This window comes from Aotus nancymaae, unplaced genomic scaffold (genome assembly GCF_030222135.1).
Source record: "Aotus nancymaae isolate 86718 unplaced genomic scaffold, 86718_ANA_hifiasm-v0.15.2.pri h1tg000072l, whole genome shotgun sequence".
In the NCBI taxonomy this organism is placed as follows: Eukaryota; Metazoa; Chordata; class Mammalia; order Primates; family Aotidae; genus Aotus; species Aotus nancymaae.
Genome location: NW_026988487.1, coordinates 8,685,570 through 8,829,748, shown reverse-complemented (window position 1 = coordinate 8,829,748; position 144,179 = coordinate 8,685,570). Strand labels below are relative to the sequence as shown.

The 144,179-nt window shown below is 38.8% G+C and overlaps 1 protein-coding gene across 2 annotated transcripts; it reads right to left on the bottom strand.

The window, feature by feature from the left end:
* Window positions 1-48,428: 48,428 nt before the first annotated feature.
* Window positions 48,429-126,562, bottom strand: PCTP (phosphatidylcholine transfer protein). Of its 2 annotated transcripts, none has more exons than XM_064367579.1 (6): window positions 126,422-126,562; window positions 111,284-111,401; window positions 107,865-107,944; window positions 105,152-105,323; window positions 104,199-104,266; window positions 48,429-49,081 (listed from the first exon to the last, which is right to left on the bottom strand). In XM_064367579.1, the coding sequence occupies exons 1-6, from the start codon at window positions 126,560-126,562 to the stop codon at window positions 49,001-49,003; spliced, it is 660 nt and encodes a 219-aa protein (XP_064223649.1). In that variant the 3' UTR covers window positions 48,429-49,000. The 2 variants fall into 2 exon arrangements, with proteins under 2 accessions (XP_064223649.1, XP_012315886.2); XM_012460463.2 differs by lacking the exon at window positions 48,429-49,081 and adding an exon at window positions 101,698-102,981.
* Between the last annotated feature and the right edge of the window lie 17,617 nt (window positions 126,563-144,179).

Below are 144,179 nucleotides of genomic sequence, written 5' to 3'. Positions count from 1 at the left end.
CAAAAATCATGCTGCACATTAGGTCTCAGAGCTTATTAATCTCATAACTGCAAGTTTGTAACTTTTATCCAACATGTCTCAACATGTCTCCATTTCCTAACTTTCTGATCCCTATTAACCACCCTTCTACTCTGTTTCTATGATTTCAACTATTTTATATTTCATAGAGGGATCTCCTGAAAATGTAAAATAGAACTATTGTTCCAAGGTACAGGATTGAACATGTACATTTACTCCTTGACCTTTGGAAGACCCCTTTGCAATGAAAAATTAGGTAAATATTCATTTTCGTCCATAAAAACAAAAAGAATCAGGGCAAAGTCATTAGGAATAGAGTGCTTCAACACCTGTCTGCAGACTTAAAGTCAATGGAAAAGTATTGACTGGTATAACAGATTAGAGGAGAAAGCTGAGCCCCAGAAGAACTCCAGACAGACTCTTGACTCAGAGATACCTGATGTAATGGGGGTAGGCGGCATGGTAAACATGGGTGGGAACATGTGTACACAGACACTAACTATCCTTTTCCCTTCTCTGATCCTATGTCTACCATGAAAAGAGGCTTTAATATGTTTTATGGAAAATACAGTTGTTTTTTACCTTTAAAAAATTGAATAAAATGTAAAACATTGCTTCCAGTGAGAGTGAGGCTCTTGTGTTCTGGCACATTATGTGTCCCTCCATGCACAGCAAGACCTGCTCCTGCTACACTTAAAATGAATCCTATCAGTGAACAAGCTTCACTCCCAAACCCTGTCTCAGCTTTTCTAGCACTTACTTCTTAAACATAAATGGAAAGTCCAGGATCTATTGACCCTTGAGGAAAACTTCCAACATGAAGGAAAATAGCAAGAAGGAAACCATTATCAAAGTTGATCCTGAAGGAAATACATAATTCAGAAAACTGAAAATAAAAAGCAAATTAAATCTAATTACAATTCTCAAGAAAAAAGAACGCAAAATTTCATCTATTAAATTAAGGAGAAAGGGGCAATCAAATAATGAATCTTTGAAAATTCAAAATAAGGTTAAAATGGAGAGAAAAAATGGAAGATTTTGAAAATTAAAGAAAGCTCACAGATTGTAAGAGCAAAAGGCAGTGATAAAAAGTTTCAGAGACTGGAGGTCTACCACTTGACTAATAAGATTTTGAGAGAGAAATCTGAAGGAAAAAAAGCTATCAAATAAATAATAGAGGTAAATGTTCAAAAGTTAAAGAACATGAATCTTCTCATTAAAAGGTCCCTCTGAGTACTTGGTGAATTTTTAAAAAGGAGATGCCTTGTTATCATTATAAACTATCAAAACAGTTAGGATTAAAAGATGGTTCTAAGTGTCCAGAGAAAGAAAAAGCAAAGGCAACAGTTGACCTATAAAGGAAGAAGAGCCATGCTGGTCTCAGGCTTCTCCTCTGCAACACTGCTGACCAGAAGAAGATGGATGCTGTCCAGTGGGCAGAGGGGACTCCAGGTTCAGCCAAACTACTAATTAAGTGTGAGGATAAAATAAAAGCAAGGTTAGGACATTACTGCCAGTACATTTTGTTCATAGGAAGTTACTGGAAAGTTTAAATGAAGAGAGAGGAAAAAGTGGGATACATAGAATTGTGATTCTTATCCAAGAGAGTAATGAATGAAATTCCCAGGTGACAGCTGGTCATCAAGCTTTGAGAATACTTCAGGATCAAGCAGGACTCCAGAAAAGATGGTACTCAAACAAAGGAGGACTTTTCGGATCTGAAATCCTTGAGATAGAGGTCAAAAGATCTTAGGGACATGATAAAGGTACAAAAGAGGGGAAAATTAGAAACAAGATGAAGGACAAGTGATTACGTAAGTAAATGTGTATGTAGCACATTATTTGGCACTGCAGTGAATAACATTTATATGATAACAACATGAAAACATTGATGACATTTAAATTTTAGAATCAATCTATAGACATGGCATGGAAAACTCATACTTACAGAGCAAAATGTAAATATAATCAGTCTGACATTTTAAATGTAAATTTAAAGAAGATAACACCAGAGGTGTGGAAGTAGGGTCTCAGAGGGTATAGAGAAGAGTGGAAGGAAAGGGATGTTAATATCCCAATCTTTTTTTTTTTAATGTTAAGTGATTTTATTTTATTCATTTATTTATTTTTATTATACTTTAAATTCTGGGGTACCTGTGCAGAATGTGCAGGTTTGTTACATAGGTATACAAGTGCCATGGTGGTTTTCTGTGCCCATTCTCCAGTCATCTACATTAGGTATTTCTCCTAATGTTATCCTTCCTCAATCCCCCAACCCCTGCAATCCCTCCCCTAGCCTTCCCACCCCTCAACAGGCCCCAGCATGTGATGTTTCCCTCCTTGTGTCCATGTGTTCTTACCGTTCAACATCCACTTATGAGTGAGAACATGAGGTGTTTGGTTTTCTGTTCTTGTGTCAGTTTGCTGAGAATGATGGTTTTCAGCTTCATCTGTGTCCCTGCAAAGAACATGAACTTATCTTTTTCTTAATATCCCAATCTTATAATGTGAGGGTCTAGAGAAAAAATCTATACTTGATAGAACAAAAACATGCTGACTTTAACAGCTCCCACAATATGGGTAAGGTTCTATTAGAGAGAAAAAAGAAAAAACGCCCTCAAAGGAGATCTCTGGTTCAATAAAGAATCTAGCGGGCATTAATCAGAGTCAACCATGGATGACTCTGAACTCCCAAAATGAAACTGCCTCTCTAGACACAAAATTGTTCTCCTTTGATGAGAGAAAAATAGCCACACAGATTTTCCACTAAAGGTGGAAGAGGCAGGAGGTGAATATTTTGACTGTTAAATTACTTTGTTTGGGGTAGCTTTAAATTTCTCCGTTAACAATTTTCTTTTCTTAGTTAACTGCGCTATTCTGGAAGGACATAGGTGAGGTCACAAGTTAAAAAAGATGGACAAGTCTTCTTTTCTTAGCGTCATCAGGCATCATGAAGGAGTCAATTCTGGTACTAAGTGAGTATCCTTTAGCTAAGTAGGCTTTGGTTCCTTTGTAATTAAGAAAGGGATATTATGCAGAGTTGATGATCTAGGAATGTGGCTGGAGCTAGAGTTCTATTTGTATGACTCAGTGTACCAAATACCTCTTAACTGGACACATCCAAAAGAAGAAAAAATATACATACACACACACTCCAAGCATATCCCTCTCAAGAGGCCACCCACAGGCAGTGACAAATTTCCAAGACCCAAACTAACTAACTGCCTTGGAATTCAATTAAAATGCTCTTTCTTGCTAAAAGCTTGGGGTATGTGAATTGGGCGTCACTCTGCTTCCCAGAGTTGAGGGAGGAGAATATTCTTGAGGGCCAAGGGTGCTCAGTCAAGTCTGAACAAGGTCCAAGCTGGACATTGAATTAAAAGCTGTGTTATTCAAAGTGGTTGCTTCTTAATCAGACAGTGTTTCCTGGAATGTTGAAAATATCCAAGGTCTTTTGAGATCCTAGAGAATTGATACTTATAAAGTACATAAAAGCAATACAAAAGAAATTACATAAAAACATGAAAGGTATTAAGATTATTTATTAAAAAATAGACAAAAATACTTAAAAGGCTTAATTTTAAACTTAAAATATTTAAAAGGGTCGTGAGAGTTGGATGCTGAGTTCTATGGCTGAGGTTCAGGTCATGTCAGAACATCCAAGGTCCTGGAAGGCTGAGATGAAAAGGTAACTTCAGCATTGAGCAGAGGCAAAGAGTCAAAACATAGGAGAGCATCCAGGTATCTGTTTCTTGTAGCTCACAGAAATGTGGAACCCAAAATGAAATTCCAATAATGAGGTTCATTCAAACTGCAAAAGATAATCACAAAGTGTATTTGTAGATTAGCTCAAAGTCCTAATTTACCAGTGACAATCCCTTTTTATACCTATTGTCCCATTCAGTTTAGCATTCGTTTTGGGGTTTCTACTTTTAACCAAATGTTATTATTAACATTTACATTAAAATAAGCTTAGATGGATTTGAAGAACTGCACATTATACTTCTAGTTTCTGTGAGGGGGGGTTCTCATTTATTAATGTATGAGATGTTGTGTCACCACTCATGGTTCTCAATTTAACCTATGATTATGTCTGAAAGACAATAATAACTCATTTCTCTTTTCTCAACTTTTTTTTTTTTTGGTCCTCCAAAAGAAGATCCTGAAAAAATGATTCTCATGGAAGTAATTTGTTTTGGAGATGAAGGAAAATGCAAGTTAAGGAGTAAGGATGTGAAACAAGGGAAGAAAAACAGCAAATAAAAGGTGTAGAGTCAAGCCAGCTACCCTGAAGGTAACTGAGGCATAATTGTCCTGGGAAAACTCTAGAAGCCAGTGTAAAATGCTTGCCTCCTGGTTATCCCACCCACAATGTGAGGAAGCTGAGATATTTACACCCTGACTTTGATCAGTCATTGGTTGAGGACTTCTTCCAAGGGGTATTAATTCCCTGGCACTCATGAGCTGCACTGCAGACAGCAAACAAAGGTTTTGCAATTAAAAAAAGCCTTCAAGAAAAGAAGTACAGGTACGTGCTACTACGGATAAAAGAAATGGGTTATGGACCAGGGCACCAACAGCATCTTATATAGCTTTCCTCTTGCACTCCTTACATCCAAGTGATATTCATTATCTTTATATTTTACCACCTGTTCTATATTCCCCTTACCCTCCTCCATAATTTTTGCTAGTTTCAGTTCTTTGTCTTCTAGAGTAGCCAGACCTTCATTTCTGAGATAACTGCATTCCTGGCTATCCCATTGCCTGGTCATTGTTGTTACAGTGTGCACATATGTTTTCCACTGTACATGGAAGTGCAAATGGATGTCCCAATGAATCCCTTGACTTACAGCTATTACCCACTTTAGTTCATTTATGTAACCACAACTCAATATCTTCATGATAATCAGGGTTAATTATCTCTGTCAGTAAAGTAACTCACTATTTGCTTGTTGTTGGTATACTGGCATGAGAAGCCTAAAATAATCAAGTAGGAGTTGTGCTTTTAGGATTGGTGAATCTCTCTACCCCTTTTAGAAGCATCCCTTCTCTGGAAACAAGAAGCTTTAGGCCAGTAAATTCTAAAATTGTGGGGACAGAGAGCACATATTATACAAGTGAGTGACTAGGAATGATGGTGAGAGGGGTCACTCCTACTTTTACCTTTTGGTTTCCAGACCCATACATCTATATATAGGTGCTCAGCACTGTAAAATAGTTATTAGTTCAACATATATAACATATAGACAACACCCAATCTGATGCCTTTGGGAGACAATTCCATTATTTTATCAGCCTACCAGTTTCTAAGCCATATTATTCATGGTAAGCTCAATGGACCTCATAATGTATAACCTTATTTTACCCTCTTCACTGTAATTTAGGTCTTTTGATCAAAGTTAAGGTCAGATTATGTGACAATAAACCAAACAATGAGCCCCTGGATAGTGAGTCTAGTCAAGAAACTGAGGACAGGGAAGTGAACCCAACCTGGGATGGTTGTCAATTCAATAGAGATAAATCACCACCAAAGGTATATCTTAGTCCATTTGGCCTGAAATAAAAGAAATGCCATAAACTGGGTAGTTTATAAACAACAAGCATTTATTTTCATAATTCTGGAGGTTGGGAAATCCAAGATCAAGGTGCCAGCAAGTTCAGGCTCCACCTCTAAATACTTTCATATCAGGGATTAGGTTGAAAATAATGAAAGCCATTTGGGCCCATTCCTCCTAAACGGCACCTTCATGCTATGTCTTCACATGGTGGATGGGGCTAGTTAGCTCTCCAGGATCTTTTTTATAAGGGCACTAATCCATTTCAATCTGATCACATCCCAAAGGCCTCACCTCTGAATACCATCACATCTATGAATTTCGTTAAACACAAATATTCAGATCATAGAAAGATAGATGTGATTCAATGTTTTTGATTTCCATTCACTAGTATCCTCCAGGATTGGTCCCACATATCTAGGGCTCAGCATGAATCTCTGCTGATAACAGGTTGAATGTTCATCAACATCAATAACTAAATCATCCTTAGTGAGAGACAGTTCATCCTTTTGTACCCATACATGGTCCTCATCCCTATCATCATGGCTACTCTGATTGCGGGCACATTATACAAGCCCTCGAGTGATCAAAAACAGAGGCTGGCTGACCCCTACTGCACAGCTCATCTATCCAACTCCTCGTTTGGTGCCTTCTATGTAATGGATACTAATAGGCATTAATGTGAAACATAAAGTTCTGCATGCTTTGTGCCCACTTTACAGGTTCATCTTCTTTTCTAGACCAGTGTCTCTGATATTGTGATATTTCATTTTTGTAGTAATCTGGCTGTCAAGTGACCAGTTCTATAATCCTATTCTGAGGATCTACTTCTTAGGATCATTTCTGGTACTCTCTGTCTTTTTTTAGGTTTCTCCATAATCAGATTCTGAGAAAAAAAAAAATGACATAAAAGCAATTTAAGAGATGAAGGAAAAACTAGGAGATGAGTAGAAAAGTATGATAAGCAAGGGAAAACATTTTCAAACTGTAAGAACTTAGAGCTTAATGCTGGTAGTGAAATTCTGGGGTGCCATTGTTAAACATGCCTTAGAATCATCTCAAGGGAAAAGAAGCTGGGGTATGTACGTATCAATCCCTGGCAATCATTGGTTGTGGGATGCTCCCAAGGCAGGAATGGGGTAAGTGTGGGGGGCTTTTGTGCCTTCTATGCAGGCTTCAGTGGAAAGAGATAGCCTTCAGGCAAAAAGATGCAGGAATTAGCAATTGGAAGCTGGGATGCTATGATGTGAAATGGTAAAGGTTATGATGATATGGACGGGAAAGTTGAGAGCATATGCTATGCTATCCTTTTCCAGCTGCAATGTAATTAGCATCTCCCTTTCATGGTCAGCATAATGGATGGTCACGGGTAAAATGCATTGTGTTCTGACTCAAAAGGCTAGAGATAACTAGCTTCCATTTTCCAGTGTCTGGGTCTGGTAGGTATTCAGGCCTGCTGCTCCTGCTGGCCACTTGATGGACTCATAAAGTCAGTTGTGCCATGGCCTGTGCTTATCCTGGGAGATGTAGGAAGCTGCCAGACCACACAAGATTGAGTTAGTAGAAAATGTAAAAAAATATAGTTTAAATGTACATCAAACATGTGAGGGCAGTAGAGGCATATAGACATTAATCTAAATATTTTTGGTAGAGTGGCTTGTCATTTTTTATATATTAATTTACAACTGTTTATTTTGGTTTTTATTTATTTGGATGCAAAGACTTTCCAAACAATGAGCTTAAAAAATAGAAATGCATATTTAATAAAATTTAAGTAATGAATTTCCATTCAGGAAAGTTCATGCTGAATATGTGACATACATAAAATATTTGTTGACATTTATGAATCGCCAATGGAGCTATAATGATGGTTATCACCACATGAAAACCAAAGACCCAGGTCTGCTGAAGAGGCACTGATATCTACCTCAAAAGTTAGTAGTTACTTTAAGTAGACAGTGTTGAATGAAAACAATCTGACACTGGATGCTACAAAAGGTGTGTCTATAACACACCGTAAAGCATGAATTTCAAGGCAAATAATTTAACTTTTAAATGCAGTTCAAATTTTCTTGTGCATGTAGGAAAGCTAATGTGATATCTATTAAAAATATTGACTCCATCAGCAGATGACCTTCATGAAAAGTTAAATGATGTCAGTTTTATATTGGAGTCATGATTCAATGAAACAAAGTCAGTTAACTCAATTCTAATAACAATACAACTTTTTTTAGTCCAAATAATGGATGCAATGTAAAACATTTGGAAGTTCATCCTATCAAAAATGAAATAGCTGACATTAGTCACTTGTATTAGTCTGTTCTCATGCTGCTATAAAGAACTACCCGAGACTGGGTAATTTATTAAGGAAAGAGTTTTAATTGACTCACAGTTCCACAGGGCTGAAGAAGCCTCAAGAAACTTACAATTATGGTGGAAGGGGAAACAAACACGTCCCTCTTCACATGGCGACGGGAAGGTGAAATGCCAAGCAAAGGAAGAAAAGCCCCTTATAAAACCATCAGATCTTGTGAGAACTCTCTCACTATCAAGAGAACAGCATGGGAGTAACCACCCTCATGATTCAATTACCTCCTACCAGTCCCACCCATGACATGTGGGGATTATGGGAATTACAATACAAAATGAAATTTGGGTGGGGACACAGCCAAACCATATCATCAATTAAAAGTCAGCACTGGGGATAAAATTTTCTGTTTTATGGTCATAATCGGAATACCAATTTTGGTGGAATATAGTATCATACTAAAGTTAAAAAACAGATTGAGCATGATGTACTTGGATCAGTTTGGTACATACATAATAATATTGTTGTATGCAAAAAAACCTGTGATTGCCTACCAATCAAATCAGAAGCTGCAGTTGTAAGAATTTACAAATAATTATATATATATGTAAACTAACTGAACTAAAAAAATTTTGTAATGGAAAGAATGTTGAATACAGGAAATGCATCAACATAGAAATACAGTTCCTTTCTTTGCTTTCCATCAGCAATCATGTCTTAGAAATATATGAGCCGTTGAAGAACTAATTTGTGCATCAACCTAAGTTTCTTTCAATAATGTTATACTTTTTTATATAAATGAGTCTTTTAAGTTTTGTTGCATTTTCTTCAAAATTAGCTGAAAACATTTAATCAAAGTATTCAATAAATAAAGAGCCATTTGCTGAATTTCAATTTCAGCAGTTGAAACCTTTGAGCATATGGCAATTATTGAAAACAAAATTTGCAAGCAGGAAGTTAGTGAAACTTATGCCTAAGAAAGCAAAGAAGGAATACAACAAATTAAATAAGTACTCAAATGGTATACAAGCGTTAATTTTTAATTTCAATGTGTTTTTATTCTGTTGACATTTGGGAGGAATTTTTTTATGGATTGAATGCATTTATATTCTATACTGAAATTAAATTAAATTGAGAAGTTTTATGATTTTACACTATCTAAATGTAGCCAAACATTCAAAAGGATATATATAAAGACAACTTATTTGATGAATTTTATCATGTAAAAATATTTGTCAAAGAAAGGTTACTCTAAATGAGGAGGAAAACACAGTACTGAGACAATATTTGAGTGAAATTGTTATATATTTCAGGATAAAGAAAATTAGAACTTCAAATATTTTCCATTTATCAGAACTTGCTTCAGGTTTGACACCTCAGCACCCATGAACAAATTTTTTTCAGCTTTGTTGAGGTATAATTCAGAAATTAAAATTTTATGTATCGAAGTTGTACAACATAATGTTTAGATATATACACACACATTGTGAAATGATTACCAAAGTCAAGCTAATTGCCATATCAGTCACCTCACCTGACATCATTAACTTTTTTGTGTGTTTGGTGAGAATATTTAAGATATACTCTCTTTAGTACATTTCAAATATACAACACATTATTATTAACTGTAGCCATCATGCTATGCATTAGGTCACCAGAACTTACTCATCTCATAACTGCAAGTTTGTACCCTTTGACCAACATCTCCCCATTTTTTCACCCTCTGACCCCTGTTAACCATCCTTCTCTGTTTCTATGAGTTCAACTGTTCTCGATTTCACATACAAGTTAAGAAATATTTTCTTAGTTTAAAAGACAATGGTTTATTTCCACAAGGATATCCAATTGATCTAAGCAACATTTACTGAAAAGCCCATTCTTTTCCCAACTGAACTACAATAACATCTTTATTGTAAATCAAGTGATTATGTATGTGTGAGTTTGTTTCTGGATGTTCAGTTCTGTTCCATCATTCAGTTCATCTGTTCTTGCACCAATATCACATGTCATAATTAACTGAAGATATATAGTAACTCTTTACTTATTTATTTATTTATTTATTTATTTATTTATTTATTTATTTTGAGTTGGAGTCCCACCTTGTCACCCAAGCTGGAGTATAGTGGGGCAATCTCGGCTCACTGCAACCTCCGCCTCCCAGGTTCAAGCGATTCTCTTGCCTCAGCCTCTCAAATAGCTGGGATTACAGGTATGTGCCACCATGCCCGCTAAGTTTTGTATTTTTAGTTGAGAGGGGTTTCACCATGTTGGCCAGGCTGGTCTTGAATGCCTGACCTCAGGTGTTCAGCTTCCCATGGTTCTGGGATCACAGGCTGAGCAACTGCACACAGCCAAAGATATATAGTAACTTTTGATATGTAAACATGTAAGTGCTCCAATTTTGTTCTTCTTCAAGGTTATTTGGCTTTTATTGGTTCTTTGCATTTCCATATGAATTTTAGAATTAGTTGTTCAAGGAGCCCACACCCCACAAAAACCCTTTAGGATTTTTATTGGGATTGCATTGACTCTATTGAATCTATGAATCAGTGTGAAAAACAAATCTTGGCATTATAAGGGTTTTTTTATATATAAGCATGGTACATCTCTACAATTACTTAAGTGTCTTTAATTTCTTTCAGCAATTTTGTAGTTATCAGTGTGGAGGTCTTGCACACCTTTTGTTAAGTATATTCCTTAGTATTCGATGATTGTGACGTTACATATGGTAACGTTTTAAATTTTTATTTTTTAATTGTTTGCTGCTAGTAGGTAGAAATGCAATTTATTTTTGTTTATTGAACTTGTATTCAGTGACCTTGCTAATTCACGCATTAATTTGAATATTTTGTTTGTAGATTCGTTTGGATTTTCTACATACACAAACATGTCATATGTGAATAAAATAGTTTTACTTCTCACTTTCTGATATTTATAAATTTTATTTATTCATTTATTTATTTATTTTGCTTTCTGTGCTGGCTAGGGCTTCCTGTAAACTTTAGACAGAAGTATTAACAGAAGACAGTTTGTCTGGGTCAATAGATATTTGTAAGGGAAAAAGTAAAACACTGTTTCCAAAAATTAATTTAAAGTAGCTAATAGACCTAAATTCGAAAAGTAAACCAGTTAAGCTTCTAAATAAAACATAAGAAAATATCTTCATTATCTTGGAGAAGGTAAACATTTCTTAAACCAAACATGGAATATTCAAGACATAAAAGAAAATATTGAAAAATTGAAATTCATTATAATTTAAAACTTTTGTTCATCAAAACACACCACTAACAGAGCAAATAGACAAGCCATAGATTGGGAGAAAATATTCACAAAATAAACCCAATAATACTATATTAAAGAGAGAGAGAAAGAAAGAAAAGAGAGAGAGAGACACACATTCTGATAATTTTTAAAAAATAGCAAAAGGTTTGAACAGGTACTTCTCAAAAGAAAAACTCCAAGTGGCCAAAAAGTAAATAGAAGGTACTCAATGCATTAGTCAGTGGGAAAGTACACATTAAACTACAATGAGACATGTTGCCATATACCTACAGAATGGCTAAATTTTAAAATACTAATAATATAAAATGTTGACAGACATGCAGGGTAACTAGAATTCTGTTCATTAAGTGAACAACTTTGAGAAACTTGTTGGCACTATCTCCTACAGTAAACAAATTCTGACCCTACCCAGAATTCCACATGCCACTTGTAGGCATGTGTATATATAACATATATATGAAATTACTTTCTGCGTCCACTAGGAATGGTACGGCACCTACTGGGTGCCAACACTTTGCAGAGCTGAAGTAATGCCCTCCAAGATATGTTATAGGCTGTAATTCATCTTTCAATATGTGGTATTGTTTACCCATAGTCAGAAGACAGATGTCTGGAAATCAAAAGATGGAAATGGGAGTAGCTTCTCTCACTATTACCCGTAAAAACTCAATAGCAAAATTTTACAACTTTTGAAACCATGCTCCAAAGAGTTAAAGAAACCAGTGACTCAAGATAAACTTAAGATAAATTCTTGAGTTTACAGGATGGCAGATAAGAAAAGAAACAACTTGCTGAAGCTCTGAAATTCCCTCAGTTTGCAAGATAACAAAACTGCCTGAACTCAGTTGGAACCAATATGCCAACTTGAGTGTGCCCAGAACAAGCTTACTGACATCACAGTCTGAACTTTCACCACATTTCATACTAATTTTCCCTGAATTTGCACATGTAATACTTGAGATATCATAAAGAAATAACTGCCTATGGCTGAGGACTTTCTAGACCTTCCCTTTTCTGTCACCAGTCATCTATTAATCCCAGAATCCATCACCTAAATCTTTCCTAATAATATTACTACCTAAAAGCCAGCACAGGGAGACAGATTTGAACTGGACTCCTGTCTCACTGGTCAACCTACAAGAAAAAGTTTTTTTTCTCAAAAAACTTGGTATCATAGTTTTGGCTTCTAACGCATTGTGTAGTGAGCCCTTTTGCTTGGTAACACTTTGACCTCTGCTGGTTCAAAGATCTTAGTGCCCAGGGTATGTATGTTTCCACCAGAAATATAAAAATGGTTTTAATAAACTAGAAGCTGAGACTGCTACCTGGCCACCTTGGGTTCCTCATGCCAGTAAATAGGGCAAACAGTAAAGTTAGTGACTGAGGTGATTGACCTCGACTATTAAGTAAAAATTGAGTTCCTACTCTGCAACGGAGCAAGGAGGAGTGTTGTATTTATTTTCTATGGTTGCATGACAAATTACCATAAATGTAGTGGCTAAAAACAGTACCCACTTTTATAGCTCGTAGTTCTGTAGGTCAGAAGTCTGGCACTTTGCGGTTGAGTTCTCTTCCCAGGATGTCACAATGCTCAGAGAAACATCCTATAAATTGGTTCCAGATTGAGAAGGTATGATGAGTAAAGTGATGCTGCCTTGGGAAAATATCCATATGTACATACATTTTCCTGGTTGGAAAAAAAATGCTTAATGTGCTGTGACTGTCAATTTTGTAGCAGAGAAATTGAAAAGGTTTTGTTGTTGTTGGAATAAACAATGGTTAGATCACAAAACAGGTTGAGTGTGGATGATGAAGCAGAGAGCCTTGTTAGGAAACACAGGAATACGTTTCTGCAGTGTTCCCTGTACACGGGTTCAAAGCCTGCCTCAGCTGTTTGCTTATTTTGTGATTAAAGAAGATACTGTCCCTCTCCAGACTCTAGTTTCATCACCTCAAATAATGGCATAATCAAACTAGTCATTCATCTGCCCTATTTGCATGTGGCCTGCAAGCTGAGAATGGTTTTTACTTCTTTTTAAATGACTTTAAAGAAAAAAGAATATGCGACAGGAATATGTGATCCTGAAGTCTAAAATATGTACTTTTTGGATCTTTACAAAGAATGTTTGCCAACATCTGAACTGGATCAGTAGTAGCCATCCTGGGCTTTTTTTAAGGCAGAAAAATACTAGTTTCTATTAAATGAAATCTCATATGGAACCCCAGCAAAACATCAAACAAATAGGTAGAATTGCTCTGGTTAAAGGGGTGAGAGGTTTTATGGGATGTGCTTCCTCAGCTTCCCCCTAGTTCTCCTCACACCTGAGTCTGTCTTCAGAACCTTTGGGCTCTATAGAATGTGGGTTGGAAACATTGATTCTAAAAGATCTCCAAGATCTTCCAGTGTTAACATTTTGATATTGTTTTTCATATTGGCCAATGTTGCCAAGGAACACTTTGGTCTCCCAAGAGCTGAAATTGGTTTAATAATATAGCCCAATAATTATTAATGTGGCACATGGGTGTGAACAACCACAGAGCTCCAACAAAATTACAGAACTGTGAACAAAGCAGTTAGATCTTTGCCCTCTTTACCCGAGAGTTTCTATTAGCTTCCTGAAAGTGTCCATTTTACACCTAAAATCAGTCTTGCTGAAGCTGAAACCACCCCCAGATATAGACCTGTCTGATAAAAGGGACCAATTTGGTCTGGTCTTTTCAGTTTGAAAAGCCTGCTTTTTTTGAATATAAGAAATAAGATTATGTTTAAGCTTAAGCTTTTCTGAAACTAAGTTTAATAGGCAATTCTTCCTGGGCTGTGTAACAATTCACTCCTTGCCAAACCAGAGACAAATACCAGTTCCTCACTTCACAGGGGCTTTCCTCTTTTGTCCTAAGGGGAGAAGTTTTTGAACCACTGAGAGTTGTACAAAGGTTTGATTCAACTGTCTTTCTGGCATGTTCTTTGTGGAATCTGCCTCCAAGGTGATGGCCTATATCTCAAAGCTATAATCTACCCACTAAGCCAAAGACTCTTCTGTGCTAAAACCTAGGAGGGAATGGGGTGAAGTTGATTCTTTTTCTACATCCCTATTTCATATCCTAGAGATTCTAATGCTCTCCCAAGATTTCCATAAACTCCCAGGGGACTAATATTTTTACAGTTACCTCTGGTTCTGATTTCCTGCCTCTACTCAACTCTACATAGGGTAGAAGGTTCTTATTTCCACCCTGGCATATCCTTAAACATAAAACTTAATTTCTAACAAAAGCCATTAAACATTTCACCAGGATGACAGTATGAGGAGTCTCTCTCCCCTTAACTCCCAATCAAAAATCTGCAAAACCACTCCTCAGGGAAATATGCATAATTTATTGATACATATTTGGAGAGACAGGGAGAAATATATAGTATATAGATGTATATTATCTATTTATCTACCTATCTATCACCAATCATTTAAAGTTTCTGGAAATTATTCTAAAGTTTTCTAGAAATAAGCATTTACACAAGAAAATGTACTAAAACTCAGTAAGACAAGTGAGGCATTGCAGTGGAGCCAATGTCCTCCCCAGAAGCTGAGCAGATGCCAGAGCCATGTCTCCTATGCAACCTGCAGAACCTTGAGCCAATCAAATCTGTTTTCTTTATATTATGTTAGTGCAAAAGTAATTGTGGTTTTTGGCATTACTTTTAATGAAAGATCATAAGAGAACATTAAAGTTTGGGAAATTTGCAACCTGGCCATGTGACAGAGAAAGAAAAAGTTTTTTTCTGGAGAATAATTCAGCCAGGCATGGTGGCTCATGCCTGTATCCCAGCATTTTGGGAGGCCGAGGCAGGCGGATCACCTGAGGTCAGCAGTTTGAGAGCAGCCTGGCCAACATGATCCAACCCCATCTCTACTAAAAATATAAGAGTCAGCCAGGTATGGTGATGGGTGCTGGTAATCCCAGCTACTCAGGAGGCTGAGGCAGGAAAAAATCTCTTAAACTCAAAAGGCAGAGGTTGCAATGAGCTGAGATCGTGCCATTGCACTCCAGTTGGGTGACAAGAACAAAACCCAGTCTCAAAAAAAAAAAAAAAAAAAAAATCAAGTGGGCCATATATCAACTACTTGCTAGAGACAGTTGCATAATCAAAAGAGAGCCGAGTGCTTAAAAGACCTTCATGGCAGCCCCTCACACCATGGGCTCTGATGCCTAGGAGGAAAGAATGGTTTTGTGGGCCAGGCCCAGGGCCCCACTGCCTTGCACAGCCTGAGGACACTGCTTCCCACATTCTGGCCTCTCCAACTCCAGCCAGGATTTAAAGGGGCCCTGTACAGTTCAAGCTGCCACTTTAAGAGAATGCAAACCATAAGTCTTGGCAGCTTCCATGTGATGTTAAGCCTGCTGCACAGAATGCAAAAATAAAGCCTTGGTGGCCTCCGCCTAGATTTTAGAGGAGGTATAACAAAGCCTAGGTGCCCAGGCAGAATCCTGCTGCAAGGGAGAAACCCCCACAGAGAACCTCTACTAGGGCAGTGTGAAGGGAAATGTGGGGTTGGATGTCCCACACAGAGTCTCCACTGGGGCACTGCCAGGCGAAGCTGTAGGAAGGGGGCCTTTGTCCTCCAGACCCCAGAATGAAAGATCCACTGTCATCTTGCACCCTGCATCTGGAAAGGCCATAAGCACTCAAAAACCCATGAGAGCAGCTGTGGGGGCTGAACCCTGCCAAGCCCCAGAGGCAGAATTTTCCAAGGCCTTTGGAGTACATCCCTCACAAAAGTGTGCCCTGGGTGTGGAACATGAAGTCAAAGGAGATTATTTTGAAGCTTTACAATTTAATAACTGCCCTGCTGGGTTTTGAACTTGCATGGGACATTTAGCCCCTTTGTTTTGGCTGATTTCTCCCCTTGAGAATGGAAATGTTTACCCAATTCCTATACTTCCATTGTATCTTGGAAGTAAATAATTTGTTTTTTGTTTTATAGGCTCATAAGTGGAAGGGACTTCCCTTGTCTCAAATGAGACTTTAGACTTTTGAGTTAAAGCTGGAATGAGTTAAGACTTGGGGGACTGTTGGGAAGGCATGATTGATTTTGCAATATGAGAAGGACATGAGATGGAGTCTTGCTCTGTAGCCCAGGCTGGAGTGCAGTGGTGCAATCTCAGCTCACTGCAACCTCTGCCTCCCGGGTCCAGGTTCAAGCAATTCTCCTACCTCAGCCTCCCAAGTAGCTGGGATTACAGGCAAGAGACACCATCCCCAGCTAATTTTTGTATTTTTTAGTAGAGACAGGGTTTCATCATGTTGGCCAGTCTGGTCTTGAACTCCTGACCTTGTGATCCGCCCGTCTAAGCCTCCCAAAGTGCTGGGATTACAGGCATGAGCCACCATGCCCGGCCCATTTCATATTATTAATAATATAGTTATTCCCACCTTTTCATTAATGTCTGCATGGTATATCATTTTTACCACTTTATTTTTAATCTGTTTATGTTTAAATTAAGTTTCTTGTAGACAATATAGGGTCTTTACTTTCTGAGATCTAGGGCATAATGTGTCTTTATACCCTAGAGCTCAGAGAGTTAAAAAAAAAAAAGAAAAAGAAAAAGACACCATTCCCTTCTATAACATTTCTTTAGCTTTTCTGATCTGGCTTAAAAACAAAATTATCACTTCATATAGTATCATGTTGGATAAAATTATTCTGAGTTACAAATATATGTCTTACAAGTGTTTTAATACCAAATATCATTGACTATCATAGCTGAAAGAATTTTTTAGATAATCTAGCTCAGAGATTCTCAAAGTATGGTCCCTAGACCAGCAGCATCATTAATATGTGGGAAGTGAATAGGAAGGTAGATTCTCAGGCCCAACCCTAGACCTACTGAGTCATAAATTCTGGAAGTCGAACCTATAGCTCTGTGTTTTCACAAGCCCTCCAGCTTACTCTGTTGTATAATAAAGTCTGAGAATCACTATTCTAGTTTAATACTAGAGATCCACTGTGCATCAAAATATGTGTCAAGAAATGAGCTAGAGAGGTTTTATAGGAATCAGATCAAATTAAATGATTCGAGTTTTAACCTGTATGTAATGAGGTTGGAGGGGCTTTAAGCAGGGAAGGCATATTTGGATTGGGACTTTATTACTTATTATACATATTCATCTATTCACTGACCCACCAAATATTTATTGAGTGCCTATAAGGTGTGAGGCTTTGAGCTAAGAAGCTGAGCTATTAATCTATCAGTAAATTTTGTTGAATTGATTAAGAATAAATGAATGGGAGGCCAATTACAGGTTTATTATAAAAGTTGACATGGAAGATAACAAAAGCTTAAACAACATGGTACTGGAGTAAACTGATTAGAAGACACTTGCTACATTACATGCACTTCTCTAAGGCTTTCATTTACACCCAATTTGGTATGTGTCCTAGTCCTTTCAGACTGCTGTAAAAAAAAATCCTAAACTAGGTAGCTTACAAACAACAGACCTCTTTTTCTAAAATTCTGAATTGTGGGAAGTTCAAGATCAAGGCACTGGCTGATTTGGTGTCTGTCTAAGGCCCACTTTCTGGTTCAAAGGGGAGTCTTCCTGCTGCTTTCTCACATGGTGGAAGGTGCTAGCTAGCCCTCTATAGTCTCTGTTTTAAGGACAGTAGTCCCATTTATGAGGGTTCCACCCTCATAACCTAATCACTTGCCAAAGGGATCACTTTCTAATACCATCACCTTGGGAGAGATTCCAACCTATGAATATTGGGGTGACACAAAGGTTTGAACCATAGCAGTATGAGGAGGTGGAATAAGGTTAAAATGACCTTGAGATTACCAGCTGAGGCAACTGGGTAGAATATGGTGATATCATTAACTAAATTGGAAATATGGAAAGAGAAGCACATGAGGGCGTGGGATGACCAGATACTATATAGTATGGGAGCTTCATCAACCCAATTGCAATGGCATGACCTCTGATGGGGCCCCATAGTGACTTGAGTCATTAGCACAGAAAGTAGTCCAAATCCATTGAAAATATTCTTAATGAACAGAAAAAAAAGTCTTTACATTGAACTGAAATACTGACTTCTTGTAGCTTAACTCATTAGTCTTGTTTGACTAGCAACCCAGAATAAATCTAATTTGGAGAGTCCCTAAAGCTGAATTCTCAAAGAAATGGCTGTAAACCAAATGTTTATATTCTAAGCCTGTTGACTTCTACTATCATTTGCCTTCATTTCTGAGGATCTGCAATTTGGCAATGATTTGTTCACACCCTAATTGTTTCTTTTTCTATTTAGTTCTTACTGACAGTTTTAATGATTAAAAAGTGGACATTTTTATGTATCAAGAAAGCTTTCTATTAACTCTAAAATTATCTCTTTTTGAAAAGTGAGTCACCATCCCCTTCTGCAGTCATCTTGTAAAATTCTCTTTTAATCAGGTGAAAATGAAAAAACATAAACAAAACCATTATGCTCACCTTTATTGAATTGTAGGCTATTTGCTCAACCTTTTGCCTCTATGCATAGATTTCTCTTAGGTGTCTTATTCACACCTAGAGGTCTGTGTCTTACTGACTCAAACAATATCATTATCACAAATTTTTCTTACAAAGTAAGACAGTGCAGACCTCAAGGCTCCAGTTATCCTTCTCTAACATTGTTTACTGCACTCATCTTCCCTGAGCTAGAATAAAATCAACAGTTAAAGGTCTGCCCTCAGATTCTCCCAGATCTATGGGTTGTTTTAGGTTTAAAGGTCAATTTTTACTGTCTTCTTGTTGAGAGGCTACTGATAATATTGAATAGAATGAACATCTAGAAAACATCCATCTCCCAGTGCTTTTTCTGCTTTTTAAAATAAATGTTATTGTCTGATATTAAAATCAACACATAAGAAAAAGAATTGCAAAATAAATAAAAGCATACAGAAAAATATCAAGATAAACTCACCACAAAGAGAAACACTTACATTTTATTGTATTTTCTTCCTCAATTTCTTCTATGCTTATGTTTTTACAGTTAAGACTAGATATCTTTTCTTCTGCTTTTTAACTTTATATAGCCTGTATCTTCTCATTCAAATTAATATTTTTAAACATTATTTTAAAATAACCACAAAATGATTCCTTATATGGAGATGTCAAATTCTAGCTTAACAATTCCTGAATTTCTGGTCATTTAGTTATTTTCCAATGTTTTGGCTATCACAAATAGTGCTACAGCAAAAATCTCGGTGAATGAAGCTCTGTCTACATTTTGGATGGAAAAATATAGATTATTTTCTGTCTAAAACAGAGGTATAGAATTTCTAATCTGAAGGAAGTAAAATTTTTTAAAAATAGAAAAATTTCTTTTCTTTTTTTCTAAACCTTTGTACTAAGTTAGGCTCATACTACACATATGCAGCTGTTTTTTTTTTTAATTTTATATTGTATCAATACATTTCTTAATACTTAAAATTCCCCAAATTTTGGACATTTCATTTTTGGTTACATTTTAGTAACAATTACTGTATATAGATTTGGTTATACCTTTATTATTTCCATGAGATAAACATAACAGGGGCAGAATATGTTAGCAAAAGAATTTGAACGTGTGATATATTGTGTTCTCATTATTTATTTTTAGCTTCCATGATCACTAAAAAAAACTGGACATTTTTAATGGGTTTTTGTTGTACCCTTTCCCTTTTTGATATTACTTTTACTTTAATTAAGACACAATTTCAGAACATATAGAACATTCGCATCCTTTTTAATAGCTATGTAGTTATCCCTTTGTATGGATATGCTATAATTGATTTAACCACGCTTCTATAGGTTGATGTATATTTCTAGTTTTTGATATTTCAAGCAATGTTGAAGGACTTTCTTTTCTGAGTAATGCTTAGTAAATATTTCCCCTTTCCAATATTATATAATTATTCTCCTATAGTTTCTTCCAGAATATAGATTTAACTGCATATTTATATATTTAGAACTTATGCTGTGCATGCTTAAAATAGAGATCTAACTTTATTTTACTCCACATAGCCAATTAGTCCTACATAATTTATTGAGTAATTCATCATTTCCTTACTGTTTATTATGTCTATATTTGCATATACACTGGATCTTTTAATAGTCTCTCTCTTCTTATTCACTAATCTGTCTATTCTTCACACCTCTTTAATCACAGAAGCTTTATAGTACATGTAAAATCTGATAGGAAAAGTCTTAATGCGTAAGTCTTCTGTTTCAAATACCTTCCTACAGCTATGTAAAATACTGGTTAAGGAAAACTCCTTTTACCACATGTCGTAAACTAAGTGGCTCTATAAAAATTTATCCAGTTAAACAAAAAAAAGTCTTCTGTTTCAAAATGTTTTGCCTAGATCCATTAATGAATGTCAAAATTAGCAGGCAAAAGTTTAAGCAAAAATAGAGTATTTGCATAGTCTCAAAGTATCTCCTTGACACCAACTATGTAGTAAGGGGAAATACTAAATTTATAGGGAAGAATCTTGACAGATAGCATTTAACCAAGTGATCAGGATTAACGTTACCAGTAATCCATGTCAACATCATGTCCATCTAATGCAATGCACTGAGAAGGGCAAGGTACCCTTCCCAGGAATGCCTAACCTGAATCTAATCATGAGAAAACAAAGTCGAGTAACATTCTAGAAAATAACTAACCAGGATCCTCCAAAAGTGTCAAGAGTGCAAAGGATAAGAAAAGATGGGGGAATTGTCACGTAATGGAGGAGACTAGGGGGATATGACAATTAAAAGCAGTGTGGGATCCTGAAACAGCAGGAGTTCATTAGTGGAAATGCTGGTGAAATCAGAGAATCTGCTCCTTACCTCTCTCCTAGTTTCTAGTGGTAACTGGCAATGCTTCTCATTCCTTGGCCTGCAGAGAGATCACTCCAATGTCTTTCTCCATCTTAACAAGGTACTCTTCTTCCTGAGTTTCTGTGTGTTCTTCTCTGTTTCTTATAGGCACTTTCATTGGATATAAGGCCCACCTTGATCTAGTGTAATGTCATCCATAATCTTGCTTTAACTGCATCTGCCAAGATCCTATTTCCAGATAGGGTCACATTCTGAGGTTCTTAGTGGACATGTTTTTTGGTTTATTTTTGTGTGGGGGATGGGGGTGAACACTAAAAAATCCTATATAATACAGGGGTTTCACTTTCTTAACCACAGCAGTCTCAATGCCAAGGAAACTGTCTGGCATTGGGTTAAGTGTTTACCGCATATTTACTAACTGTTGAACAAACTAAATTCCCTTTATTAAAAAATTAATTAGAGCTGAGTGGTGACTGCTCCCTTGACATGGCATTTGGTCTCTATCTCCTTATAAGACCTGCATTCATTCATATCATCTGCTGAGCCTTATAGGTGTGTAGATTTAGGACCCCTGTCCATCAGGCTTATAGTACTGCCTACTTTTTCTTCCACTGAAATGAGAAGAAAGGATGAGGGAAATTGGAGAGGAGAGAAATTCCCTGGAGGACTCATGAAGGGCAATGCAAACTATAGCCAGCCAGCCTGGATTGGGATTCTGGCTCTGTCACCAACTCATTGTGCATCCCAACTGACTCAGTTTCTTCATCTGTAAAATGGGAGTAATAATAGTGTCTGTCACTTTGTTGTGAGGACTAAAGAAACTGATTCTCATAGAGTGTGTAATCAAAAAGTACAGCGCAAACTGCTAGAAAAATGTTAGCTAGCATCCAAATGCCCTGGTGCCCAAAGTTAACGCAACCTCCAGGAATACAATAGGAATCAGAAAGAACAGAAAACCTAGAACCATGTCTTTTCAACCTTCCAATTAGAAGAGCCAAATTATTTCTTATTAGACTTTGAGACAATCTCATACACTTAAACCAACATTTAAATTTTTTTTTATTTTTTTTTATTTTGAGACAGAGTCTCACTCTGTCACCAGGCACCAGGCTGGAGTGCAGTGGCGCAACTTGGGCTCACTGCAACCTCCGCCTCCCGGGTTCAAGCAATTCTTCTGCCTCAGCCTCCCGAGTAGCTGGGACCACAGGCGCGCGCCACCATGCCCAGCTAATTTTTTTTGTATTTTTAGTAGAGACGGAGTTTCACCATGTTGGCCAGGATGGTCTCGATCTCTTGACCTCATGATCCACCTGCCTCAGCCTCTCAAAGTGCTGGGATTACAGGCATGAGCCACCATGTCTGGCCTACATTTTTAAATGAGAACCACACCAGCCTGCTTCCTTGTAATAACTTCCAGATGAGAAAGAGATTTTCTTTTTAAGCTAAACATTTAATCATATTACAATCATATTTTAATTACTCTAGGGAAAGGATAAAGAAACCAAAAAGTGAATCTCTTGGATAATGTATTTGCATCTCCAGTTTGAAATTTTTTCCTACTAGGTTTCCAGCATCTTATTTCCTTTTCCCTCTTGCTCCCACTTTGTCAATTATTAGCTTTAGAAGCAATTTGTTACAGGCTGAAAGGAAGAAGAAGACAATGATATTTGAATACCAGAACTTTCTCTTTAACAGTTTGCTAACATTTTTCATTTGATGCTATAAAATGTATATTGTTTCTCTTATTTTGCAAATTACTAAACTAAGACTTAAACTGAGAAGTAGCTTGCCTAATGTCATCCAATATTATGTGATGGAGCTATTTTATATAGTCAGTTTAACTTCGAAGTCTGCAATATTTGTTATACAATACAATATCCAGTAGTTAAAATATAGTGTTATAACTGCAATTACACAGAGGGACATGCATACACCAACCCCTCCTACACACACACCTCAGCATGCATATTTGCCCTAGTACTTTGGCCCATTTAAATAAAACTTCTATTAGTAAGATGACTTTAACAAATTGCCTTATATTTTAATAAAGATAAGAAATTAAGGGAAAGGTTAGGAGACTTGCTAGCTTCGGTAATACTCATTTCGCAAAGGCAAGGCTCATTTGGGATTAGCACTTTTTCTCAAGGCAAAACTGCTATGCTTCATGTTCCAAAAACCTTATCATATAAGCAGATTAATTTTAATAGGGTACATTGGCTTATATTGTTATTCTTATGCAAATATGTTTTGAATCACCACTTTAAAAGGAAACAATCTAATTTTCTTTTCCTTAAGTTTCTTTTTAATTTTCTCCATTCTGTAAACAAATGAGCTAATGTTGAATACTTGAAGGAATCAGAAAGAATAGGAAACCTAGAACCATGCCTTTTCAACCTTCCAATAAGAAAAACCAAATTACGTGACCAAACATTGGCAAAAAATATAGCCAAAGACTTACAACTGTTGGGATAACTGTCTGTAATGTATGCCTTGTGGAAAAGTTGCTTACATTCATTCTCTGAGGCCTGCCAAAGATAGCAAAACAGGGATCCTTAGAAAGTCTTACTGGGATTCAGAGTCCTTATTTATCTATATATTTGTAGGCGATGAAAGTACACATTTAATGAAAATTTCTCTATCCAGCAATAAAGTGGGTTGCCTTGGGAAGTTGCCAAGTCCTACCATTGAAAGTGACTGGACCATTTGGTTGAAAATGACCTAAAGGTGAAGCAACTACCCTATAAAAGTCATTCAAGGCCTCTCTGAGGTTTCTTCCAGCACTGAGGTTCTTTAATTCACACATCAATGGGCATGCAGTCATCTACGCCAGTTGGTGTTCTATCACTCCACTTTCAACATTAACCAGTCGACCCTAATGACTTGATCCTCTCCACTGTCAACTCTCTAAATCAGGGACCTATGGGCCATGGATCAAATCTAGACAGCCACATGTTTTAGTACTGCCTATCAGCTAAGAATGGTTTTTAACATTTTCAAATGGTCAGAAAAATTCAAAAGAGGAATAACATTTCAATACATGTAAAAATTATATAAAATTCAATATCCTGTATCCATAAAGTGTTATTGGAACACACTCACACTCATTTGTTCATGTATTGCCTTTGGCTACTTTTATGTTGCAGCCAAAGAGTTGAATAGTTGTGACAGGTACCATATATCTGCAAAGCTGGAAATATTTGTTATCTGGCTTTTTACAAAAATGTTTGCTGAACCCTGCTTTAAAATGTAGACCTGTAAAGACAGGCATTGTGGTCTTTGTTGTTATCTTTGAAGGTTTACTATTCAGCACATAGTGACTTCAATGTTATGGTTGTTGAATGAACAAGTGAATGAAAAATAATCATGTTCAAAATGTATAAAAAGTAGGTATCTGCCTATAAACAGGTTCGTTTTCTAGAGAGACCACCAAAAACTTCTACCCTTCTTTCCAAACAAGCAGAGGTACATTGCATGCAAAAAGGAGGTTCAACCAGAGCTAATATTGAGGTATCGTGTACCTGTACAGCATAATGCCTTGCTTCTATTCTGATCGTCCTGGGCTATACCTTAGTAGTCACTAGCAATTTTGGAAATCACCCTGGACACACTACAGGTTATTATCTTAAAAACTTATGATTTATTCAGGCCCTGCTGAATTCCCAAAATTCCTTGAGAAACGTTGCCTTTTCTTGCCTTGATCAGTTGGCAATTTTAATTCTCCCTGGAGGAATAATTGTAGGGAATTATTCTTTTCTTTCAACACAGAGAGAAAGCTAGCTCAGCAATCCAATGACACTTGCTGCAGGTTAGATGAATGTCAACACCTCCTCCTCCCTCCACACAAAAAGAACATTAATACATGAAGTCACATTTAACAAAAAATCCTGCAAACATTTCAGCAGCAACATTTTTGGAAACCCATTTTAGAATGTTAAAGTTCATTAGCGATGCTTACACTAATTCTCATCTCCCCTCCCAGCTTTTTAAAACAGTTAGCCACATAGTACTAATTATCCAGCTGGCATTTTTGCAACAGCGGTTTTCCAAGTTGCCTCCCCAATTTGAAGCTGTCAGGAGAAGTGCTGAACACTTGCATTTACTCCTCTGGCTTGGTGCTCTAATTAAAGCTATAAATACAGTTCCCTTCAAGGGAGAAGTAGGCAGGGAGGAAAGATCTCTTCCAATCCATTGGTCTCACAATGTAGTTTGTAGGATTTACATAAGACCATGAAAGAACCTTTACACAGAGACAGAAGAAGAAAGAGGCAGCTACTGGGTAGAGGAGAGAGGGAGGATAGCTCCAACCCAAGGCCAGAGTAGACAGGAGATGGGATGTCCTCTGAAGGACAAGGACAGATGTCTCACGAGTTTCCTTATTGCTCATTAGTTAGAACCAGCCTGATATGATTTACAATTACAGAAATCTCAATGATCATTTGAGTCACAATTATGATATGGAATGAAGCACACAATTTTATGTGTTTATTTGATATTTGCTTTATTTTGATTTGAAGAAGAAAAAATGGTGAGTTAAAGTTGGGAGGCTGAGGCGGGTGGATCATTAGGTCAGAAGTTCAAGACCAGCCTGGCCAAGATGGTGAAACCCCATCTCTACTAAAAATACAAAACTTAGCCGGGCACAGTGGCGGGCACCTGTAATCCCAGCTACTAGGGAGGCTGAGGCAGGAGAATTGCTTGAACTCAGGTGGCAGAGGTTGCAGTGAGCTGAGATTGCACCGCTGCACTCCAGCCTAGGTGATAGAGTGAGACTCCATCTCAAAAAAAAAAAGTTCTTGTAATGTTATTGCTTAATCCTTTTAAATAATTTTAGACATGGAGAACAGTTGAAAGAAGAGAACACCTTTGTCACCTTAAAGCTTCCACTAAGAAATATTGATTATTATTATAGACCTGTCATCTCAAATATCATTTTTATATGCATAGAATAGTAAATGGATTCGAAACTTATTTTAAGAAGATTATGCAGGTCAGGCGTGGTGGCTCACGCCTGTAATCTCAGCACTTTGGAGGCTAAGGCGGGCAGATCACCAGATCAGCTGACTATCCCTGCCAACAGGGTGAAACTCCGTCTTTACTAAAATACAAAAAATTAGCCGAGCGTCGTGGCACGTGCTTCTAGTCCCAGCCATTCCGGAGGCTGAGGCAGGGGAATCGCTTGAACCCAGGACGGGGAGGTTGCAGTGAGCCAAGTTTATGCCACTGCACTTCAGTCTGGTGACAGAATGAGACTCTGTCTCAATTTAAAAAAAAAACAAAATAGGATCATACAGTGATTTTGCATTCATTTTGACTTAATTGTCATAGAAGGGGAAAAAGTACAATGACCCTATGTCTTATTTTTCAAAAATATCCCTCTAAGACTGACGAAAGGCTATTTAGCAGTTGAAGTCATTATGTTTTTGATTTTTTTAGCAAATTTCAATTTTGACCCTAGCAAGTGACTCTATCAAAGAAAAATCTCATGCCTTCTCCTACCCCTTCTAACTACATTTTAACATTTTTGAAGTAATTTTATTACATTTATCATTATCGTTATTATGTTTTATCACATGAGTTATCTGTTCCGTAAATATTATTTGCATAATTGGATTATATTAGTTTTAGATTTAAAAAGATCCAGCACACACCACTAACAGTTTTTTTTTTTTTACCATGGCTCCTTCAGTTCTCATTTAAATTTTTTTGCTTTATGCTTTTTATTAGCAGAATTTGTCAACAAGTGCATGTGTGCATTTGGGATAAGAAGGGATGTTTGCTGCTGAAATGCTTCATGTCTGAAAATATCTAATTGTTGTCTTATACTTGAAATACATATTGGCTCTATCCATTATTTTTAGACACACTCCCAGAACTTTATAGAAAGCTTTTAAAATTGAATGCTTCCATGGGAAAGAGAAATGTCAATCTGATTTCCCTTTCCTGGCGCCTGTAGGCATTTGAGTTTGTGATACCTGACTCTAGTTTAGCTCCTTCATTAGACAAAAAAAAAAAAAACAAAAAAAAAGGCAAATAATTTTTAATACAGATTCTCACTAGAAGTATATAAAAAGACTTAATCTTTGCCATTCTGATAAATAAAGAAAATTATATGACACTAAGGCTTTAACATGCATATCTTTGATCTTTAGAATGGATTGAATATTTTTGACTAGGTTATTTGATAACTAGCTGTACTGGTTTTTATAAAACTTAGCAGAGGTCCAGCTGGTCATTCACACACAGATTATATATGTAAATTAACATAATAATAATGTAACTGGATCAGTTTAATGAATAAACTGTATGAAGATAAGCATACCATTTTAACCCGATTAGATTATTCTGAACCCAGCAGGGTAATATGATTTTTGCTAATAGCAAAATATATAAAATAATGAAATTTTGTAACTAGAAGAGACTATTGCAGGATATTGTAATAATTCAGTGGTTTATAAACACTTTCAACTGTAAAGTTGTTTTTTTTTCTTTCTTTCTTTTTGAGACGGAGTCTTGCTCTGTTACTAGGTTGGAGTTCAGTGGTGCCATCTTGGCTCACTGCAATCTCTTTCTCCTGGGTTCAAGTGATTCTCCTGCCTCAGCCTCCTGAATAGCTGAGACTACAGGGGCATGCTACCATGCCCAAATAATTTTTGTATTTTCAGTAGAGTCGGGGTGTGAAACTCTTTTTTTAAAAAGATCTTACACCAAGACCTAGTAAGTAAAACAGATGAAGTGGATGTGCTGTAAATAAAATGAAATAGGGCAGAGGGAGAAGAGAATTCAGCCTGATTTTTCTCCTTTTGACTCTTAAGTAACTCAGAGAGCCACAAAACCCTATAACTCACAATTTGAAGATGGCATGATAGTTTTATACTCTGAACCTGCTCTCTGCTTGGGACACAGAGCAAGAATAGATACATCATTCAGAGCATGTTTTCTGACCACAGGAGAATAAAACAACAAATTGAAAACAAATAGATCACCAGAAAATTTCTACTCTTTAAAAAACAGTCAATATACTTCTAAAAAATATCTAAAAATGTTGAATAAAAACTTATCCTAAGAAAGTTAGAAAAAAAAACCAGAAATCTCTTTTGTTGTTTTTTGAGATGGAGTTTTCCTCGTTGCCCGGGTTGGACTACAATGGCACAATCTCAAAATAGTTCTTAGAACAAAACAAGCTAATAAAGTTAATGGACTTAGCTAAAAAAGCTGATCAAAACGTGAAATTCCACATCAAAATGGAATTAACAAAAAAATTATAAAGCAATTTGAGCTGAATAATGATGAAAGTACTGCTATTAGATGACGTAAGGTTAAGCTAAAGCTGTGATTTAAATGAATATATTAGAAAATACGAAAGTTTTTTCTTAAAAATACCTTAAAAAGTTGAATAAAAACTTACGCCAAGAAAGTGAAAAAAAAAAAAATGAAATCTTTTTTTTTGAGACAGAGTTTTGCTCCTGTTGCTCAGGTTGGAGTGCAATGGCACAATCTCAAAATAGTTCTTAGAAGAAAACAAGCTAATAAAGTTAATGGACTTAGCTAAAAAAGCTGACCAAAAACAGAGAAGGGGGAAACCCCTTAATATCGGACATTAAAATGAGGCCATCAACACAGATAGATGTTGCAGATATTACTAGATAATAAAAGGATATTAACAACTTTATATAAGTAAATTTGAGAACTTCAGTCAAATTGGCACCTTTCTAGAAACCCCCAAAACTGAAATAAGAAGAAATAAGTACAAATAATTTCATATATATTAAATAAATTGATCTATAATTTAAATTCTTTCCACTAAATAATCTCAAGGACTGGAAGTCTTTCCCAGTGCTTTCTCCCTAATATTTAAGGACGAAACAACACCAATTTCTCACACACTCTTCCAGAGATAAGGGGAGGAAATGTAGAGCGTTGGGGAGGGGAATATTTTTATCTCAAATTATTAGGTCAGCATAACTTGATATTAAAATTTGACAAGGGCATTACAAAAAAAGGCAATTTAAAGGTCAACAAAGCTAATGAACATAGATAGATGCAAAAATTTTAAAAATTTAGTCTAAATATTAACAATTAGAATTCAGTGGTATACAAAAGCATAATATAACCAAATGAGAGTTTATTCCGAGAATGCAAGTCTATCAGATATATATATTGTAACAATATAATCACTGAGTGAGGGGAGATACTTTATATATGTGTATATATATATTATGTATATGTACTTACATATATGCATATATATTTCGGTGTGAATATACATATTCATACATATACATACAGGTATAACATACATATACATATCTATGTATGATATACACATACATACATATTGTCTCTATGTATATATATACACACACACATACATATAAAAATAAATATGTAAACAGTTAATTCACAGGTGGTAATTGAAGGAACCAAAAACATTAAAAGATATTACACCTCCCCAGTTATCAGGGAAATGTAAATTAATACCAAAATGGGATACCTTTTTACATTTATCACATTTGCATCAATCTGACAATGCCAGTAAATGCAGGATGAAGTCATGGATCAATGAGAAGTTTTGTAAATTGCTAGTGTCTTAGCCCAGGCTGCTATAACAAAATACCGTAGACTATGTGGCTTAAACCACAGACATTTATTTCTCATAATCTGGAGGCTGGGAAGCCCAAGATCAAGGTGCCAACAGATTCAGTTCCTGGCTTGCAGACAGCTGCCAACTCTGTGTGCTCAGATGACCTCTTCTTTGTGTGCATACTGACAGAGAGAGCTCTCGTTTCACTTCCTCTCCTTATAAGGACACTAATCCCAACATAAAGACTCCACCCTTGTAACGTAATCTAAACCTAATTACCTCCCAGTGGTCCCACCTCCAGATACTATCATACTGGGGGTTAAGACTTCAACATATGAACTTGAGGAGGGCACAGATATTCAGCCCATAATGGCTGGTTGGAGAATAAATTGGTACAAACACCTGGAGGAAAAGATCTGCAGAGTCATTTATTCAACAGTTTCACTCCTAGATGAATTCTCTAGAGAAATACTCAAACCTGGGTAGAAGAAAACATAAAATGATATTATACTCTAAGAATGAGTGACTAGAAATGATGAAAATGTTCATCAGTAGGAAAACATAAAAATTAATGATTATACAGTAAAATCCCCTCTAAAACATAATAAATGAAGTTCAAACATTCAGCCAGGTAAAATAAGCAGTTTAGTTATGAGATCTTGCAGCTACTGGTTTCCATTATCTATGGTTTGGCAGTACCTGGTGAAGTTGTATGACCTAGCTTAAATATCAATGGGAGTGATTCTTGGTCTTACATTTGAAATAAAATTCCAGGAGAGTGGTTATAGTATCAAGACTTTTCCAGTTCATTGTCATCCCCTTTTTTTGAGGCTTATATTTAATGAAATTATTCTGGAAGAATACTGGAGATAAGAAGACATACTCTTGTCTTATTCTTAAAAGATAAATTCCATTGCACCTGAATTTTACACTTATTCAGAGGTTTTAGTGTGTATTACTTCAACAGAATAGTACATAGCACTTAAAATGTATGAACTGGAGCTGCAAATGTCAAGATGGAAATATCTCAAAAATACAAAGTTGAGTGAAAAAATAAATTGCAAAACAATATATAGAGTTTGATAAAATTTGATTAAATTCAAATTCCAAAACTAGTAGAATTATACTGTATTATATTTTTTGATATATATGTAATATAAGTCAAAAACTATAATGTAATGACACACACCAGCTTCGGGATTGTAGCTACCTCTGGAAGGCAGGGAGATGAGATCAAGGTAGTACATACAGTGATTTTCAATTGCGGTTGTTCCATTTTACCTCTTTTGAAAAACTGGAAGCCAATATGGCAGAATGTTAAGGTTTTTTGGTTCAGATGGTGAATATACGTGGTTCATTATTTCATTTCATTTCATATGGTTAAAATATTTTGAAATTAAAAACATAGAAAATAAAATAAACCCATTGCTTTGACTCAATAAGTCCCCTTCATCTTTATGAAGAAAACTGAGACCCAAGGATGTATAGAGTTTTCCTACAGTCTGTATTTTATTTTCTGTCACTCTTTGAGAAGGGAGGTTTCCATTATTATTTGTGAGCCAAGTAACTAAAGTTTGGACATAATATGTTGGATTCACATCCTTTAAAAAGAAAAGCAGCTGAATGTAGTAGAATAAACTCTGCAGTATGGTTGACCTCCGGTATTACCCAGTATCATCCAGTTCAACGTGCTAGCTGAGAGCTTGAGTGGACCACCTTACAAACAACCTTCCTAGTCCATTTCAGCTCATCTGAAAGCTCTGTCTTAGAAATATTCTAAAAAATCCTTTAACTTTCTGAAAGTGTCTGTGAAATATTCTGAATTTCCTGAAGAAAGGGTTTATCCATAGCACTGATAAGATTCTCAAAGTCATTCATGGCTCAGTAATGACTAAGATGACTATGTCAAACTTTCATCACTCTACACATAATTAGACTTTTAATTTAAAAAAAATGGTATCCAAGAGCTTTTTTGGCATCAATGGTCAGAGCTCCTCCCCCTTGTCCTAGTCCATTTTCATAAAATAACAATGCTTTTTCACGTGAGTGATAGTTTGGATAGTTGAGAAGACACTGGTTTCCAAATCTAGTCAATCATTAGAATCACCTGAGAGCTTTTAAAATTTCTCTAAGAAACCTGAACCAGCAGAGTGAGATACAATGATTTGCATTAAAAAGCTACAAGCCTCTGCTTCTATAGCTGGGTTTTAGAATCACTAAATTAGAACATGATGCTAATCAGACCAGCTTGTGTTTGATCCAATAGGATCAACAAATTTCACAGAGAGAAAAATCTCTGACCAATAGGAACAAATTCTATCTTTAAAAGCTTTTCTACCATTAACTGCTTTTTATATGGAGGAGAAAAACAGAGGACTAAGTATAAAGTAAAAGTGAATTAATAAAAAAATAGAGGACTAAGTATAAAGTAAAAGTGAATGAACATGTCATTTTTCTCCTACTGAAAAGACAACTGAGACCTATGCCCCACAGAAAGTATAGGACAGAATCATGATCCCATAAAAAGCCCACAGGAGTTGGTTAGATCTTTGTAGATCTTTGCTTAAATGCTAAGATGGGAAGTATAACTGCACTTTTTAAACCTTATGCAAACTTTGTGAAACTGGAAAATAATCTCTAAAAATGTATAATGTCTTGAATACAAAGGTACTGATGCATTTAACTGATAAAATAAATACAGAATGTTTAAGCAAAGTACGTAGCATGTCATATATGTGCATTTTAAGAGCAGCTACCATTTATTGTTATTCCTTATGCAAAAAGCAGTTTAATAAGCTTTTAGGTGCTTGTTTAATCTTTTGAAAATCGACATGCCTATGAAATAAAAACCATTCATTATCCCCTATTGTATAGATGAGAAAACAAACTAATATATTACAGTGATATAACTTGATTAAGATTACCAACTAATTATTAATTATACAAATGCAGAGTAGGGTTGCTTTATGACTTTCATAGGCCCTAGGTACATTTGCTTTGGTGAGCTCCTTTCTCAATAAAAGATACCAAAGGTTACTTTTTTGACTAAATTGGTATAAAAATGAGTATAATTTAAGCCAGATTATATTCAATTTTGAATGGCTTTTCTGCATGGTTTGGCATGATCATGAAGTCTTTCTTATTTAAACTGTTTATGTATAAACCAATAAATATAAACTTTAGCTAATATAAACCAAAATTCACTGCAATATGTCAAATTATATTGATTTTTTTTGAATACAAAATCAGTCTGTATTCCTGGAATAAACTCTTCTTGGTTATAGTATATTTTTATATTGATGTATTTAATTTGCTAAAAATTTTTGAATTTTTGAATCTCTGATAATGAGAAATATTGATCTTTAGTTTTGTTTTTTGGTATTGATCCATGTCTATATTTGGTCTTAGTATTAGGGTAATGTTGGTCTTATAAAATGAATTGAATCTTTTCTCTTCTTTTATTATTTGGAAGATATTGTGTAGAATTAGTGGTATTTTTTATTTCTTTTTGTTTATTATTCAGTTAGTTAGTTATTTTCGAGATGGAGTTTTGCTCTTCTTGTTGCCCAGGCTGGAGTACAATGGCTCAATCTCAGCTTACTGCAACCTACACCTCCTGGATTCAAGCGATTCTCTTGCCTCAGCCTCCCAAGTAGCAGGGATTACAGGCGCCCGCTACCACCCCCAGATCATTTTTGTATTTTTAGTAGAGATGGCGTTTCACCATGTTGGCTAGGCTGGTCTTGAACTCCTGACCTCAGGTGATCTGCCTGCCTCAGCCTCCCAAAGTGCTGGGATTAAAGGTGTGAGCTACTGTGCCCTACCCTAGTGCTATTTTTTTTTTTAAATGTTTGGTAGAATTTATTAGTAAAACCACCTGGAGCTAGAGATTCCCTTTTCAGCCATCTAATATGTATTTGTTTTAGTTACAGTATTTTTAGCTGTAGAATTTCTATTTTGGCTCTTTTTTTATATATATACTCTCCAAACCTCTCTTGAGATCTTTGCCAATTCATTTACTTTTTCATCTTTTCCTATACATCTTAAAACATTATAATAATAATATGTAACTCCTTGTCTGCTTGTTGCAACATCTAGTTCATCTGTAAGTGTTTTTGTTTAATTGTTTTTTGATGATAGATATTATTTTCTAGCTTCTTCACATCTCGTGATATTTTATTGTATTAAATTATGCAGGAATTACAATGGAGACTGAGTTATACCACTATTTTGTTTGATTTATTCCAGTAAGTATGAACTCTTTTCTATGTGTGATAGCTAAATTGAGAGAATGAGCACTTACATTTTATTATGTGATAAATTAATTTGGGATTGGCCTCAAGCAATAGAAAGTCAAATACATTTCTGGTTAGCACAATTTCCAACTACCAGCTCTGATGCTATAAGCACTGATAATCCTAGGTTTGTGTCTCATTATCAATGTTCAATCCTAAAGCCAGTAAGAGTTTGGGCCACAGTATCACCTTTGGATTGAAAGCATTAAGGACAGTTTCCAAGCCCAGAAGAATGCTTGAGAGTTAGTAAGTTCTTTCTTGGTTTTTGTCCTGCCTTCACTGCCAGTTCGCAGTAAAATTGTGGAGGGGGTATTAGAAAGAATAATTGTTCAAGCAAATTATTCTTGCATGAGGAGTTGTTCTGAATTTAATCTGTCCCATCTGCTCTCATGATTGCCATTAGTTTCACAGGTTCCTCTATACCTAGTAAGGGTAAAATATTCTTCTCTCTCTGCCTGTACAGAAACCCAATTATTTACCTTCCTCCCAGAAGATGCCACTAGCTACTGCTTATCTATGGGGTACTCTATATATATATAAGTTAGTTCTTCAAAGCTTCATTACACACACTTTTCTTTGATAGTCTGATATGTAACATGATGGTTAATTTTATGTGTCACCTTGATTAGGCCACGGGTTGCCCAGATAGTTGATGAAACATTATTCTGGTCCTGGTGTGGTAGCTCACACCTGTAATCTCAACACTTTGGGAGGCTGAGGCAGGTGGATCAATTGATGTCAGGAGTTTGGGAGCAGCCTGGCCAACATGGTGAAAATCCTGCCTCTACTAAAAAAAAAATACAAAAAACAGCTGGGTGTGGTGGCATGTACCTGTAGTCCCAGCTACTCAGGAGGTTGAAGCATGAGACATGCTTGAACCTGGCAGGTGAAGTTTGCAGTGGACTGAAATCTCAACACTGTACTCAAGCCTAGGAGACAGAGTGAGGCTCTGTGTCAAAAAAAAACAAACCAAAATGCCATTATTCTGGATATGGCTATTTGGAGGTGAGATTAACATTTGAACTGGTAGACTGAATAGTAGATTGCCCTCTGTAATATGGATAGACCTCATCCAATCAGCTGAAGACTGAATAGAACAAAAATCCTGACCCTTCTTTGAACAAGAGGGAACCCTTCCTGCCTGACTGCTTTAGCTCAGATAGTCTTTGGACTCAAACTGAAACGTCACCTCTTCTTGAGTTTTTAGACTGCCAACTTTCAGACTGGAACTTACACTATCAGCTTTCCTGGTTCCCAGCCCTTCAGACTCTTACCAAAAGTACACATTGGCTCTACCAGGTTTCCAGCTTACTGAACACGGATCTTGGCACTTAGTCTTCATAACTGCATGAGCTAATTCCTTATTCTCTCTCTCTGTCATTCACTCTCTCCCCATCTCTCTCTTTTTCTTTTTCCATATACACTTTAATGGTTCTGTTTTTTCTAGAGAACCTTGACTGATACATATAAGTATATGTTATATGTCATATTTCTGGCATTTTGTTTTATTTTGTTTTGTTTACTGTGAGTGTGAGAGTCTTCTGCAATGTTCAATGTTCTCACTGGAAGCAGAACCTCCAAACTCACTTATTTTTGTGATTAGTCTTTATCACACAGGAAAATGTATGCAGAGGTTAAGGGTAAACGAAAGACAACTATGTAACAAAAACAGAGGAATGATAGATGATCATACAAGGAAGGAGATTCATATTTGTTGATGTTTTAGTTCGTTTTTGCACTGCTGTAAAGATACTACCTGAGGCTGGGTAATTTATAAAGAAAGGAGGTTTAATTGACTCACAGTTCCACATGGCTAGGAAGGCCTCAGGAAACTTACAATCATGGTGGAAGGCAACGGGGAAGCAAAGCATGTCTTACATGGCAGCAGGAGAGAGAGAGAGAAAGAGTGAGGAAATGCCACACTTAAACCATCACCTCTCCTGAGAACTCACTATCACGAGAACAACATGTGGGAAACTGCCCCCATGATCCAATCGCTTCTCATCAAGTCCCTCCCTCAACACCTGGGGATTATAAGCAAGATGAAATTTGGGTGGGGCCAGTTGACTTGTCATGTCACATTGAATCCCAATTAGTGATCAAAATATTGAGAGTTTCAAAATTGCATACTTGGAAATACTTAACAGAGAGAAGAAAATAACCAGAAAATGAGAGCTATTTTTAAATGACTGTAAGACTGTCCTTACATAAGATGTTAGGTTTGTTCTTTGTTGTTCTAGAGAGCAGAACTAAGGCCAAGGAACAAAAATTTAGGGAGGCCTATTTTAGTCTCAATGAATTCATTCAACAAACATGCTTTGAAAGGCTACTACATGGCAATCGCCATCTTGACACTTGAGATAATGCCATTGAACAAAGAAGACAATATTTCTGCCCTATGGAATTTACAGTCTAGCAAGGGAAACCTAAGTAAGGGGAATCTAAGAAATCAATGAAAGGAAAATGACTTGTCAAGAGTGGGAAAAGTGACTCTTGAGTGGCTGAGTCTCCTGGCAGAATCTTGATAATTGTATAGCATATTTTCAAGGAGATTCCTAAATAAGAACAGAGTTGAGTCAGGTAACCTCTGCAGTTTCTTCTCACTGTGAGATGCTCTGAATCTTTGACAATGTACACTACACACAAAAAATATGGACTTTGCTATAAGCATTCTCTGAGAATTAGAGTGACTTAATTTCTTCCTTGGATCCCAAAAGAAGGGGTTTATCACTCTCAACCAGCCATTCTATGGCAGTAATTTGGTTCCTACACATCATGTGCCACACAGGTACTCTGCATGGCCACCTCCCACGTGTCCCTTATATCTTAGCTAGAAAATCACTTCCGCTTTCCCTGACCCCAATGCTAAATTAGATCCTCTTTACACTCTTCCCCTTTACTTTTCCTGCACATCACTCACATCCATTTGTAATTGCACCCCGTCTGTGTGTGATTATTGAGGTAGCATCTATATCCCCACGAATCCTCACGCCCCAGGAGAGCAGGGACTGTACCCGTTTTCTTCACACTTTATGTACAGGAGCCACCTCTGTCCCTGACACAGGACAAAGTGCAATGAATCTATATTTGGTGGTAAATGACGGGTGAAATGAACAGGATATCTGGAGAACAGGAAATTTTCATCTTTAAGTTATCAAGAGCATTGGGTGATGGTTTAGTTGTGTAAAGCCACAGAGAAAGGAAGGAGTTCCCCAGGGTTGAGCTTTTTCACAGATTCCTCTCTATTCTTAAATATCTGGAGCCCTGGAATGTCAGAGCTGCGAGGAACGTTAGAATTTATTTAATGCCTCGTTTGACAGAAAGGAAAAACTTGAACCTACAGAGAGGAACAGGCTATGAATATGCATGAATCCATGGATACACAGGGCGCATTTCAAGAGCTACTTTCTCAGAAATATTTGGACACACACACACACACACACACACACACACACACACACACCCTCTCAAACCATACAACTTAAGTTTGAAATTCATCCTAAGCTGTTGATCCAAAAGTGGCTAAAGATGGGAGAACGGGAGGGAGGGGGTGTTGCTGGGTTGGTGCGGAGCCAGGGGCCTCACGGGGAGGGCCCGGCCCTCACACGTCACACGCCCGGGGTCCCGGGGGTCCCAGGTGCTGAAGGAGGCCGCAGGGCCCGCCGTGCGGAGCTGAAATGCTGACAGGCCTCTGACTGCGCTGGGCACCACAGTAACTTTCCGAAACCTCCCACGGCGGGGGTGGGGGAGGGGAAACCCAAAATCCCAAATATAATTTAATTTCCAGGGTAAACATTTTCCTGTGAAAATGGCCCAGGCGTTCCTCGAGGCGAGGCGGCCCTCTTCGGCAGGACCACACTGCCCCCTTGAGCATCCCGCGGAAACCCTCCGTAGAGACGCCCCTGCGGCCGCCGAGGCCCGGAGAAGCGGTCCCGGGATTCCGCGGGAACCCGGGTGGAGACACGCCAAGGCCGGCCCGCACCACAGAGACGCAAGAGGCTGAAGTGGCGTCTCTTCTCAAGTGGGCACATAACCAAAACATTAATTATCAGGGACGTTCCGTGTATCTTGAAAGACCTATAGGCAAAGTGCACTACTGGAGGTGGTCAAAATAAACGCATTCGGGCGGATCTGAGGGCTAAAAGGGAACCCTGCTCTAAAGCATCTCCCCTAAGATCCTACTGCAAGGCCCCAGCCTGGCATGAGACGGGTACGGTTGTTCAGCATTTATTAAGTGTTTAGTGTACGTCACAGGCTGTGCTAAATATGTGATATATGTAATTTTTTTTTTTTTTTTGAGATGGAGTTTTGCTCTTGTTGCCCAGGCTGGAGTGTAATGGTGCATTCTTGGCTCACTACAACCTCCGCCTCCCGGTTTCAAGGGATTCTCCTGCCTCCGCCTCCCAGGTAGCTGGGATTACAGGTATGCACCACCAAGCCCGGCTAATTTTTGTGTTTAGTAGAGCCAGGGTTTCAGCATGTTGGTCAGGCTGGTCTCGAACTCCTGACCTGAGGTTATCACCTGCCTCGCCCTCCCACAGTGTTGGGATGATAGGGGTGAGCCACTGTGCCCGACCTATATATTCTTATTTAACCTTTATAATGACCCTGTAGGGTGGAAGCTACTATTTTCTGGATTTTACAGATGACGAGGATAGAGAAAATTTCAGCAAATTTTCCATAACTATATCAGTAAGTGGCTGAGCAGGGATTAGAGTCCAGGTCACTGAGACTATGCTGGAATGTCAGGGAGAACCCAGATGATAATTCTGCCTGTCCGCTCTATGAATTTGGGCTCGTTACTTTCCCTTCTCCAGATCTTCTATTTCTCCTCTGTAAAATGAAGGTCCTGCATTAGACCTCAAGGGTTAAAACTCTAAGCTTCTATGAATCTATGGCATTGGCGGCTTAAGAGGAATTAGTTCAATAAAGACTGGTAAATCAGAAGCACTGAAAAGAGCCACAAGATGGGAAGGGGACAAGCAGTAGTGTAGCAATGGAGGTCAGCTTTGCACAGGATACAGTGCTGGGGACCCAGAGCATGGGCAAATGGAATGGAGGCACAGAGAGAGGAGCCAGGTCCAGAAGTGCGTCCTATAATTACACAGATCCCACTTGCTTTTTAATTTGGGCACAAAATGGCCTTACACAGATAGAATTGTCAGCTGGTCCATCTTAGATCAAAGACAAACTGTTCTGCCATGTTACAAGGTGATCAATTCCATTTAGAGTACGATGTCTATGCTGGTTGGAGTTTATATGAAGACAGTGGGAATGCAGCGTTTAAACACTGTGGAAGTAAATGGAATTGAAAAACCATTTATCTCTTCCTCTCTCAAATCGGTCTGTCTCCTGTGGGGTTGGGGAGAAAGTCAGTAGGATCTCACAGTAAACTGCTGAGCTTGGAAAATTGCTTCTTATAATAATAGTTATGACTTACTGAGCTCCATCTCTGTCACCTATATTAGTGTAATGATTGCCAGAAAGTTGCTTGATTCATTACCTTGTGGATATTGCAATATTTGAGACCTTCAGCACTTCAATTTAATTTCACATACACACGTATACATTGAGCCACTATATATCCTAAGCACTATGATTCTGTTCTAGAAGCTGGGTAGGAGATCATTTCAATTTTACCCTCAAGAAATTCTTAATCTTTGGCATAAGAAAACACAAAGAGCAAGTGCTAATATTTCAAGCTGATAAGAGCCATGAGAGAGGTTTGCCTGGGGTCTTATGAGATTCATGTCCCAATTCAGTCTGACTGAGAAAGAAAGAAGAACTATCAGGAGGAAGAGATAAATCCATTCCAGTGGGTGAGGGCAGAAAGAATGTTCTAGACAAAGGAACTATGATGAGTAAAGACACTGCTGCATGCAACACTGCGGTTTATCCGTGGATCTGCGTCAAGTTGTTCTGGCAGCAGGAAGGATGCCTGGGGGAGAGTGGCACAGGTAAGTCTGGGGAGGTAGATGGGGAGCAGATCAAAAGGACTTCCTAGTGCTTCATAAGCCATTTGGCTCTTATCCTAGAAGTGTGAGGCCCCTAACGGATTTCAAGCAGTGTGATCATCCTTAAATGTAATTGGAAAATATTTTAAATGCCCTCATGGCTAAGACCTGAAAAAAAAACCAAGATCAAGATTAGAAGAAACAAGAGAATATAACATTATAATATAAAATATTATAAATATTGTATATTATTATACATCATTAATCTGATGAGCAGTTGCATTTTTTTAGACTGTTGGCAATTTCTGGACTTTACCATTGTACGATGGACTGGGTACATGTAACATAATCTGTACTTGATTTCTAATGTGTTTACAGGGCCATGCTAACATCTATGATTTGGCATCTTGGGTTTAGGACACTCTCTGAAACAGTAAATAATACCATTTTATTTGTGTCTTCTCAGCTTCGGCAGGGCACCGTCACACCACATGTGCTTTCCAGGGCCTGTCTTATTTATGTTCCTCCTCTCTCTGCAGTTAGCTGGTCTACAATCAAAAACAATATTTTCAGGGTTAGAGAAAGGAGGAGTTTTCTTCCACCCACCGCTGCCTCTATGAAATTCCAGCATCATTTTTCTGATTTTCGTTTGGAAACAAAGCCACTAAAGAGTATCTTTGAAGAGTCTGAAATCCTTAAAACAGAGAGAAACACAAGCTGAAAATAGAACCGGAAAACTTATTTGTTCTTTCCCTTGAGTTCTTGTACAGACTAGAAATTATGATGCAACCTGACTGGCTGACCATAAATTGTCCAATTTCTTCACGCCTCCAAGCTGACGCCAACCTGTCATCAAGATCTGGTCTTAATCTCTCCAGTCTGGTTCTTCACTTTTTAAACTAAAGCCTGGCAGTTTGCAGTCTCCTTCTGATTAACTTAGGATCTGGCTTTTCTCAGTCAAATTTCTGCTCATTCAAGAACTGATCTAACAATGCACAGTTTCCTGGGACTTCCAACATCTCAATGAAAATAAAGCAATGGAAAAAACACATAACTTAAACCAAACAGTTCTCATTTGCTCTGAGATTCAAGAGCCAGTCCTGGATAATATACTCTTGTATCTATTCAACTGTGACTTCACTGAAGACTTTCCTGACCCCCTTATTTAATATTGCAACTTGCCCCTTTGCCCCATTCTGTTTGCCCCACACTAATTTTTGTGTATCTCTTATTATAACTATTTGTTAGTGTTATTGTATATTGCCTGTCACTCCCCGCAACCCAAAAAATGTAAAATTCACAGGGCAAGGGCTTCTTCTTTTTCTATTCACTGAAGTATTTTAAGAGTATATGAAAGTACTTTGTGCATGATATATATTCAATAAATGGTTTCTGAATATGGGAGGTGTACTAATAAATTTTTTTCTATATACACACATACATCTATATTTCAATAAAGAGAATTAGCTAGATAGGGAAATAGAGGTAAAGAGGGAGGGAGGTAGATAGAGATGCTTTTGTGCTTATATGAAGGTATGGGAAAAGATATAAGGAGAGAGAACATTAAAACAGAGTCACCCAGAATGAGAATCACTATGTCATGTCTCTAGACACAATGATTTCTGTATGAGTAATTAGCATCCCCAATCTAACAATTCCTTGTGGAATCACAGAGCAGTGATTGGAATTGAGATTATTCCAGGATATCCAGGATCATCTCTGTGCTCATTATTTAGATCTCACCCAAGGTCTGATGCCCCCCTCCTCACTTGGAATATCTACCTGAGATCCAGAATTACAGATCCTAGAGAAGCTTCAAAACCACGGACCTTGGCATTAGAGAGGTAAAGGAGAAAACTGGAAAGCTCTTTCGGTAGCAATACCAAGTAGGGACTCAGTAGCAAACCAAGTAGGGACTCAAGAGTTTTATCACATCTCCATGTCCAAATCAACCTCAGTAAAAATATAATCTGCATAAAAACCTTAGTAAGATTTCAATTCAATTATTCTGAGACACCTCCGTGCTCACCCGACTCCACCCCACTCTTCTCGCCAGATGGCAACCCAAAGCCTCTCCTCTGTGGAAGTTCCACAACCACAATACTACTCTTCTTCTTTCCCCACATGATCCACAGCCTATAGTGTAATCTCCAAGCCAGGAGCCCATCTAGTGCCAATGGCTCAAGTGCTTTAATAATCAGAGTACTTTGAGAGCAAGACCAGTGTCCTCACAGGACGTCAAAGGTTTGGTGGTAAACAACCGCTGAAGCACATTTTCAAGGTGAGATCCATTGGAATGTAAATTTCTGTCCTTAAACTCAGTTTAGTTTAAAGTGAGCACATCATTCATTTCTGTGATGGCCTCAGTGAGCACATCATTCATTTCTGGTGGTTATAGATGAATCTGGAATAATTTTCTACATGGATGTAAAACCCTGCTTATGCAACTGTGAATTGGAATTATACAAGCTTTACTTTTCTTTTTCAAGTAAAGTCCACAAAGATGCAGTTTATTCCATCTTCCCTCTGGGGAATTTATATATTCATGTTATATGTGATGAGTGTGTTGCTATGGAAATGATTATGGCTTTACATTAAGTAGCAAGAAAACCAGCAACAAGAAAATTGGTTTTATTCACCATTCAGTCATGCATTTTCACCCCCACCCTCCCCCAGCCAACTCATGCCCTAAAGTTTTCCAGAATTCCTTGCTACAAGTACGACTCAACTATGACCACTGGGTCATAAATAATGGTAATAAAAGCCACTTTTGGCAATGGTAGGTGGTGTAAAATGTTTAGAAAACTGTTTTGTTTTGTTTTTTATCTGAAAATAAGAAGATACCTATCACTTTAAACTAAATTGAGTTTAAGGACAGGAATATGCATTCCAATGAATCTCACCTTGAAAATGTGCTTCAGTGGTTGTTTACCACCAAACCTTTGACGTCCTATGAGGACACTGGTTCTGCATACGGGTTAGGTCCACGCTTTTCTGTCCTGGTGGTCATTAGAATTCCCTAGAGAAACTTTAAAAGCCTATAGATATCTTGCCCCCATTTAAACCAGGCTCCATGGGGTTGGGACCAGGCATCATAATTTTTCAGAAGTTCCCCAGGTGATTTTAACATTCAGTGCAGGGTTGAGAAACATGGAATTAGTTGGTGGGTAGAAGCCTCCCCTACCATCAAGTTGGCCTTCCATTTGACTTTCCTGCTATTTTTATGAAAGTAGATGGAATCCTGGCCCAATAAATAGCACTTATTGCTGAGTGCTCACTGCATGCCAGGGACTTTGCATACCTCATCTCAACAAAATCACTACTGTTCTTTTATACAAAAAGATATTGAAGCTCACAGGGGTTGAGAAGCAGCAGCAACGAAAAAAGAAATCTGCTAAGTCACTGCTCCTACTCTTTACTAAAGGATTAAAATGATACATGATAATAGAAAAAAACAAAGTCAAGAGAGATACAGACTCTGTCTGTGCTCCCCTATGGATGTTCTATGTGAATGTGTATGTTTTGTTTTGTTAGCCATGAGCCTCAGTTTCCTTCTTAGCAAGCTGAAAGAATTAGATCAAATGCCTTTCACTTTCCCCCCAGCCTTAGCAACCTGTATGCTTGAAACTGCACAGCCCGTAGAAACAGATAGACTAGCTTTTTAAAACCGTATAGGTTAAATAGCTCACTTACAAGCGCTATAATCTCTGATGAGCACACTTTTCTGAGCTCCCGTTTTCTTTATCTTTAAAATTAAAAACTAAATCCGAGTTGTCTTCCAGACTGTGGTGAGGTCTGGAGCAAGGTTCATAAAGTCCTTGGTTCACATTAGATATTCAATAAAAAGCACCATTTAATATGTGTTTATTCATCACTCTTCATTCAATAAATATCATGGAAGGTCTTTGAGATTCTGGGCTACAATGATGAGCAAAAACCAGTGCTAAGTTTTCCCTCACAGAGCTTACAATCTGGTGAAGGAAGAGAAATTAACTGAGACAAATGCAAAATTACAACCGTAGCAAGCACCAATATGGAGCTAAGAGATGCTATAGTAGGAAAATTTGACCTGTTCGCTTCCTGAGAAAGCAAACCTTTAACTGAGATGAGAGGTAGGAATATGTGTTAACAAAATGAGGAGAACAGGGCAGAGAGGACAGCAGAGACAACCTCCGTGGCAGATGTCACTGTGGCTGGAGCAGAGAAGAATGAGGCTGAGAGCGGTTACGGACCAGGCACTGAATGGGGCTTGCAGGCTGTCTTGAGGAATTCTGTCTGAAGCTTACAAGCAAATTTATAACATGTTAAACAGGAGGGAAATATGGTTAAATTTGCATTATTTTGGTCTCTTTTGTTTGAGACAGGGTCTTGTTTTGTTACCCAAGCTGGAGTGCAGTCGTGCAATCATAGCTCACTGCAGCTTCAATCTCCTGGGCTCAAGAGATCCTCCTGTCTCAGCTTCCCAACTATCTGGGACTAAAGGTGCACACTATCATGTCCTGTTATCTTTTTATTTTTTATTTTTGTAGATAGATATTAGGTCTTTCTATATTTCCCAGGCTAGTCTCAAACTCCTGGCCTCAAGCAATTTTCCCAGCTGTCACCTTCTGAAGTGCTGGGATTAAAGGTATGAGCCACAGCACCCAGGATGCATTTTGAAAAGAACACTCTGGTGCGAAGATCAGATTGGAGGGAAGTCTGCTGAGTGAGGACAATGAAGTGAATGAAGAGGCAGTAGTTCTCTGGGCAAGAGAGATGATGGTACATCTTTCAGAAGATAGTAGCAGAGACGGAGAGATATGACAGATTTGAGGATGTATAAAATAGACGATTTTGATAAAGGATTTGGAGTGAGAAGTGGCGAGGGATGCAAAGAGAAAGAAGAAATATGAGGATTCTGGATTACAAAACCAAATGAAAGTTGGTGCTATTTGTACCAACTTTGAGCCAGGTTTGGGATTTTATAGGGTGAAGGGGCATTGAAAAAGATTATGAGATAGGTTTTAGACATGTTGAGTTTTAAGTGCATCTGAATCTTCTAAGAGGCACATTTATCAAAGGCAAGTACCATCATTACCCAAGAAAGGAAGTTTCCCAGGGATGATGCAACACCACACAAATATAATGTAAGAGTCTTGCGCACCCCGACCCATCCTTGTCTTTCCCTGATCCGTTAAGCACACGGAAGCCAGGATAGCCTTTACCAATGCAAATCTATTTAGGTTGCTACTGTCTGAAATCTTGTTTTTACCACCCACTGCTTGCAGCATTATGTCTAAACTCACAAGACTCTCCCTCATCATTGGCTGCACCTCCTCCCTTGAGTAAGCTCATCTCACTTTCCTTCTACTCATTGTTACCTACACACTGTCATCCTTTAATTTTTCAGACATGCCAGACTCCTTCTTGTGATCACCATATCTATGATCAAATCCACCATACCACCATCCAATCCCCATCTCACCAGACTCGTCCTACTACTCCACCAAGATTCTATTTAAATACCACAGTCTCAGGGACACCTTCTCTATTTCCCCTTCCACCATCGACTAGTTTATATCCCCTCGATGTACATTCCCCCAGCACTCTCCTTTTCACCATCTAACACAACAGGAAGTATAGATTTACTTGTATAATTTTGGCTTATTATTAGTCACTCTTACTAGAACGGGGCTATGTATTTATTTCTTATTGATGCAGTCTTAGCATGGAGGTGACCAATGAAAGTTTCATGGGAGAAGACCATAAAGTTATAACTTTGTCTTCAATGTGTCCCAGAAGAAACAATGGCAGGACAAAGGTATGGAGTTGAAGCCAGCATATATTCAAAAACATACTTGATAGTTTAGCCCTAGGCTCGGGAAGAACTTGAAGGAGAAGAATGCTGTTTCTGTGAATACTAGCAGTCTATTTTGCTGAAGATAACCCAGGAAGTCTCCCAGTTCTGCAAAGAATATGCCTTAGGTGGCCATGGAAGGAAGGTGCTTCAGAGAAATAGATGAGACAAGGATAGAGAAGAGCCCCCACCTCACAGGCAGACACGAGCCCACTGACTCAACCTTGTCCTTGGGGAACTTGGTATGTTTAATGAAAAAATAATTAAAGACATAATAGTGGACTAAAGTGCTTTTTTTTAAGTTTCTAGTATACATAAATAGTATCAGTTACCAAAGGTTTTTAAAAACATTTTTGGACTAAAAGTATATAATTTAGCAAATTCTATCCATTAGGTTATGTCATTTTTATGAATTGGAAAATATTAATTATGTCAGTTGATTGATTTTTTTGTATGAGTAAACTCCTTGGTTGAACTCATAAGGCACTCATTCTCCTATTTCTCCTACAGGGTGGAAAAAAAACTAAGTGAACCAACAGGGCTGGGTCCTGTTATACCACGGTAGGTATTTGCTAGCCTATTGCAACACAGAAGAATGCAGAATCTAAGTTGAGGCTGAAGATGCACTAGACACCCCCTATTTTTGCCTTCCCAACGTCAATCTCCCATTCAGCAAGTGTTTTGAGGGTACACTTGATTCAGATTCAGCTGAATTCAGCCTAAACCTCCAGGGCAGGATACATGACCCAGTCGGAATCAATTAAAATAGTATGTTCCCTCAGTTTTCATTACTGGTAAATAGGCAGTCTGTGGTCTCCCAACTCCTGTTGGGACTGTCGAGAGAGACGTCCTACTAGTCACTCTGCTGGTCAGACCTCAGCCTGGTTGTACTTCAGGTAGCCACCGTGTACCAGATGGGAGAGCCTGATGGAGATTTGAGACAGTGATAAGGAAAGCAGACCCATGGGATAAAGGAAACATTGTCCTAGTGACAATGGCAATGTCTGAGTTTTTACCACCAACTGTTCTTGAAGTGAGACTACCTCTGCATTTTATAATTCTAAGCTAATAAATCCTCCATATTTAAGTTTCTGTCCCTTGCAATTGGAATAATTTGAAACTGGTTATAACAGATAGTAAAGAATATCAAAATCTAAAGAATGATGAGGCCAGAAGAGGTAAGAAGTCAATAAACCAGAAGCAAAGTGGAAACCAGAAAATAAGGAAGGAAGGTTTTTAAGCCAAAGGCGAATGGCTGTCATAAACCAGGCTAGGAAACATGGGACTGCAGGATGTTAGGCTTTTGTGGCTCTTGGAGCATGGGACAGGTAGCAGTTGGACATGCATAAAAGGGCTAAAGAATAGTGTATTTGTTGCCATAATGAAGTCCCATGAACTGGGTGGCTTGGGATGACAGGCCAAGCCTGTCTCACACTTGTGGAGGCTGGAAATCTGAAATCAAGGTGCTGGCAGGGTCATGCTCCCTCCAAAATCTCTAAGGGAGGATCCTTCCTTGCCTCTTCCAGCTTCTGGCAGCCCCAGACTCCTTAGATTTTGGCAGCATCACTCCAAGCTTCGCCTTCAACTTCCCATGATTGTCTTCCCTCTGTGTCTCTGCATCTGTGTCCAAATTTCCCTCTTCTTGTAAGGCCATCATCGTAGTGGATCTAGGGACCACCCTACTCTAGAATGACCTTATTTTAACTCATTACATCTGCAATGACCCCATTCTCAGATAAGGTCACCTTCTGAGATACCTGGGGCTGGACTTCAAAATATCTTTTTGAGGAACACAACACAACCTATGACAAATACTGACTAAAATTACGATCTGGGAAATTTATTATTTTGCATCCCTCTGCTCCCCTCCTCTTTTTCACATCCCCTCCACCATTCAATAGAACTCTTTCTAATTACCTTCTTATCCAGGATCCAAGCTGTATATCAGGTTAACTTTCCAGTCCTCCCCTATTTTCAGAAAACTCTACCCTACACCATTCACACCATTACGTGCATGGGGCTCCCAATGGGCACGCTCCTATACACACAACACACAAGCAATTGACCTCAGGTGAAAAGCTGATCCTACCTAAGCTAAATCCCCTTCTGACAACTTGGAATTGAGACTGGGAAAGACATCTGGGCTCTTTCCTGGTGGCTGGATCTTTTCCACTTAGGAGTTGCAGGCTGTAGCCATTTTTTCTCATAGGGACTGAGAGGCAGAGAAAGCCAGTGTTGTCACAGGGAGGGGAACAATACACACTGAGGCCTGCTGGGGGTGGGGGCAGGGAGAGGGAGAGCATCAGGAAAAATAGCTAATGCATGCTGGGCTTAATACCTAGGTGATGAGTTAATAGGTGCTGCAAATCACCGTGGCACATGTCTACCTGTGTAACAAACCTACACATCCTGCACGTGTACCCCAGAACTTAAAATTTTAAAAAATAACAATGATTTAAAAAAAGAGAGAGAACAAAACTGACTCCAAAAGCAGAACAGATATAAGAGACAAGCAGGGGTGCTGTGGGCATACTCGGTTCTGGTTTCAGTCAGTTCCTAAGACTCAGGGGCTTCCTCCTTGTGCTTGGGTTCCGTAGATACACCTGTTTCATTATTCTAATTCACCTACATTTTTATAAGTCAGGCTTCAGACATGAATAAGTTATAAATACATTATAAATATACTCTATCGAAATGTGCTGTTAAGGAAGTTTCTGATATGGTTGTACACACGGATACATGAAGAATTTGAAGGCTTAACATGTTTTATATTCCAGGTAAATTTAGAGGTAGAAGTCTTAATCCAAAGATATGAAACTAAAGAATGGCAACAAAAGGCAGGAGGCAAGGTCTGTCAGGGGGAATGCGAATATTCCAATTGCTTCTAAATAACACTGTGCAAAGAGAATTCAAAATTATTAAGTGGTTCTCAAACTTGAGCATGCATGAGAGTCCTCTAGAAGGCTTGTCAAACACAGAGATCTAGGACCGCCTCTAAATGTGTGAATCGGTAGGTCTGCACACAAGGGTTTGCCTTTCTAACAATTTCTGGGGCGATTTGATGCTGTTGGTCTAGGGAACATACTTTGAAAACCACTAATTTTGAAGTCTGGCATTGGGTAAGGAAACTGGGCTGGGAGGTGCATACAAGCACTCAAAAACTTTCCTTTGGGTGGGAGGATACTTCCCTTATTTGGACCAGCACTGTGGATAAATTGTTCATTTTTGAAAAGCCTTTAGAGAAATTCAGAGGAAGTATGTAGAAAGCAGAATTTAAGTTTCTTTGCAGATTGTTCCTTCAAACGTATAAATCTTGGAGGTTACTTGTTATAGTCAGAAAAGACTCTGGATTCCAAGCCTGAGAACTTTGCTTCTGTATCTCATAGTTGCGTCTTTGGGTCTCGGGTTTCTTATCTGTCAAATAAAAGAATTCAAGTATTTTAATCTCAGCTCTAATATCCTCACCTCTATGATGTTGCTCAAATATTACTCCTGAAACTCCCCTGAGTGATATTTCCTAAGCAAACACATTCAAAGACCATCTCTAACCACCTTCTAACTACCTTCTTATCCAGGATCCAAGCTGTCTGTCTTAACAGGCTAAACACCTCAGTCAACACCCTTGTGAAGGACAGAGTGGGTGTCAGTGTGAAGCATGCAGCACTTTGCAGTGTTCCCAGGGAATATATGACTAAAGCTGAACCAAGAGGAAACTGCCCCAGAGGAGAAGCATGCTCTCTTGAAACTCTTAAACCATTTACACTGAATTGTGCTGAAGTTTTTGCAGCACTTTAGAGCCCCAAAAGCCCTCAATTTAGCTTGGAGTCCTGATCAAAACAAATGGGATGTTGTAAATCATACTCCAACGTCCAGGGCCGAGCAGAACACAGGCAGTATTTGATATCCAGCAAAATTTTGTTAGCCCATCGAACATATTGATCAAGGGAATATTCCCTCGTGCCCAGAAGGCTCAGACAAGACACAATTTGATAGACGCATGTGTAAGCCATAGCATTAGGGATTACAAGCAGCAGCTCTCAAAGGCCTAGGGGCATAGTATGTTGCATGAATTTGGAAAACACACTCAGGTTGAAGCCACAGATACTCCTTCAACCAAGTATTTAGGCATTCTTGCCTTTGTTAGAACTGCAAGCAAGGAGAGAACATCACCAATGGATATGCAGGCAAGAGACTTTTAAAAACTGGGATTAGAGGTCAAAGGAGAGAAGAACAAGTTGCTATTTGTGTTCTTCATTCCAAGCCTTCCTGGAGTAGAAATTTATCTTCCTTTTTTCCCACCTTCAAATGTCCTAAGGCAGTAACCATTTTAGAAGGATGCATCTGGATATTAAAATAGTGAGAATAATAATAGCATGTTTCTTTGTGCAATCAGCATTGTAGGTACTAAAAAGCACAGATAATTGAGACACAGAGCTTGCCTTCAAGAATCTCATATCCTCATCTGAGACTGAACTTTAAAAATATACCTCCAACAGCATAGTGACAGAGCTATTGCAGTGTGCAGAAAGAAGAGAGAGAAACCCAAGCTTGCCTGGGTGTTTCTGTTTTGATGGCAAAATGTCTGTTTGACCAAAAGCAGTTAACATATTCCTTGTGTGACCAAGGTGTCCCTGCCAGCTGCTGAAGGGGGAGGGACTGCTGAGATACCTGGTCTCAAGCTGAAGTTCTACATGGGTGGGGGAGGGTTTTCAGGAAGACAACTGTGAGCATAATGCTGACAGTTTCGTTCTGAGGCCTGTGCAGTTCTGAAAGAGGACCAACCATGCAACAGCAGTACTGGAATCCCCTGCAGTATTTGTTAATAACTCGGACCCTAGGGCGTCTCTTCACACCCAGAGAAGCAAAATGTCTAAGAGAAGGAATTCTTACAAGGAAATGAGAGGCAGAAGCATCATGAACATCTTTCTTCATCAACCCCTTAGTTGCACAGTCTACATCAAGAAGGCTAGATGCAAAGAAGTGATCAGAATTCACAGCTTTCTAAACGCTATAGACTTTGCCTCCTCTTTACCCTCTCTAAGACAATGAGAAAAAAAAGTGTATACTGCTTTCTGAAATGTGTAGGAAGAGTCAACATAAGATCCCTGGCTTGTAGTTAAAGTCAGTAAGTTTGAAACATGCTAGGTAAAATCAGTTTCTTTAACGCCAGAAATTTGAGAACATTGAACAGGTTTATATGTGTTGTGAATACTCAAGAGGCTGTGCATCAGTCAAATTCAGCGGCAGATAATAAAACCACTTATTTTAATTAGCAGGGGATTTGATACAAGGAATTGAGAGCTTATAAAATTGTTGGAACACTGGCAATGCAAGCTCCATGCTGGGCCTGCAGGAATAATTTTCAGAATCACAGCAGAATACTAGCTTGCTAAGGGAACTCAGTTACGATCCGGAAACTGCCACAGGAACCGTTCCATGACAGTTAAATAAATATCTCCCTGCCTACTTACCCCAGTTTCAAATTCATTTCTTTGCAAATGCATCTGTCTGGTAGCCTAATCATATCTGGAACTCTAGTGCAAAGGAGTTTGGGAAATATAGGGTTTAGGTAGTAAGTTGGGGGGATGTTGGAACAGATGTTGAGTGAGACAATCTATTGTATACACCACAGGCAGGCCTGGTACACAATATTTCCTTATGTTATTTAAGGCCACAGAACCATTTTTTTACGAAGGCTCTTGAAAAGCAAGTGTTTCAGGGAGCACCTTTTCACAAATACTAACCCAGGTCTGTCTCTTCATTGACAAGGAAGGAAGCTGATGCCCAAGGAGGTCGGCTACTTGGCTGTTGCTACCCAGTGAATTATCAGCAGAACAAAGAGGGCATGGAGCCAGGTGTAACACTCCTCAGTTGTCCAGCCTTGCTTCCTGCACCGCAGAGTGCCTTTGTTTCACTTTTAAGGAAGCTCGAACTGAACTCCTGAATTATGCAACAATAGAGCAAGCTAATAAGCTCTCCTGAACCTCCAATTAAGTACAAGGATAATTACACCCTGTAGTTAGGAGAGCAGCTGAGACTGGGAGTATTACAGAAACTGTCAGCTACCAAGTCACTTCTTAAACCTGGTGTTTCATCCTTGCTGCTTTTGGAGGGAAAGCGGGAGGAGAAGAAGAAAACCTCTTTGTCTCAGCCCACTTTGGATAGCCCTTCATCGATTGAATGAACTCTTCTCCTATATGGGTAAAAGAGAAGAAGCCTGCTGCCCCTGCCCTCCAAACCTGGCTGGAAGAGAAGCAGCTGGCCACTGGCAAGAGGGTTTTCTATTAGGAACACATCTGCCTTTTTATCAGTTTTGACCTCATGTTTTCAGCCACCCCTCTGAAATCTAATTTTTCTCCTGCAGGACTATTATACTGCTGCCTCACAGCAACCGGCCTTACACCAGTTCATGGGCTCCTAGGCATGTCTAAGCCTTCTCCCAGAAATCTGATTTCAACATGCCAATCTCCATCTCCTCTGACCCCTCAACTAAAGATTACTTTTTCTGTGTGTTTCTCTGCTCAGCACTTACTAATGTGTTTGTTTTGCACTGTTTGAATTATTCTGACTTATTAATGTCACATGTTTTTTCTACAGTGTAATTGCAGCCCTCCTAGGATACCTCAGATTATTAAAAAATAAAAGCAATTGTTTCAGTGGTGGGAAGGAAACCCTCTTTCAGATTCACAACAACGTCATTTTTCCTGTCATAATTTGGAATTTTAACAACCAATTTTCATTTTTAAGGTGACAGGTACACTTTTCATTTAGCAAGCGGAAAATGATAAAGCAGCTGATCAAAACTGACAAAATCTAAGCTAAAAGAAAAAAAAATCACTGACTAGCCAGAAAATCAGACCCAAATCAACATGTTCCTAGTCTGTCAACAAAAATTGCAGTGCAGTTAACAACTGTCAGAAGTAAACAAAAAAAACCAAAACAGTCAGTCATTCAGCCACAGCAGCAGAACTTTCTAGTTTATGGTTTTCAAACCACCTCCCCATACTCCACACCACAGTCAAATCTCCTGGGAGCTTTGAAAAGCTCCCTGATGCCCAGGTTTTAGCCTAGATTGATTAAGTGGAGATCTCTGCGGGTGGAACCCAGACATCAGTATTTTTAAGACTTTCTAGGGGGTTCATATTGTACAAGGTTGATTGCTCATTACAAATTCTCATCAACAGAATTCAAGTAGTATAAATTCTTACATTTAATTCAACATGCTACAGCTATTTGATATCATAAAAACACAGACAGTAGGAAACATTCCTGAAATGCTTTACAAGTGTACAACACTTTGCAAAATAAAAAAGCAATTTCACATCTCATTTAATCTTCCCATTAGCCCCATGACTCATGGCCCTTTTTTATAAATGAGAAAGCTGAAGCTCAGAAAAGCTGAATGCATTGTCTGATGCCATATAACCAAGACGTGAAAACACAAGACACCATCTGTGGATTCTGGTCTCAGTGGCAACACATCCCAAAACATAGAAAGTTCTTCTACAAGCTTGTAAAGGGTGTGTCTCTGTGTGTGTGTATTTAAATTATTATACAAACTGTACGGATGAGGCACCTGAGGCTCAGAGGTGGTAAAATTAGTCAAGATCACAGAGTTGAGGCCAGAAACCATGTCTCTCACCTATAATCCCAGCACTTTGGGAGGCCAAGGCAGGTGGATCACCTGAGGTCAGGAGTTCAAGACCAGCCTGATCAATATTGTGAAAACCCATCTCTACCAAAACTACAAAAATTAGCCAGGCATGGTGGCGTGTACCTGTAGTCTCAGCTATTTGGGAGACTGAGACGGGAGAATTGCTTGAACCAGGGAGGCAGAGGTTGCAGTGACCTGAGATCACACCATTGCACTCCAGCCTGGACAACAGAGCAAGACTCCATCTCTAAATAAACAAACAAACAAACAGTCACCCAGTGTAGACTTGAACATCTATAACTCTTCTACCAAACTGACTCACTAGATGAAGTATAAGTATGTCTTTTTCTTTTTTTCCACATATTGGCCTTTGAAGCTCCTTTCTGCACCTCTTGATCATATCTTGGGCAAATCTCTACCTGTATATCCACTCGGATTTTACAAAGTCTGGCTTAATTATTAGTCTCATCTTGAACTCAGCCCCACTGTCTCCTCCTCTCTCTCCAGTGCTACCTTTCCCCTGGCTCTGGTCCTCAGTAATGATTGTTACAGGGGTCTGCTCCTTCATTCCTGGGACACTTTCTCCTCCTCTGCGTCTCTTCCATTTTTAACATGTAGGGGACTGGGAAGAAGACTTGAGGGAAAGGAGCAAGAAGCTCTTTGTCTTGACTGGGGCCCTACGTGGTACTCCCTTGGCTGTTATGCCCATTAGGAAGCAGAAGTCCAAATACCTGTTTCCTTAAAGTGATTCATGCCCACTTTTCAGGAGGTCCTGTACTGCTGCATGCTCTCATCTTGCCCCGTCCCCCATCTTCTGCTATTGTCTACAGCTCTTACTACTGGGGTCCCTCACCCAGAAGCCAGCCCTTTTGGGCACTGTTTTGGGTTAAATTGCTCCTCGCTGCCCCCCTCCCCCACACAAAGACACATTGAAGTCCTAATCTCATACCTGTAAATGTGACTTTACCTAGAAATGGGGTTTTTCTAGATGTAATCAAGTTAAGACGAGGTCATTAGGGTGGGTCCTAATCCAATGACTGATGTCATAAAAAGAGGAAATTTGGAAACAGACATACAAAGAGAAGAGAACACCATGTGAAAGCACGGATATGGAGGGAAGACAGCCATGTGAAGATGAAGGCAGAGGTTGGAGTGATGCTGCCAGCCACAAGCTGGGAACATCTGGGCAGGCAGAAACTGGAAGATGCAGGCAACAGTCCTCTGCTAAAGGGAACACAGCCCTGCTGATACCTTTGTTTCAGACGTCTAGCCCCTGAAACTGTGAGAGAACACGTTGTTGTTTTAAGCCACCCAGTTTGTATTACTTTGTTACAGCAGCCCTCGGAGGCTAATACAGACATTGTTCTGCTAAAATGGTCCAAGTCCAACTACCTATTCCTTTCTCACATAGGAAACTTACACCTCCTTGCTTCTCTAATTGGTTATAGAAGAGTTTAGTATACCAATTTTCTGTTCCTTTGCTTCCCACCACAGAGTGCCCCTAGAAAGTTCCCTGCCTCCAAAATTTTCTGAGTGAGAAACAGTAGCAGGTACTATATTAATATATACCCTCCAACGCAAACAGCATAAAATTCAGCTGTCAAAAACTACTCCACGATGCTTACTTTGCTGGGAGCAACAGAGTGGTTTTACATGACCCGCATCCTAATAAGCTTCTCACCAGGGAGGGATAAGCTAAGCCCCAATTCCAGCAGGTCCTCTCTCTGACTCCCATCAATTTCTCCGAGTGTTTTCTCAGTGCTTCCCTTAATTAGCCTAGACTTTCATTGAAAAAAAAAAAAGAAAAAAAAACACCTGTAATTCTTTTTGCAGAGAGACAGAATGGAGTAAGTTCTTATCAGGAACCCTTTAACCCCTGGTCCCAGTGATGTCTCCTCTAATGGGGAATGTTCCAATTTTGGAGACTACAGTAGGTTGATAACAGCAAAACAAGTTCTGCCACCCTCTTAGTGAGTCCTGCTGGGATATGACTAGTAGATCTTTTTAAAATACAGGTGTTTCTGCTAATGCTGTGTAACAAGCTGCCCCAAAATCCAGTAGCTTAAATAATAAGCATTAAAAGACACCGTGCCATCAGCTGGGCATTCTCGTTGCTGTGGGCCAGGCTTAGCTGAATTTAGCTGAGCTTATTCATGCGTCTGTGGTCAGCTGTGGATGGCAGGAGGCTGGCTGAACATTGAACTAGGATGTAATTGGTTGGTGGTTGGCTGGGGTGTCTTGACTTCGTGTTCCTCCTTTTCCAGCAGATCAAGGCTTGTTGTCACTGGGGCTGAGCAGGATTCTAAGTGAGTGGCAGAAGCATGCAAAGCCTCTGGAGACCTAGAATTGTAAGTGGCACACTGCTACTATTTGCATGAAAGAAGTCACAGCTTAGCTCAGATTCAAGGTGTAGGGAAATAGACTTTGCCTCCTTAGTGAGAGAAAGTGCAAAGTCCAAGTCAAATAGCAAAGCGATTGGATACAAGGAGCAATAAAGAAATCTGGCCAATTTTTTTTTTTTTTTTGCAATGTACCACAATAGGTAAAATTTTTATATGTTGTTGTATATTAATCAGGTTAAATTACATCAAATGCTATAATAAACAACCAACAAAAAATCTTAGTGGTTTTTTTCTTGTTCACAATTCAGTCCAATGAAGGCTGGTGGGTGTTGGAGAGAGAATAATGTTGGAGTCAAATAAGTTTTCAAGGTTCCAAATTGGATTCCTCCTTCTTCTAACACCTCAGAATTACCTTATGAATACTCCGCATGTAGCCAGCCCTCAGGTGAAAGAAGTAAGAGCGTGTGAAGGATCATGTAGGATGTCTCAGAGGCCAAACCCAGAGTGGCTTACATCGTTTCCACTGGCCTGAACGTGGCTATGATTTCATGAGCCATCTAACTGCAAAGGCATCTGAGAAGCTTCTTTGATTTAGCTAAAAGCTAAATGCTTTTAGCTCCTGTCTTTAGCTTTATGGCTGTAGCCCAAATCCTAAGGCAACAGGAATCCCAACCAATATCCTTTTCACCAATTTCAGTGTTCTTTCCTCCATACACCCAAGAGGACTGCTGGCACCGGGCTTAAATCAGATCACCTTTTATTACTATAATAATAATAATTATTATTATTATTTTGCTTGTCTTTTAATCCTTTGGAGATGGATACCTTCATGAAGCATGGAGTTTCCTCAGATAGGGGAACAGGATGAAATTAGCACCCTAGAGTCATCATCTGTTTCTGACAGCCCTGCTCTAGATGGGGATTTGCTTGTGCATCTAAAACCTGCTAAGCCTTTACACTCAAGTACTCCTGTACCTTCCTAGATTTTGTACCTGTTCCAGAGGAGCCCATGTGAGGACGTTCTTGAACTCTGCTCTTTCATGAGCAGAGAACGCTTCTCACTGTCACACATTCAGTGTTCCTCTCCAACATCATTTGCTCACCAAGCCACAAAAAACTCCCCAGATGATGAGACCTGGTACACTGGGTTCAAATTCCAGCTCTGCTACTTACACTTAACTGTGTGATCTCTGGCCAACTACCTAACTTTTCTGATCCTCAATTTTCTCATCTTTCACATTAGAATGATCCACTTTCTGGGGTGATAGTGAGGGCAATCATGACTGGAAAGCACCTACACAAGGCTGGCACTCTGTCATACTATTTCTCTTCTTCTTTCCTCCGTCCTCTTCCCCACCTCCAGTGACCACATAAGTGCAGTGAGAATGAGGAGGAATGGGATTGGAATTAGACGGAGCTCTATTAAGTGATGTGTTTGGAGGCAGATGCGATGGAGAGGTGGCATATAACTTGCCTGTGAATGTTTAAATATGCGTTAAGGATCCTGGAGTCATGGAGTTCAGAGAAACCTGTTTTCATTCTTCCAAGGAAGAATTTTTAAAGAAATATTATGGGCAGAGAGGCTTAAGATTTAATATGAAGATATGCATTTTTCTCACAGTTGTGGGACCTTTTCACCATAGTACCATCTTCTAGTAATTTGGAAGTTCACCCACATGTCACTTTTGTTCCAAACCTGCAAATCTATGATAGGTCCTAAGGCGATGCCTGTGTAGTAAAAAGATGACTCTGCCTTCCCCTGGCAGCAGGTGTTAAATTATCACTAGATGGCAGTAACATCTAACACTTAATTTGGTGAATGATCAAACCATTTACCTTTGCTTTCCTTTTGCTTCTCTAATTCAAACAAGCATTCACTCAACACAAAAACTGAGACATCTTTGAGCTCATCTCAGTCCTTATTTTGAAGCTGACTTGGAGACTCACAAAATTTAAAAAGGAAAAGAATGGGGCATGTCTCAAGCTACAAGCAACAAACTTCTCAGTGGGCTCTCAGAGTTCCAATTAAAAGACTTCACCCATGCCCAGGACATAGAGAAAAAGATCAAGTATCTAATACCCTCCATATTGGACAAAAGGTAATGAATTTGAACAAATTACTTTTTTTCTCAAACAAGAAAAAAAAAAACATTAAAAAATAATGTATGCACCTGGTGGGGATGAGGCTACTCTCCTTAACATAAGAGCCATTTTGTTCTCCAAACAAGTTTATTTTGAACTTCATTTTTATTTTTTCTCCCAGATCCCTCTCTCTTACTCCCAAATTTATTTCTACACTCAATGCTTTTTTTTTTTTTCAAGACATCATTAGAATGAAGATGAAAGAGAAAGACTGAAACATTAAAAAGGACTGGCAATGTTATAAAATCTATACCATGCTCTGAGTGTACCAAGGAATCTGGGGCTGTGGATCCCAAGATGTTCAGTCCCAGAGAACTTGCAGGTATTCCTGGGCCCAAAGCCTTGGTGTTCTCTAAGGCTAAATTTGTCCTTCAAGGAGACTAAATATAAAACCCAGGTCCACTTATCTCTGTGGTCACAGACCAAGTGACCTACTAAATGTCCAGCAGGCCTAATAAATGTTGATACCAAAAACTTCCCTCCCACCATGAAGTAGTTCCAATTACAGTTGACCATTGTTTGAGACTTTGACGTTAGAAACTTCGCATTGTTGCCTATAGTATTATCAGGCTCCTGTAAATCGGAGCAGGAATTAGTTTGAGACATGCACTAATTAGTCTGAGACATGCACTGAGATGGAGCATGCCTGCTGTCCTTGGGGCTGTACCTGTTCCCATCTTCGTTTTGGAAATGGCAATACTAACAATCTAGTAAGTGGAGCCTACACTTAGATTGGTGGAAATTAACCAGTTTAACAGGCAGGTGGGTGCACTCTCCAAGGTCTTTCTAAGCAAGAAGACCCAGGTGAGTCACTGAAACTAGGATCTCCAGAATTGGGACTAGTGTATTAGACAAGTTGATTGTTTGGATTAAAAAGAGGGCATCCAGGTTGCAGTTCTATTCTATGGGCTGAGTGAATGTAGGTGGAGAAGATAAGAAAAGGGGGCTCCCACCCAAACTTAGTCCCCTGTAGTCATTAATACCTCCAGTAGATCTAATTGGCAGCAAAGAGTGTGGGAACCCTTCAGTCACCTGGGGCCATTAAGTCTCAAGTGTAGGCAGTAGGCTTAACATGACACCAGTCTACAATAGGGAATCATGCAGCATTATTCATCTCCTTCAGGAATAGCTCAGGTGGAGCTGTGCCTGCAGCTGTGGAGCATCAGCAGAGCTAGCTGTGACCAGCTGGGGACACAAAAGTAGTGAAAGCAAGGCTGGGGCTAATGCAGCATTGAAAAAGTTGTGTCTCTGCACATGTCCAAAACAGTTGCCACTTAGGAGCTCTCTTGACAATTGCCTGGACTACAAGCCACTGAAAATAACATTTCCTATCACAAGGAATTGATATGCAAGATTGGCATACAGAAGGGGACACGAGAAGCCATCGTTTTGCTTTGAAGGGAAAATCCAAGAATGCTGTTTCCTTCTCTTGTCAGTTTCTTATGTATTTACTTTCAAATTTTGCGTCTTCAGTGAATAAAAAAGATCTGCTGATGAGAAGACAGGGAGAAGAAAGGAGAGTTCTGAGGAGGAAGCTTTGCCATCATTGTAATATAAGCAGTTCCCAACTGCTACTTTTTAGTCATTAGAGAAAAAATGTTTTAAAGAATGAACTTAGTTGTTTTTTCTTCTTAGAAATTTTAACTTTGGGTATAGAGCATTCTGTCAATGGTAAAGATAACATATCCCACCTGGAATGACAGTGGAGGTCATTTTTAAAATTTATCAGCAACATAGAATAAATATTTGTAGTACTAGGGTAAAAATTCTGACAGAGCATTGTAGCTACTTAGAGGAGAAAATTTTCAATTTTACCCTTTGTTGACCAACTAAGTAACTGACCTCTAAAAAATTGATAATCATATCCATCAAGTGACAATGGAACTTTTTTCATTACAATACGAACTCCAAGAGGGCAGGGAGTTTTGTCCATTTTATTCACTGCTGTCTTTGCAGTACATAGATGATAGTGAACACATGGCAAATATTGTGAATAAATGAATTAATTCAGGGTTTATGAGAGAAACCAATGAGATAAGAAATGATACCTGCACCCATTTCAGTGTTTCAACAGGGACTTAGCTTCTTTTCTCATGTCTTTATCATGTTCTTCCTCTTCCTTCCACTCAATCTATTGCAGAGTGCTTGTGTTTGCCAAAAACTGGATAAAATCTCTCTGATTCTGAGTTTCCACTTGATTCTGCTTTGATTCTAAAGAATCCAATGGAAAGAGCATAGGATGAGAGTAAGTACAGCCACAAAAATTCCTGGGGATACTTCAGGATGCACAGAATAAGGGGTTTGGACAGTCCTGGAAGGAGGCAATTCCCCTTCTGCCTCTGGATTGTGAGCAATTGAATGAATATGTTGCTTCCCTTTGGGACTTAAATTTTGTTATGTGAGTTGCTCTTTAGCCTCTGTCTCAAAAGCCCTGCAAGAATAACCATGTGCATAGTTAATACCCTCACTGAAATATTCCAACTGACAAAGGGTACCATTGTGCCATTTTCCACAAAACGGTAACCAGGCCTGTGGCTTCTTTCAGACTTGGATTACTGTAGGCTCTTCAGTCACCTTTTGTCCAAGAAGAGGCCACAGTCAAGGTACTGATTCTGCCAAACTCAATTAAACGTCCTGAAATGTTTTCCAACATTCGGAATTTGACAAGATCCCAGCACATTTGGCTTGGGTCTCCCTTTCCCCTTAATTACTGAGCCCAAACAGAAAATGTAATCCATCTGCTTCACAGTCATTTTCCCAAAACTCATCCAAATGTTCCTTGGTGAGAACTATTTGATGTCTTTGTCTTGTGGGCTTAACACCTTCCTTCTCACGTTTTGTTTCTTGGAACTAGGAAGCCAACAGAGGCAATGGTAACAGGACTCAGTTTCAAACACAAGACATAATCTGTAAAATCAGGTGCTGGGGGTGGAGGATCAAGAGTCTCACCTCCAGAATGACAGCTGTGACATATCTGAGGGAGAATTAAGGGAGCCTCTAGAACAAATATGTCCTTAGAAGGCAGGAGAGTACAGTTAACTGAGGATAGATTCCTTGCCACCCCATATCCACAGCGCCTATTGTGAACACCCCCACCTTGTACACAAGGAGTTTCACAAGATCCATCTAACATCCTTTTGTAAGACTGTGAAACTCACTGCAAAGTGAGACAAAAATGAGTTAAAATCCTAACTAGTAAGGTAATTAATAGTTTTGTAAACTTGGGCAATTTCCTTATCTCTGATCTCATGTTTCCCTTTGTAAATAAAAATAAAACTTTCCTGGCATATTTATTATGAGACTTAGGTAAGATTATATAGTTCAGCACAGTACCGAGCATTTAGAAAGTACTAAATTAACAACAGCTATTTGCATTGTTGGTTTTTATGACAGCTTTATTGAGATATAATTCACATACCATGTAATGAACCAATTTAAAATATACAATTTAATGGTTTTTAGTAAATTACAGAGTTGTACAACCATCATTACAATAAATTTTAGAACATTTCATCACCCCAAAAACAGGCTTCATATCCATTAGCATCACTCCCCAGTTCTTAATCTCAAGCAACCACTAATTTACTCTTTGTATGGATTTGCCTTTTCTGAACATTTCACATACATGAAATGATATATGATCTTTTGTGACTGACTTCTTTTATTTGACATAATGTTTTCAAAGTTCATCCATGTTGTAGCATGTATCAGTACTTCATTGCCAAATAATATTTCATTGTACAGATATACTACATTTTATTCAATCATTAGTCATTGGAAATTTGGACTATTTCCATTATTTGACTATTATAAATAATGGTCCTATGGACATTTATGTGCAAGTTTGTGTGTTGACCTATGTTTTTATTTCTTTTGGATCTATATTTAAGAGTAGAATTTCAAAGTCAAATGTTAACCTTTTGAACACTAAAACTCTTGTGTTTAACATTTTAAAAAACTTCCAGGTATTTTCCAAAGTGGCTGCACTATTTAACACTGCTAAAAGGAATGTTAAATAGTGCAGCCACTATTCATATCCTTGCCAACACTTGTTATTATTCATCTTTTTCATTATAGCCACCCTAATGGGTGTGAAGTGGCATCTCACTGCAGTTTTAATTTGCATGTCCCTGGTTGCTAATGATGTTGAACATACTGTATGTACTTATTGGCCATTTGTGTATCTTCTTTGGAGAAATGACTATTCAGATCCCTTTCCATTGTTTAATTGAGTTTTTGTCTCTTGTTGTATCATTTGTTTCCGTATTTTAGATACAAGCCTTGCTGTAGCCTGAATATGTTTCCTCAAAATTCATATGTTAAAATCTAATCACCAATGTAATAGTATTAAGAGGTAGGGCCTTTAGGGGGTGATGTTATGTGAGTAGAACTCTCATGAATGAGATTAATGACCTCACAAAAGAGGTTCAAGGGAGCTATTCATCCCTTTGGACCTTTCATTCCTTCCATCACTCGAGGACCTAACAACAAGGCACTATCTCAGAAGCAGAGAGCAGCTCTCACCAGCCCCTAGATTTACTAATGTCTTAATCCTGGATGTCCCAGCCTTCAGAACTATGAGAAATAAATTCCTATTACTTATAAATTACCTGCTCTGCTGTATTTTGTTATAGCAACAGGAATGCCCCTTATCACTGCTTTGGGTACAGTAGTGAAATTATATATATATAGATATATAATTTGCAGATATTTTCTCCCATTCTGTGCACTGTCTTGTCACTTTCTTTATGGTTTCCTTCGAAGCATGTAAGTCACTAATTTTAATAAAGTTACATGTATTTTGTTTATTTTTTGCTTATACTTTTGGTGCTATATCTAAGACATTATTGTGAAATCCATTAAAAAATGCCTCTATATTTTCTTTTAAGAATTTTATAGCTTTAGCTCCTACATGTAAGGTCTTTGATCTATTTTGAATTAATTTTTATATATGGTGACAGGGGATCTAACTCCATTGTTTTGCATATGGATATCCAGTTGTTTCAGTACCATTTGTTGAAAAGCTTCTTCTCCCATTGAATTCTCTTGATACCTTCATGAAAAACCAATTTATTGTAATTGAGAGGGTTTATTCCTGAGCTCTCAATTCTATTCTATTGATTTATATATCAATCCTCATGTCAGTACAACATTGTCTTGATTACTGTAGATTTGTAGTTATTTATTTATTTATTTATTTATTTATTTATTTATTTATTTTAGGCAGGATCTCACTGTTTTTGCAGTGGTGTGGTCACAGCTCACTGTAACCTTAAGGACTCAAGCAACCTACACCTCAGCCTCCTAAGTAGCCAGGACCACAGGTGCATACTATCATGCTTGGCTAATTTTCTAATTTATTTATTTTGTAGATACGGGATCCTTTATATTTCCCAGGCTGGTCTTGAACTCCTGGACTAAAATGATCCTCCCACCCCCCACCTCAACCTCCCAAAGTGCTAGAATTGCAGGCATGAGCTACTGCACCAGGCCTATGGTAAATTTTTACTTCAGGAACTGTGAAACTTCTAATTTTGTTCTTATTTTTCAAGATTGCTTTTCTATATACAAAATTATGTATCTTCAAATGGATAGTTTTGCTTTTTCCTTTCTAATCTTAATGTCTTTTATTTCTTTTCTTGCCTAATTACCCTGGCTAAAGCCTCCAGTACAACTTTGAATAAGAGTGATAAGAGCAGACACCTTGGTCTTATTTCTGATCTTAAGGGGAAAGCTTTTAGCCTTTTACAATTAAGTATGATGTTAGCTGTGGTTTGTTCATAAACAACTTTTAGCATGTTGGGGAAGTTCCTTTCTATTTCTAGTTTGTTATGTGTTTTGTATCATGAAGGGGTGTTACTGTTATTAAACAACAGTGCTGTTATTTTCTTTTTCCCTTTTTCCCTCTCTTCTTACCTCTTTTGATTTCTTTCCAGAGCCTGGTAGGACACCAGGACAACATCAGGAAAGAGGAAGCCACAGGCTGCCATGCATTCATTCCCTGAAGTGTCCTATGAGCCAACATCTGCCACCTCCTCCCTCCTGTCCACCCTTCTGACCTAACAGTGCCCTTGCTGTTCTGGCACACGATGCACCCCTACTACTTTGATCTGCTTCACTGGCTTACTGTCTTCCAGTTTTGGGGTCTGTGGCTTCCTGTCACTCTTATTCATGGTTCAGATTCCTTTTCTACCTCTTTGCAGGTGTCCTACACTGCTTTGGCAGCTACTGGTGTTTGGAAAGCTAAAGGCTATTTTCCAGAAAGAAGAATTTCCTTTTCACTACTGTACCCAATTTAATTCCACAAATATTTCATGAGCACTTTTTTTCATGCCAGTCATTGTTCTTGTTTGATCCTGGTAATACTGGCAATAACCCTATGAAGTTGTTTTTGGTTTGGCCCATTTTACAGAAAAGAAAACAGAGCCTCCATATAGCTAGGTAGTTTGTCCAAGTGCTACGTACATGCATGGTAAGTGGTATAACTAGAATTTGATGACAGATCTGCAAGATCTGCTTAGAGCAAAAAAGAGTGATGGCCACACAGTGACAAATGCTGAGATAGAACTCAGGGTACCAGTTGCCATGTTGGAAAATCCAGGAAGAGCTAGGAAAGTGGTCTTGTTTAAAACCCAAGGCTGCTATTGATCTGGCCTCTGCCAACTTGTCTGATCTCATCTTTCAAAAAACACATGCCTACCAACCCAAGACATACTCAACCACATCATGCTATCTCTGTTTCTGTGCTTTTTCATATACTGGTCCCTCTGCCTTAGCCAAACTGCCTCCCCCATGTAATTATGAACTTCTAGATGCCTGGCTAACTCTTATTCTTACTTCAAGACCCAACCTTGGATTAGTTTCTCCTGAAAAGTCTTCTGACCCACCCCAAGCTGTGCACCATCATATCCTGTACATACCTGTATCTTGGTACTCACTACTCTTATGTCTTACTCCCTTTCCCTCTCCCCTATGACCAATCACCAATACACCCTGAGCCCTTTGAGGTAGAGTTATGCTTAGTTTTCCCATGTAACCCCCAGGACCCAGGATAGTTCCTGGCCCATAGTTGGTTCTTAGCCATGGTTTTTTGAATCACTAATTGAAATCTTTGGGATGAGGTCTTGTAGACAGATGCCCTCTCTGATTAGATTTAAATTTTCTTTCTGCCCAAATAGATTAAAAGCTGCAACGTTTTCTTGTTCTCTTTCATACTGAGGAATCTGAATCCTAAACCAAGGAGTTCAAGCCTGTAAAATTTGAGCTTAAGACAGTGAAGCTACTTTTCCACTTTGTACAAGACAACTCATAGTCACTTCTCCATGAGGAGATCTCACCAAAGATGATAATCCAAAGGAGGAAACCAAGGACCTCACTTTAAATGCACAGCAAAAGCACCCTTCCATTCTACTGGAAGAACTGAACTTGGGTTCTTCCCCACATCTAGGGATCTGCTGTCAAGGCCGCCTTTAGGTTAAAAAGCACAAGACATTCATTCCTTCAGCTATTAAACAAAATAACTTGACTTCTGGCTCAATGCCAGCTCAGTGAAAATAAGCCAACTGCAAGAAGAAGAATTTTCTGGACTCTGTGGCAACTCTTAGAGCAAAGTTTTAGCACAGCTACTTTTCACTTTCTCCTCCAAGAGAAAGCTGTGAGGTCAGGTCCAGGATGACAATGCCCAACAACCCCCAAAAGACTCCTGGTTTTCGTCCTTGCCAATTTCCCTCCAAACCCTGGCACAACTTGGGCTGAAAACACACATGCTATTTTCATTTAAGCATGAATGCTGATCCACCGGGTATTTTTTTCCTGGGTTTTCTGTTAACTCTGTCTACAAAATGTGGTTTTAAGAAATATTACTCCTGGTCATTTATCTAACAGACCATACGGTGATCTGTAAGCTCCATCTTTCTTGCCGCTTTCACATTCTATTAAAACGGGATCTTTTACCAGGAAATTTACTCAGACGGGGGAGTTCATTTGAGGTTAAAACTGTAAAGTGGCCAATTATCTCTCAGTCATTGGTTGCATATGATCTTTACCCCAAGCTTTGGAAATAAAGACAACATTTAGCAAACGTTCTGCTCCAAAGCTAATGTTTTGGAAAGAATAACAGCATGTTGGGAATAAATTACATGGTCTTTAGTGCATTTTAGTGTTATTGCCTGTTAACACGCAGCGTGGTGTGCCAACTCATAAGAGAACTCCAGTCTTCTAGGGAATCGATTTCTGATTTGTTGAGCTGATGGCGTCCGTGTTATATCATTGAACAGACAAGGAGTACAGGGGGCCATGTCTGTGGGACCTCACCTAGGGGAAGCTATGACTCATAGGTTGTCTTTCCATTCTGATACTATCCAGACCATTAACACGCTGTGGGTAATGGCATATGAGGTCTTTCATCTAGGACTATCCAGTTACCCACTCATGAGCTATATTGATCCTAAAAGAGTCATTTAACATACCTAAATCAAGTAACTAATTTAGCCTTGCTAAAAGGCCTACCAGGTATGAGGTTTTTGGCCAGGCTCTGTGGAAGAAAAGTAGAATGCTTAAAAACAGCTTTGATTCCACTTACATGAAATATCTAAAATAGACAAATTCATAGAGACAAAAAATTAGATTAGTGGTTTCTTAGACCTGGGAGGGCAGGAGGATTGGAGAGTGTTGGATAAAACATTTGGGATTTCTTTGGGGGTGATCATGAAAATGTTATAAAATTGATTAAGATGATGGCTGCCCAACTCTAAAAATATAATAAAAGCCACTGAAGCATATACTTTAAATGGGTTAATCATATGATATGTGAATGATATCTCAATAAAGCTGTTAAAAAATTGAAGAAGAATCTTGTCCTCATGAAGAGAGGAAATGTTAGTAATTTCAGGTAGAAATCACTAAGGACTAGAGACACGTACCACAAAATGTCAAGGGAAATCCAAAACAGTGTAACTTCCATTAAACTTTGTAGGATTTTCTTTCTTTTGGGACTGTTTCACTCTGTCTTTGGTTTCAAAAGACAAGAGGTCATGTTTAGGTCTCCAAGGGTAGGAGCAGAAAGAGAGCTCCTAATAACTGAATAAATAAAAATAATCATGGTAAGACAGCCTGAGAGCAGGAACACAAGTCTTGGACCTGTTGGCAGGGACCCAGTGCAAGCCAACCTCAAACCTCCCTTATAGCTGGTTGCAAGCAAGGTGTTTTATTTAAAGGGGAAAGGAGGCAGGGATTTTTTTCCTTTAGGCTAACAAGAAGCTCTTGTTACTGTACCTTCTCCAGTCTTAAGACAATTTTACCAAAGAGCACCATCCCCATACCTACTCAAGCTCCCAGACTCCTAGGCAAAGGTATCCAGGATCAGAGCAGCCCACAAAATAAATAAGCAACAACTAGCCCTGTGGTAACTTGTAAGCCAAAATGTTACTCCATGCACAAACAACTCAGGTGTGCATTATTGTTCAGGCTACATCTGCTGCCATAGAAATTCTTTAGGTAGAAGGATAAATTATATTTCAGGCTAAAGTGATCTATCTTTTATTGGGGTGGGCTTGTTTTATTTTAAAAGCTCTATTTCCACATTTACCTTCACTGCATTCCCTCTCTACTATCATTTTTTGGATTATTTCCCCAAATTTCCAATATTTAGCCAAAAGAAAATTACCAAGTGTATTTACTATAAATAATTCCAAATAATTTCAATGATAATCATACTTTTTAAACTTTTAAGCTAATTCAAATATTTTAAATATTATAGTAAATTGCTTTTGTGCGTAATAATGAACTTTCAAGCAGCAATGCATGTAAGTATTTTAAAGAAGTTTATAAAGAAATTATTCTACTGGGCTGTGGACCTGAATTCTAGGTTTAGTTTACCCAGTAAATGTGGGTCTCTTTTCTTCTTGAGGATCTGCCAAATTTTGCACTGGTCTTGGTTTCTGAGTTTCTTAAAGCTGAAACAGAGGCTGAGCTGAGGGTTCAGTGAAAGAGATGGTAGAGCATACGTCAGAGACCCCCAAACTCCACTTGCCTCCTAGAGGTGCCTATGACACAGTCCTGTCCCCTAGCTGACAGCTCTGCTAGTTCCACATTGGAGTACTTTGAAGCCTATGGGTCAAAGTAAAGTGGTGTGTGTCTCTCTTGCCTTTGTGAGCCCCATTTCCCTGGGACATCCAGAGAGAGAGTTCCTTTTTCCAGTGTTCACCACCACCTGCCTTCCATGACAATGCAAGCATTGGCTTTGGGAAGCTGCCAAATTTCTAGCGTGGTCCTTGAACCCTTGACCTTCCCCGCAAAGGCAATGATGCTACCAGCTGAGCGACACAGACCTATTTCCTGCATCAGTGACTAAACAGATCCAAAGGTATGTGAGGCATTTCTTTCTCCTCGACTTTGCCCAGCCTTGGCACAGCTGCTGGCACAGCCAGAGGTGCCTGCCCCCAGGAGCAGCTGCGGAGTGTCTGCCAAGCCTCCGGAGGGCAGAGCTGTTTGTCAGCTGGTTTGTGCATTTTTTCACCTTGGTTCTGCTAACTTGAAAATAACTCAAATAAAACTCATTTTAATGAACAGTTCTGACCTTTTTTTCCTTCTGTTTCTCCTCTTATCTAATGGCTATTTTAATCTTAATGGGAACCACTAACACATGACAGTGTAGACAAAGGTACATGTCCCTCCATTTTCAAGCCTCTTCCATTCTCTAGAATGGATATGAATAAGCTCACACTTTAGAATGGAGATTAAAATATCAAAGTGTCGGCAAAATGAAGACAGGAAAGAAGCAATAGGCTTTGTAATTGACATATTGAATTCTCTTCTGATACAATCTTTTTTTTTTTTGACACAGGGTCTTCCTTCCTCTGTCACCCAGGCTTGAGTGCAGTGACACAATCTTGGCTCACTGCAGCCTTGACCTCCCAGGCTCAAGTGATCCTCCCACCTCAGCCATGTGAGTAGCTGTATCCACAGGCATGTGCCACTATACCTGGCTATGTTTTTATTTTTAGTAAAGACAAGGTCTCACTATGTTGTCCAGGCTGGCCTTGAACTCCTGGGTTCAAGCGATCCTCTGGCCTCAGCCTCTCAAAGTTCTAGGATTTTAGGCATGAGCCACCACGCCCAGCAAGGAATATTTTTAAGGAATATGGGACAACATGGAAAAACACTCACTCTATTGTCTGATTACAGTTACATAAGAATAGATGGTGCATGGGCAAAGACTAGAAGGTATTCTAAAGCCAAAAGCAGAATGTGAATATTTTCTTTATTAAACTTCTAGCTAGGTGCAGTGGTTCACAGCTGTAATCCCAGCACTTTGGGAGGCCAAGGCAGGTGGATCACCTGAGTTCAGGAGTTTGAGACAAGCCTGGTCAACATAGTGAAACCCTGCCTCTACTAAACATACAAAAATTAGCCAGATGTGGTGGTGCACACCTGTAATCCCAGCTCCTTGGGAGGCTGAGGCAGGAGAGCTGCTTGAACCTCTGAGGCAGAGGTTGCAGTGAATTGAGATTGCACCACTGCAGCACCCCAGCCAGGATGACAGAGCAAGACTCTGTCTTAAAATAAATAAATAAATAATATACTTCTTTTAATATTATTGTAATATTGTTTAAATAGTGTTGTTTTAAAAAATGAGAGAGGAAAGGAAAACAGTGTAACAAATCACAAGCACACACAAAACTGCCCTGCTCATTTTTGATTTGGTGTGTTGATTACTGGTTATAAAACGAAACCTCATTCTACTGTTCTTTTCTTTCTTCCTCTCCCTTTACAAGACACAACCCAATCCCTTTGGTACCAGGAAGTGATGACCTGAGTTCAGCTCTGTTCTCAGTCACTCTGGGAGTAGCTCCCATTTCCAGGATTCACCGTGACTGCCCACTCTTCTCGTGGGGAGGAGTGATAACCCTCATGACTGCGGAAAGGCACATCACTAATTCTCTTCCAATGACTGAGAACGTTTTCTAACTAAAGGATCCTTCTCATCTCTGAATGACAGGGCTGTGAATTCCCAGTTTCTTTGCACCTGAAATTTATTTCCAGCTTACTCCCAATAAAATGGGATGAGAAGGACTAAATGACACAGGTGATTAGCCTGGACATCCTGGGCTCTAAGCTAGGTGAGACTGTATCTCAATAAATCCAGCATCTTCCTCAGAGTCTGTGCATTCAATATTCCAAAATCAGCGTTGTACCATGGCAGTTAATGTTGAAAATGGTGACTTTGGCTGAATGGGCTCCATTGGAAATGTTGACAGTGTTACCGATTTTTTCAAATCATTGACCTCACTTTCTCTTGGTGCTTTCTTTGAAAATATGGGGCAGGTGAGGAATCTAATTTAGTACTCCCACATTGCATATTTTCATATAAGCTGTTCTAGCAAGCCATGGCACAAAATATCTGGGCTTAAATCTTGGCACATCATTTGCTAACCTGCTTAACGTGTCTGAGCAAATACTAGTGCCTACTACTTCTTATGGGTGTCGTGAGGGTAAAATGAAGTGATGCTTGTAAGGTCATCCCACAATACTTTGCACACAATGCAGACTCGATAAATGTTGGTAGTGATGCTTGTAATTATTATTATCATCATCTTTACTATATTACCTTTCCATTCTTTATTCACCTCAAAGTGAACTAGAAGCACCTTGATATGGAGTTGAGGACAGGAAACCTGGAATCAGAACCCTTCGGTTCTACTCACTGAATGGCCTTTGGCAAGTTACTTTCACATCTGAATATACTTCCACATCTGCAAAATACAGATCACAACACCCACCTCACAGCGCTACCAAGAAGATTCAATGTAATAAAATACAGGAAAAATTACTGATACATACTAAGTGCTCAGTAAATAATGGTTGAATCAGGACTTAGGTTTGGGTCACTCACCCAGATTGTCCCATTTTAACTTGGATTTCAACTAAAGAAGAAGGCATCTTACCCTCTCCTATGTCACTTCCAGCAAAAACCATTAGGACAAGGGAGCCAAAACATTAGCAAGCTTCTGGCAGATGCCTGACAAGGAGTGTGATCACAAGACCTCCGTGCAGAATTTCGACAACCAAATGTGCAAATTACACTTATTCAAGCTGAAATATCACCCAAGTGTGTTTTGGAACCACAGTGACCACATCCCAGCTGGACTGGGGAAGTGAAGCTGTCCAGCCAAGGGTTTTATTATTTTTATTTAAAAGTGTGAATCATCAGACAAGCAATGCTCTCCAGCCAGGTGCTGTATTCAGATTCCACGTCAACATCTACTTTTTTGGCGGCCGAGCAAAGTGAAGGTGCCAATGAGAAATTGCTCTGGGTCTATAGAGATCTCTGGTTTAAGCAGGGCAACTTTGGGAATACCTCTTAAACGCCCTAGGACTCAGTTTCCTCATTTGTAAAATAAAATGACAATAGGAAATACTGCATAGGCAGATGTCAGGATTAAATGAGACAATGTGTGAAAAGTGTTTGGAAGAGAATATAGTAAATGCTAGATAGGTGTTTGCTAAATGGTAATAATTAGTGTGCTAAGGCCTTTAGGATTTTCAAAAGGCATCATGTTTTGCCTCTCTATAGTAGGTTTATATTCTATTTAGAGGAAAGACTTTGTATGTAACAAAGGAAATGGTGACACAGAACTGTTTGAAACTAAGACTGAGCAGACTGTTCTCAGTCTTAGTGGCTAAGAATAATTCTCTGCAGAAGAAAACATTAGTGGTAGGCCATGCAGAAAATTTAGGAATTGAAGGTAATTGATACGGAGAGAAAGGCATTTTATGGATGGGGAATAGCTTGGGAAAGCTGTTTGGCCTCCCCTTGGCAGCTTGGGTGTAACTCTGCAAAAAAAAAAAAAAAGAAAAATCCAAGGTTTTAAGACTGCTTAAACTGCCTAATTTCACCTGTTCCTTACAGCAGTTCTTACTTTTGGTCTCCTAGCCATTAGGTCACTAACTCTCATTGCCCAGCTATTGTTTTATCCTAGTGTTGCCCCATTAGCTCAACACATAGCTCTGTCTTTAAATCTTAAACCCCAATTTCCCTCCCGACTATGATTTCCTCTAGTGGACTCCTAGGGAAGCATCCCAACAGGATGACCCACTTATCCAAAATCTTTTTTCCAAATATTAAATCCACAGGGAGCTCCTATAAGTCTCATGAACTGGATATGGGTAAATGGTGAGAGGCTCTGTTATGTTTTAGGGACAATGAGTAGATCAAGTTCACTCCTGTGATCAAGGCAATAGAGGATCATAAAAGCACATTAGACTCACATACAATGAAGGAGCTTCCTAGAAGCATCAGACAATTCAGTGGGATAGGCCCCTACCCTTAGAGTCTTAGCAGATGGGAAATCCAGAGCTCTAGATTTTATAGGTAGGTGGATATTTACCTATGCCCAGAAACCTTCCCAGTGACTCTCATCCAAAGTTTACCATTGGTTTGCTCAATCTTCCCAGTACTTAACTACAATGACTTTGCTTGGCCAGGCACCAAGGCTCAGGCCAATAATCCCAATGCTTTGGGAAGCCAAGGCAGGAGGATCACTTGAGGCCAGGAGTTTGAGATAAGCCTGGGCAACATAGAGAAACCTTGTCTCTATGAAAATAAAGATTAGCCAACATGGTGGTGCATGCCCGTGGTCCCAGCTACTAGGAAGGCTGAGGTGGGAGAATCATTTGAGCCTGGGAGTTCAATGTTTCAGTGAGTGATTATCCCACCGCTGTACTCCAGCCTGGGTGAAAGAGTGAGACCCTGTCTCTTAAACATAATAATAATACTGACTTTGCTTCCTGCTTGAGTAATGTTAAGTATCTGCCAACTAGAAGGTAAATTTCAAAATAATAACAGTTTTATTCCTTTTTGCTGTTTCGTTTTTAATGTTTTTACAGAGCTAAACTCCGTACTTGGTGTGTGTAGGGAAAACACACACAACACAACAAAAACAATAACAGCAAAAGCAAAATAAAAACACTCTGAAAATGCTCTGATTTTGAAAAACAATCTCAAGTCAGAAGTTGTAGGTTCCATTTCTGCTTCCACAGTTTACTAGCTGAGATATCAATATATCTCAGCTAGTGAATTTTCTAAGTTTCCCTCCCTGTCCACAAAATAGAGATCGTGATATCTGCTTACCTTAAGGAGTATAGTAGTACAGAGAGATAACAGATGTGAAATCATATGTAAAGAAGCTTTTCAAATAAAGGGAAAATAAGTCAACTCAATCTACATTTATAAAGAGTTCGTGTTTTGTTTTTTGTTTGAGAGGAGAGAAAATGAGGAAAACCAGTATTTTGAAGACTATAAAGGGAAAATTCTAAATGTAATTTTTTCATGTCAGAATTTTATTTTATCATTTGAACATAGAGAAGAAGTAAGCTAATGAAGAGCATTACTTCATAGTCTTTGGCCAAAAATGTCTTTTTTATGCCAAGGTTGGAGAAGACTAGTGATGTAGGATTTAGGGTTGGCTGGGGTTTTGCTCACTTTGCATTGCCTAGATGTTTCTTGAATGCCATTGCTTCACCAGGTATTGAAGAGAAATATGTTAGAGTAGTTGCCCAAAATTGGATTGGCTCAAGCCCATTATTCTTAGCTGACCTCTTAGAAACTATACAAAGATGTGGCGGAGGGGGAGGCGGAGGTGGAAGGAAATTTCTTTGTTTTTTGAGAAAGTGTAAGTTTTGGCTCATTCCAGGATGGACCTTCGAGCATTCTTCACTTTTCCTTTCTCTTAGAGATCTTCCTTTAAGACATATTACTGCCCCTTAGTTATAGCAGTATAAAGGCCAGTATAATGCTGCTAAACTTTGGACAGAGAGAAAAGAGTACAACTTGCTGGCTGACCTGAGTCATTATGAATAACATGCTAACCCAAACTCTGTGAGCTTTGGGTTGATATGACCCTTATTTTGCCACATGTGCTTTTCATAATTGGAATAAAGCATAAGAGGCCAGTGACCAGTGTGGAAATGTGAACTGCAACCTGATAAGTGCATATTATTTGCCAGACTTTTCTAGGCCTTTTCATTAAGCTACTTGATCTTTGCAGCCAAAACTGAGCCTATGTGGGTGAGTTACCTCCTTTTTATGGATGAGTAAACTCATGTCAAATAATTTGCCTAAAATCAGGTGGCTGATGAGTGGTAGGGAATGCTTCTCAGAGAAAAGTGAGGTTAATCCAAGTTCTGATGGAGGTGAGGTGTGTCAACTATCCTATGGAATTGTAAAGGCATTTTATGCATTGGATTTGGCAATTCATAGATTGCAAATAACTTGGTCCAGAAGACTGAAGACTTGGGTTGCAAAACTTGGTCTAACATGTATAAGCTATGTGACCTTGGACAAAACACTTCATATATTTGAGTTGAGGTACTCTATCTCAGAATGTTGTTCAGAGGATTAAATGATATAATATATATAAAGTTATCACAAGATTTGGGACACAGGAGGCATTTAAATTGTAGTCACCACCATCATTATCAGCATTATTAAAAGCATTACTTTCACCAACACAGTAATTATCATTATCACTAATATCTATTTTATTTACCCTTAGAATTTTGGAGGGTTAAATAAGATAATGAATGTGAAAATGCTTTGTACCAAAAAAAAAAAAAACAAAATAGAAGCACTTCAATCTGGGGGAGATTCAAATATAGTTTTCAAATGTAATACATTGAATTCAAGAGAATTACTGTGAATTCCATGGTAGTCTTAACTCAAGTTACTCTAGAATCTTAACCCTGAAAATGCTGAAAGATGACTTAAAGTGAAAAAGCAAATATATTTCACCAATTTTCAGACCATAGTGTTTGCATTTATAAAGACCAAGTATATACTGATTGCTTAATTAATTATTGACTTCATATTAAAGCTTTAACAAGAAGGTCTATCAAATATTCTACACCTCATTTCATCAAAAAGAGTTGGGTATCAGTCAGAGATTTACTGTTTTATGTAAGGCAATGTTCTTTTAAACCTATGAATAGGGAGAAAAATAAATATCTAAAAATTCTTTTTGTACTCAGAGGAGATGGAAAAGAGGGAAAGAGTCCGTGTATAACTAAAATTGTACATATGATTCTGATATATATGTCAGTCTTGCCAAGCCCCATGTGAAAAAGGAATAGTGACTAAGACATAGAATGCCAATGAGTAGTTTCTGCCAGTAGAAATCTATGGGTTGTTTAGTTTTATAAACACTTTTGAGAACTCAGTCTTTAATGAACATAGCTGCTGCCAACTCAGTGGTTTCCAAGAAGCAGTCATGGTGATGATAAAGAAAGAAATCTCATAACCTATCAACATGGTTTTGCTGCCATAAAATCTAGACTATCATTAACAGCTCATTTTTAAAGACTCTATTATGGCCTAACTTCTGCATCAAAGGAGACTTCTGGAAATCAGGAGGAAACTTCCCCCATCACAATCACTGTCCCCCTCATTCTTTGCATGTTCTGATACACTCTGTTTTTCTATACGTCTATATAAGTTTCATTTTTGATACAGGGAACATTGCATCAAATGCAGTCTGAGTCATTAGCAGATTAGCATTCATCCATGACCTGCGAAACTTAGCAATATAAAAGGTCAAGTCTTCTCAGGTCTCAACTGGGAAATCCCTGTCTCTTCCAAAACCCTCTTTTTCATGATGAAGCTCACAACATTTTCCTATTCCTTAATATATGTGAATTGGAAGCCACAATTCTGTGTAAATACTTACACAAACACAGTTATAGTGATGTCTACATTCCCATCTAAAACTCAGTGGGTATTAACATGTTCCTGTTCAGTCCCGATGTTTAAGTTGGACGCTTCCTTAGTTCCTCACCCTCCCTTTATTAATTGTACAGAGGTCCACTTGAAACTTGAGAGATTCTCAAGTTATCAAGGGAAGTCATTGTCCTAGGGTAGGACAGGATAGTTGATGGAAGTCTGCTCTGGGCACAAAGAAAATGACATTTCTAATTACATGATGACTGAATAAATAGTAGCTGAGATCCAGTGGTGGGGCCAGTTTCACCAGTGGGTTGTGTTTCCAGTAGGAAACCTGCACTGGCAAATAGTCTATGTGATTGTAGGGCTGCCGGTCTTATTCTAGTCCTATATTCAGAAAGTATTTTCAGAGGGTGAATTCAGTGGTAATTTTCTGGCTATGGTATACTCATAAATGTTTAACAACTGCTTCCCTAACACACACAGTAGTGTTTTGTACCATTTGCCATTTTCTCTGGTATAAATACTCCTGCCACATATACATTTAAGCCACCAATGTAATGGTACTGAATTTGGATTTGGGAAGATATCCACACAAAAGTTTCTTGCAAGCCAGTATAAACCAGTACCTCCAGCACACCACTGTCATAAGGTCCTTCTCCTGGTTTACTTGCTATGGCACCCTCTGTAGAGGATCACTCTCAAATATGAGACCCAGATGTCCAGATTTTGAGTCTAGGTCCCTTCTCTTTCTGTTTTTCTTGCTTGCCTTTCTAAATGCAAAAGCTCTTAACTATACTTCTATTTTCTAATAATAGGACTCTGTGGTCCATGGCTCATTTTAAAGAACTTAAGGATCTTTGGAAAATAACTTAAGCACTTGGCAACTTATTCATCTTTCTAAAGAGGTAAGGAGAACCCACCCTCTAGAAACACATAAGCCTGTTTTCCTTCACTTGGACAAGAATAAAAATGTTTTCATTCTTTAGGATGTATTATTCTCCTCAAAAATGAGGCTAAAGTCACACACACACACACACACACACACACACATTCAGAGAGAAAGAGAGATATCACAACTTGAGTTTTCATGTGCTACTTCAAAAGCAGAGCCAAAAAAAAAATTCTCTTCCAAAGGATTTAATAGGTAAAATATGAGGAACTACTCCCAGCAATGTGAAGAGTCAAATCTGGTGCCAAAAGGATACACATTTTTAAATTGTATTGTGTAGATCTGTATTCTTACTAAATTTGTCTGTCTTCTTGTTTTCCACCTTCTGACAGAGATATGTTAAAATCTCCCATCGTGTGTGTCTGTGTGTGTGTAGACACACATACACCATGGAATACTATGCAGCCATGAAAAAATTACATCATGTTCTTTGCAGCAACATGGATGGCACTGGAAGCCATTATCCTACATGAACTAACTCAGAAACAGAAAAATCAAATACCAGATGTTCTCACTTATAAGTGGGAGCTAAACAATGGGTACACATGGACATAAAGATGGAAAAATAGACACTAGGGACTACAAAAGTGGAGAAGGTGGGAAGGAGGACAAGGTTGAAAAATTGCCAACTGGGTACAGTGTTCACTATTGGGTAATGGGTGCATTAGAAGTCCAATCTCCACCCATTATGCAATATACTCATGTAACTAAAAAGCACATATACCCCCTGAATCTAAAATAAAGTAAAATAGTTTAAAAAGAAACTAGGAGAATAATGTAATAATAATGAGAGGTATAATTCAGTTTATCTATTGATGAAAAATAATCCATCCCCAAATTCAGTTGCTTAAAACAAAACAAAACAAGAAGTTCCCCACAATAAGTCTGGGCCTGTCTATTTCACCTGAGTCTATCAATTTTTGCTTTATAAATTTAAAGTGATCTTATTGAGTGCATACAAATGCATAGTTGTGCTATTTTTCTGGTGAATTGACCTCTTTACTGCTATAAAATGTTTTTATAAAAAAAAAAACCTCCATTAATAATTTTGCCTTAAAATCTATTTTGTATAATATTACTGTAGTTACGCCATCTTTTTATGCTTTTGTTATACTTTAAGTTCTGGGATACATGTGCAGAACGTGCAGGTTTGTTACATAGATATACATGTGCCATGGTGGTTTGCTGCACCAATCAACACGTCATCTATATTAGGTATTTCTCCTAATGCTATCCCTTCCCTAGTCCCCCACCCTCAACAGGCCCCACTGTGTAACGTTCCCCTCCCTGTGCCCATGTGGTCTCATTGTTCAACTCCCACTTGTGAATGAGAATATGTGGTGTTTGGTTTTCTGTTCCTATGTTAGATTGCTGAGAATGATGATTTCCAGCTTCATCCATGTCCCTGCAAAAAAACATGAACTTATCCTTTTTTATGGCTGCATAGTATTCCATGGTGTATATGTGCCACATTTTCTTTATCCAGTTTATCATTGATGGGCACTTGGGTCGGTTCCAAGTTTTTACTATTGAATAGTGCTGCAATAAACACATGTGTATATGTGTCTTTATAGTAGAATTTTTTATAATCCTTTGGGTATATATCCAGTAATGGGATTGCTAGGTCAAATGGTATTTCTGGTTCTGGATTTCTGAGGAATCACCACACTGTCTTCCATAATGGTTGAACTAATTTACATTCCCACTAACAAGGTAAAAGAGTTCCTGTTTATTCACAGCCTCACCAGCATCTATTGTTTCCTGACTTTTTAATAATCACCACTTTGACTGGCATGAGATGGTGTCTCATTGTGGTTTTGATTTACATTGCTCTAATGATCAGGGATGTCGAGCTTTTTTTACATACGTTTGTTGGCCATGTAAATGTCTTCTTTTGAAAAGTGTCTGTTCATATACTTTACCCACTTTTTGATGGGGTTGTCTTTTTTCTTGTAAATTTCTTTAAGTTTCTTGTAAATTTTGGATATCAGACCTTTGTCAGATGGAAATATTGAAAAAATTTTCTCCCATTCTGTAGGTTGCCTGTTCACTCTGATGATAGTTTCTTTTGCTGTGCAGAAGTTCTTCATATAATTAGATCCCATTTGTCAATTTTGGCTTTTGTTGCTATTGCTTTTAGCATTTTCATCGTGAAGTCTTTACCTATGACTATGTCCTGAATGGCATTGCCTAGGTTTTCTTCTATGGTTTTTATGGTTTGGAGTTTTACATTTAAGTCTTTAATCCATCTTGAGTTAATTTTCGTATAAGGTGTAAGGAAGGAGTCTGGTTTTAGTTTTTGGCATATGGTTAGCCAGTTTTCCTGTCACTATTTATTGAATAGAAGACCCTTTCCCTATTGTTTGTTTTTGTCAGGTTTGTTGAAGATCTCATGGTTGTAGACGTGTGGTTTTCTGAGGTCTCTATTCTGTTCCATTGTCTATATGTCTGTTTTGGTACCAGTGCCATGCTTTTTGGTTACCATAGCCTTGTAATATAATTTGATGTCAGATAGCATGATGTCTTCAGCTTTGTTCTTTTTGCTTAGAATGGTCTATAGGGTTCTTCTGTGATTTCATATGTAATTTAAAGTGGTTTTTTCTAATTCTCTGAAGAATGACAATGGTAGTTTGATAGAAATAGCATTGAATCTATAAATTACTTTGGGCAGTATGAGCTGTACTCCTGGGTATTTTATTCTCTTTGTAGCAATTGTGAATGGGAGTTCATTCATGGTTTGGCTCTCTGTTGTCCGTTATTTGTGTATAAGAATGCTTATGATTTTTGCACCTTGATTTTGTATCCTGAGACTTTGCTGAAGTTGCTTATGAGCTTAAGGAGATTTTGGGCTGAGATAATGGGGTTTTCTAAATATACAATCATGTCATCTGCAAACAGAGACAAATTGACTTCCTCTCTTCGTATGTGAATAATATTTATTTCTTTATCTTGCCTGGTTGCCCTAACCAGAACTTCCAATACCTTGTTGAATAGGAGTGGTGAGAGAGGGCATCCTTGTCTTGTGTCAGTTTTCAAAGAGAATGCTTTTAGCTTTTGCCCATTCAGTATGATATTGGCTGAGGGTTTGTCATAAATAGCTCTTACTATTTTGAGATATGTCCCATTGGTACCTAGTTTATTGGGAGTTTTTAGTATAAAGGGTGTTGAATTTTTATCAAAGGCCTTTTCTGTATCTATTGAGATAATCATGTAGTTTTTGTCATTGGTTCTGTTTATGTGATGGATTATGTTTATTGATTTTTGTATGTTGTACCAGCCTTGCATCCCAGGGATGAAGCCAACTTGATCATGGTGGATAAACTTTTTGATGTGCTGCTGGATTCGGTTTGTCAGTATTTTTTTTTTAGAATTTTTGCATCAATGTTCATCAGGGATATTGGCCTAAAATTTTCTTTTTTTATTGTGTCTCTGCCAGGTTTTGGTATCAGGATGTTGCTGGCCTCATAAAATGAGTTAGGGAGGAGTCCTCTTTTTCTATTGTTTGGAATAGTTTCAGAAAGAATGGTACCAGCTCCTCTTTGTACCTCTGGTAGAATTTGGCTGAGAATCCATCTGGTCCTGGGTTTTTTGTTTGTTTGTTTGATTGATTGATTTTTGTTTGGTAGGGTATTAATTACTGCCTCAATTTCAGAACTTGTCATTAGTGTATTCAGGGATTCAACTTTTTTCTAGTTTAGTCTTGGAAGTGTGTATGTGTCCAGGAGTTTCCCATTTCTTCTAGATTTTCTAGTTTATTTGCATAGAGGTGTTTGTAGTATTCTCTGGTAGTAGTTTGTATTACTGTGGGATCAGTGGTGATATCCCCTTTATCATTTTTTATTGTGTCTATTTGATTCTTTGCTCTTTCCTTCTTTATTGGTCTGGCTAGTGGTCTATTTTGTTAATCTTTTCAAAAAACCAGCTCCTGGATTCATTGATTTTTGAAGGTTTTTTTGTGTGTCTATCTCCTTCAGTTCTACTCTGATCTTAGTTATTTCTTGTCTTCTACTAGCTTTTGAATTTGTTTGCTCTGGCTTCTCTAGTTCTTTTAACTGTGATGTTAGAGTGTTGATTTTATATCTTTCCTGCTTTCTGATGTGGGTGTTCAGTGCAATAAATTTCCCTCTAAACACTACTTTAGCTGTGTCCCAGATATTCTGGTACATTGTGTCTTTGTTATCATCAATTTTAAAGAACTTATTTATTTCTGCCTTCATTTCATTATTTACCCCATAGTCATTCAGGAGCAGGCTGTTCAGTTTCCATGTAGTTGTTGGGTTTTGAGTGAATTTCTTAATCCTGAATTCTAATTATTGGACTGTGGTCTGAGAGACTGTTTGTTAATGATTTCCATTCTTTTGCATAAGCTGAGGAGTGTTTTACTTCCAATTATGTGGTCAATTTTAGAATAACTGTGATGTTGTGCTTAGAAGAATGTATATTCTGATGATCTGTGGTGGTGAGTTCTATAGATGTCTATTAGGTCCGCTTGGTCCCGAGCTGAGTTCAAGTCCTGAATATTCTTGTTAATTGTCTGACTCATTGATCTAATATTGACGGTGGGGTGTTAAAGTCTCCCAGTATTAATGTATGGGAGTCTAAGTCTCTTTGCAGGTCTCTAAGAACTTGCTTTACGAAGCTGGGTGCTCCTGTATTGGGTGCATATATATTGAGGACAGTTAGCTCTTCTTGTTGCATTGATCCCTTTACCGTTATGTAATGCCTCAAGTGGGTCCCTGGCCACTATGCCTCCTGACTGGGAGATACTTCCCAGAAGGGGTCAACAGACACCTCATATAGGAGAGCACCAGCTGGCATCCTTTTGGTTCCCCTCTGGGACAGAACCTTCAGAGGAAGGAACAGGCAGCAATCTTTGCTGTTCTGCAGCTTATGCTGGCAATACCCAGGCAAACAGGGTCTGGAGTGGACCCCCAGGAAACTCCAGCAGACCTGCAGCAGAGATTCCAGACTGTTAGAAAGAAAACTAATAAACAGAAAGGAATAGCATCAACATCAAAAAAAGGATGTACACACAAAAACCCCATTCGAAGGTCACCAATAACGAGGGCCAAAGGTAGATAAATCCACGAAGATGAGGAAAAACTAGCATAAAAATGCTGAAAATTCCAAAAACCAGAATGCCTCTTCTCCTCCAAAGGATCACAACTCTACACCAGCAAAAGAACAAAACTGGATGAGTTTGACAAATTGACAGAAGTAGGCTTCAGAAGGTGGGTAATAACAAACTCCTCTGTGCTAAAGGATCATGTTCCAACCCAATATGAGGAAGCTAAGAACCTTGAAAAAAGGTTAGAGGAATTGCTAACTAGAATAACCAGTTTACAGCAGAACATAAAGGACCTGATGGAGCTGAAAAACACAGCACGAGAACTTCGTGAAGCATACACAGGTATCAATGGTGGAATCAATCAAGCGAAGAAGGGATATCAGAGATTGAAGATCAACTTAATGAAATAAAGTGTGAAGACAAGATTAGAGAATAAAGAATGAAAAGGAACAAACAAAGCCTTCAAGAAATATGGGACTATGTGAAAAGACCAAACCTATGTTTGATTGGTGTACCTAAAATTGAGAGGAAAAATGGAACCCAGTTGGAACACACACTTCAGGATATTATGCAGGAGAACTTTCCTAGCCTAGTAAGACAGGCCAACATTCAAATTCAGGAAATGTGGAGAACACCACAAAGATACTCCTCGAGAAGAGCAACCCAAAGGCACGTGATCATCAGATTCACCAAGGTTGAAATGAAGGAAAAAATGTTAAGGGAAGCCAGAGAGAAAGGTTGGGTTACCACAAAGGGAACCCCATCAGACTAACAGCGGATTGCTCTTCTGCAAAAACTTTATAAGCCAGAAGAGTGTGGAGGCCAATATTCAACATTCTGAAAAGAAAGAATTTTCAACCCAAAATTTCATATCCAGCCAAACTAAGCTTCATAAGAGAAGGAGAAATTAAATCCTTTACAGACAAGCAAATGCCGAGAGATTTTGTCACCACCAGGCCTGCCTTACAAGAGTTCCTGAAGGAAGTACTAAATGTGGAAAGGAAAAACCAGTACCAGCTACTGCAAAAACATACCAAATGTAAAGATCTTCGTCACTATGAAGAAACTGCATCAACTAATGGGCAAAATAAACAGCTAGCATCATAATGACAGGACCAAATTCACACATAACAATATTAACCTTAAATGTAGATGGGCTAAATGCCCCAAATAAAAGACACAGACTTGCAAATTGGATAAAGAGTCAAGACCCATCAGGGTGCTGTATTCAGGAGACCCATCTCACATGCAGACATACATAGGCTCAAAATAAAGGGATGGAGGAATATTTACCAAACAAATGGAAAGCAAAAATAAAAAAGAACAAAACAAAACAAAACAAAAAACAGGGGTTATAATCCTAGTTTCTAATAAAACAGACTTTAAACCAACAAAGATAAAAAAAAGTTATGCCATCTTTATGTACATTTTTACTTTCGACCTTTTTGCATTTAAATTATGTCTCTTTTAAGCATCATATAGTTGGGCTTCTCTTTTCATCTCAAAAATCTTTGTTTGAATAGTTAACCCACATACATTTCAAGAGATTATTGATATATTTGGCATTAAATCAATTTCTATGCCCTTTTTCTCTCCTCTCTAGTTGCCTTTGCATTAATCTGGTATTCTATATTATTGCATTTCCTCCCATTAGTTTACTAATACTTTTACAAATTATTTAATGTATATCTTTGAGATTCAAACATAAATATTTTATTTGTGAATATTTAACATAAATATAAATTTGTATTACTTGCAAGACAATGCAAAAAATTAAAATATATTTACCCTTGCTGTCTTTTGTGCTAGGGTTTTCATTAATTTTGATTACACAGATATTGTAAACCTTATATAACATTACTGTTGTTGTTTTATACAGTCAATACTCATTTACATTTAAGCACAAATGTAATCTTTATGTTGTACTTCATTATTTTCTGCATTTTTCTTTTTCATCTGAAGTCATTGTTCTTCTACCCAAAGATCTTTTTTTAGTATTTTATGTATTATGACTCTGTTGCTAATAAATTCCCTCAGTTTGAATTTTCTGAATATTCTTTATTATGCCAATATTTTTGAAGAATATATTTCTGGGTATAGAAGTCTAGGCTGGTAGTTTTTTATTCTTTTAGTATTTTGAAAATGTCATTCAATTGTCTCCTGGCTTTTATAATTTCTTATTAGTTAGCTGTAAGTTTTAGGATTCTTTACTTAATGCTAATGTATCATTTTTTCCTTTGGTTGCCTTTAATATTTTCTTTCATTTCATCGGTAATTACTGTGATGAATTTAAATGTGAATTTCTTTGTGGTTTCTGGAAGGATTTTTGTTTGTTTGTTTGTTTTGCTTGGTGTTTGTAACACTTTTTGAATCTGTAGCTAATGTTCTTCAGTAATTGTATAAGATTTTCAGCCACTATCTTTTCAAATATTGCTTCTGCTTCACTTTTATGGGATTGCAGTTACACATAGTTTAGACATTTTTATCTTTTCCCATTTATCTCTTAGACCCTTTTCTATATTTTCTATTATTCTTTTTATTATTCTATCTGTATATTTCCGACTGATATTTTTACACTCATTCTCACTTCATTGTGTTTAATCTGTTAGGCTCATATAATAATGAGTTATTAATTTCAGTTTTATTTTTTCAGGTCCATATTTTATTTGATTTTTTAATAGAGTTTGATTCTCAGTTAAAATTTTCCATCTTTTCATTTAATATTTTGGACACATGAATCTCAGTTTTTTTAAAGTTTATTCTTATAAATTTAATATCTGGATGTCCTACCAGTCTGGCACTCTAGTCTGCTTTTATTCTTGTTTTATTTTTGTTTTTTAATACCTAGATCTCATATCCTTGCATGCCTGGTAAATTTTTTATTGAAAGGCATTGTGTCAAAAAAAAGTGTAGAAATAATTTGAATTTCTGGATGACATTTTCTTCCTTCAGAGAGGACTCAGTTTTGTTTCTATCAGGCAGTTATACTAGAGGCAGGTCGCAATACAATTCTGACTCCATCTCTTTTAGAGCTGGTCTTTATAAAGGGTGATCTAATTCCAGTTTGTCCATACTCATAGACAACCTTCCAAGTGTCCCAGTGTGTCAGGACTAACATGAGGCAAGTGAGCCACCTAGGGCACATGATCTAATGAGTAAGTGCCTCCTAAAATTTTACACCATACATGCCTCATTTGCCTCTTCCCAGCCTTAACCCTGGCACCAATTGAAAACCTGTGGTATTTTACCAGGCATTTATCCTTGGCAAGTTCTAAATTCCATATTTTCCTTCACAGCCCCATGAGACTATATAAGCTCTGCTTTCTCTTGGCTTTCTTGTCTTCACTTATAAATTCGCAAAAATTTCGAGAGGAAATATAAAGCTTTAACATTAGGTTCATCTCTCTGCACTTCTCCTTTGGTTTTTCAGTCCCTTAAGTTATCACTTTCTTTGTAAATCTCCCATAGTTTAAAGCACCTTTTTAAAAAATTGAATCTAGCTTTTCCAGTTATTCTCTGCAGGGTAACTGCTTAGGTGCTAGCTAGTTATCATAGTCAGAAGCAGAAATCCCTTTTGTTTTTCTATGTGTATGATAATGAAAGGTAGAGGGCCAAATTTTACATTTTCTCGAATTGGAAATATTCTTTCTGGAAATTTGAAATCATCCCCATGGATCTTCCTTTTCTTCTATCCGTTGTTTGAATGCTGGTGTTCCACTGGACATCTCCTTCAGTAATATTATCCCTGAACTACATGACATGTTGCCTATATTCAGATAAATGCCAGGTTTAAATCTTCATTTCAGAGCATTCTCTGGGATTCAAACTCATACTACAAACACTTTGTGACATTTTTGCACTCATTAAGTGTAAAAATCATACAGAAATCATCTTTTTTCCTCTTTACCACTATGGATTTACTTTTCCCTATCTTAATTAATTATGGTTGCTTTTCTCGAGATCTATCTTAAACTGCAATCTTCAGAAAGTCATTCTCTATTCTATTTTAAACTGCACATAATTCATCAAGTCATATGTGCACAGATCATAATCATATATCAATCTACCTCTGTCATCTGCCATACATTAATGTTGTCCTAATTAAAGACTAATGATACCTCATCTAGACCTTCCCAACATCCTGCTAACTCAGGGATGGCAAATGCTTATCTATGTCTGCTGCCACTTTCCCTGTTTTCCTTCTTAAATTCATGATAGGCATCATTTCTTCATTATTGAAGCCTTTCCCGATGAGTCCAGATGCAGTTTTAAAATCCTTCTCAAAACAGTACTTCAAAGAGACACTACCAGGGATAAACAAATTTATGCCAACTTGTCATCTCCTCTCTTTCATCTCCAACAGGTGGTAAATGGTATAGACTGAGCTACCAGAGATACATCCCTCTGGGAAATCCAACCATGGAATGTCCATGTTTAAAAATTTATGAGAGCCTTTTTTTGCTTACAAAATAAAGCAATAGCTCATTGATTGAGTGTATTATGCCTTTCACAATCCAGTGATAATGGAAATTTTCAGATTTATTTACTATTATTCACACAAGTACTCTAATCTCTGATGGCAACATATATACCCCATTCCTGCAATCCAAAGACCTTTCATGCTGCCTTAATTCATATTATTACTTCTCCCCCAAGTTCCTTTACTCATTCACTTTAACTCCTACTTATACTTATCCTTTTCTAGACGCTTCTGCAGAATTAGTTCATCCTTTATCACCAAAACACTTTTTTTGAAACTTTAATAGAGCATATATTTCATTAACATGTTTTAAAGTGTTTACACATATGTATAGGGGATCATCCCAGGTAATAACTGTCTTTATTCAATGCAAAATATCTAATGGATGCTCAGTTAATATTTATTAACAGAATAAACAAAGTGGGCAATCATTCTTTCTCTTTGGGAATAGTATCATTTCTATTATGATTGCTTATTTCCCTTTAGTCATTAATTCAACAAATTCTTTTTTTGAACATTTACTATGTGTTAGTCACTGAGCAACATCTATGAGAGAAATCTGCAATTCCTTGCAAGGCATCATCCCACATTTAAAGCAACAGGAACCAAGTGAGAACCTCTTTAAGTAGCTTTTATGCAAACATTTCAATCTGTCACGCTCCCTTCCATGGGTGAAGGAACTGTAAATGAAGTATTTGGCTCTCGGAGAGTTACAGCACAATTCTTGGCTCACCTTGATAAATATTGATCTTGTATAAATTACCCAGGAAAGGCAGACGATGGTTCTCTGGGCAACACATACAACCCCCACTCCCCTTTATGCAAGGACATAAATCATTTATGAATAGAGCCCCACATGCTCTATGAATAAGTCCCTTGGATTCCAAGATGACTGATACTCAAGCATTTTTCTCATTTGAGTGCAGACCTAAATTTGAGCAAGCAGTCAAACTACATGAAGTTACAATGCCCTTTTGTTCACTGTAAGGTGAGAGATGCATAATAGGCTTTCAAGGGTAAACATCACATGTTTCAAAATAAACACCATTAAATGTGACTGCACATTTATGCCTTTAATAAAACTGATGGCAGGGGGATAGCTCTTTTGAAACATCTCATGTCATGTTCATTCAATTTTAAGTTTCAGGCACTGGTGAAAAGAAGAGAGTTAGTGTGTGTATGTGTGTGGAATTGTAGAAAATTCATTTTCTTTGACTACAGTTGAATCAAGCCTTTGGTTTCATCTGGAAAGTTGTGAATAACACAATAAGGGGTCTGTGTGTGGTGAGGAGTCATTAAAATAAAGAACCAAAGGGCAGCAAACATTGGTTTTCTGGGATTCTTGTGGTAAGATTAATAATGAGACTGTTTAACCTCTGGGGACTTCATCACTGAAGGGACAAGAAGGAGAATAAAAAGACAAACTGACAAATAGCTTGTGGTCACTTGGCAGGAGCTGGAATTTGTCATTAGAGCTCACACAAAGGGTCAAAATGAGGAAACTTCTTGGGAAAAATAAAGGAATGTGACTTATGCTTTTAGATGCCTTTATTTATGTGACTTGTTCCACCTTGAATGTTTTTTGCCCTCTAATTTCAACTTTTTCACATTCTATGCAATTCTGTCAGCTTCTTTTATAATTTAAATTGCATATGACCCATAACTTAAGAAATGCTATTTTAGGAATTGATGGACAGAAAATCTTTAATGAGGACTCAGAGACATATATGCAAGGAAAATTATTATAGAATTATTTATAAGGGAGAAAATAAATTTTAAAAAAACACCTAAATGCCCACAATGTGAGACTGGTTAAACAAATTACAGAACATTCCTTCAGAGAAATGCAATGTAGCAGCTAAAAATCAGGAGGAAGACGTAAATATACTAGATAGAAGGTTGTCCAAGTTGTATTGACTTCCTTTAAAAAAAAGGAAAAGGAGAAGAAGACTGTTGGACAATTAGAGTATGATTTCATGTAAGTAACATAAAACCACCATATCATGTATATAGATAGACTTTATGATGGTTATGTCTTGGGAATGTAATTAGAGCAAGAAGGGAATGAGCTTTCACTTTTTACATCAAATATGGCTGTATTGGTTTAATTTATTATAATGCAAAAGGAGGTTGGTTTTGTTCTGACAATTGAAAATATTTTTTTAACAAGTTATTGTCTTTCAGATCTAAACTCAAAGATCATCTTATCTAGGAGTGAACTCTCTCATTTCTGCAATGCAGCTAACTTTTGTACCAATTTTGCAACAGTTGTTGCATGTTGTTGCAACATTATGGAGAGAACTCTTAGCTTCTACTGTGAAGGCTGGCATTCAAATTCAATTCTGGCACTTTCTAGCTGTAGAATAACTTGACAATTGTTATAACTTCTAAGGCTGCATTTTTCTTTCTGCAAAATGGTAGAAACAATGCTATCTCCACAGGATCCTTAAGAGTTGTAAAATGAGAGGCATTAATATATTGATTATTTGTGTGCTTATCTTGTGCATCCTACAGTATTTTAATTTCTTTAATAAGAGCAGGCACTATCATCCTCATTAATTTATTTAATAGAAACAAATGAAGCAACTATTGTGTTTCAGGTACTGTGTTAATCTCTAGGACAATGGCAACCATTAAGTGAAGAAATCATGTAAATAGACAATCGCCAAACAGTTTAATGAGTTATAATAGGAGAATCAGAAAACTCTCTCTACAGTAAGTGGTTTTCAACTGAGCCTCAGATGATGAATCAGCTTCATCAGGCAAAAAAAGTAGAGAAGATTTGAAGAGTGTTTGTTAAGTGGAGGGAAAAGGGGTGAGTGAGAGTGTAGAAAATTCAGAACGTTAAGTATGTTCAGATTTGTTGGAACTTAAAGGGTCAGGAAACAGGGGTGAAAATATGAGGTCTACCCCTCCCTAACATGACTCTTTGTCCTCCCCAAGTGTTGCTGACTGTCCAGAATAATCAGGTGAGAATAATCAGCAACTCAAACTCACCAGATGCTGAAGGATAAAAGGGTCTAAGACTCAGAGGGCAGCATCATCTTAATACTGATCCAGAGACCCACCAGACTTCAGGATATGTGAATCTACTTGGCCTTCTTCAGAGAGTTAGGACACAGGACAGAAGAGATGTTCTAAAATAGGTAATGTGCAAAATGGAGGGGATGGCGGGGTGAGGTTGAAGGGCATGGGGAAATGCATTTTTGTCTGTTTGGACTGAAAGATATGTTGGGGAACTAGACACGTCAACGCATCCATACCTTTGGTGCAAAACTACTGAGCAAATCAGAGCAAAGGGACAGAGAAGGAATATATGAGCATCTATCCTTATTGCTTAAAAATTAAGAACCTCCAGATCCATACAGAAAGCTCTGACATTAAGACAAATACTTGAAATGAAAAAGGTATACTGCATGTGAGTAACATAATACAAAGATTAAGAATCATAAAATTTCAGAGCTTACTTACATAGGCTTTTGAAGTCACCTGGGTGACCTATCTTATTTCCTGGAGAAGGAAACTGAGGCCCAGGGATGATGAACTCTAATCATTCACCTACTGGGGCATCCACAAATTATCTCTAAGAAGTACCTACTGGCTGCTTCCAGTCCCATACAATAGGGATAGAAATCTGAAAAAGTTCTTTTTTCTGGCTGCACAGTTCTTACCATCTAGTGGTAAGTTATGTGAGATATTTTAAGACGTAACAAGGTGCAGTGAGAATATTTTGAGTAAGACCTGAAGAAAGGGATTTAGGAAGCCTTCACAGGAGGACACAGCATTGCACTTGTTCTCAAAGGATGCACAGGGTTTTTGCAAAAATAGAAGAAAGGAAATAACATTGCAGATGGAGCAACTAGGACACAGACAACAACATACACATACTGAATCAAGACAGGAATTGGCAATAAAGCGTTTACAACTTAACAGCAGTTACAGATCACTAAGATATTATAATGGTACTTTCCTAACATTAATCCCATATCTGAACAAAAAGGAAACTTGAAGGTTGTGGGTGAATTCATATCTTCTGATACCATATTTCACAAACAAAAGCATTCAATAATGCATTAAGGGTCTGAGTTTCTGAGAATTTCATTCTTCAAAGAGGAAAGAAATAAAAGCATAAATGGGCACTAGCCAATTAATTCTGATTTGTAAGAAAGGAAATAATGGTGACATGTAAGGTAGGTAGATGGATAAAGTCACGGAAGTAGGGAAGGGTGCATTTATATATGCTAAGTGATTCTGTACATAATCTTCCTTAATTTTTACACAAAGTGTGAATATAATTACTCCATTTTAGGAATGAGAAAAATTGAGGCTCGAAGACATTAAGTGACTTATCCAGAGGCAGAAAGCCAGTAGGTGCAGGGCTCAAAATTTGAGTCCTAGTTCATCTCCAATGTCAGTATTCTTTCTATTATGTTACAATCTCTTCCAGGAACCCTGGGAGAAAAAGGTGGGGGTATCCTGAAGTTCATAAAAAGCAAGTAAAACAATCCAAAGAGTTTAAAAGTGGGAAATATACCATTCCATAGCTGAGGACTATAAAAGAAATACAGTTAATGAGGGACAGGCCAATTTTCCCCCAACACTTTAGCATGAAAATTTTCAAATATACAGAAAAGTTGACAGAATTGTACAGTAAAGACCTGGGTACCCCATCACCCTAATTCAATAACGAACACTTTGCTATATTTGCTTTATCCAGGTTGGCATTTTTTTTTAGTAAAATTCTGACTATATAATCACTAGCAATTATAAGTACAATAAGTCTATACATAATTATAGATATGTAAATACTGGACCATAAGTTCCATGAGGTTAAGGATGATGTTTGTTTATTTCTGTATAGCCAATGCTCAACTTGGTTTCTGGCACAGAGTTAGCCCTTGATGAATCTTTGTTGAGTAAATAAATAACATAATCCCAGCTAGTAAAAATGGGGTTTGGCTAAAAAAGTTAATAGTATGCCCTCTAATCAGTTGGTAACATAGCAGAAGATGTTTCATAGATGAAAGGAATCACAATTCACCAGAGATCAATATATCAGAGGGTTGTCAGTTTGCTAAAGACAAGAATAAACTGAAGCTTGTCTTGCTGCATACTCTGACACACACTGCAAAAGGCTATGGAGAGGTTAAGGCCAGCATGGTAAAAGTCACTAAGAACTACTGTGAAGTCCTTCCTTTTGGTTGGTAATCAATTACACAAGTACAGAATAAGGAACTTGTTGCTTGGCAGAGTTTATATATATAAAATTCAGAAGAGAGGTAGAAAGGAAATTGGTTATTGCAAGCCAGTAGTATAAATATGTGGTTTAAAAAAGATAAACCAGACTTAGACAGCATTAATAGACAAAGTGTACCAGCAGTAACAGTCCCATTGTACTCTGAGTATCCCTCTCAACTCTGCGGGCCATATTATATGACAGTGCTGTTGAATAAATGCTAAATCTTGAGAGGAATAGAGAAGGGAATTTTAGGTGATAAGGGGTCAGAAAATTACTGTAGATTATAATCATTAAAGGAACTGAGGATGTTTAGACTAAGGAGAAAACAACAATGGAGAATGTGATAATTATCTTTAAATATCTGAAGTGTTGATAGATCGACAAGGCAGTGGAGATAATGGTTTCAAGATGGTAGATAAGATGACCTATGTACACATATACATATGGATATAAAATAAAAATATATTCGTGGGCAGGTGTGGTAGTTGACACCTGTAATCCCAGCACTATGGGAGGCCGAGGTGGGTGGATCACTCGAGGTCAGGAGTTTGAGACCAGTCTGGACAACATGGTGAAACCCCGGTTCTTCTGAAAATACAAAAATTAACCTGGTGTGGTAGCGTGCACCTGTAATCCCAGCTACTCAGGAGGCTGAGGCAGGGTTAATTGCTTGAACTTGAGTGGCAGAGGTTGCAGTGAGCCAAGATGGTGCCACTACACTCCAGCCTGAGTGACAGAGCAAGACTCCATCTCAAATATATATATATTTATAATTTATATACTTAAAAATATAAAATATGACTACACACACAAATGCATGTATAAATACGTTTATAAGAATTAAAACACAAGGATTGAAATATAAGAGTTGTTACATTTTGTGGTCCAGAAACAAACAGAAAATTCGTGAGATAAAATTGCAGAAAAGGCTATAGTTTAGGACATTTGTGGAAAGTGCAGCTGTTAAAGATGAGAAAAACAATAAAGATGATCCATGTTCAGAGGTAGTCTATGACCCAGGTCTCTGAGAAGAGCAGTAAGGTAGCCAGGTTGACTAACCAGTTCACACACACACACACACACACACACTCACACATGCATATGCACAAGCACACACATACACACATATACCAGAAAGAGATGAATCTGCCTTGGGATGTATTCGCTCATGAATGTGGAAGCTTGAGACAGAAAAATGGGGCAATTTCTGGGTGCAAGTGATTTAGGGTCCCATCCCTGGAAGCATGGCTGTTGGTACCAGGAGCCCTACTGCTCCCATTGGAAATGGTGGAGAGGGAGCCACAGTGATAGCTCTCAGATCTGCTCTCAAATAAGCAGAAAGTTAAACTTGCAATCTTAACTGCACAAGATGACCACAAAATGAAGAAATGCCAAACAGCCAAGAAAAATTTATTGCACAAAAGAGGCAATAAACTCGATAAACAGAACTTATACCCAAAGAGATAGAGTTAACAGAGCAATTTTAACTGGATTTGAGAAAAACAATAGACACTTTCTATATTATTTCTGAGAGTAAATCTCAGGCCAATAGACAAAAATAACAGATAGGCACATGTCAGTATAGCATAAAATGAGTTTTTCAAATAATTATGTTTATTCAACAATGGGCTTCAAAAGAGTTTACCGAGCTCTACTCTTGACTCTATCACACATTCACGCACAGCGTTTTTGCAATCTCCACTACCTCCCGGGTTCAAATTATTCTCGTGCCTCAGCCTCCCGAGTAACTTGGACTACAGGCCTGTGCCACCACACCTGGCTAGTTTTTGAATTTTTTGGTAGAATAAGAGTTTTGCCATGTTGGCCAGGCTGGTCTTGAACTCTTGGCCTCAAGTGATCTGCCTGCCTCGGCCTCCCAAAATGCTGGGATTACAGGCATGAGCCACTATGCCCAGTCTACATATGGCATTTTAATCAAACACTCCATGAAAGATACAGAAAGGTGCATTATCAAAGAGTAGCTTAGCTAAATTTAAAACAAAACAGCTCAGCCAGCATACTAAGATTATTAGCCTGGATGCCACAGAACCAGGAACAAATAACCTATAATTACTGAGCCTAGCACAAAGTAGCCCTACAATCAGTATTTGTCAAATAAACTTAAGCATCATCAGGGTAAATGCATGTCCATCTTGTTCACCAGTGAAAGGACAGATTCTTTGTTCATTGAATTTTCATTCTAATAGAAAAGATCGCTAACAAATAAATCTATGATATAAATGTAGTAGTGATAATTATTATGAAGGAAAACAAAAATAGGTAAGGTGTGAGAGAATAACGTATGATCATTTTGTTTGGTTTGGTTTGTTTTAGAGGAGAGAAACTAAAGAGGAAAACATTTGTGCAAAGTTTCAAATAAATGAGGCATTGCATCACTTATCTATCACTACATAGATCTCACTGGCTTAAAACAATATCTAAGTTTCAGTGTGTCTAGAGCCTGTACTTGGCTTAGCTAAGTCCTCTGGCTCAGCCTGTCTCACAGGGCAGCAATCAGGATGTCTTCTGAGGCTGCAGTCATTGCCAAGCTCTATTAAGAAGGATCTTCTTCTAATCTCACTCAGGAGGTTGTTGGCAGGATTTAGTTCCTCCCAAGCTGCTGAACTGAGGGTCTCAGCTCCTAGTTGTCTCTTGGCCAGAGGCCTTGTCACATTGACCTTCCATAGGGCACTGATGACTAGCAACTTGCTTCATGCGAGCAAGCAAGTGAGATGAACCAGAGGGAGAAAGTGAGCAAGAATGGACGAAGGCACAGTCTTTTACAATTTAATCTTGGATGTGACATCCCATCACTCTCACTCTACTCTATTCTTTAGAGGCAAGTCACCATGTCCACCCCACATACAGAGGACAGCATTACCCAAAGAAGTGACTATCGGGACATGGGGATCATTGGGAAATGTGTCATTAAGTTGCCTACCAAGTGCTATATACAGACGTGGGGAAGAGCATTCCAGATGTTGGGGACTGTAAATGCAAAGACCATGGTATGTTTGAGGAACAGAGAGAAGGCAGGAGAGGAATAAGTCAAGGAGGAGGTGGAGCTTGAAGAGCAGGCATGGGTCAGATCCTAGGTCATATGGAATGCTTTAGGTCTCAGTAGTTTGGATTTGATTATAAGTAAAAAGAAAAGACTTTGGATGGGTTGGAGCAGAGGAGGTTAAGTCTTTCTTTTGTGAAATCATAGTGATGGTAAATGGTATATTGTATATACTTTTTATCTGTCTTATTTTTAATGACCTTTCTATGGGGAGCCTGACACTTCCATGTCAGCTGTTCCCTGTATTATGAAAAAATTATTTTACTGGTTCTTAACACCCTAACTCTGACAAGCTAGTGATCTATAAGGAGATTATTTAAAATCAGATTGTTTAAAATTTGAGCTCCTCGATTTCATTTAGGGAAGAAGAATTCATTGATATTGTTATTATTCACTGCAATCGATTGAGCTTGTGCCACGTCAACCTTATACAAAAGCCAGGAAAAATAAAAAGTTGGGATGGGAAGAAATAACGGTAGATGCAATTCTGGACTCTGTATGTGGAGCCATTGGGGGAAGGTATCCTATAGCCACGGATATTTAGAGAGTGGAAAGGAGGCTTTCTACTTCCTGCTGGATAACAAACACTTAGATTGCCAATTCCTTCTCCCTAGTTATCTGGGTCAGTTAATCCCAGCACACAGCTGCCAGCTGAGCTCTTCCCTGGCCAAGCTCCTCTGCTTTGAAATTCTCCCCCAGGCCACCTCGCCCAATGATGTCAGACAGCATGAGTGCCCCACCAGCCCTCCCCTCTCACAAGATGATGTGTAAGGGGAAATGCATGCTGTCTTTGCTCAGGAAACATCTGGTTGATCCGCTAGTCCTCAAGCGGGTCACTGGCTGTTTTATAAGTTAGTGGAACAGAATAGAATGGGAAGACATGGAGCTTCAGCAATTATTCAACCTTGCCATCAAGTAACAAACTAAAATGAGAGGTGAGGAAACGGCCTCCCTGGCAGGCACTCTCCAGGGACTAGGCACCGTCGCTGAAGTCACATTTCCTAGCTTGTAATGGAAAACGAATGCTGTTTACAACAGCTTAAAGTAGCTGACATGGGAACATGAGCCAAACTGTGTAGTGAAGGGCGAACTCCTACTTGGAAGCTTTCAGCAGTCCAGTAATTATTCAATACCAGGCCTGAAATATAGGCGCTTAATGAAGAATATCATTCACTCTCCCTTGGAAAATGAAACACCACGTTCACTGGTAAGCAGAATCCATGACCACTTAAAAGCAGATCCAGCCCTTCATAAGCTGTTTGACATAAAACAAAAGTTGCTGTATGCTTTGCATGAAGTTTTAAGTGCTGTTTTTGTCCTGCTTGGTTTCCATTGACTTTTTCTCAGTTTATGAACCACTAGAGAGGAACTGGATAAGATGGATAAGAGAAAATTTGGTGTGCTGTCCCTCCACCTACAGCCCCCTCCCCATATCTGTCCCTGGGGGATACAGGTTTCTTCTTTCAGAATTCTGGCCTGCGAAGGAAAAGATCTTCTCTTCTAGCCCTGTTTTGCCTCCAGCCTCTCTCCCTTCCCCCAGTTATATCAATAATATCATTCTGGTGAGTAGATTTTTAGAGGGCTAGTATATGCTCTCTAAAGCTGTTAAATCAGAATGGAAAATCAAAAAAAATTAATAAAGAAAAAACCCTGGAAAACAAAGAAACTCTAGCTTTAAAAAAAAAAAAACTGAAAACTAATTTGTCCTCAATGTTCTTCCCTCTTTGGTAGAATTAGGTGGAACACAAGATTAAGAATACATTTTTTGACCCATCTTTCAGGCATTATTTGTCAAATTGAGATCACAGGACTTTGAGGTTTTGGCCCGACCATTGATTCATTTATTCCTTCAGCAGATACTTTAGAATATTTTTGTGCTCTATGTTTTGAGTATATAATTTGGGAATAAGGCAAAGTTCTGTACCCTTTTGAAGCTGAAATAAATGAACAAAAAGTAAATACATTTAATAGAAAGTATCACATGCGATGCAGACAAGGTAATGAAATAGGGAATGTCTTCTACTGCCAAACCTCTCAGAGGAGGTGACATTTAAACAATGACTCGCATGATTTAAAGAGTTCAGGCTTGTGTGGATCAGGGAGCAGGGCATTCTGGGCAGAAAGGACAACTGGTACAATGACTGATGCAAAAACAAGCTTGAAATACTGATGGAACTGAAAGATGACAGAAAGGGTTGGGATGTGGGGAGAAATATGGAAGCATGGGATCTAGGATCAAAGAAGCCTGTCTTCGAGTTCCCAGTCTACCACCTAACTAGCCGAGTTACCTTAGGTACATTATTTAGCCTCTCTGAGCCTATATTAATCATCAGTAAGTTGGAGATGGTATTTCCTATCTCACCAAAGACTAAGCTGTAAGTAAAGTATCCATTCTAGTGCCTAGCACACAATAAGAGCTTCATAATGCTAAATCTTTTTGCTTATCTGAGAACACTGGGCTCTCACCAAGAATAATGTTTAATTTTATGTGACAACTTGACTAGGCTATGGGCTGTCCAGATATATGGTGAAACATTATTCTGAGTGTGACTGTAGAGGTGTTTGAGGACAAGATTAATATTTGAATTGAGTAGTTGATGGCTAGTAGGAGGTTCTCATCCAATCAGCTGAAAGCCTGAATAGAACAAAAAGGCTGACCCTCTTCTAAGAAAGGGAGAATGCCTCCTGCCTGCATCCTTTGAGCTGAGATACTGGTGTTTCTGGCCTTCAGACTTGAACTGAAACATCATTTATTTGAGTTTCCAGCTTGCCAGCTTTGGGGTTGGAACCACACCATGAGGGCTCCTCGGTCTCCTGCTTGCCAACTTCTGATTTTGGGGCTTTTCAGCTTCCATAATTGTATGAGCCAATTCCATAATTACACACACACACACAGGTGCTATTTAACAGAGATACATTCTGAGAAATGTGTCAGGTGATTCTGTCATCGTGCAAACATCATCATGTATACTTACACAAACCCAGATGGTATAGCCTACTACATAAATAGGCTATATGGTATAGCCTGTTTTCCTAGGCTACAAAGCTAAACAACATCTTTTAATTGCCTACTGTATGCAGTAGGCAATTCAATTCAAACACAATGGTACATATTTGTGTATACAAAAAAGGTAAAGTAAAAATTAGGATTATAATCTTATGGGACCGCTGCCATACATATTGTTGGGGTGTTTTGTTTATTTTGTTTGTTTTCAGTTGGTGGTATGAATTGGAATGCAGTCTGTTGTTGACATCATGATAAGGTATATTCTGATGGTTTTGTTTCTTTGGAGAACCTGGACTAATACAGCATCTCTCAAAGGTGATTAATAGAAGTGGGAATTGCTCCAGTCTGAAGGTGCTGGATTTTATTTATTTAGCACTATGTAAGCCTTCAATCTGGACAGAAATTTCACAAAACTTGGGGAAGATTTCCTACACAGACAAAAAGAATAGCCTGTGGCAAAGCATGGGGCAGGAGAGTGGGAGGCAGACAGAGATGTACAATTGGGAGTAACAGCTAATAACAGCCAACGTTTATTGACCACATTAAATGAAACCGGAAAAAGTCAGAGATTTGCTGACCACTTATTAAGTGTTTGGGACAGGCCAGGAGATCCAAGATCTATAGATAAGGAGGCATTTGAGCTGGTTCCTGATCTCCCGTTCCAAAGGGACACTCTCTTTGAGATATTTGTGAGTTGGTATAGGCAAAGGTGCTGTGTTTTTTTTTAAATGTCATTGCTTAAATAAGAAAAAAGTCTATTTCTCTCTCCTGCAACAGGCCAAGGGAGGCAGGGTTATTTTGTCATCCTTAATCCTAGGCTTTCATCCTTGATTCCAAGGCATTTGTTCCAGTGTGCATCATTTCCCAGACGTGGTGAAGAGGGAAAGAACAAGCCAAGTTCATACCTTTTCCTTTTAAGATCCTGAGCTAGAAGTGGCACATATTATTTATGCTCACATGATACTGGCTGGAATTAAGTCCCATGGCTACACTGTACTGCAGGGGTGGCTGGTGGCTATGCACTCAACTAAAATGCACTGACTTTGGAATCATAAGCTATAATAACACAACTAAGCAGTATGCTATGTGCCTGACTTCCCAAGTTTTCTACATGATGTGCCAGGTCCATTGCTAAGCAGTGGGATACATAAATGTGGGGCGGATTCTTCCATTCAGGAATTATAGCAGTCTGCAGAGGACATGGAATATGTGCACAAGTGTTTATGAGAAAGGATGTGACCACCATCAGATGGAAGGAAAATGTAATACTTTAAGAGCTTGTAGCAAACTGCTCATTGTACTACAGAATCTATTGTCTACTAATTCTAAAGTCATTGCATCCGACTTTTATGTGCTCCACTGCCTGGCAATGGGCCTGGCATATCATAGAGGAAACTTACTTAGAAAGTCGCTTACATAGTGCACTGTTTAGTTGTTCCATTATTATATCTTATGAAATGCAGCATCTATTATGTGCATCCAAAGAGACACACATGGACGCAAATATATGTAAATAGATGAGCAATATAAATAATTTTGCTGAAGTCCTCCATTTTGTTGGTTCTAAACTCTGCAGCCTAAACAAACAATCTGTTATGCTTCTGTCTTCTCAAGCAAACAAAAAAGTTCTTACTTATAGTTAAAGATGAATATTTAAAAAATGGAACTTGGGGAAAGGGGACCTGCCTACATTTTTTATGCCTTTCTTTTTTTCTCTCCTACTTCTGGCCCCTTAAATGGCTCTGCTCTGAGGGGCTGCATGATGCAGATGTGTGGGAGGGTATGCTGTACCCCAACATGAGCCAGGAGAGACAGAGGGGATGTGCACAGGTGGTCCCCTCCCTCTAGCCTTTTGTTTTTCAGTTAAACTTCAGCAGCTGATGTTCCACTTCGGAAACTTGATTTAAGTATGGGCTACTCTGCATGCTGCCTGACACTGGAGAGGATTCAAAGTAATAGGGCTTAAGGTACCTTGGATAGCCCCACGCAGTGCTACAGGAGGGGCTGTCAGAGATGCTGGGGAATCATGGAGAAAAATGAGTGGTGTTAAGAATAATACGTATTTTCAGCTCACTTCTCAATCTAAAATCTTTCAAACCTTATTGGGTCTCTTGGGAGAAAGTCCCAAATCCTTGCCATTGTTTTCAGGACCCTCCGTGGCCTGTCTACTTCTCCAGCCACATACAAGATGCTTCTCCTTCATGGCAGTGCTCCAGCCACACTGGCCTTCTGTTATTCTTCAGATGTGACGGACTCTCCTGCTGACTCCTTCCTCCCCAGAGGTTTTGTGCAAATGGTTCTGTCATGAACAGCTTTCTTCTGCAACCTTCACCCAGCCAATTCCAACACATTCTCCTCTGCTTCTCAAACTTGGTTAGTGCCTTTTTTTTTTTAACAGCAACTTTTATTTTCCTTTTCTGAGCACTTATTATCCTTCAGCAGCTTGTTCACTGGGTTTTCATTAGACCATAAGCTCCTTAGGGGCAGGCACCATATTCCTCTCATTCATCCCACAAACTGCCATGCCTATCCCAATGCCGATGGACTCCAGCCTCTTGAGAAATATCTGTTAAAGAACTAAATGTCTCGATGCATTTAAATATAGTTCTCTGAGCTGACTGGGTGGTGCTACTAGAAATGTGAGAACTGAATGGGGCTCTTCCTGCCTCATCTCTTGCAAGTCCAGCTAGGAAGTGGGAGGTTGGAAGGGCAGGCATTATAGATGGGGATTCTGGGTGAGGAATCTCAGCCAGAGAGTCAGGCCAGGCCACTCACTGTGAAATAGGAACATTTTCAAGGGAAGTGACCCTTTGCTGGAACTCCTCTGGTTCCAAGGTGGTCATTAACTTTGAATTGTTATGCAGTGTGAATAATTTGCCTGTGGAAAAAATTTAGCTCCAGCAGTAGTGCTACTTTTGCCATTAAATTTCAACTGGAATCCTGACTAATCTCAGCCAGACTCAGTTCAGACTGTGCCAATTTCTGTAACATTAAAATATAACCCATAGCCACACCAGCAAAGCCACCCCTTAACAGAGAGAGGACATTAGTACTTTCAAGGAAGGACCAATGGGAACCTGGGAAATCTAGAATACCCTCCCAACCCCAACCTTGTAAAGTGCTGACTTGGGGAATAATTTGGCTTGAATCCATGGGGATTGAGCCTCTATATCTGGGTGGATTTAGTCTTTCAGGTTCATGCCATTTGGTCAATCTTCTCTAAATCATTTATTCACTCATTTAGTCAACATTTGAGTACCTACTATATTCTACCCCAAGGACCAGTAATCAATGTGAAATAACTGTTTCTATCCACAAAATGCTTATCATCTGCTTGGAGAGACTGATATGGGAAAAATAAGCAAAACAAGGGGCTAGAGGAATGACAATATAACTTACGAATTCCAAGTGATACATCTGGCTGTTGCAGAAAAACATACCCTGAAAACTCAGGTGCAGGTCCCTAAGTAAAGCCCTAAACCATCAGTTTTGTTTTTTTTGTTTTTTTTTTTTTTTTTGCCTTGGCACTTTATTATAAGTCAAGAGTTCTCAGTATCCTATATAACCTCATAATCCATGCTGGTGAGGACTGTCCACTACTCCAAATTAGCAAGTAAAAATGCCACAAGTCATAACTCTATTAATTAGAGCAAACAGCAAACACCGTGACCTGTTCAAATAAGTGCCTTACCTAGAAACTTAACATTCTTAGTATTTTCGGAGTTCTTAGCACATTATTATGTTAAAGAAATGGTTTACATGACACCCTTTCATGCCAGCTCTCTTTCAGTGACTGTAATCTCAGTGCTTTTATTCCGAAGAATCTACACATAAGATTTCAACTTGACTTCTGTAACATGAGGCATTCAGATTTAGTTTATCTGGAATAGATTCCAGCAACATTACTGATAATGATATTTTAATGATAATGTTATGAGGCATTCACTTACTTGTAAAATTCTATCCAGATGACTGTAATGAGCAGGGCATAGACAAGCATAGGGTTTAGTGGGACTCTAAGTTATGGAAAAGTGCAGGTTCTATGAGAAAGAAACATTGTCTTTTTTGTTTTGCTTGGCATGAGCCTAGGAAGATGCCAACCTACCTATTGCTGTTAGCAGCAATCCTACCAGCAAATGCAGACCAATACCAAAGATACCTCAAAGATCTGAACTCTAATCTCAGTTTGAGCACCTGTATTGGTCCCTACCTGAAGCTACCTATGTCTGACCTTGCATATAAGTAAGCCCAGAATTATGTTTTATGTTCAAATCTATGAGTTAGGCTGAATATAATTGGCAAATAAAGGAGATCTAACTGATGCATTATCACAAAAGGGAGAAGGTAGGAAGGAAGCAGTACGCAGGACGAGTAACAACCACTCTGTATTTATTCCTTATAGAACACGCTTTTCTTCCCAGAGAGAAAAAAAACAGTTTGAGGTATCCCACGTTAATAAATCCCTTTCTATGGCTTTACCTCCTGAATTTCTCTGTTATTAATCAAGGTTCAGTGTCATTACACACAGTGATTAAAATTTTTCCCTGAGGACATCAAGGCTGTGCCTTTGGCTATAGACATATCTTAACCTACCAAAATTCAGGAGAAAACATAGAAAACTAAAAGTCTTTCTGGTGGTAGAAAAGGCAGACGACTTAGGCAGAATTCCTGAGAAAAAGGTGCAGAGTCATTAAGCCACCGATTAAATGTTACCTGGCTGTGAACTGTTATCCCTTCTACATTTCTAAATATTCTAGAAGGAAAATTCATCTTATTGCATAGAAGACACTTTTTCACAAGGCTATGCACAAAGCATCTTTGCTTTTGCTAGCTGCCACAGCCACCTTGATGCCTCAGTTTCCAGTAAAATGCAAAGCTTGAGAGGTATAGGCAGCCTTTCCCCAGTGATATATGGAAGAGAGAGAGAGAGAGAGAGAGAAAAGACATGGGTGATAAGGAAAAAGTGATTGTCACATTATGTGTCCAGTCAGGCCTGTGATACTTCTCCAAATGGTCTGGCATCATAACAGCTACTGATCCTCCACAAGTAGGAATGAGGAAAGACTTACTGGATTATCACCTCAAATCCCAGCCTAACCAGCTCCACAAAGCATAAGGCCATCAGCACATGTCATCCAGTGTGGGTGCACTGAAAGTCAGCTCTGAATGGAACACCACTTCCAGCAGCCCCTCCTGAGTTGGAAGAAATCACATTCTGCAAAGGAGCCAGCCTCCCCAAATAGTCATTCTTACATTTTGTTGTGTCCCTCTGCCCACCCATCCCCATAAAATGGCACAATGGAATGATTGTGTTCCCTACTGAAGACTTCTCTTCCTGCTAGTAAGCAAGCAAAGGTTTCCCTAATCTGCCCCATATTGAATTATAGAAGAAGGCAGCCCACCCCAGGATGCGGGGAGTGAGAAAGGAAGCAGGCGAGCGGGCTGCCTGTCAGGTGAACATGCTTAGGAAGGACATAGTAGAGTGTGTAAGCCTCTGAAGATGGAAACACTAGAGGAAGGCTGAGCAGCAGTGGGTGGTGGCCCTTCCAGAGACGTCATCCCATGGATGCAATGTTCCCAATTCTCTTTCTTAGGTTTTCTTGAGGTAGTTCTGACAGGCTCTTGCCATGTCTTTCAAGAAGTTAGGAACTCCATTCTGCAAGGGAAATGAGACTGTCATTTCTATGTCTTCACAGTGGTCACTCTTAATTCCTTGGGATGTGGCAGAAGATAAACAATGTTGGCTTTAGGACTAATAAAAGTGAATAGGCTCCCTTACTGGATTTCAACAGAATGTGGTCACAAGTTATGACAAAAAGTAAGACCCAGGACAAAAGTATGACCAGTTCACAGGAACTTCTCTTGCAAGGCATTGCCTTATATGTTAGCGTTTTCCAAGAAAAAGCAAAGATGTTTCTGAAACAGTGTTTCTCAAAAAAAAAGAGAGAAAGAAAGAAAAGAAAGAAAGAAAAAAGAAAGAAAGAGAAAGAAGGAGAGAGGGAGAAAGAGAGAAAGAAAGAAAACACAAGCAATGAGCTTGGGCTGGATTGTTGTATTCCTCCAAAGAACTGAGAGAAAGGACTTGCTTTACAGAATTAGAAAACTGTAAGGACTGGGGACTAGGGAGTAGGACATACTATTATTTAGTTAATGTTGAGCATTGGGCAAAACTTTTCCTAAATATTGTGTATTTACTCCTCCTCTATGCAATAGAAGACATCTATGTGCATTTTTAGAAAGGAAGAAATGTGTGGCTTCTTTAAATAAAGCAAGACAGTCAGTGGAGAGCCAGGATTCAAAATTGCATCTGTTTGACTCCAAAGTTGATGCTTTTTCACTCTCCCAAGGAATCTGCTGAGGTCTCTAGTAGGTAGATGTTGTGCAAAGCAGGCTGATGGTCCCCATAATGCCAGGCTCCTGGGCAGTCTCTAGTGATACAAACTATCACTACAGTTACCTCCCTTACAGGAAAAAAAAAAAAAGCAACAACAACAGCTTGGACACATCTGATTGTCTCCAAGCCAGGTCAGTCTTATTCTCCCATAAGCAGAGGAATATAGACTCCAAAGGCACTATTGTTCCTTCTCGGAGCACACTATTGTCCAGAGGTTCCAGAGAGTGATTCTGGTGGGGTCTTGGGGCACAAGCAGGGAGAGGCTGGCATTCCCAGCTGACAATTCTTTGTCTTTTGTCCTGGCCTCCGTCTTGGATGTGGGCAACCCCAGCCCCAACCAGAGTCACTCAACCAAACTCTTCATAAAAGAGCCTCATTACGCCTGAGACAATGTGTCTCTTCAGCCTGACAGCCCCGTGGGCTAAGTCAACATTTGTCAAACACAGTCCCCACCCCCGCCCCCCCTCCTGGGATCTCACCTTGGCAGCCCAGTTAATGAGCCAGGACGGAATTTGGCCACCCGGGTTATCAAAGTAATACATGAAAACTAGAGAGGGAAAGAAAGGACAATTCAGAAAAAGGAAAAAAAAAAACAAAAATATAGCAACAAAACTGTGCAAACTTTACATCTTCATGTTCAAGCTCAGGAACTGCAGAGAGAGGTAGCGTGTAATTCAGATGGACTTCTCTCCAGGGACTTCCCTTAGGGCATACTTAAATATAGGCACTTTTGAAAACAGAGCCACAGGCACAATTTGCTATTTATTAAATACCAGGCAAGTGCTGGACACATGGATATGGCCTCTCATGCAATTACCCTAGCAATCCTAAGGAGATGGTAAAATTAATCCCATTTTATAAATGATGAAACAGAGACTCATAAAAATTAGGTGACGTATTCAAGGTGACCATCTAACTATAGTTCAGATTTCTGCCTAGGACACAAGGCCACACTCATTCTGGTAGAGCAGGGGGCCTCACGCCCCACTCTCTGCAGCTCTCCTCCCTGGGAACTGGAACTCGAGCTGGGCAGGTCTTGAGTCTCTGAGTTTGTACTGAGCCGGAACTGAGACCTCAAAGACAGACCTGCCAGCCTCCTTGCCTACCCTTAGGCCCAGCGTATGCATCCATAGGACCAGCTAGAAGTGAATATCTAAACTCTCTGGTTTACTTTTAATGGTCTGGTTTCATCTGGACAATGCCGTCTGGAGAAAATAGACTGGGTCACAGTTAAACATCATCCTCATGCTCTACTCAAGTCTGTCGGGGTGGAATGAGGCTCTCTCTAGGTGCCGATCCTGGTCTGCTCTGCACCTGTGCCTGTCCTCTGACCTTCAGGAATATGCTTCACGTACTTGACACGCCCTTCCATCAGCCTGGCCCTCCCGTGGGGACCCCTGGCTGGGTGCACTGACAGGCACCATGGTTTTACCTTTGCTCCCTTTCTTGCCGTCACTCTCGATCGCCAGGCTCTGCTTGTATTGCTTCACCCGGATTACCCCAGACCTCTCGCCAAGCTGAGGCACAGAGGTGCTCTGGGCCAGGACCACATGGATCTTCCGCCCTTCCACATCCAGGTCTCGCCGCTGTCGGAGGTAGACATACTGTGTGGCCAGTCAAGGCAAGACACCAATGCCAGCATTGTAGACAGACAGAAGGAAAGTGCCACAAGCTGGAAGCAAAGGGAGGTGATTCTGTGCCTCCCACTTGGCATTTGCTTCCTTCTACTGTGAGTTCACTTACCTGCCCCGTCTCCCTACCTGCCCTGCAAGACGGTGCCTCACACCACCTAGTGTTCTCACCAGAGAGCATGCATTACTTACCTGTGAGTCATCCCTTCATGCTCTTAATTATGTGAGGAAACCACTTTTCCTTTCTCCAAGAAGGTACTAGATGACAGAGGAATGGTCACTTAACAGCTGTGTGATCCTAGATTGCCTATGCAGCCTTGCTGAGGCTCAGATTCCCTGTGTAGGAAAGGGAGTGACACTGCCTTCCAGACAGGCTTGGTGGGGGCATTAGAGAAAGACTCAGGCAGAATAAGCACTCAGTAGACAGTGGTGCCATTCCTCTTGGTTCTGGCCTCACCCAGTGCTCTAGTTACTGACCTCTATGCCTAGAAAATGGTCAAGCAATGTCACAACTAATGATCATAGGAAGACATGGGGCTAACTGAATATTTCGTAAGCATATGTCCTCTCTGGGCTAACACTAGTTCACCAAGAATAACAAAGCCATTTCATGTCCATCAACCTTGACAGAAGATCCCTTAAGTCTACAACACTATTCTAGGGAGAATAATGAACGTCTATGAAACAACAGGAATCACTACTTATCGAGCTCTTATCATGTAATTTCATGCACTTGACATATAGCTTAAATTTCAATCCTTACACAGACCCTGTGAGTTTAGTATGAGTATCGTCATTCTACAGATGACAAAAGTGAGGTTCAGACAGGTAAAAAATCTTGCCAAAAATGCCACATCTCAGCTGAAGTGATGCAACCTGAATTTTTATCCCAGATCTGGCTCCAAAACTTAGAAGTTCATAGCTGGACAGAACTCAGATATTTAGTTTGCTATTACACTTTCATAAAACAGAATTTTGGGTTTTGCACTCAAAGGAATGAAAAGCCTAAAATAATCAAAAAGTCACTATGCACAACACAATTACTATAACACAGCAACCATCTAAGCCCCCACCCACCTCAGCGTCTTTTTTTTTTTTTTTTTTTTTTTTTTTGAGATGGAGTCTTGCTCTGTCACCCAAGCTGGAGTGCAGTGGCATGATCTCGGCTCACTGCAACCTCTGCCTCCCAGGTTCAAGCTATCCTCCCACCTCAGCCTCTGGAGTAGCTGGGATTACAGGTGCTCACCATACCTGCTAATTTTTTTTTGTATTTTTAAAAGAGACAGGGTTTCTCCATGTTGGCCAGGCTGATCTCGAGCTCTGACATCAAGTGATCTGCCCACTTCAGCCTCCCAAAGTGCTGGGATTACAGGCGTGAGCCACCACGCCCAGCCCCACCTCAGTGTCTTGACAGCACCCACTGTTGCCCCACCCTCACACTGGACAGTCTATTGCTCCATGCTCTTACCAACTGATGAGTAAAGTTCTTAAATGTTTCAGGAAAGAGATGGCATTGCTTTGGCTCTGGTTTCCTTTCTCCTAAACTTTCACTTTTTTCTTGAAGCAAATATTGTCCCACTCTCTCCCCCAACTTTCTCAGCTCACGTGATAGATACCACCTGATACTCCACTGAGAAAGAATTACCTTGATATAGTGATTAAAATTTGGCAGAACACCTTTGAAGCGCTGGCAGTTCATCTGATTCAGTGGCTTCCAAACTTCTTTTTTTACTCCATGAGATCCTTTGCTAAAAGGATCTTATATGGAAACTGAATCTGTGAAACACCTGGCTGCTAGGATTGAAGAGGATGGTGAAGGAGTCAAAATCTTACCTAGGAGTTATCCTACCTCCATCCTACCCACCCCCAAAAATTCCATCCTAGCCCCCAACCTTAGTCCTAAGGGGGTTCTGAAAACCTTATAATGCCAGCCAAGCCTCCTGCATTTCATTCAACTGCTTCATTTCATAAACACGGATATTGAGGGGAAGAAACCTACGGTCAATGTCCAGAGCCAACAATCCAGGAAGGATTGCTGTGGGGTCAATTGAGATGGGAGTGGTGGACAGAGCTGGAAATGCAGGGGCCTGAGTTCATACCCGCTCTGCCACTAACCACCTGTGTGCCTCTGTCATCTCACCTCTCTGGGAGCCCCTTTCTCCTCTGTATACAGATGAGGGAGCTGTATCAAGCACTCTTTATAAAAAGTTCCTTTCAGGTCCCCAATTCTGTGACCCAACAATTTCAAGGCCTAAGGAAACTTCTTAGGAGAGCATGAGCTGCTCTCCAGTGACCATAATTATAGACACACCATGTGGTCGGGCTCAGAAATCACACTCTGAGATCTCCAAACACCACACAAGAAGCAACATCTTTAGCAAATGCTGCAAGAATCAGAGAAAATGTTATCCATGCCTGCTGAGAAACCAGCTCTACCTCTCTGCAATAGACTACAGCTGAGGAACACAGAAACACTTAGAGGGCCAGGGAATTAGTACCTTGTGGAAAGGATACATCTCTGTTGGACATGGGAAAAGGGTACTTCACTTCCCAGTAGACTACAGTCTCTCCATTGCATTCTTGTTCATAGAGTGCTAAAGGAAAGCAAAAGAAGTTAATGCATCTGGAAGACTTTTTAGCTTCAACTAATAAGATGACCTCTTAGACCAAGCACGGTGGCTCATGCCTATAATCCCAGCACTTTTCGAGGCCAAGGCAAGTGGATCACTTGAGTCCAGGAGTTCAGGACAAGCCTTGGCAATATGGTGAAACTCCATCTATACAAAAAATATAAAACAAATCAGCCAGGCATGCCAGGTGGTGCATGCCTGCAGTCCCAGCTACTCTGGAGGCTGAGGTAGGAGGAACATCTAAGCCTGGGAGGTCAAGGCTGCAGTGATCCAAGCCATGAGTGCACCACTGCACTCCACCCTGGGTGACAGAATGACACCACATCGCAAGAAAAAAAAGATGACTTCTTAGGGTATGATTAAATCACTAACTCATAAGGTATAGAATTCTAGAAAAATATCAAACCAACTAATTTCCACTGAAAGCCTATTGCCCAGGAACATAGTCTAGTGGATAGAAAAATACAGCACAAATAACAGAGGCCAACAAATCTTGTCTATTGTATGGCATAAACAATATTCTTGATAGAATGCAATGAAAATCAGACATCGAAAGTCAGAGGTTTGAAAATCAAGATAGCCACCAGATGTCACTAGAGTACCAATAGTTTTGCTTCTGAGCCCTTTTATTTCCCTTTAGGAGTCCTTAACCCATTACAGCTAGCCTGGAACTGAGTCACCCAGTCTAGCACATTCATAGGTGGGAAATGAAGGTTCCAGAATGGGCAACGTCCTTCCGAAATAGTTAGAGAGCAGCAGAACTGTGGCTTACCCCAAGTTTCTTTCTTGTCTCCCGCATTTCTATATACTATGCCACAGTTAGGGTGGCCAAATTTCCCTATTATTCCTTCCATCTTACTATTATGTGCAAACAGCAGCCAATTCTTGGAGGGAGATAGCAAAGAAATTTAATGACACGCACACTACTCTCTGTCCCCAGACTGTGGCAGTAAGCTTCTTTGTACCTCCAGTTAGAGAAGGAGCCCACCGTCCCTTGAGGAGATGCTAAGGAGGGATAATTTAGCTTTTGAGAGAAAATCTATTAGAAATAGACTGTAGATTAAGGAGCTTGCCAACCAATTAATGTCACAGGAGGATGATGACAGCCCTTAAAGGAAAGGGAGAAGTGGACATCTGTTGCTTTTGCATGCTCAGCATTGATTTCCCCTTGGGCATCTCAAGTTTCCTTCAGGGCATCACCCCTTCCCTACTTCTCAGCTACTTGGTTTCAGCAAGACTGAATGGAGTAATTTCAGGGCTGGGAAAATGAGCAAGACATGGCCATGGTGACTAATTCAGGGATGGCAGATCTGGCCAGAGTCGTCATTTGTCACTCTAGCAAGTTGAGAGCAAAAAGTGATTTAGTAAAGCTCTCAGATGGACCAGAGTGAGATCTACAACCTCAAGATTGTTCCAGCAAAGCCTAACTGCTGCTTCCACTGGATCAGAACCCAGAGTGAAAGATGTTGATGTTGCGGAGCAAACATCAGAGGCTCCGCAGTTGTTTTGCCTAAAGTCAGATGCCTTCACTGGTCACTGAAAAATAGATCTTCCATGCTGCCTGCTTCCTTGCATGGCTCTTTTCCAAACTGAAGCCACATGTGGGTCTTATTGGCAGAGTCTATGTCACATGACTATATCTTGGCTGCAAGGGAGACCTGGAAAGACAGTGTATTGCTGTTCCCTTGGATAGGTAAGCATCCCACTGCCTCCTAAATAGGAAGCATATTTGAAAACACTAAGTTACCCAAAACCATGATGAGTGTCCACAGAAAATAAGCACAAAGTCCAAGCTGAGCTGACAAGAGCCAATCCAACATCTGGCTGCCATCCCTAGAAAAGTAGAATTCTCTTTCCTCTGGGGTTATTTGTATGGTTAGAATATAAGCCTGGGTCTTCTGGTGGACATATTGGCCATGACATAAGAATCTGCATAGAAATTAGGTTAACACAGAAGAATACAGAGTCTAGAGATGGAGAAAGAAACAATCCTGATGAAATTATTTAAGCTCCCTGTTGCAGCTGCCCTCAAAGCTAGAAGCCCCCGGACTATCTTCAATGCCATGAACTAATAAACTCCTTTTCCTCTTCCTACACTTTCTTTAGTTGGCTTTCTGTTACTTGCAACCAGGAGTCTCGACTAAAGGCTTTACGTGCCTTTGTCTAGTTCCATAGTTCCATTCCACTACGACTGGGTTGACAGAGGCTACTCCACCTCTAAGTGGCAAGAGAATTCCCTGTGTAATGTCTTTCGTAACTGTATCACTCAAAGGGCAAAATTGAAGACCCATAGCCTGGTCGCCATGCTAGGCCCTGGAGGATCTCGACCCAACATCTGCCCTAGTTTACGTAGTAGTAGAAGAACCTATTCTAGCTCTTCGAGTACTGCTAGTGCTAGTTCTATTAGCTAGTTCTACTAGTACTAGCAGTACTAGTACTATCAGTAGTAGTAGTAGAACCAGTACAAACAGTAGTAGAAGACCTAGAATAAGTTCTCTTACTCCAACCAATCCAATACCAACAAACTGCTGGTGGTTATTGAACAGATTGCTTCCTGCTGTCCTGACTTTACTAATGCTGATCCCTGGGCTTAGAATGCCCTTAACCAGTCATCCCCTCAACTCTCTCACTTCACATACATGTATTCCTACCTATTTGGAAAATTTTAATTCAACTCTCAAACCAAAATTTGGACCCCACCTCCTCCAAGAAACTTTTTATGACAACCTAGATACATGGGATGATCATACAACTGAAAAGTTTGTTCTTGGGGCAAAGGAGTCCCAAGAGCAAACTGGGGAGGATTTCAGACTATATAATGAGCAAGTCCATGCAGGAGCAAAAGTACATTTCAGTCCCATATTTGAAGTGCTTTTGTGCCAAAATTTAATAGGAAGCACTAGATAGTAGAAGTTAAATTTATTTTTTCTACTGGCGAGAATAAACAAAAGTAGATTATACTTTTTTTTTTTTTTGAGACAGGGTCTCCCTCTGTTGCCCAGGCTGAAGTGCAGTCGTAGCTCACTGCAACCCCCACCTCTCAGGTTCAAGCAATTCTTAATGCCTCAGCCTCCTGAGTAGCTGGAACTACAGGCATGTGCCATCATGCCCAGCTAAGTTTTGTATTTTTAGTAAAGACAAGGTTTCACCATGTTAGTCAGGCTGGTCTCAAACTCCTGGCTTCAAGTGATCTGCCTGCTTCAGCCTCCCAAAGTGCTAGGATTACAGGGGCATGAATCATTTCACCTAGTCAGAATAGATCTACTTTCTAATGATTAAAAAAAAAAAGCAAGCATCGCTTACCTTTAACGTACTGGTCCCACTGTTTTCTGTAGTTTAAGTCCATATAGACATCTGCCAGTAAAGTTGGTGAGCAGTCCTCCAGAACACCAAAGACTTTATACTCATAAAGTCCAGTCTGCTATAAAAATGGAACAGGTAGAAATGTCTATTGGTTCCCAAGTTGAGAGAAAGCTGGATTCCACATCATATGAAAAGCAGCTGATGATGGGGTTCGTGCCACATCAAACACTGACGTCCTCTCTGGTCTTGGTGACACAAAGGTAAAAAAGCAGGTGCAGGCCCTGCTCTCAGGGATCTTAAATTCAGGTAGGCATTGGTGCTAGAGATAGCTATAAGTGCCATCCAGGTAATTTAAATAGGGTAAGAAGGGTTGTGTGATAAATGATGCCTTGCAGGAGCAGGGATAGGGAGGACATCTATGTAATCAGGTGATCAGGAGAGTTAACATTTATCAGAGCATCTTGCTCCAAATGTTAGAAGAAGCCAGCCATAAGAAGATAGGAAAAGCCCATTCCTGGTAGAAGGATGGTCCTCAGATTGATGGGGAGGCATCTTTAAAGAACCTAGGATCTGGAGAACTCTGGATGAAAATGAGAGTGGCAGGAGCTGAGGGTCAGAGAGGTTGTGAGGGCTGGACCAAAAGGACTCTGTAAGCCAAGGTACGAGGTAAAGATTTCATTCTTATTGCTATAGAAAACTAATGGATGGCTTTAAACAGAGGGATGACCAGATCTGATTAGAAATTCAGTTTAAGAAAGACGTAATCAAATTAATTTTTAAAATATGATTCTTGCTGCTTGGTAGAAAATAGACCATAAGGGAACAAGGAGATGGGTTAGGAGACCAGTGCAATAGTTCAGATAAGAGATGATAGTGATTTGAACAGGAAGTTAACACCAGTGATGGGGAGAAGTCAGTACTTTAAGGATATATTTTGGAGGTAAAGTCGAAAGGAATTGCTGATAGATTGTGGGGAAAGGGAAAGCAAAGAATCAAGGATAACTCTTACAACCCAAGCTGGGCAGATGAGAACACCACCTTCTAAAATTGAAAAAACTTGGAGAAGTGGTGATTGTTGGGCTCTGGAGGTAATTAAGAGTTCTCTTTTGAACAAGTTGAGTTTAAGATGTTTATTAAGCATCCAAGTAAGGGTGTCACATAGGCAGCTACAGTTCTTGGGAGGGATTATATTTTAAATAGCCATGTGGCAGAATGAAACCCAACACATTGTTTTATCAATTCCAAGACATAATTTGCCAACAACCACTTTTTTTTGATTCTGTATAAAAGACTGAAAAATGAAAAACAAAACAAAATCTGCTTCAAATCATATAAGCTCCTTTTGTTTGGAAAAAGGCCTTTCTAGATTCCAAAGTACAAAGGAGTTCCCTTGCTTTCCTGGTAAGCCATATGCTTGTCCATGAGGGTCCTGGCCTAGAGTTGGCCCCATCACATATTTCACTCTCTGTACAGTGGCAACTTACCATTCCTGACCCTCGCCTTGCCTAAAGGCTCTATTGTTAAAATTAAAGAAATGGTTCTTAGATTAATTTCAACACAAAGGCAAAGAAACAAATGAACAAAAATGAACTTTTGGATGAACTCTTGCTTCCGTATGCTAAGGCCGTGTTACTGGCTAATCATGCATGAATGGCTCCCTCTCCTTAAACATCATGCCATGGACTGAGGGGAAGTCAAGGAATAAACATGTTGAATCTTTCTAGAGCTCCTGAAGCTTTAACGGACTTCTGGCTCCTGTGGTATAACCCAGGGATAAATACATCCCGGCTTTGGAATCTCAGATGTATGTGAAAGTACTTGGCAAAAAATGAACATAAAATTGAAATTGAATCCATAAGAATCATCCAGTTCTAAATGCATGTGGCTTCAAACCATTAATTTTTAATCAGCAAATATCAAACTAGTCTATCTGAACCCCTTATGTGCCATGCCACAGATGCCCCAGTAGAAGGTCAGACCTCAGGGTCTGATGAGAAATGTCAGGAGGATAAACATCTTATCTTTCTTGCCTCCTCCTACACACACACACACACACACACACACACACACACACGAGAACTTAGGATTTATACATACCTACACATTACACTCATACACACTCGTTTTCATCAATAAGCTTTGGAAGGGAGACAACTAGCAATTATTCAAGAATATTGAGGCCTCGTTTTCTACACATTCTAAGCAAAAAGAATTCTTATGTGTTAAGATAATGACCTCCCCAACCTTTAAATAATTTAGCATTGGATATCTGCATAAAGTAAGACACACTCTTCCCTTAAACCGGTTCCCTTCTTCTCCTGAATGTAGTTACAACCCTTAGTGACTTCCATTCTGTTAAATGGCACAGAAAAAAAGAACAGAAAGTTCTCGAGGAAGAGAAAAATAGAACAACCATGATTTGCCTGAATCCAGAAGAATGAACTATTGTGACAACTTCCTTCAAACATTCCCTTCGAGGCAGAACTGAGCAGTGCCAGAGCTCCAGAGGAACAAAATGCTCAATAACACGGCAACACCTTTCCTATTTCATCAATAAAATGTTCAAGTGCTGAACAGCCTGGTACAAATTCTTGGATCAAAGCATTTTCTCATCCATTATTTCATTTTAAAAAGAATCTCAGCAACAATACTCATTTTTATTTCATATTTTATAAAATAAAGTGGTTAAAAAGATTATGAAAATGACAAAAAGAATTTTTAAAAAGTGACATGTAACCCCATAATCCACAAATATCTACTGATAATATCTGACATATTTCCTTTAAGTAAATAAATACATCTGTATGTTATCAAATGGAAATCATATGGTATAAATGGTTTGTATTCTTATCTTAAAATAAATATTATACTGAGGTTATGAAGACTTCATACCTAAATCCATTATTCTCCAAAAAGCATTTCTGTTTCTAAATGTTTTTATGAAAAAAATTTTCTGAATATTTATGCTTGTGTATAATACTTGGTCCATAATTCTATTTTTTATAGAAATGCTTCCTTAGAGATAAATTTTAGGATAAGTAGATTAATATTTTAAAGCACTTTATACTTTCCACAAACCTTGCAGAACGTGTGCACCAAATGTGTGCTCTCACCAGTTCCAAAGGAGCATCTCACCAGCACTGGGCACCATTGTTTATACAAACAATTTGATATGAAAAAACAAAATTAATTGGGCAAAGTTTTTATCACTACTGTAAGATCTAATGTGTATATCTCTTTAAAATTAGAGATATAAATCTTTTGCAATATCTGCTTTATTTTTTCAAGCTTACTAACATTTGAATAAAAGACTCCAAATATGGTTACTCAAGAGAATCTTGTCTTTTCCTGAAGCTCCTCCAGAAAACCACCTCTAACAGTGGCTCAATTTCCTTATCTAGACTAAAATATATTGGATACTTTTCTAACGCTCCAGTTATAAGACATTTAGTTTCCTACAATTCAAACAGTGGGATTATGTTGGTAGTGGAGATTAGTCAATATCATGTACAGAATACAATAGCCAGAAGAAACATAAACATAAGACTTGATGTGGTAAACACTCGTTAGTTTTGTTTTGTCTTGTTTTGTTTTGTTTTGTTTTGTTTTGACACGGAGTTTCGCTCTTGTTACCCAGGCTGGAGTGCAATGGCGCGATCTCAGCTTACTGCAACCTCCGCTTCCTGGGTTCAGGCAATTCTCCTGCCTCAGCCTCCTGAGTAGCTGGGATTACAGGCACGCGCCACCATGCCCAGCTAATTTTTTGTATTTGCAGTAGAGACGGGGTTTCACCATGTTGACCAGGATGGTCTCGATCTCTTGACCTCGTGATCCATCCACCTCGGCCTCCCAAAGTGCTGGGATTACAGGCGTGAGCCACCGCGCCCGGCCCAAACACTCCTTTTTATTAAGAGAACCCCTGTGGACACATAAATTGCTAATGACTTCCCTGGTCTCCTCTGCAGTTAGAGGTAGCCATGTGATTTCTCCCTGTTTTAAACGTGGACATGATATTTGGAACTATCCTATGACCAAGAGGCAATCAAAATGAGAAATAGAGTAGAAAGACTCAGAGGGTTGCCGGCATGATTGATCGCTAAACCAATGACAGCAACTCTACCGACAGGTAGATCTCTGACCAATTTATTAGGTGAGAAAAACGTTCCTCTGTTTGTCATTGATTGTCCAATTTTCTATTACTTACAGCTAAAAACAATCCTAATTGACATAGTGGTCCTTATCAACAATGCTGAATTTTATTTGAACCCTGTCATCCTAGATCACAGTGAAGGTTAAGAAATCCCCCCACCTTTTGCGATTCATAAAGTATACTGCAAAGATCCACCACCATTCCCCACAGGACTTAGATAAGACTCATGGATGCCCCCGTTTACCTATGACAAGGCCAGACACAGACCCTCCAAATATTCCTTTCTTTGTCTTATTAATGATTAGCCAAGCTGCCCACCCCCACTGATCAACCGGAGCAAAATGCTTGTTAACCCAACTGGTTGAACTTTTCTCCTTCCTCCAGGCCCCTGAACTTTGGCCCATCCTAAACCTGAGCCAGCGTACAGTCCCTCCTGAAAACAAGCTGGGCTCAGGGCAGAGTATACCGTGATCTGCTATCCGATCATGCCATCCTTTCATTCCACGTCTCTGCATACGGTTCTTTCTAAAGTTCTTTACTCCTCTTTATAAAAGAACAGCTCTGCAACTTTCAAGATGCCTTTAGAGCTTATGGGCAAAGCACTTTTCCTACTGTAATACTTCTTTCCCTAACTTCTTGAAATAATCCATGTGAATACGAGTCTCTCCTTACTAAGTCCAGATTTATTTTTTAAAATTTGACATCAAGATAAAAAAGTAGGCTGACAGAATCGTGCTGATAAGACTTGTAAATATTTACAAGAAATATAATTATACATAAGTTCATTAAAACAGCACAGAAGTACCTAAACGTTGCTAAAATGCACTGTCAAGGAAAAGAAAAGATTATGGATACTTTAATGGATATTAAATTGAGGTATAACATTTAATTTTGTACAGAGGCATATAAAACCATACATGCCATGTTATAAAGTTATTATCCTTTGAATAAGTAACTCAGAAAAAATATATATAAATATATAAAAAATATATAAATATTATATATAAGTATGATATATGTAACATAAATTTTATATATAACATTTATATATTATATATTTTATATATAATACCAGCAGATATATATATATAAAATGGCAATAGGTATATATATTTATATATATATACCTGCTATAGTAGATAGAGTGAAGACCTGCTGGTATTCACTACATCTTGATCCCAAGAAGAAATCAAGCAGAGGCTTCTAGTTGTCTGCAGATTGGATTCTGTTTCCCTTGGTGATTTATTAGCAATACTGCAAAAGTCATGTATTTTGTATTTGAAGGAGTTTTCTAATCCCTTTGACCTGCTATAAATTCTTTCAGTAATACTAGTAATTGTTTTTTTAAGCATGGTTCACTCTCCAAAGTTCTATATTCATTCTCTCATGTAACAGTTAAGTTAGCCCTGTGATATAGATAGGAAAGCTAGTGTTATCTCTACCTTTACAGAAGGAAATGATGCTTAGAGAGGCCAACTTACTTGCCTGAGTCCTACAGCTAGTTAGTAACAGGACAAACAGAAAGAAATGTTGTGTCATTTAACACTGGCCCCTTCTATTTCTTAGTCTATTCTCTTCTATTCCGTAACAATGTCTCCTTATTTAGCTGTAGTTTCTCTGCATGTCATCCCCAAATCATTGTTCCAGACCACAAGCTAATGATAAAGATAAAGAAGACCCATCACGTAGGATCTTAGAGCAGGAAGGGGCCTTAGTTCAGCTGCGTAAAAGATGTCAGTGACTTGTCAAGTGTCAGCTGATGATGCTGTTGGTGGCAAAGCCTGGATGGAAACGCATTCCCCTAAGCCAGTACTTCTGCTCCAGGCCACCCAGACCAAACCTCCTACTGAGATGCTCCCCTGAGTCCCTAAGCCTGGTGTGTTTGCCCAACAAGCCTCCAAAGGGCCAGAAGGGGCATTTTTTTAGATGCAGCTTCTGAAGGGTTCAGAAAAGAACCAGGAGAAAGGCAGGTGTAGAGAAACAATGAATATTATCACTTTCAACAGATGAGGTACTGTGCCAAGTTTTTCCATACACTATTCCAAAATGCTGACTCATAAATTAGAAAAGCTAATCAGAAAAGACAGCATGGTGGTTGTAGCATAAGCTCAGAGTAACCATCTGGGTAGAGTCTAAACTCTTCCACCTATTAACCTGTAAAATGGGTCTAATACGTTTCTACTTCATGGAATGATCATGAGGATTAAACTAGATAACCCATCTAAAGTTCTGTTACGTGGTACACATAATAAGTACTTAGTAAATATTAGATATGTTTTCCATTAATATGATAGGGTGTTATTTCATTAATAAGGTAAGTATGATGATCTCCTTTTTCCAGATTAAAGAACTAGGATTCAGGACAATAATGTACATTTTCAGGAAAACCAGTGTCTACAGTGTACCTGCTCTAAGGCAGGCTATGCTTAGTCCTAAATACTTGCAATAATCCTGTAAAGTAAGCATCGTTAGGTCCACTTTATAAATGAAGAAATGGAGGCTGGAGACAGGGGAATGCATGACCAGGAAATCCATTACTGATATCACTAAGTTTTGAGATGTTATTACTCTGGCTAACTTGTCTAAACGCTAAATCGGTATATTTCTTACCAATGGTGATTTAAATGTGTGGAAAAAACAGCTGTGCAACTTATTTTCAATTATATTTACAGGATTAAATATTCTGAGAAATATTATTGCCAATAGTACACTTATTTGTCCCCAAGCAGAATAAATTCTGAAAGAGATGCTATGCATTCACATATGAGAAGCATCAAAATGTCATAATGTTTGCAAACGACATTTGCAATCCCCACACAAGAGTAATCTCCTGTAGAGGTCCCATCCCCCAACCAAGCCTGGAGAAAGGCACCACTCATTCCCTCCAATTTATGGTGTTTATCTGAATTTACACCACTAACTACAAGGCAGTCTTGATGAATCACAGATTCTCAAATCCTGTGAATGCACTCATGAGTGTGCATTGAGTTCCCTTTGCCTCTCACAGAAGAGCTCATTTCCATTCCTCAGAGGGACAGGAAGCCTCCCCAGTCTATTTATCTAAATGCTGTCCAAGTCCAGCCACTTTGTGGCAAGTAATAGACTCAGATGGTATGAAAAGTAGGCATTTTTCACCAAAGTAAAGCAGTTCTAATGTCAGAAGTCAAAGCTGCAGCTGCTACTGGGAAGTATGTGCCAAGACTCTACAAAGACAGACAGTTGACCAAATCTGATTTAATATTTAAGACCTCTCTAAGAAAATGTGGTAAGTTGAATCCCTATGGGTTGCACATAGCTGGGTAAAATAATACTGATAGCTGATATTTACTGAGTATTTACTGAATAGCAGGCACTGACCCAAGTGCTTTAACATGGATTATCCTACTTAATCCAAATAATGATATGAGGTATGGACCATCAGTAAACTCACTTTTCAAACAGGAAAACAAGGCTTAAAAATGTTGTGCAAAATGTCCAGAAAAGGCATATTTATGGAGACAAGAACCTCCATTCAGCATTGCCCCCGATTTGCCCGCTGGTTCACTCCAGATGTTGGTATAATATTATGTCCAAGCATTCAGAATGCCTATGCTCTTCCCTACAAGTCACCTCTCCTCTCAAGGGATTCCCAAGGCCAAATGAAATACCAGTGTTTTGTTTTATTAATAGTCACCTCCTGTAATCGCCATGCAGTGACCTTATACCTGGAGACAGAAGAGAGGCATCTTACTCTTTCCTGTCTCCTCCCACCAAATCTGAATCTTGAGACCAGCGTTCTCCTGTGGCCTCCTACCCACAGGCTTATTCTGAGAGAGAAGCAAGGAGAGGGAAAACTGAGGCTCTCACTTATCTATCCAGTTGCATACTCAAGGGAGACAGAAAAGAAGGAGCTGCCCTTGGTCTCTGGTGGGAAGTAGAATGCCACAGATGGGTGTCCTTGAGACGTGGGGGCCCTGCCCACTAGTAAGTTTCAGCTCCATAAGTGACTACGGCTCAAGAACTATTCTATCAATCATGCTGGTAATCAGGAGGGTGAGAGAAAGGAGCAGAACAGTTTTATAATCCTGAAGTAAAGTGGCTCATGATGCTAATTGGATTGTTATCCCACCCAGGGAAACAGGAGTAGGCATTTCTCATCTATACAGTGAAATCTGTTCTCCTGTGAGTTGAATCTGTGTTTCTCTCCAAAGGCCAAACTTTCTCTCAGCCCAGCCTGCCCAAATGCAGGTTTTCCAGTCATGCTGGCCTTTGAGTATTTTAGTAGGTCAAAAGCACAGGAAAGAACAGTCCTGGGAAAGTACTGTCTGCTCCTCACCAAACTCTTTGATTAGAAGCCCTATTCAAGAACAAAAACACAATTTAGGCTGTCCCTTCTCACAGTGCCAGGCATTTAGATCTAAAAACTTAATAAGTCAAGCCATCAGCCAGAGCTTTTCAGTCCAACATTTATTTTGTCTAAATTGAAGCTGTGAGCCTCTGTGCGCTGGTTTCACACTGTCTATGGGCATGCTGCAGTGGTTAATGGCATAGTAACGAATCCCAAAGCTCCTGCAAGGCCTGTCTGCAGATCAATAGAAGAGCTTTTCCAAGTGATCCATGGCCCTTATCCCAGGGGAACATCTCAGCATTGCTCAGGGGGCCACATTTACCCCCGAGTGGCCACTGACTTAAACATCAGGGAGAGGGAGTCCTAAAATGGATGTTACTTTTGTCTTAAGACATTTTTTGGTCTCACTTTCGCCTTCCAATTCCCATTGCATCTCATCTCCTGCCTCTGACTTTAGCTCTCAATGTCAAAACTGCTTGCTAGATGCTCCCCATCCACCAATGGTTCTCAGAGTGTGGTTCCTGGACCAGTAGCTTCAGCATCACTCAGCAGCTGGTTAGAAATACAATGCACAAAAAAAGACAGAGAGTATCTGTCTGTCTATCTATCTATCTATCTATCTATCTATATATATATATATATACACATACATGAACATAGAATATATTCATTGATGAGAACATGGATCACATTCATTGACGTGTGATCAGAATATATATACACACACATAATTTTAGAGTATATATACACACACATGCTTGTGTGTATATATATACATGTATATGTGTATGTGCATATATATACACAGATATGTGTATATGTATTAGCGTTCATGTATATATATATTCTAATGCACACTCAATGCATGCTTCTGTGTATGCGTACTATATATATCCAAATGCACACTCAATGCACACTTAAGTTTGAGACTCTAATACACACTCAAGTTTGAGAACCATTCTGCCATGTATCATTTCATTCAATCCTCTCAACAATCCTGAAAGGTAAGTATTATCCCAGTTTTGCAAATGAGGAAACTGAGGTTTCAAAATGAAAAAGTAATTGATCAACATCACCTGACCAGTAAGTGGAGACTGGCTCCTGGCCACTCTTCAATCTCAGCTCCACTCTCCTCCTGGCTCTTCCTGGAAAACAAGGCAAGCTCAGCCTGGCTCAGGGACTAGCACTCAGTGTTCCCTCAACCTCAGTGGCTTAAAAGCCAGCATGCTCACATGAATCTCCTAAGAAGCTTGTATATACATACACATTCATAATACACACACATATATATAAAAACACATATATATGTGTGTATAAAACCATTTTATTATGAAAGATTTCAAACATACATGAACATAGAGAGGACAAAATAATTAACTCCTCTGTGAAGGGGGAGCCTATCAAAAGAACCACCCAAGCCCCACCCTAGACAAGTTAAATCTGAATCCCTAGGGTAGGGCTTGGAATTGTTTTTAAAGCTCCCCCAAGTGATTCCAATGTGCTTGAACTTTGAGAAACACTCTTGGATTCATTTCTCCTCCAGATATTTACATTATTCAAATCAGCTAAATGTTACCTCCACAGAGGGGCTTTCTGGACTCGCTTATCTAAAACATATCACATCACCCCTGGCCACCCTGCCATGCCATCTCTCTATCCCTTTATCTCACTTCATTTTCTTAATAGCATTTTCTTTAAAGCACTTTATAGCATTTTCCACTATGAGTGAATATGAACCATGTTCAAGAAGCTCATTCACTGAAGCAGCAGCACCATCTTCCTTCTTCACCACTTATCCTCACAGTCTGTGAAGACAGTAGCATATGGGAGGCAGTGGATGAATATCTCCCAAATGAATAAATGAATGATAGTGGAACAGAGCTGAGATTCTAATACAGGACTATCTGACTCCAAAATCCATGCTTTTCCCACAATACCCATGGCAGTCCTGGTCTAGTTTTGCTTTAGCCTCCAGAAACAGAATGCAGCTCTTGCTTTGAAGCAAGCTGTGTATTTGGTACTGAGTTTATCAAAGTAGACTTTCATGTTAGTTACTAGTTATGAAGTCTTACATGGCTTGCTCAACAACTCTGGAACTTATTTCCATTTGTAAAATAAGCCCATTCTTGCCTATCTTCCACATCTGTGTAGAAGGGCAAATGAAAACTTAATGTGACAGCATTTATAATTTGCAGCATCAAATAAAGTTATTATCATTACAACATGGAGGGGAAATAAGAGAAGAAAGGAAGGAAACAGAGTAGGCAAAGAAAGAAGAAGTAAAGGAAATAAAAAGATGATGGTGTTGGGCAGAATGGTTTAGAAGAAACTTTCCAATACAAAATGTTGTGATTTAATAGAAAAACAGAAAACAAAAACTTTATCAAAATGCTGTACATCAAAAGTACCCTCTTGTCCAAGAACAAGATTCAGAATCATTTGTGTCAACTAAAAAAAGGGACGCAGTTACATTATTTTCATTTTAAAATACAATTTGCTACACTGAAATCTCTTTCAAGAGCCTCTACTCTTGTTTCAGTCTTTTAAAAACATAAAACAGTAACTTTGTTACATCATTTAAATAATGGTCACAATTTTGTTTTTCTCTATCCTTCTCTCAAATCCTGTTCAAGAACCCCAAGGAGCCACATAGCTTTGGTCTTAGGTTGGGCACCTCTATGCTCAGTGTGGGAAGCAAATCAAGGGGTCAATCACAACCAGCTCATACTACACAGTGGCAAGCATACTATGCACAATTGGGTCCTTAAAGGACCATCAGTCCAACCAATGCCCATAACTTCATAACTAAGCCACTAGAATCTTCAGAGGACCAACTCTTAGATTCATAGCATTCCATCTGACTCATTGCAGAGCCTCAGTAAAGGCTGAATGAAGTATATATACAAATGGTCTCCGATCTCCTTTCTGAATACAGTACTTTTGATATTATGAGATATATATATATAAAATAAATACATATACATGTATATGTATATGTGTATATATAAATATACATTGTATATACATACGTGTGTATACATATGGGTGTGTGGGGGGATGTGTATTGGATGTACAGTACTAGAATGTGTGTATACACACACATCCACACACACACTCCAGTACCGTATGGCCAATACACACACACACACACACACACACACACACACACGCTTCTGTCCACTGTTTCTGGTTCATAACTCTCATAGCCCTTGTTACAGTGTTTTGTATGTTGGTGCACTTTAGGCCTCAGGGGTTGAGTCCACGGAGGGTCCTCCCCGACACCCTGGAAGAAGGAATGCTGCATGGAGAGGCTAGAAGAATCTGGACAGGCTTTCTTGGGTTTCCCCAGTCAGTCTATTAATATGAGCTCAGATCCTTTTCATTCAGTCACATTTCAATGCTGTTGTCCATGCTTCAATCATGCCTACCCAGTGAAGTTTCCATAAAATGCCCAAGAGGATGGGGTTCAGAGTTTCTGGATAGCTGAACTCATGGAGGTTCCTGAAGGGTGACGCATCCAAGGAACCGAAGGTTCGAGCCCCTTCCCCATACCTCATCCTATGCATCTGAATCCTTTGCAATATCCTTTATAGTAAACCAGTAAATGTAATCAAGTGTTTCCCTGAGTTCTGTCAGCCTCTCTAGTAAATTAATTGAATCCAAGGAGGGGGTCGTGGGATCCCCTATTTATAGCCAGTTTGTCAGAAGCACAAGTAAAACACCCTGGGGCTTTCAAGTGGCATTGCAAGTGGCAGGGAGGAGGGAGTTAATCTTGTGGGACTGGGACCTCAAGCTATGGGATCTGACACTACTTCTGGGCAGACAGTGTCAACACTGAACTGGAGGATGCCTAGCTCACGTCCACCGCAAAACTGACTGCTTACTTGGTGTTTTGGGAGAAATCCTCAGACATTTGGTCACAGGAGTCTTCTGTGCTAATTGTTGTTGGTGATGTTGAGACAATGAGGAAAACACAGTTTGAGTTTTTTTCTCCAATGCAGTACTGTACCTCCATTAATGAGGACCTCATCTTCCTAAGATGGTCCACCCCACATGCGAGAAGCTTTATCAGAAAAAGAGGGTTTGTGGCTTGGGGAAAGATTAGGGGCTTCATGGGCAGATGGACTTGAATCTAAATCCCAGTTTCATTCACCACTTCTTAGCCATGTCCCATGCATATGCCACTGACTTTCCCTGGACCTCAACTGCCTTGTTTATATACAGGGAAGATGGCACAGTGGTCTATGGACAAGTCATGGGAGAGAGTGATGGAAATCTGAGTTGAGACCAAGTTAATTCGGTGTAGCCACCACCCAGCACTTGCCTTCTGTTTGGAGAGGCAATGCAGGAGCATGTTGAAGGCACAGGACTGGAGGCAGACAGCTGGGCTTGGATCCCAGCTGGAATCTTGAGCAACCAACTTAACTTTTCTATGCATTCATTTCCATATAGGTCAAAAGGTGATCATCATAGTACCGTATCATAGGGTTGATGCAGGGATTGAGTAAATCAGTACTTGCAAAACACATAGCACTTGGGATTATAAGAAAGCATGCAATAAATGTTAGCTATTACAAAGATGATTATTACTATTTCTACAATCTATAGGTCACTGAAAAGGTAGTGATAAGATCACAGCTTCTCAGATGTTTGATTGTGCTGTGATGTGTAGGATAGACAGGAGCAGAGAGGTGGTAGGCCAAGAAACTAGTTAAGAGGTCATCGCAATTCTAAGTGAGGGGTGCTGAGTACCCAAAGTAGCAAAGATAAAGGAAAGAAAATGGGAGGAAATAAGCCAGATGCTAGATATGTCTGAGCAGTTGAATCAACAAAACTTGACCAATGCCTTGATGTGGCTGGTAAGGAAAATGGAATAGCAGAGAAGATTAAAAGATTTTGTCTGGCTGGGTGTGGTAGCTCATCCCTGTAATCCCAGCACTTTGGGAGGTTGAGGGCTGAGGTAGGAGGATCCCTTGAGCCCAGGAGTTCAAGACCAACCTGGGCAACATAGCAAGGCCCCATCTCTAAAAAATTAAAATTAAAGAAAAAGACTGTCTGAAAATACATCAATTTTTAAACTGAGGTACCTTTTAAAGTAACCCTAAGAAATTAATTCTTCCTGTTCTAGACTGTAAGCTTCTTGGTTATCTTGTTATACCCAATGGTCCTAGCACACAGCAAGTATTCAGAGTTTGTTGAGTGAGTAATCCATCAAGATATAACATCTGTATATTGAAAAAAAGTAAATAAGGCAGTTTATCCACTTGCAGTATCTGCTGTGTTCTGGATTATGAAAAGCCTAGCCCTACCAATTTGTAAGTATTCAAAGTAACATGTTTTATAGTCCCACTAACTGGGGAGGGATGGACTGCCTCCAAAGCAAATATGTACATATTTAGACAGGAAATTTCTTCACGATACCTATATTCTCCATTTATTTAGAGCAGGGTTTCTCAACTTTGGCAATATCACAGTTTGGGACTGGATAATTCTTCCCTGGGAGAGGTATGGGGGCACTGTGCTGTGCATTGTAGTTATCTACAGTTATCAGATTTTCACACATATCTTGACAAATTGGATTTAAACCCCCTAACAACCCTGCAGTGAGGTAGGCAGAGTTTTCATTCCTGTTTAACAGATGACCAAATTCTAAATATTGCAAACGTTTGTTTTCTGTTTTAAAATATAAAAATACTATATTTGATGTAAACAAAAATGCAGTTGCCTAAAAAAGCAACCACATGTTTGACATTCACAAGATCATGAACCCTGCAATCCCACCTGTGCTATTCACTTATCTGGACCCATTCAGGAGTGACTTCACCCTCGAGGGCTGCTGCTTCCATCTATGAAACACAGGGTTTAACCAGGTGAGCGGGAGGTACCCTCCTAGCTCAAACACTATAATACCCTGGTCCTATATCAGGAAACTTCAATTTCACCCACATTACCTGCGGGCAACTTTTAACCTACTTGCCATGCTGCGACCATTACACAAACCAACTGATGACAAGCCTTGGATGCCAGGCCTCAGGGGCAATGCCTTCCACCTGGATGGCTACCTGGTTCCAAAGACCTTAATAACCAATCCTGTTACTCCTTTTTCCTGAAGCTTCTGACTCAACTCATTAAGTGCCACTTAGAAGGAAGAGGCAACAACCAAAAGAAAGGAGTCACTAAAATAGTAGGGCCTCTCGTGGCAACCCCCGACACTGACCACCTGCATATCCAGTCCCTGAAAGGTTCTGTTTCATTTCCTCCTCTATCCAAGCCCTATGATTCCCCCAAGCCCCCACGAGACCACTGACACGCAATGGAGAGTGAGGATCAACGTCCCTTGTGGGTATGTGCACAGGCCTAGGAACCAGCTGACCCACGTTTCGACTGTCATTAACTTCGACCTAACTACTTCCCCCGTGGGGCCTGACCTGAGGCTGAACTCCGATGACTCCAACTCCCCTGGATCTGCACGAGGCACTCACTTGGAGGCACCGCCCCTGCGCTAGCTCCAGAGCCTGAGCCGGGGCCGGGGCGGAGCTCCTCCCTGCGCCGGAGCAGACCCGCCCCTGTCCCGTCCGCGACTGCCGCCCCGCACTCCCGGCTGGGAGGTCGACCCCGTCGCACTCCAGGCCCTGCGGTCCTCCAGCGGGTCGGCCGCTACCTGGTCCAGCAGCCGGTAGATGCTGATGCCCGAGGTCTCCACCAGCAGCTGCCAGTCGGCCCCGGCCAGAGCGGGCTGCTGGAGCTCGGCGCAGGCCTCCCGGAACTGCTCCTCCATGAAGCTGCCCGCGGCCAGCTCCATCCTTCCGCAGTCCAGGCTCCTCCGCCAGGAGGACAGGCCGCGGACACGCTTGGTGTGGGCCTCGGGGCGGGGCGACGGGGCGGCCCCAGCGTCATTGGCAGGAAACTGAGGAGGAGGCGGGGCCTAGACAGAAGGCGCTGCCTGAGGGCCTAGACAGGAGGAGCGGCCTGGAGGGGCGGGCCTAGAAAAGTGGGCGGGCTCAGCAAGGGTGAGGAGGATAGACAAGACGTAAAAGGAGAAAAGTTGGACTTGGAGTCGGAATGGAAGGAAAAACTAGAGAAGTGAGGAGGCTTCCAGAGGGAAGGGAAAGGGAAGAGGAAGGGAGACGGTGATGTCACTTCAAAAACACCTCCACAGTAGCCCATCCCATACTCCTTGCTACCCCCATAACCTACAGACCTGCTTGGGTGTCTCTCCTTTACCTTTCTGAATAAAGTAGAGAAAGCCTCTTTGGTAGACATGAGAGGAGAAGTAGGCAGAGTAGAAATGCTGGAAAAATCCTAAGGGGTCAACTGCTAGAACGATATTCCAATATAATTTCTCTTCTTTCTGCTATACATCTTAAAACATTATTCTGAGACAAGGTCCATTGGATTCACCAGAAAACTCAAGGGGTTCATGAAACCAAAACAGCTTAGAAACCTAATCCATAATGGATCTGCAAGGTTATTGCCACCCTACAGTGTAGAAACTGATCTGAAAGGTATCATAATATCCACCTAGGATTTCTGCAACTTGCATAATTTAGCTCACTGTTCAACCCAAACATCTACTTGTTCCTTTGAAGTCCCTTGGGTAATACTGTATTTCCCACCAGCTGACAGTACTATCTGGCTTTGAATAAATTAGGTCATTTAAACATCAAAAGGATGTAACAGCTACATGAGTGTCAATAAACTCTGGAAACTCGTGTTTCCTAATCTGTAAAGTGGGTCAAGAACTGTGCTGCCAGTCACAACTGAGGAGGTGATTGGACACAGAATAATTTTGCACAGTGCCTGTCCAAGTAAATGTTCAATAAAAATTTTCACTTGTTTTGCATGACTATATTGAAATGTTTTTCTTTCCTTATTTGAAAGAAAGTTGATGGCAAATTCTTCACTTCTGCAAATTTCCAGTTAGGGAATGATCACATTGTCAAGTTGCTTAAAGCAGAGATAAATTATTGCTTTCTTCAGGTCAGTGCTGATTCTGTTTTGTTTTATAGATGTGGAAAAAGAGATGTGAGATTTTCCTAGAATGAATGCACAAAAGTTTAGGGACATACTTTCCCACTGTTTTATAATGCTTTGTAAGTTTTCCATTTTTTGTAAAACTATATTTTATTTAAATGGAAATTCATTGCTTGAAAAAGCAATTGTGTAAAAAAAATGGCTACGAAGTATTTTCAGATATCTTCAAGGAATTCATTATAGAGTTATGATTTGATAAAGCTCTGTTACTCTATACCAATAGACTAATGGAGACAAGCATGAGAGCACAAATGGCATCATGTAAGACATAATGTACAAGGCATGCAATTCAAATTGTATCTATTGTCTGTGTTTAAAAGTGTGTTGCCTACTAAACTCAGGAGAAAAATATACACTTGAATATGTTGATATTTACACTCAATTATTTTATTACAGTTAATGAAAGACAGAATGATGTTAGGAAATATTTTGTGGTATCTCTAAAGTCTAAAAATGGCTTGGAAAGGAATCTAGGAAGGCCTGTTCTTGAGCAATTGCCTTAATAGCCTGTTTCCTTTGTGAAAAAATCTCTCTGAAAGAACTTCTGGCAAAATGGCAGCTGAAGCTCCTGGCTTCAGACATTGAAATGTTGGCTAAAACCTGCTGAAAATGGTTTTAAATACATAGCTTAACTGAAAAGTGAAAAGGGGTACTCCCAGGTTTCAGAAAGGGAAGAGAGAATGAAAGCCAGCAACACCAGCTCTTGGATATTCTTAGAATGGATGACTGGTCCTCACCCCACCTCCCCACACCATGTTTCCCTGTGGAGGAACTTTCATTAGGGAAATATGTTTGGCCTCACTCATTTGCTCAACTCCTACTCTGGAGAAGATGGGTAATTTAAATGCAGTCATGCATTACTTAACATCAGGGATATATTCTGAGAAATATGTTGTTAGGCAATTGCATCCCAGTGCAAACATCATAGAGTGTACTCACACAAACCTAGATGATAGAGCCTACTACATACATAGGCTGTATGGTATAATCTATTGTTCCTGGGCTACAAACCTGTATAGCAGGTTACTGTACTGAATACTGAGGGCAACTGTAACACAATGGTATTTGTGTATCTAAACATAATTAACACAGAAAAGGTAAAATACAAATATGGTGCTTAATTATATGGGACCATCATTATATATGCAGGCCAACATTAACCAAAATGTTATTATGCTATGCATGACTATAGTTGATGAGTTTAGGAGAAGGAACTACTGGTCATGTCTAAATCAACCCTTCTGGCTCTTCCTTTTTGACACCTGTCTACTCGTAGGATATATGCATTCTCATCTGCCCTAAGATGCAGAGTAGACTGATTCTAGAACTTGAGCAGAGAACTTCTAAAGTAAGCCTAAAACATGTTGTGCCTGAGAATAAGGAAATGTTCAAAGACAAATAGAGTTATGTCAAAAAGATATGGGAGTTGGCTTGAAAGAGTTCTCACTCTTCAAATTTTGGAAAATTTGAGATCACGAAGAATAGTTATAGTAATAGATTATAAAATATTGAATTAAAAAAAAAATCCAGGCCAGGTGCGGTGGCTCACACATGTAATCCCAGCACTTTGGTAGGCCAAGGCAGGCGGATCACCTGAAGTCAGGAGTTCGAGACCAGCCTGACCAACATGATGACACCCTGTCTCTACTAAAAATACAAAATTAGCCGGGCGCGGTGGTGCATGCCTGTAATTCCAGCTACTTGGAAGGCTGAGGCAGAAAAATCGCTTGAACCAGGGAGGCGGATTTTGCAGTGGCCCGAGATTGTGCCATTGCACTCCAGCCTGGGCAACAAGAGCAAACTCTGTCTCAAAAAAAAAAAAAAAAAAATCCATGTCTCCACAGTATTACTCAATTAAAAAAAAAAGCAGAGGAGAAAAATAGGGAAGGCAGAGAGGAGAAAACTTCTTCTTTAGAAAAGAATGCCAAATAATTCGGGTAGAAAGAATGTCGAAATTTGAAAACTTGCATTCTTTGACCCCCAGATGAATAATTGATAGATTTAGTCAAGGATCATAAATGAATATTGCAACCACTGGGTGAAAGGGCATGGAGAATAAACTTTTCATCGGATTGCAAAGCATCATCCATTGATTACTTACCACTTACAGGCAGGAAAGTGTAACTTTATAGTGGGAAGATCTAGTGGTTGCCACCTAACCAAGCTATCGATTGCATCACAAATAGTGGGACAACTGACATCACAGCCTCCATGACATGATGCAATACATTTATATCATCTAAACATTTTTGCCAAAATGTCTAACTTGTAACTAGCCATAAGAACCCAATCAGACAAATCCAGAAAGTGGAAAATTTCTCAAAATAACTAGTAAAATAATTCAATATGGAGGAAACTATTCTAAAAGTCAAGGGAAATAGGAACTATGTGTCATGCATAAATCTTGCACCATGGATTAGGAAAAAACCATTAAAAGGCATTTCTGGGATAATCGGAGGTATTCATATACGCAAACTTTTAGGAAATATTATAAAATTATTGTTGACTTTGTAGGTGCAAAAAATGTTATTGTGGTTGAGAGGAAGAATGTTGTTATTCTTGAGAAATGAATGCTGAATTATTTAGGGGTGAAGCAGCATGATACTTGCATCTCACATTCAAATGGTTCCATTAAAAAAGTGCAATTGACATATAGATAGAAAGAGAAACAAAAGTGACAAATATAAATAATTGATAAATTTAGATGAAAGGTAGCCAGGCTTTTATTTTCTATTTCTTCAACCTTTCTGCATATTTGAAATTATTCAAAATAAAAATTTAGGGAAACCCCAGCTATGTGTATTTATAAGAGACATAACTAAAACATAATTACACAGAAATGTGAAGGTAAAGATATGGAAAATATATACAAGTAAATCTGAAACAAAAGAAAGCTTGTGTGGTTCTGAAAATATCAGACTAAACGGACTTTAAAAGAAAAAAGTTAATAGAAGTTTCTGAGTTAATGATAAAAGGACAACTCTTCAAGTATTCAGAATGCTTAAGTTTGTATTTATTCATTTTACAACTTAATCTCAAATATGTTAGGCAAAAATTATCATCAGCATAAGGAGAAATCAGTAAATTCATAATTACAGTGGAACATTGTAAGGCTCCTTTTTAGGAAACCGACTAAGCAGACAAAAAAAAATGGCAGATATGGAAGATTTCTGCATATAACTCATACGCTTGATCCAAAGGTCATATATAGAACCTCATACTCAATAAGTAGAACACACATAACATTTGCAAATCTTCATAAGGCATTCATTAAAATTAGCAGTCTTGTAACCCACAAAGGATGTTTTCAACAAACGCAGAAGAATCAATATTGTTCTCCAAAGACAATGCCAAAAAAAAAAAAAAGAAGGGAAGAAGGAGCAAATAAACAAAAATATCCAGTTTCTACCCTCTATACATTTGGAAACTAAAAAACAAAACAAATACATACTTACTCTAGGAACTAGCCTACAGCTAATTCCCTGTATCCAATTTATTTCTGCTTAGACACCTAGAGAGTGTTTGTTTTCTGCACTGATCTCTGACCAATGCTATATACCTGGCTTAAGATATTTAATGCTTTAAACACCATTTCTATCTATCCAAACTATAAATCCAATGGTATATAAATAGATTTCCATAAAGGGTGCAAGGAACTTGACACACCAATTCTAAAATTTATAAGAAAGAGTTAAAGGTCAAGCAATTTGAAAACATAGCAAAGCAATTTTTTAAAGTAGGTGGGAAAAAAGAAAAAATATTCCCTATTAGATATTAGGATTTATCATAAAGAAAATAATATAATAATGACCTAGGGGTAGGGAAAAAAATAATTTAAAAAGAAACTAATATAACAGCTTTCTATCCATAATCAACTCATGGACATTTTGAAACACAGTATATAAGCAAAAATGGACAATTTTAAAACTGCTGTTGGAACAACTGGCTATCCTTATTTTTAAAATTATATTCCTGTATCATATTATATACAAATGGAAATTTCAGATGTATAAAGAACCAACTGCATAAGGCAAAATGTGGAAACTTTAAAATGATAATATAGGATTAAACCTTTATGACCTAAAATTTAGAAAACAAATTTCTTAAAGATATAAGACAGGAAAAACCATAAATGATTAATTATTGCCTACTTTAAGAAGCAAGAGTTCCTGTTCAATTATACACTATAAATAAATTAAAATCCATCACATAGATTGGTAGAAGACATTTGTTACACAGACAAACGAGGATCAATATTGAAAATATACAGCATAATTTTAGAAATCAATAAGAAAGCCCAAATAATGCAACTGAAAATATGAGCAGTGGAAAAAACCCAAAGAGCATATAAACAAAGAAAAGCTGTTCTACTTACATAGTAATGGGGAAATGCTAAATAAACTGTACCTTTTCATTAACAGAAAATTGGCAAAAATTTAAAAATCTGATGTTAGGTGTTGGTGAATTTTCAGGGAAATGAAAGCTCCAACAGAAAACATTCTGGTTAAAGTGCCAATAGTAGTTTTAAAAACAATTTGACAAGACCTGTTAAATGTGAGAATACACACACTGTTTGACCCAGCAGTTCCACTTTTGAGTATGCCTGAGAGAACTGATAATATTACATAAGGATGCACATTATTTTAGTGACAAAAACTTGGAAACGACATAAATATCCACCAACCACAGAGTAAACAAATAAATAATTAAACAAATAAATCTGTTCATCTGATAGCTTTTGAAATTTTTTAAAAATCTACTTATATATCACGGATAAATCTTGAAAACTGTTAAATTGAAAAAGCAGATCACAGAAGTATGTACAGGGCAAGAAAATGTATAGTGTTTATAAACTATACATGTGCCCTGAAATGTTTAAAATGTAAAATAGGAAGGATCCAGCTTAACTTCAACAGTAGCTGTAATATTTTATTTCTCTAAAAAATTATGAAGTAAATAAGGCATAATATTAAGTGGTAGGTTCGTGAATATTCTATTACCATCTGCTCTTTTTGCTATTTTTGAATTATGCATAATTTAAATTTAAAAAATTCTAATAAAGGTATAATTGTAATGAAAAAATAGCAGAATAAAAACACCATTTTGGAATGCTATTAAAAAATAAATGAATGAATGTTCACAGATGTCTAACTGCATAGAGAACACACATACATTACTTGTTGATCAATGTTTTTTTAAAAAAGTTGAAATACTAAAAGTATACAGTAGTCCCCCCTTATCCTCAGGGGTTGTGTTCCAAGAACCCCAGTGAGTACTTGAAACCACGGAGAGTACTGAACCCCACATACACTGTGATTTTTCTTCACTGAACCCTATATATACTATGCTTTTCCCTACCTATGTATACCTATGATAAAATTTAACTCATAAATTATGCACAGTAAAATATTAACAATAACTAATAATCAAATAGGATAATTAAATAAACTAAGGGTTACTTGAAGAAAGGCACTGCGGTATCATGACAATCTGATAACTGAGTTGGCTGCTTTCCAGCAAGTGAGTCACTCAATGTAGAGAGAGTGGATACACTGGACAAAGGAATAATTAATGTCCCAGGTGGAAGGGGTGAGGTGGTGCAAGATTTCACCATGCTACTCAGAATGGCACACAATTTAAAACTTATGAATTGTTTTTTTCTGAAATTTTTTCATTGAATACTTTCAGACCTTAGTTGACAAGTAACTGAAACCTGGGAAAAGGAAATCATGGCTAAGGAGCAGGCTACTGTATATTCTTATTTACTAGTAGAAGCTACTGTGCACCAAGCAATTGAGAAATGCATGAGATAGGTCGTATCACAGAGAAAACATCTGGGTAAGGTTAGAACTTCTCTCTTTCCCTAAAGGTGTTTTTCACGTTGCAAAATCAGTTTAGTATGTGGATTCCCAAGATAAGAGCCAAGGACGAGTTCTAGTCACTTTAAGAACCAAACAAGTCACTTTAACTTTTTAAACCTATTTACTTACCAGTGTTATAAAAATAATAATACTGATCTTGAGGATTTGTTGAGGTGATTAAACAGATAATGCAAGCAAAAGCACTCTGAAAAGTGAAAGTGAACACGTGATAGGCATTTCTAAATGCTGCAGCAGAGCCGATTTTAATGTTTCAATTGCCATCCAAATCAGTTGAGTTCTAGTCTATTCAACTTGTACTATTGAATGTCTACCCCTAGTAAAGTACACTAGGATGCCTGTAATCCCAGCTACTCAGGAGGCTGAAGCAGGAGTATCGCTGGAACCCGGGAGGCAGAGGTTATCGTGAATCAAGATAGTGCCACTGCACTCCAGCCTGGGCGACAGAGTGAGACTCCGTCGGAAAAAAAAAAAAAAAAAAAAAAAAGAACAAGAAAAGAAGAAGAAGAAAAAAAAGCACTAGAACTTTATCATGGTAGGGCAATGGAGAAAAAAAAAAACAACACTCATTTGATAAGCTTTAGAGACCACTGATAAGCTTTAGAGACCACTGTTGCTGGCCTCTAAAGCTTATAAAATAACTTGCAACAGTCAGTTAGTAATAGTTTAAGCCTGCTGAGTACTCATTATGGACCAGGATCTATGCTCAGTGTTTTCATTTAATCCCAACAATGCCACTGTGAAGTCAGTTCTTGTATAATCTCCAGGTTGCACAGGAAGAAACTGAGGTTTAGAGAAGTGAAGTAACTTGTCCAAGGTCTCATGGGCAGGTCAAAGGCAGAGCTGAGGTTTAGAGTCAGTTCTGTGAGACTTAAAGCCCCCTTTGTCATGTTTTGGGCACCTATTATGGATGTAGAATCTGTGGGCATGAAGCAGTGAACATAGCTTCTAACCCCATTACATTTATAAAGGTCTTCACTACCAAAAGACTTTTTATGAACCATGATAGCCATAAAACTATACTCTAATGTCATGCTGAAAAAGAATTCAGATAACACCTTTAATGTAGTCTCTTATTTATGTACTCATTTGACAAGTACGTATTTATCGTTAATACGTACTTGTCAAATGAATGAGTACATTAATAGATAAAAGAATACATTAAAGTCTACATCCAAAAGCTCCTTCAGTATGAATTTTTATGGTTTCATGGCCATAATAGCTGTTGTAAAGTACAAAGATGTATCAGATGCAAAATCTCATTCTTAACCAGTACTCCATGTAAACACATGAACACAAACAACGAATTAGAGAAATTATTTTATGTACATGTTACGTGTTATTGAGTCTACCACTTTCATTTTACAGATGAAGTAAGGCACAAGGATACATTGGATAATAACTTTGTTATTCAGTTAGTTAAACCATTTTGTCATAGAACCATAGAAACTGAGGTTCCATAGTGTATTCAGCCTGCTAATATAAGTAAAATAAGAACATGAAAATCCGATGTTAGGAAAGATGAGTTTACAGTTTTGTCTGTTAATACAAATACTTTATGTGAAACTTACTAAATAAAATTGACCGTTCAGAACACTAGGCTTGTTTGAATCCTGGAAGGGATCAGAGAATAAAGTCATCATTCACCTTTCTTCCAGTAAAGGGATTCCACAGACAAGCTGGATGTATTCTATTACGAAATCCCTTCCGTTCTGATTCATCATGGCAGGAGATCCAAGTTCAACACCAGGATATTTTAGCCCGAAAGTCTAGAGTTACACTTGGGCTGTGATCCCCAGACTACAGAACTGCACCCTCATACTAATTAGCATAAATATCGGTGCCTTTTTTCCTGCACCTGAAATCTTCTCTTTATAGTGGAGGTCTCAAGTTTGGACCAGAGTCCTGACTCTTTTCCTCTGTAGACTATGCTCTGGGTGACTTCAGCAGACTGAATACAGACCACTTCCACCAGGGAAGAAAATTTATTTGGGTGCCCTCTACTTGCTTTTTCACTAAGGTTGTATGTCCATGAGGACAAATCAGATTTGTTTGGAAGTTTGAAAACCTTTCAACTGTGCTTTTCTGCTTTCTTCAAACCCTATATCTGATTTGTCAACAATTTTTCCATTTCTACTTCCCACATAGCTGAAATCTGTTTATTTCTTTCTATCTGGACTGCCCACCCAGCTGAAGCCACTATCAATGTTGCCCTGATGATTTAGTGACCTTCTGACATCTCCCTGCTGGATCCACTCCCTACACAGAGACAGAGACAGCTGCGTTAAAATGCTAAGTAGATCAAGACACTCCCTCCCTAAAATCCTCCCTTGTGATTTCACAGTGCCTTAAATATAATTCAGACTCCTTGCCTACAAAGTCCTGTGTTCTCTTTGCAACCTCTCCACTGCCCAGGCTGTTCTGTCCACTTCACCTGTCCTCCTCAGCACTTCACCCATCCCCACCCTTCAGGTATCAGCTTAGCACTCCTTCCATAGACTCTCTTCCCTCAATCCCAACCCTCCCCCAACTCTTTCTTGTTTAAAATTTCAGCCTTTTCTTTTTTTCTTGTATGAAATTTATAACATTTATTATTGGACTTGTACACCAGTGGAGGTAGGAGGAAAACAATAAAAAGTAAATAAATAAATATTAATTGCTCTCCAACACTAATCTCAGTAATTAGTTAAGTGTCTGTCTCCCACATTCAAGCATAAGCTGGACTGTGAGACCTGCTCCCCCATTCACCACTGCCTCCCTGGTCACTAGTACACACCTGGCATGTAATAAGTATGCAAATATCTGTTGGGTAAAATAATATAAGAATTATGGATCTATATCTAGAATATATATATATGTACATACAGAGAGGGAGAGATTTGGATCTACAGCTATATATACGTGTGTGTATACATACACATATTTATGTATAAATGATGAATGTATTAGTCACCAAACTAAAGTCTTTTGTTAGTTCTATTAGTTTTTAAGTTGTTCTCCTCAGTTTTCTTAAATAGACAATCAGATTGTTAAGGGGAAAAAAAGAGATAATTTACCATAGTTTTTCTAATAGCTGTACCAAACATTTTTCTTTCCCATGCTATTAAATGAGGGGGGCTGAAACCAATAGTTTTCATAATGTCTCAGCAGATGCTCTTGGTGTCTTTGTAGGGGGTAGGGTAAACTAGCAGATAGAGAGCTACAGGCTCGCTCATCTTTGCTTTATAAATAAAAGCTAAGTTGTTGGTTTTCTGTATTCAGACTCTGAAGAAGAGTTCATGAGAAGCAGAGGTTTTTCTAAATTTATTTTTGTAGAGATGAGGATCTCCCTTTGTTCCCTAGGCTGGCCCCAAACTTCTGGCCTCAAGCAATCCTCCCACCTTGGCTTTCCAAAGTGCTGGGATTACAGGCATTGCATCTGGCCAGAGAGGCAAAGGGTTCTATTGATAAAAACAAACTTGACCATCACTGGGCTAGAAATCCTGAGCAATGTAAACAGGAGTATTGTCGTCTTTCATGCCTTTTAAAAAACTACCATTTAGGCAGGGTGCAGTGGCTTACACCTGTAATCCCAGCACTTTGGGAGGCTGAGGCAGGTGGATCACGAGGTCAGGAGTTCCAGACAAGCCTGGCCAACATGGTGAAACCCCATCTCTACTAAAGACACTGAGCACTGTGGTGCAGGCCTATAATCCCAGCTACTTGGGAGGCTGAGGCAGGAGAATCATTTGAACCTGGGAGGTGGAAGTTGTAGTGAGCTGAGATCACACCATTGTGCTCCAGCCTGGGCGACAGCGTGAGACTCCATCTCAAGAAAAAAAAAAAAAAGGAAACAAAAACTACCATTTATTGATTGTGTAATATGTCAGTGACTATGCTCAGTACTTAAAAGTATATTATCTTACTATGAATCCAATGCGTTAAGTATCAGTATTTCTGGTTAACAGATGGTTTAAGAAGACTAAAGGACATCTCTACAGATATACAGAAAGTAAATATTACAAATGGGATACAAATCCAGATCCCTCTTTTCCAAGGAATTTTTCATAACCACCAAGCCAAATAAGGGCATCTATTTGGGGATTTTAAAAATACTTTTTTCTGCCAGGCATGGTGGCTCAGGCCTATAGTCCCAGTTAATCAGGAGGCTGAGGCAAGAGGATCACTTGAGCCCAGGTGCCAGCCTGAGTAACAGAGTGAAAACTATCTCTAAAAATATATAACAAAATTTTAATTTTAATTTTTAAAAAGCCTGTTTTTTCTTTAGCATTTTGAAGACAAACTAATTGTACTTTTCAAAAATGGCCACAACAGTATTTCTCTTCCCACATAAAAAAATCTTATGTATCAGTATATTCCTGCATATAATATACCACCCCAGACATAGGACATAATAGAGCCTATGTCCCCTTACCTTAAATTGGAGCAGACTTCTGAGTACGTTAGATGAGATATTCTGTGACCTCCAAGACTAGGTCATAAAAGATGATACAGCTTCCTGCTTCTTTTGGAGCTTTCTCAGAACCCAGAGATCATGCCACTCCCCACTTAAAATTCTCCAATGACTTGACTGTGCATTAAATACAATTCAAACTCCTTGCCTACAAAGTCAGAACTCAGACATCATTTTAGAGCCCAGAACCCAGACACTGTCCCAGGAGAAAGCCCAAGCATCTTGTGAAGAAGATGTCTTGGAGGACATCTAAAGCCCCTGACAAACAGCCTGGGCTGAGCTCCGCAGCTGCAGTTAGCACCAACTTGCCAGCCATATAAAGATGTCCTCTTGAAAGTAGATCGTCCCGCCCATCCATCCAATCCTGTTGGACTGCCCTGCCTAACGCTACCTGGAACAGAAATGAGCTGTCACCACTGAACCTGAGCTAAATTACAGATTCACAAGCAAAATAAGTAACTACTGTCCTTTTAAACCACTGATATTTGGGGTGTTCATTATATGCAGGAATATACTGATATATCCTATATATATTTCAGCTAGGATATACTGATATATCCTGTATATCAATATATTCCTGCATATAATATCCTATATGTCTTCTATTTTAGTTACTTATTCCTGCATATGATAGTTACCTTTAGGTTTTGAATAGATATATCATGGTTATTAGTATCAACAAACAAACTATTACTGACTTTCTTTGTGTAAAATAAATATAGAAATTTTATACTTTCTCTCACTAACATCTGCCATTTCTGGATTTGCTTATATTACCTTGGAATAAAAATCTGGATTAGTATTACTGTGGTTTAAAACATGCATATTCTCTGTAAAGAACTGTATTTTTACATTTGTAAAATGTTTTTAAAGCATGACTTTATTGCTTACTTTGAGTACTTGTGAACTACATCTTCACTATTCATGAGTTAATTTGATTTCATGCTCAAAATTCTGTAAACATTGACTGCTTGGCATTCAGCTTTGGGGAAAATGGCTTGACTTCTATTCCTTTATAGAATACATGAGGCTTTTAAAATCTCGATTCTTATAGAAAGTTTTATTTGTCTTTTATATTCAAGAATTTTGCCTGGATATACGTAGAAATGTGGCGATTTTTTTTCCCATTTCTTTTCACTTAATCTTTTTAAGTATCAAATTCAAATATTCCTTTGGCTCAAAATGTTCTTCTTCAACTGTTTTCATCTTTGCTTGTGTTCTTTCAGTTCCATTATATTCTCTGGAATTTCTACTTTGCATAGACTAAATCCCTTGGGTTAGGAGTCCTCATTCCTTATCTTTTTCCCTCATTATTTTTATGTATTCAGATTCTTCATGACTATCAACTCTCATTTTTGGAGGTGAAAAGTCTTCTTGAATTTTACTGAGAAAAAAATTTAAATCCTTACAAAATGTTCACTATTGTGTGCACACTAAATTTGCACTAATACTGCACATTTTGATGCAATTTAGTGGAAAAGGAAAAGCGGTACAGGAAATGGAATGAGGCAGGAGAGGGATTTAACAACATACTGTGTATAGATATGTGTCACTTGTAGCCACCAAAATTAATTATTATCACTGTTGGCCCTAGCTTCTATCATATATTCATGGAGAAGATGAGACATGAGAGGAAATTTTTTTAAAAAGACAACAAGAAAAGCTGGAAGCAGAGTTAATGCGCTCCTGTAAATATATTGTGGGACGTTCTTGCAATGGAACATGATGTAGCCATTTCTGATGATCCATTTATCTACCTGGAAAGAGTTTGTCATGGATGGTTAATGCAAAAAGAGAAAGTTTACACAAATTATATACAACATGATCCTACTTTTGTAAGAAAAAGAATGCACATATTGTGTAGAGAAGATGGAGTGAAGATACAAAAAATGTTGATAATTCTATTGAAGGAAGAGTTAATGTGATTTTTATTTTCTACTTAGGTTTATCCATATTATCTCATTTTTTACATTATAGCTAGATTTTCCTGGTGCCACTAAAAAAAAAAAAAAAGACATCATGATTCTTAAAAGAAGTAATTTGTGTTTTATGACTTTCAGGCATAGGCTGGGGAAAATTGCATTTTTTGTATGTTCGAAACAGCTAAATTTGCTAATTTAATACAGACTTGCAGCCAGTAGTCGGTAGAGGGTGCAGAAGAGAGCAGGAAGTGAGTGGGTAAAGCTGGTGTGTAGCTAAGTTGAAAGGTTTCCTAACACTTAAGAGTTATTTTTATTTCCTTTTCACTCATTTATCCAAGAATATTTCTCAAAGATCATAGAAGCATAATTTCAGTTTGGCTATCACATCATGAAATGTTTGGCATTATTTTATAGGGAAAGTCAAAACACATACTTTTAATGGGTATAGGAAACCAAAAATAATTGAGTGTCTAATTTATGCCAGGCACTGACATATACTTTACACACTGCAGTCTCCTTTTTAAAATTTATTTTGAAAAGTTTAATTGTAAGTTATAAACAGATTAACACAGCCTTGAGAAGGATTTTTTTCAAATGACAACAAATGATGTATTAAAGTTAATAAGTGATATAATTCGGCTTTGTCCCCACCCAAATTTCATCTTGAATTGTGGTTCACATGTCATGGGAGGAACCAGGTAGAGATAATTAAATCACAGGGCAGTTTCTCCCATCCTGTTCTAATGATAGTGAGTGAGTTCTCATGACATCTGGTGGTTTTATAAGGAGCTTCCTCCTTCACTGGGCACTCATTCTTGATGCTGCTGTGTGAAGAAAGACATGTTTGCTTTTCCTTCTGCCATGATTGTAAGTTTCCTGAGGCCTCCCCAGTCATGCTGGACTGTGAGGCAATAAAACTTCTTTCCTTCATAAATTGCCCAGTCTCAGATATGTCTTCATTAGTAGCATGAGAAAAGACTAATAAAATGAGCTAAAAAGGAAGTATTGAAATAAGAATTTACATGCCTCTAGGAAAAATATAGCAAATGGAGATTGAAAAATTTTTTCAAAGTGAACCTACTTTACTGGATAATATAGAAAACTGACTCAATTCTAATATAGTCTATAATAATTAAGTAGATCTCATGTTAAGTATTCTTACCATAATGAAATTTTAAAATAGATGTACCACAGTAAATCCAAACATGGATATATATTCTCCCATAGCTAAAGCTATGCAAAAACTAAAAACTTGTTAATTACTGTAAACTTTGTGCTACTGTAAAAACAGATACATAGAACTCAGTGTTTTAAAAACAACATCTATACGTTTTTCAGATGAAACATCTCCAAAGCCTGTACTAAAAAGAGATTATTATTTTAAGCTTTAAAGAGCAGACCGTGAAGTATAGGAAAGATTGGAAAATAAAGATTAGTCATGATATACTAAAAAGATAACAGAATGATTCATATTGGCTTTTTGAGATGATTAGAAACTGCAAAGAAAATGGTAGTAAGTCACTTAACCACTTCAGGTTTCAATATTTCTGAGACTAAAGTGAAAGAGCTAGATTAGAAGATTTCCCAGCATTTTCGCTGCACTATCAGTGTATGTGTCTAGGATTTTTTGACACCTTTGCATAGAATCTTACAGCTTTTAAGTGCTTTTGTACTCTAAGTGTTTGGAGCATGAAATGGTTAACGAGAAAGCCTGGCCAGCTGCAACTGGTCGGGGGTAGGGGTTGATGGTGGCGCAGGGAGAAGCACAGTCCACACTTCCACGTAACAGGGGTCCTTCTCAGCTGACCACAATCTGGAAGCTAATTATTTCTGTAATAGTAGGGAGAGAGATACTGTATATAAAGCACCCTACCACAGTGCTGGGATAGTACAGAGGCAACAGTGATGGAATGGCAGAAGTACAAAAGGAAGTCATAAAATAATCAGAGAGAGGGAGAGAGAGAGAGAGTCAGGAAGAGAGAAAATTAGACTAATAGAGACAGAGAAAGACAATAAGAGAGAGAGAGACAAAGCTCTTCTTGAAGGTAATAAATAACAGGAGAAGCATCCCATAGATGCAAAACCTGCTAATTTCCTATCGCTGATACAGAGTCAGGAAGCAAGGAAGCCGCTGACTGTCCCAGCACGGAGCAGAAAGGAACCAGAACAGAAGATGGTGCAAAGAATGGGATTGGCAGTTTCTCAAGGACAAAAAAATCAGATAGGTCTGTAGCAGAGAAGCCTCCTTCAGGCCTGGCTAAGTCTTTATCCAGAGGCATAACAGATAGGGATGAGAGTGTTTGATCTTTAGGATATCCATAGTGTGTTGTACAGCATAATGTTAAGAGAACTCTTTAACAATTAATGTTGGCCTCATTCCATATTGGGGGTTCAATCATTTTCCGTAAGATTTCTTACATTTGTAACATTCTGCATTAATAAAATCCTTCAGCTATTGTTAAAATGGATGATATTGTTTGGGTGCCCCTGAACTTTCAATGTTATTCAGAGAATGCAAACATGAGAGCAACAACTTTTAGTAATGTTACTATGAACAGGCTACTTCCTGTACTTTATACTTTCCCATACCTGCATAATGACCCAAATAAGCAAGATGGGCATGGTTACCCCACTTTTCCAAATAAAGGAAATTGAAGCTGTTAACTAATATGTCCCCAGTCACAACATTGTAAGCAGTAGAGCCAACCAAGATTGTCTAGGGTTTCTGATATCTATTCCATCAATAAAGTTTTGCTCGAGAAATGTGTATTATATATCTACCTACGCATTAGATGTTGTGCTTTAGTGCACAGGACACAAAGATTAATTTTGTATACTCCTTACTCGAGATACTCTCAGTCTTTTAGATTAGAGAAGATAAACAAGCAAACAGCTACTTTTCACACTATTTGTTGAGGGCTGTGTTACATGTAAGCACAGATCAGTATTTTCAGCCAGGAACATTTTCACACCAGGGGTGATTTGGCAATGTCTGAAGACGTTCTTGGTTGTCACAACTGGGCAGAAGAGGAGGGGTTGCTACTGGTATGGAGTGGGTACAGGCCAGAGATGCTGCTAGACATTCTGCAAAGATAGGATAGCTCTTCACAACAAATAATTATCCAGCCCCAAATGTCAAAATACCCAGATTGAGAAAAACTGGCATAAACAGTATGGGAACATAGGGGAAGAAAACACAAGCTGCCTGGTCTGAAAATAGAGGACTTATCTGGGAAGGTTTCTAGAAGCAGGTGATGCTTAAGGTAGTCATGAAAAGACAAGCAGACATCATCTTGAGTCTCCAAGAGTAGGAACCAACAAAGCATGGCAAACATAAAATAATGTGTTGTTTGTGAGTTGTAATTTGATCCAAGCTGGAGCTGAGTCTGGAAAGGAAGGGAGAGGCCGGCTCATGGGAAGAATTGTGTGTCATGCTGAGATTCTAGACCTCAGATGAAGAGGAATCATGGATGGATTTTAAAGAGGGGTGAGGCCAGATTTGCAAACTTGATAGCTTGTTGTGTTAGCATTAACCAGAGGATCTCAAACTTCATGTGGGATGCAGATAAAAAATGCAAGTTACTGACCTCTCAACACACACACACACACTCTCTCTCTCTCTCTCTCTCTCTCTCTCTCTCTCTCTCTCTCTCTCTCTCTCTCTTTTTCCTGATGCAGTGATGTAGTAGGTCTGGGGTGGAGCCCAGAAACCTGTATTTTTTGCAAGCACCCTGTGTGATTCTGATGCAGGTAGCACAGATCCTCCCTGGTGTACAGGACATGTTTGACAGTGGTAAGATTGTAATCCTACCAAAAAGAAAATAAGAAAATTTGGGGGAGAGAGGGATATATACAGTGTTATCTTTTTCTCTGCTTATGAGAACTGTGTGTTTACAAAGGAATCCACCGCATTGATGGAAGTCACACAGCAGCATAGCAGCTTCTTTCTGGATTCCGTCGGCTGGGAAGGGAGGAGCTCTAAGGAAATGCACACTCCATGTGATCAGAGCACACCCTCTTGGCAGCTTCAGGGGAGCCCAATTGCTTCTACAAAAACTGCCAAAGTCCTCTGTCCAAAAGCCTTGTTGGTCCAGCGGTACCCGCTTCCTGTTCCCAGAGAGATTCACCCTT

What these genes read in the sequence shown, in the direction of transcription:
- PCTP (XM_064367579.1), bottom strand. Translation starts at nt 126,562, where the DNA reads ATGGAGCTGGCCGCGGGCAGCTTCATGGAGGAGCAGTTCCGGGAGGCC. An exon ending in TCTACCGGCTGCTGGACCAG is followed by an intron (nt 111,402 to 126,421) that starts GTAGCGGCCGAC and finishes CCATTTTTATAG; the next exon opens with CAGACTGGACTTTATGAGTA. An exon ending in TTCCCATGTCCAACAGAGAT is followed by an intron (nt 105,324 to 107,864) that starts GTATCCTTTCCA and finishes CTGGCCACACAG; the next exon opens with TATGTCTACCTCCGACAGCG.